The sequence below is a fragment of the Macaca thibetana genome, chromosome 11 (assembly GCF_024542745.1).
Source record: "Macaca thibetana thibetana isolate TM-01 chromosome 11, ASM2454274v1, whole genome shotgun sequence".
Lineage (NCBI taxonomy): Eukaryota > Metazoa > Chordata > Mammalia > Primates > Cercopithecidae > Macaca > Macaca thibetana.
The window spans coordinates 123,029,386-123,163,696 of NC_065588.1; the positions used below are offsets into that span (position 1 = coordinate 123,029,386).

A 134,311-nucleotide genomic window follows, 5' to 3' on the forward strand; every position below is an offset into this window, starting at 1 on the left:
CATGCCTCATGTCCTCTGCGAAGGCTTTGTTCATCTCCCCTGCTGGACGAAGTCCACCTATCAGAGGCTGTCAAGGACCTGTGCCTGTTCCTCCTTTGTCCTGCCTGGGTTGTTGATCAGCTGCCTCCTCTCTGTTTCTGCTCCTGAACGGTGAAGGCCATCAGGTGGTTCCACTCTGTGTTTTTGCCCAGCTCTTTATTTACAGTGCTCAGCACAGTACGTGTCACTTAGGATGTTCTGAATAGATATTACCTGAGTAGAAGGAAGGAAGCAGAAAAGGGAGGTGGGCGGGAGGAGCAAGCACTTGTGTCTTGGTTACAAAAGAAAGGTGGAAGATGTTAAAAGCCCTGGAAGCATTCTCACTCAATGTTTGAAGCATAATCAGATCTAAAACAAGATAATGGCAAGAGGCAGAAGCTCTTGAGACTATGGGCCTTCTCCTGTAATTTTACACAAAATCGTTAGTCCCCAGGGAGTGGAGTTTGTGTTTAAAGATCCTTTTCATTTGTGGATGCTCATGCATTGTTGTGGGTGTGATTCTGTGAAGAATGTACTTGAGAAGTTTCAGCACTCCTTTCTTAGTCAGTGCTAACTTAACCTCCTGGGGAGTACTTACAGAAATGACTGCAAGTACAGTAACAGGGAACAGAAAGCCAGAGACTAAATAAATGTACTTGGATGTGCATCAGAAAACTCAAGTGTAGAAACTACACATTGCTCATGTTGGTTATTTATAGTCTTAACTTTGATTTCTGCAAAGTGGATTTGATACATCTTCTCCACTACTTCAAGCACAGTCCAGCTCCTGTGACTTTCTTGTCCATCCATGGTTTTATTCTCACCTCAGTCTACTTAGCATTTATTTTTATTGTCACCTGACCATAAAAACGTTTATTTGAACAAGACAAAATTCTGAAGTTTGTTGCATCAAAGGGCAGATCAACTTCCAAGTTTGAATTACTATTTGCTTGTGGAAAACGAAGAGCTCGATGTAAGAATATGATGTAATTGTTAAATATTTATTCTCTGGTCATGGTCAAATTGCATTATAATTTTTGGAACAACACAAAATGAGTAGCAATGTAAATAAACTCACTAACAAATGTCACACAAAAGAGGAATTGAGGTTGTAATTATTTTTAGCAACTTCTTGGAAACCATTAAGCTGTGGTTTTGAGATGGAGATCCAGGCATTGCGCAGTTCCTTCACCCATAAGCCTTTTGGACAGATCCCAGCTGAAATACACTGAAGTAGAAGGGATATTGATTTCCATGAGTTCTGGGAAGGCGGTAAAGTCTGAGAGATATTGGAAGTAGGGTTGGATTATGCAAGCTGCAGAGCTCTGGATTCAGATCTTCAGTTTCAGTCTTACCAGCTGGGAGGCCCCGGGTAAGCTAACATCATGGATCCTCCCTTTCCTCATCACCAGGCTCTAGATCACAATTGTATCTTTTGCACAGTGTTGAGAAAATTAGACCGTCTGTGCAAATTAGCAGAAAAGTGTGTTTCATGTGGTGCTACAATAATTTTGGCCACTGTTTTCAGTAACATCGTGCATATTGTAACCATTTTTTCTAAAGCTATAAAGCCCTTATGGATTCTATCCTATATAAATGGGGATTTGCATATTAGAGGGAGTTCTTTTACCTGAAAGTGTTTAAAAATAATGTTGTTTGCGCCAATACTATTGGGAGGATTCAGGCCACTTGTTATTAAAAGCAGAAAGTTTGGCATTTTCCAACACTCCTGACACCTCCTCATGGTCCCCTGGGTGGCCTCCAAGAATGCTTTACTTCACCACAGTTTTCTGAGGCCAACTCAACTTCCTTAGGGTTTCAGCTATTTTTTTTATGTCCTCTTAGGTATACAGAGAGTTAGTCTGGAAATACTACAATCCATGGATGAGCTGGGCCCCTAAGCAAGACTGCTCCTGGAGAAAGGTATTATCGCGCAATCAGCCCTCCCCTCAATTAAGAGCGGGCTCGCTTACAAGTAATAGTGGTGGGAGACAAAAATCTATTAGCAAAATAAAGCAGCTAACAAACTTCTACTAGACCCTGTGGTTAACTTTTTTCCATGTGTTCAAAATTGAGAGCTGATTGCAATATCACTTTTAATCAGTAGAACAGATTACATGGCCACACAATTACAAAAATTGTGCAATTGCTGATATCAAGAAAGTTATCCTTGTAGTCACGGTCAGAGCTTAGCAAAAACTGCACTTTCTTAAATACACTATTCTTAAAATAGATGAAGGCAGAATCTCCAACATTGAGGGGTGATGGGAAAGTACCTGTAAGCCAAAAGTGACAAGTGTGCTGCTTCAAAGCAGAGAGGAAAATGATTTCCTTCTGATTCTGTCATCCAGCCATCCACTGGGTAGGAGAAAGAAATGGTGCTTGTTTTTCTCAAAGACTCCTTCAAGTGTAGTCTCTGGGTCTCCATGGGGGATGGCTTTTACCTGCCTCCATTTGCTGTTCATACATTCAAGAAATATTTATTGGATAATAACTATGTAGCATGGAGGGTATTCACAAGACCAGGAAAAAACCAACAAGCAAAACATTGACAAGAATAATGCTGTAGTTATCTGCAAAGTATTATAGGAGCAGAGATGAGGAGTGACTAACCTTGTCCAGGAAGAGAGGACAAGGAAGACGTGATATCTAAGCTGGGTTTGCACCCAGAGAAGGCAAATGGATTTAATCCTAGCTCCCAGATCTCGGTGTCTGAAGCGTTGTGTTGGGAACGTCTGTGAGGCTGGGCTGCGGGCCTGGGACAGAGGTACTCTTGACTCTTGATGTCTACCACAAACCAATACCTGTGAGTGGCATGGAAGGGCTGTATCCTGCCCCAAATTTAGCAGCTTGGCCTCAACCACATCACTATGCTTTATGTTTGTTTCTGAGAAGTAAGAATTAGATATAAACACATTTTTTTCCACCGCCTTCTCATAATAATCAGTGCTCTTTCCAACATTTTCTATCCTCCCCTGGCCTTCTTTACATAAATAAGTCCAAGAACTCCATGAATGTTTACTCAGTTCAGCGTTGCCAGCCCTGGATACTTGACGTTAGTGATTGTAAGCTGGAGTGTTGTTGGCTAAATACGATTCAAAGATGTAATACATTTTGCCCCACAAAGGTTTTCTTTTTCTCTGTGTGTGTGAGAGAAGGGGAATTTGATACTTTTTTTTTTAGTCAGATTTATGACTTCTCTTCACAACTCAATTTTCAATTTCAAAGGGAGATTGGGTATTCAGGGAAGTCATCTCCTAAGAAGTAACATACAATGTAAATCCTGTGATTTAAAAAGTCAGTCATGTGAATCAGATCTAAGGCAGAGGTGAGCAAACTCATATGTAAAGAGCTAGACGGCGCAAATGCTTGGCTTTGCCAGGCATGCAGTCTTTGTCATAATGACTTTGTAGTGCAAAAACAGCCATAGACAATACTTGGGTGATTGAGTGTAGATTTATTCCAATAAAGCTTTATTTACAAAAACAGTCCAATGGGCATATACAGCTCATGGGCCGAAGTTTGCCAACCCTTGACTTAGGGGAAGAGTCATCCAGATAAAGAAATCAAAGGGTGAAAATCCCTGAGGTGGAAAAACAATTTGTAAGTTTAAGTGAAAGAAAGAAAAAAAGATTTCATTATTTATCAAGAATAAAATCAGAGGAGATTAGGATATGAGAGAACGTGCTCGTCTGTCCCTTAGATTTGCCAACTAAGTGGGAGAGAAGTTATACTGAAATCAGTTCTAATGTACATGCAATTCTATATATATTTTAACTTACTTGTTCTGGCACCAACACTCATTGATATCCATGGAATTAATTATTAAGAGATTCAAAGCTGTTTTATTGTGCATTCCATCAAATGTAGTCCAGTCATTCTAAACATCAACATGTAGTTATCTTCCACGTCTCTAAGGCAATGCACAAATGCCTAAATTTCTTTCTGGATTATAATAGTAAAAAAGAATGAATATAGTTTGCAGACAAATATCTCATATATAAAGGAAGCAATAGATATTGTTGAATCATAGCACCTTTTTATAAGGTACAATTATCTGAAAAATATTAAAATATATTTGGAATTCTTTACATCTCTGGCCAGATATTTGGATAACTGAGACATACCAATTTATGATAAAGAGTTAATGTGAAAAGGGCGATTTCACTACAGTATTTTCATCTGCCTTAGCAGAGGATGATGAAGACAAGATAACTTAGCAATCATGTAGCCTAGCATTTCCAAAGTCAAGGAATATCGAAAAGCTCTGGCAACGTGAGTATGAACACGGCATTAAATATATTGAATTAAATAGTGAGAACACCACTGCCTTTTTCATCTCTTTTTAAAATTATTTTGATTATACTCTGTGAAAAATCTCAGTTTTGTACAGCCATGTTTTAACACGGGCTTATCTCCTTTTTTGCAAAGAGAATTCTGATCTCCAGCTCAGAGCCCTCAGCAGACACAGCATCCATAAGACACTGATTAACTTTGGTTTGTTTTTGTATCTTCCCAGTTACCTTCTACGCAGGGTTTGCTCTTCCCCAAACTCTCCACTCTTCTGCATCCTGCCCTCTGTCCTGGGAGGCTGTCCTGAATGGACAACATCACTGGGCTTTCAGGCTCTCTGGCTCCCGGCTGGGCTAGCTCAATCCCCCGGGGAAGGCTGAGGGAGGGATGAAAGTGACGTCAAGGCAATTTTCCTCTTGACTTTCTCCATTGGAGGTCACTGCAAGCTGGCTCTGTCCCTTGGGTGCTGATCTACCTGATTTCCTCTTCCCATTTCTAGTAAACTATCCCACCCCCTCACCCTTGTAGACCTAAGGAAGTGTTCCCTAAACCCCATCCAGATCTGTATCACCTGTAAATCCACCCACCTTGGCTCCTGTAGAAACCTAAATAGTGCAACCTCTATTTATGTTGATTTATATCACTTACCTATGAACAGCCACGATGGAAATGTTCCTTTTAAAATAAATATTTAAGTTTTCAGAGTGATCCACTTTCTTTTTTGAGACAGGGTCTCACTCTGTCACCCAGGCTGGAGTGCAGTGGTGTGAACACCATTTGCTGTAGCTTCAACATCTTGAGCTCAAGCCATCCTCTGCCTTCAGTCCCCCAAGTAGCTAAGGCTACAGGCACGTACTACCATGCACAGCTAGTTATTTATGTTTTTGTAGCCATAGGGTCCCCCTGTATTGCCCAGGCTGGTCTCTAACTCCTGAGATCAAGTGATCCTCCCATCTAGGCCTCCCAAAGTGCTAGGATTACAGGCATGAGCTACTGCACCTAGTCAATCCACTTTCAATATTAGATAGCAATTCAAGTCATACCAAAATATGCTAGAAAATTATGAAGATGATTTATGGCTGACTGTATTTGTCCAGCCTTGGGTTTTTTGTTTTGTTTTGTTTTGTTTTTTTATTGGTTGGTGTTTTAGTTTGTGATTTTACATTTAACCGAACTGGAGAGGGGAAGGGATGTGCTCAAGGTCACCAGGAACATAATTGGTTGTATGTCAAAGCCATAGCTGGAACCCACATTTGCATAGTTGTCTGGCCATGGTTGCCTTTATCATACCTCATGGCCATATCCCAGCATTAATGATATGGGCTGAACAGGCAGACACTATCACCAAACAGGGGATAGTAAATTCTACAAATTGGCACTGGAGGTGTTTATGGAACCTTAACATATGCAGCTTTGCAAAGCTGAATGGAGTCCAGTTGTCTTGGATGGTATGAACAAATATCTACTGTATTCCCAGATAGACTAGTATCAGATATATCTACCCAGGGCAAATATATGTTCTATTTCCCAGGTGCACTCAAGGCGACACAGAAAGTAGGCAGCTAGCCCAAAGTCACACTTCACAGAAATACAAGGCAACAATCAAAAGTTAGAGTAGCCTCAGGCGATAAGAAAAGCAACCAAGAACTTCTGTCTGCTCATAGAAGATAATTCAAAGATAATGTGTGGGCAAAAATAGCACTCTTAATATGAGTCATCTATGTCAAACCCCAGAAAATGGGGACAATTATGGTACTCCTTATCCTCCACCTCCTCATGAAACTGCAAGAACAGTCTCTCTTTTTCCACTCTTAGAAAAAGTCTCTGTCATAAGATGACGTAGTGGGTACCCATAGTTTGCAGGCTAACATGTTTATGAATTAGCTACTAAAATTTTAAAATGGGAGATTTTACATCAAAATCTAGATTTCCAGACTCTCTCGAAGTCTTAAAATTTGAGTCTAGATTCCGACATGACCATCAGCCAGGACAGGTATTAATCTTCCACCTTCGCCTTAGGTGGTAAATGTTTTCTACCTGATAGACTCACCACACGGGAGGGTTTATATTCAGTTGGAAAAGAGAGAGAGACACACACATACTGACTGGACCCTCCTTGCATTTCAGTTTTTTTGTTTTTTAATTTTAAAGAATAGTATTTTATTGAATGAGTTTTGTTCACAGAAAAATAAGCTTTAATCTACAATGAATGCCAGATTATACAGCAGAAAGCAATTTTTTTAGTTTTCCACACTGATAGAAAGGTTCTTACTAAATGAAAAAAGCCATACAATTATATTCCCAAATATAGTACTCTGTCTCAAAACATTCCACATGATTATTCACAATACTAATACAATTAGATCAGTCATTCAGTCAGATTAGAGTATAACAGTAATGAAAAAATGCAAAATCTAACATAAGTTACATTAAAACCTTTGTTACATCAAATCAAAAATGCAAATTTCTTACTAAATACAGAAAAATGGTAAAATATATAGTGACTTAAAATATTACATTAATGGTACAGAATAAGAAAGTGGTAAACTCCAAAAATCTGCAGGCATATCTGCAAACTTCAGACTTCAGAGTAGAATCTGACCACCCAAACATTAATGTAGCATTTGTCTAATTTTTTTTGTTTTGTTTTTGAGATGGAGTCCCACTCCATCACCCAGGTTGGAGCGCGGTGGTGACATCCCAGCCCACCGCAACCCCGCCTCCCAGGCTCAAGCGACTCTCCCGCCCTAGCCATTAGAGCAGCTGGAACCACAGGCACGCACCACCACGCCCAGCCATCCTTGCATTTCGTTAGAGTCAGGGTTTCAGCAGGTTGGCCAGGCTGGCCTCCAACTCCTGACCCCAGATGATCTGCCTGCCCCAGCCTCCCAAAGCGCTGGGATTACGGGCGTGAGGCACTGTGCCCGGTGCTATTTGTCTAATTTGAAGATACAATTGTCCCTTGATATCCATGGGGTTTTGCTTTCACGCCCCCCTAGGACCTGAGGATGCTTAAGTCCCTCAGAAAAAAATCACATAAGGCCAGGTGCAGTGGTTCACGCCTGTAATCCTAGCACTTTGTGAGGCCGAGGCAAGCAGACCACCCGAGTTCAGGAGTTCGAAACCAGCCTGGCCAACACCGTGAAACTAGTTTCCACTAAAAAATACAAAAATTAGCTGGGCGTGGTGGTGGGCACCTGCAATCCCAGTCACTCGGTTGCCTGAGGCTCGAGAACTATCCGATCCAGGAGGTGGAGGCTGCAGTGAGCTGAGACGGTGCCATTGCACTCCATCCTGGGCAACAGAGCGAGACTCTGTTTTTTTTTTTTTTAAAAAAAAGACAAGTTATTTGCAAAAAACGTATACACATCTTCATCACATACTTTATTTATGCTGAGACAAGGTCTTGCACTGTCACCCAGGCTGGAGTGCAGTGCCATGATCATAGCTCAATGCAGCCTCTGCCTCCCAGACTCAAGTGATCCTCCCACCTCAGCCTCCAGAGTGGCCGGGACCACAGGCACACACCACTGTGCCCAGCCAATCTTTGTATTCTTTGTAGAGATGGGGCTCGCTCTGTCACCAGACTGCAGTGCAGTGGCACGATCTCAGCTCACTGCAATCTCTCCTCCCGGGTTCAAGCAATTCTCCTGCCTCAGCCTCCTAAGTAGCTGGGATTACAACTCTTCCCATTTAACTGAATGAACCACTCCTTTTTTTAAAAAATCACCACTTTTTTTTTTTTGAGATGGAGTCTCGCTCTATCGCCAGGCTGGAGTGCAGTGACGTGATCTCGGCTCACTGCAACCTCTGCCTCCTGGGTTCAAGCAATTCTCCTGCCTCAGCCTCCTGAGTAGCTGGGATTACAGGCATGCGCCACTACACTCAGCTAATTTTTGTATTTTTAGTAGAGACGGGGTTTCACTATGCTGGCCAGGATTGTCTTGATCTCCTGACCTCGTGATGTGCCTGCCTGGGCCTCCCAAAGTACTGGGATTACAAGCGTGAGCCACCGCTCCTGGCTGCATTTCAGTTTGAGTATCCGAAGAAAAAGGAAGGTATGAAATTGTTACTGACAATTGCAAATTCTTGAAGATTTTGTATTTCTCAGCCCAAGTTTGTGGGGCAACAGCAGGTGAAGAGCCAGCTTCTCTCTGAGTTCCTGTTTCAAATGCTCCCTACACATTTCCTTCTTGAAAATATTGTATTAGATCAATGCATTTTTGAAACCCTGTTACCGAAAATCGGATCACTTTTCTTAAACCAACTTGGTTTCTCTTACCTGGGTGAACCTAATACAATTTCCCTGTACATCTGTCAAGTTAATCCATTTGCCGTCATCTTGTATTTTGAGTCAAAGCTAATACATATACTAATCTTTAATTTATAACATGAATTTCATTAGATCAGGTGGGTTTAAAAGAAAGGCTTTATTTTGATCCCAAGATGTATTCTGTGAGCACCACTTAATATCACATGTGTTCAGTGAGTTGAATAAATTTAGCTGCTCTGCTTGCTGCCTGTCTTACTAAATACACTCAGAGCTTTAATGCTACTAGGTGTTCCCAAATTTTTGCTGAATAAAATATTTCAAAAGGAAATATTTAGGTCAGCTTGTTGAAGTAAACTTTACTCTGAAAACTTGGTTACAGAGTGGTTCCAACTTTCTGTTTTTAAATGATTGCACCCTTTTTTCCAAAGTACTGTAGTCCTGTCCTCGCAATTAAATGAAGGATGGGTAATAGGAATTGCATTTGCAATTAGTGCTGTTTAAGCTGTAATTATTACATTATGACGCATTTACTCCCCCAAATATGATTTGTTTCATAAACACATTGCTATTTTTTTAAAGAATCGGGTTTGGAGGCTGAATTGCAGGGGGATCTAATGCCTGGGAATTTCCCCAGTTAGGAGATATTTTTTCTAACCAGTTAACTCATGCACAAGTCAAGCTCTTTGCTGGGGCAGGTGGGCCTCGCCACATTTCTCCATGCACACATTTTCTCTGGAACCATCATTTCTGTACATTTTTGGTTTGTTTGTTCGTTTGTTTGAGGACCGGGGAAGACAGCAGGTATTTTGAAATCCCATACCACTTGTAGGGGATCCTGGCCTTATCTTCCTCAGCTTCTACCACAGGTGCAAGCAGTGGGGCAGAGCCTACATATACCTCTGAGTTGAGATTTCAGGCCCCAGGCCCAGTGTTAAAAGCTCACCACGCTCTGCATCTCTTGCTATTGTAGTGACTGGTAAGTTTATTTCCTTAAGAAAGCAAATGGCAGCTGGACATGGTGGCTTACGCCTGTCCATGGTGGCTAATCCCAACATTTTGGGAGGCCAAGGTGGGTGGATCACCTGAGGTCAGGAGTTTGAGCCCAGACTGACCAACAAGGTGAAACCCCGTCTCTACTAAAACTACAAAAATTCGCCGGGTGTGGTGGCGTGCGCCTGTAGCCCCAGCTACTCAGGAGGCTGAGACAGGAGAATTGCTTGAATCTGGGAGGCGGAGGTTGCAGTGAGCTGAGATTGCGCCACTGCACTCTGGCCTGGCCTGAGTAACGGAGCGAGACTCTGTCTCAAAAAAAAAAAAAAAAAAAAAAGAACGCAAAGAGCAAATCCATCTTTCCATCTTCCCAGCTTCCACAACTACTCAGTGTCCTACAATTGTCTCTACGGATAGCTTAGGGTTTGCCTTGAGATTAAGGGAGGAGACCACCCCTCATATTGTCTTATGCCCAATTTCTGCCTCCAAAGAAAGAAGAAGTAAAAACTAAAAGGCAGAAATGAAATCCACAGGCAGACAGCCCGGCACCGCACCCTGGGCCTGGTAGTTAATGATTGACCCCTGACCTAATTGGTTATGTTATCTATAGATTACAGACATTGTATAGAAAAGCACTGTGAAAATCTCTGTCCTGTTCTGTTCCATTCTAATTACCGGTGCATGCAGTCCCCAGTCATATAACCCCTGCTTGCTCAATTGATCACGACCCTCTCACATGGACCGCCTTAGAGTTGTGAGCCCATAAAAGGGACAGGAATTGCTCACACGGGGAGCTCGGTTGTTGGAGACGTGAGTCTTGCCGAAGCTCCCAGTCGAATAAAGCCCTTCGTTCTTTAACTCAGTGTCTGAGGGGTTTTGTCTGTGGCTTGTCCTGCTACAAAATGAAGATGATAAAGCAGCTCCAGGAGTAATTTAAGGCCCTTACAATTGGCATCAATGAAGAGGGAGACCCTCAACATCTACACATGGGAGTATTTAGGATTTTATGAGTCATACGGAATTCACTGAATATAAGGTAACAGTAGAATTGTATGTGATAGTGTGCTTTGTATGTGTATGTGAGCAAGTATGTGTGTTCAACCGTGTTATGAGTGGAAATTTAAACCTGACCTGTGGGGTCAAGTATCTGTTTTGCACTTACTAATCAAGGGCAGCTACTTAAGCTCTTTGTGCCTCAGTTGTCCTATTTGCAGAACAGGGATAATAAGAGGATTTACATTATAAAGTCATTGTGGGAATCTAATAAGTGCCTGGCCCATAGAAAATGCTCAGTGAATGTTGATTACAATGGTAACTATTACTCTGGTTGAAAATGTCGAGATCAGTTAAAATGCTTTCTTTTTGAAAATTTCTAGGCCTCAGTTTCCCCTTCTTTAAATAGCAATGATAACACATTCTAGGATAACTGCTAGGATTATATGCATTAGTACACTACAAATGCTCAAAGAGTCGTGGTAGCATACTAATTTCCAGGATGAACTCTAAAGCTGATATGGCTCCAGCGCCTAATACCTGTATGACTTTGCTCAGCCCACCTGATCTTTTTAGTTTCTGTCTCCTCATCTGTAAAAATGGAGATAACAATAGTACTTACTTCTTGGGGATATGGTAAGGATTAAATATCTCAAGGCAAGTAGAGAATTTAGAAGGGTAACTGCTAAGCAGTGGGTGTTACGTAGATGCCGGATACAGTTATCTGTGGGTAACACCTGATTACCTTCTTACTGCGCTCACAGTAGACTATGGGTCCTCTTGCTGCCTGTGCTGAGCCACATGGTTTGAAGGGCCTCATCTGTACAGTCTCACTTGGATTCCCATCCCCTCCTTCAGCTACCCCTATGTCACTATCATTTCATACAGGGCCTTCGAGATACAGCCAACAGCTTGTAAGATAGTGTTATATGTCTCCCGGCAAGGATTAAAAACTGTCCCACTGATACTTAAAAGCAAGTATGTTTAGCTCTCTGAGCAGTTTAGGGCATGGCATGATATGGAGAAAAATGTTCAACTTCACAATAATAGGTTTCTTGCATTTTTTAAAAGCGCAATTGAATCCCACCTTGATGGCAAGGTCTACTTGCACTCAGGTGTACAGCCACTGGCTTGACAGCACAGCAACTCCCAGGCAGGGTGGAGAGTTCGCATGGCCTGAGTTCAATAGTGGTGAGTCTTTGGGGAGGTTCATTGACCACTTAAGCCTTAGCCTTCACCTATAAAAGATGGGTAACGAAGTGTCTCTGTGAGAAAAGAAAAAGTAAATACATAGATAAGCATCTAGGATACAACAAGTACTCAATGAGACAACAGTAAAATCCTGGCAAAATGGCTACATGCTTAGCAGATACTGTGTGCACACACACTTTTACAAAAGCATGATGGACTAAAATTGGAATTTTAAACTGTTTTATATGAAAATTCAGTTACGGCCAGGTGTGGTGGCTCACGCCTATAATCCCAGCACTTTGGGAGGTCGAGTCAGGTGGATCACCTGAGGTCAGGAGTTGAAGACCAGCCTGGACAGCATGGTGAAACCCCGTCTCTACTAAAAATACTAAAATTAGCTGAGTGTGGTGGTGTGCACCTGTAATCCCAGCTACTAGGGGGTGCTGAGGCAGGAAAATAATTTGAACCCGGGAGGCAGAGGTTGCAGTAAGTTGAGATCGCGCCACTGCACTCCAGCCTGGGCAACAGAGCAAGACCCTGTCTCAAAAAAAAAAAAAAAAAAATTAAAACCAAATTAAGTTGCCTAACATATCATTTCCCAATCTTTTACATAATTGTTCGTGTTTTCTGAGAATCACTGTATGTCTGATGTTATTGTAAATATACTAAAATTTTTATGCAGCCCTCACTAAATATCTATGAGGTGATATTTTCTTTATTATCCCCATTTAGTAGAGGTGGAAGCTGAGAAAGGGAGGTAAAATATTGTGCATAAGACCAGGCAATGACAGACCCAGGATTTAAATTCAGGCAGTTTGCCTGCTGAAAAGCAGCTCAGCATCGGAGAAATTACAATTTCACAGTAACATTTCCCCTAGAGCTTTAGATAGTATAAAAACATTAAAGCAGACCATCAAGGTTTCATTAAAAAGCACATTTCATATATCTCAAATTGTCTTGACCTGATCTTCCTACACTCAGTGTAGAAAGCAGTAACACTTGCTTATTATTTTCTACCGTTATTATTTTTGTCTCTTCCTTCACATATATTTTGCAAAAATATTCATTTGACTCTGGGAACTGAGATCCCCTCAGCGAGAGGGGCAAATGTCCCACATGGTGAAGCTCTTACCTGGTGTATTTTGGCCAGTCCAGGGTTAACCCAACTTTCTCTCTCTATATATATAATTCACTCGTTAGTAGTAAAGGTTTCCTAATGACTGTACAGGCAACTCCGAAATTTTAGTGGCATCAGCAGTTTTCCAAAACACAGATGTATTTCTTCTTCAAATCACAGTACAAAATGTATTGAGTGGTGAAGAGGCTCTGTTCCGCACTTTTTTAAGAGACCCAGATTCTTTCCACATTTAAGTTAAAGACTGAGGTCACTCCACATTGAAGAAAATACATCATGGAATCACCTTACGAGATTTATGGTTGGACTCATAATTTTGATTGGTCAGAACTCAGTCACATAACCCCATGCTAAAATTATTGTCCTGGGCCAGAACTCAGTCACATGACCCCCACTCACATCATTTTCATTGGTCAGAACTCAGTCACATGACCCCCAATTCACATCATTTTATTGGCCAGAACTGAATCACATGACCCCAACCCAAACTCAAGACAGGATGGGAAAATTAGTCAAAGGCAAAGCCCTAGAAAGAAAATTAAGTGGGTTGGTGAGTACACTGTATGATCCTTGCCATTACCTAGACTAACGGTCTTGAGCTTGTTAGTTCGCTTTCTCAGTCAGGAGTTACTATGCTTTCCATGCCCCTGCTGAGCATTGTCATTCAGGGAAATGGCGGAAATGTTCCCTCAGTCTGTCAACATTGCCTATTCCAGAGGCCAGGGAGGTCTGACCTCTATTTGCTCAGTTGCAGCTGGCCCTGGAGAAAAGTTGCAAGTATCAGAACATTAAAATAAAAGACCTTTCTGCAGGAAATCAGCCTTTTCAAACCCTGACGTTGCTTCGTACTTCGACAAACAGGAGAAATGCAGCCTAAAAATTAATTGCTGAATTTCATGTGCATAGAGTTGATCCTTTCTTCCAAAGTTAGTCCCACCAATGGGATAAAGCAGCAGCATTTTGTAAACCAAATCTAATCTTCAGCCACACATCTGGAAGTGCAAACTTCCATCAAGTTTCTCATGATTATTAGATGCTAATAACGGCACAGGCACAAGAAGAAAGTTATATTTAGAAGCACAGTTACCTGGAAAAGTAATTCTCCTCTGAGCTGGATGATTCTGAGTGAATTTGATGCCAAATATTTTCACACCTCCAACACACAAACTTAATCTTCAGTCCATCTATAAATAAAATCAGAAGTAAAGTGTATGCTGATGAGAGTTTTATGTTCTTGAGTTTTCTTTTCTAAAACTTAGGTAGCAAAGAATTCTGTCTAATCCTCAGTCAATGGCACAGAAATATTGGTTCGTGCATGGTTGTCTCTTAAACTTTTCCAATCTCTATCCTTATCTCCGTCTCCACTAAATTCTCCTGCACTGCCTTCCCGATCCCATCTAACTGATTGATTTATGGCCTTGGGTGACATCTGTGAAAAATATATGGTAATGGTTTGTGTACATATGCATCTTAAATTCACATCCTATTGCGCTGTAGAGTTTACGTTTCTTGATTTTCTTCATTCAGCACTATGCTTTGGAGAGCTCTCAAGGGTGCTGTTGGTTTCTGTAGTTCATTGCCACTGTGAGTTTTAACTGATAGAGCTCTATCTTCCTGCTCCCATTCGTAAATACACATCACAAGAGTAGTCTGTGTCCACTAAATTCAAGTAATTTCTCAGTCCACTGGGAAAGATAAATTTCCATTGCTTAAAATGTGGCCTTAGTAGAGACAAACACTCCATTTGACCGCTTATTTTTAACTAATATTTCAAATTTATTGAAATGAAACATTCAAGATCCATTTTTCCTAGGCGTTTAAGTTCAACTTGCAAACTTCAATATTGTATGTATAAAGCTAACACATTTTACAATTTAAGCTAAATTAAACTTTTTCAAATATTTTAAACTGCATTATAAATTTAACGTTTTATTTTAAAGCTATTAAGATGCTACATTACAAAAACTATGTAAGTACTTAAATAATACTAATAAATGTAATATATTAAACTTTGAAATAGAGTGATCTGACGTTCTGTTAAACATGCTAATATTGTTTAAACTTAAATGCCTTTTTAAGTCTTTCAACTTAAAATCACAAGCCTATATTTTTTTCTAAGTCATATTTTTTAATTTAGACCACAAGGCTAATCTGTCACCTCAGTGTGCCAAATTTAAATATTTCAAATATTTAAATACAAAATATTTACAATTCCATCTGTAGCTTAACACTAAAGTATTACCAGAGGATTGATTCACTTCAATATCTTGATTCTTATTTCTAAACCTTCCTAGTATGAAATGCCCACTGAAGAAAGAGCTTTACTCTCTCCAGCAATCAGAGCCAATTGCCCAAGTGAGTGGGGAGTTTTTGTCCCATAGTGATCAAGTGTCTTTACTTGGTGGGGCGTGATTACTTGTTGACCAGAAATGTTCAAATAAGAAACAATCTGAAACTGCAAATATCGCAGAGGTTATTCTCACCACCCAGAGGGACTCCTTGAGGTTTTTCCAGCATCTTTATGTCAAGCTGGGATCTGAGTCCATGCCCTCCAGGGACCAGACATCTAGATTCAAGTTACAAAGTAGCCAAAGGTGATTTGATAATGAACTCTCCCATCCAGGATGCCTCTGCATAATTGGTATCACCAAAACTATTTAGTCCTTCTTTCTGTCCTGAATTATTTTCCCATCTTGCCTGTCTATTAACACCTGTGGTTAGAGCCTGCATATTTGTTTTGTTCCAGTCCTTCTAGTTGTTTTCTTCTAGTTCAATAATTTTTTTTAGCATCTGAGGCACTTCATAAAGATGACCCCAGCAATTGTTATTCCTAAAAATAGCAGCTTAGAAAATAATTTTTAAGCTTTGATCATCTGTTACTAGCTTTGTTATGTTTATTGATTTAAATAGCAGACTTTAAAATTTAGTATGGCTGGCTCTTTTTAATGTTAAAATACCAGATAAGACAAAAATAATGTATACAAATTCAATTATTGTAAAACATCTTACTACTATACTTTCTTCTTAATATATTCTAAAATATCAACACAATAGACTCTTCATTTTTTCATTATTTTACTAATTTGTTACTATAAATACACACATATACATAATTTAAAACTGTCAATGATTATGATTAATAAAAAAACACTAGATTTTAATAGAATGTGAAATATCGATGTGTAATAAATATCCCCTACATATTAAAAATAATTAAAATACATATCCATATATATATAATGTTGCATTTAATACTGGTAATCATAATATTACATATTATAATAATGTCAGTACTAGCTCAGTGCTTTTCACGGACCTATTGCAATTATCTATAATAATCATTTTTTTGTTGTTTCTGTTTTTGGTACTCGAGATCATTAAAATGAATCCAATTAAATCATTTTAACTCAGTGTTAAACTGTTTTCTGCCTTTTTTAATGTCATGCTGAGTTAAAAAAAATTTTTTTTAAGCATCCTTGCTTGCTTTCTGGCAACATTTGAAAATTATAACCTCTTCTGTTTACTTTGTTGTCTGTTTGTTGTCTCAGGATTTAGAATCAACAGCCAACTCCCACATGCCTCCGGGATTTCTTCAGTATGGAATTGGTGTTGCAGGTCAACATCTTGGTAATATGGGTAGTGATGGCTGGCAAGCAGCTTCTATTCTTGGCTCATTTTTAGATTCTGATCTGGAGAAATTAACATATATCTTTATGGTCATGAATTTAACTCGCGGTTTCAAATTCAGTGTATTATGTGGCCATCATTAATGCTTCTCAAGATGCCAAGATTTCTCAACCTCTAAGACTTTCTTCTGTCTTATTGACTCTTCAGCTCCTTGCTGGGTATACTCCCTGGGTCGGTTATTTATGTTATGTGGTTTCCGAATATTTTGGTTTTCTTTCTTCAGCCCATTGTTTTCCTGGGGGGACTACTCCCATAGTGGTTGTTCCTGCTCTCCTGGCTTGAACTACTGACTGTAAGCTCTTAACTGCCAAGTCTTTACCCTCAGAACTCGTACCAGAGATTCCGACTCACATCACCACCTACCAACCAAGTAACTCCACTTGGATTTCCACAGACACCCAAAGGATCTCATTATCTTCTAAAATGTGTTCCTCTTTGGTCTTGTCATCATGCCTTTTCTCTCTTAGTCAAAGATGCTACCATCTCAAGTCACCTAAGATGGAGTTAATGTCTATCTTAGGGGGTTAATGGGGTTAATGTCACTCCTCATCTCTATCCAACCCTAAAACCAGCCTTCTCAGTTTGCACCCCCAAAATATTTCTTCCAGAGCCCTTAAATAATCCCAGTATGTAACATATTAAACTTTGAAATAGAGTGATCTCAGGTTCTGTTAAACATGCTAATTTTTTTTTTTTTTTGAGATGGAGTCTTGCTCTGTCGCCCAGGCTGGAGTGCAGTGGCCGGATCTCAGCTCACTGCAAGCTCCGCCTCCCAGGTTTACACCATTGTCCTGCCTCAGCCTCCCTAGTAGCTGGGACTACAGGCGCCCGCCACCTCGCCCGGCTAGTTTTTTGTATTTTTTTAGTAGAGATGGGGTTTCACTGTGTTAGCCAGGATGGTCTCGATCTCCTGACCTCGTGATCCACCCGTCTCAGCCTCCCAAAGTGCTGGGATTACAGGCTTGAGCCACTGTGCCCGGCCAACATGCTAATATTTTTTAAACTTAAATGCCTTTTTCCTTTTTCCATCACCACTACTGTAGCTCAGATCCTCATGGATCATTACCTGGACTAGTGCAGTAGACTCCTAAGTGATCTTGCATCAAGATCACTTCAAGTCAAGCCTCTCTCCTAATCCCTCTCTATGTTTCAGCCACAGGTTTATTTCCAAAACATTAGTATATTCATTTCACTCTTATGATTAATTTGAGTAACTCTGTGAAACCCTGTTTGTTTCTCTGAGTAAAGTTCATCCTCAGTGTTGTGTTATACAAGGCTCTTTATATCATGATTAACACGGTAAGATACTTAATCATGAAACTTAATGTGTCTGCATCCCACTCCCTAGACTTCAAGAAGAAGGACAGAAATTGCATATTTTTGAAAAGGCTAATCTAATGTACAGCTGGGTTTGTGATCCACTTATAACCCCTGGAAACCACTAACCTGTTCTCCATAATTTTGTCATTTCTGGAATATCACACAAGTAAAATCACACAGTATGTAACTCTATGGGATTGGCTTTTTATTTTCCTCTCAGCATAATTCATTCATGTTTTTTTTTTTTTTTTTTGTTTACCAATAGTACATTCTTTGTTATTGCCAAGCAGCATTCCTACATATGAATGTATCATAGCTTATATAGCCATTAACTCATTGAAGGACATGTGAGTTGTTTCCACAATTTGGCTATTATGAATAAAGCTTCTATAAGCATTTGTGTACAAGTTGTTGTGTGAACATCAGTGTTCATTTCTCTGGGATAAAGGTCCAAATATACAATGGCTAGATCATATGGTAGTTGTGTGTTTAGCTATAAAAAGAAGCTGAGAGTTTTGGAGATTAAGTGAGAAAATCCACATAAAGAATCTCTAACAAAACACTGAATAAAATATGCCTATCATTATTGATGTTACCATTAGTGTTAATAACAGAAATACCAACAGTGAGGACCTACACTTGGTTGTTCAAGGCATGCTATGAGGGCATTGATTGTCACCTGGTGACAGCTTGCTTTGGTCATTTGCTGTTCCCTTTCAGGTGAACCAAAGTTGTGATTACTTCATTTTCAATTATAAATAGAAAAAAAATCAACCAATCAACCAGGCAAACTAACAAAAAAAAGAATCAACTGACTATTATGTAACTCAGTGATTGAAAATATTAAGGAACAGTTGTGAATGGTTGTGCTTTGAATACCTGTTAGAAACATGGGTTCCTAAGGTGTGCCATCTCTTAAAACTCATATTTAGTTGACTAGTTGCTTAAATACCCAAGACTGCTAAAGATAGGCGGGTCAATAGATTGAATAACCAATATGTGTTTACTTGCTTTTGTTAAGTTTTCAGATTCAATGGTTGGATCCTCCTTCTGTGTTTCTTCAACATAGTAAAGATGAGTTAGCCTTTACCCCAGGTCATAGATGATGGTGTTAAAGTGAAAGTTGATGCTATTACAAGATATAATTATATGTATTACAGCATGTATAGATAAGTGAGGATTGATAATTATATTAGCATATAATTATCATAATCTAGAATATGATTACTCTTGGGGAGACCAAAGACAGAGCCAAATTAAGCATTACTTAAAATGTTATGAAATCAAATAGTTTTTTTAAAAAAAGCAACAATAAGTAACACTCACCCAACACTTGGGATGGAGGGGCCTTCCCTACTAGTCTTGCTGATCTGGTAATTAAGCAAGAGGAAATATATTTATTTTGGATCTTGTAGCAGAGTCTCTCCAGGCTCATGATCCACCCACCTTTCTGTTCTCCTCTCTCATAGCACTCTTTCCACTGCCCATCCTCAACCCTCACCCCCAGGGAGAAAATCCTTTGCTAGTCTTCAGATCAGGACACTCAGTAACTACATTTTCCCTTCTGACCTCAGTCTGGGGCTTTAATCATAAACCAATGGAACAAAACAGGGGGTTGGGTGAGAAAGACACAAAAGGAAATAAAACAAAAACAAATATAAGTTGGTGGAATCTTTTTAAAGACTCCAAGATGAGAGTATTATTATTTATACTTATTTATGGGTGTGATAAGGACTGAACTAGGTTGATCAATTTTGTGTTTTGACTCTCAGGTTTTAAAGAGAAATGGCTGTCGGTTTCTCAATTCCCAGTGAGGTAACTTGCTAGGGAAGAAAGGTTATTTCTCCGAAACTGGATCTGTCAGCAAGTGTGTTCAGTTGTGTAGAATTCTTTACATTGTACAATACAAAATGCTGTTCTATACCAGGAAACATGACTGTCTCTCTCTTCTGAATAATGTACTTTTCTTCTTAGCAGAAGTAAGGCGTTATCATTGACTGCATGTTTCTGAGGATAGCGCGCCAGAGCCTGTGGGTTGCTGTGGGCAGCAGTAAAGAATACTGCAGTGCTTTTCAACTATATTCTTAGATCTTCTTTTTCTCTCCCCCACCCTCAGCCTCTCACCTAAAGTAAACTCTTTTCCAAAACAGTAATTGAACAAGCAAATAAAATGCCAAGGCACCTAAGTCAATGCTTTTCCAAAACAATCATTGAGCAAGCAAACAAAATGTCAAGGTTATGATAACAGCAGCTTTTGAAAATTGTGTAAGAAACACAATCAACCCTCCTTTTCCACGATCAGGGAGCAATTTCCCGTAATTTTCTCAGTACTTGAGGTTTAGCCATTTTGAAAAATCTTTTTTAAAATGAAAAGAAGGAGGCAGCAGGGACATTCAGAGAGGGAGGCTGAACAAGAGGCACCCCAGGCTTTCTCTGGGCCAAGGAAATCGGCATTTGCTTCCCTGCTTCCCATTCTACAACTCTAGCTCTATGATTTTTGCATTAAACTACTTTCTTCTCCAGTTCAGTCCAGAGGACGGAGAACATTCACTATTGAGCTTAAGATAAAATTAAAAATTCACAGATATACATTCCGAGGAGAGAGAGAGATTGAGAGAGAGAGAGAGAACAATTCTTTATAAACCTTGGAATTTTGCCGTATTCTATTCCGTTAGACTTGTCTTCAGGGAGAGCCTCAGGGGTAAGACAGGAAAAAATACTTGCTTCTTCACGAAAACTAAGAATTAACTTTTTCTTAGCTCCACAGCCTCTCTTCCTCAGCATCTCTCTGTGTTAAGCATATTTTTGACCCATGTTTGTCATATAACATGGTTCCTAAAAATAACGTCACAGTTATGCAAACAGCACATAGTGATCCATTTGCACCCTACAGGGAAACTGGTTTCCGCTGGGTCTATTGAGTAATGTTAACTAGATTTTGTTTTCATTTTCACATTCTCTTTCAATCCCAAACCTGGCATAAGGTGTCCTTTCATCAGTCCTTCCACCTTGTCCAGGATATTGTTTCTATCTGTATCTTATAGAGGAAGGAATATGTCTAATCTCAACGAGCTGGTGTATGCTAGGGCATCCTGTGTGATTTATCCTTCCTGTCTCCTAGAATAGTAATACACACACACACACACACACACACACACTTTGTTTCCTCTCTTTCTGCATGAAACACACACTTCTGGCCAGCAGGCCTCACACTGTTTTTTGGAGCAGTGGTGATGAGCAGGCCCAAAGGCCTGACACCCCTGGCATCTGGGTTCCCCATGTCTACTCTACAGGCACAAGTTTCACTGCGAAAGCTGGGTGTAAAAGCTGTTTTCTCTTGGCCTATGGCCGTCATGGGAATCTGGCTTAAGAAGGTCTACCCTGGCTGGGCGTGGTGGCTCATGCCTGTAATCCCAATATTTTGGGAGGCTTAGGTGGGTGGATTGCTTGAAGTCAGGAGTTTGAGACCAGCCTGGCCAACATGGTGAAATCCCATCTCTACTAAAAATACAAAAATTAGCCGAGTGTGGTGGTACACCCTATAGTACCAGCTACTCGGGAGGCTGAGACAGAGAGAATTGCTTGAGCCTAAGAGGTAGAGGTTGCAGTTAGCCAAAACAACTGAAATGTGGTTCAATAAGTTAATGGCTATACAAACTATGATACATTCATAGGTAGGAATACTGCTTGGCAATAAGAAAGAATATACCATTGGTAAACACAAAAAACCTGGATAAATTATGCTGAGTGAAAAAATAAAGTAAATCCCATAAAGTTATATACTGTATGTTTTTATTTATGTGATACTCCAGAAATGACAAAATTATGGAGAACAGATTAGTGGTTTTGAGGGGTTATAAGTGGATCACAAACCCAGCTGTACATTAGAATAACCTTTTCAAAAATATGCAATTTCTGTCCTTCTTAAAGCCTAGGGAATGGGATGCAGACACATTAAGATTCATGATTAAGCATCTCATTGCTTTAATCATGATATGAAGAGCCTTGTACAACACAAAAGCCGAGATCGTGCCACTGCACTTTAGCCTGGGTGGCAGAGTGGGATTCTGTCCGCTCCTCCCAAAAAGAGGAAAAGGTCTACCCTGCAAGAGGAGAAGAGAGAGCTAGTGGCTTGGGCCTTTGGGGTGCACATGAGAATTGGGGGCCCACAGTGTTTGGTGAAAGTAGAGGAGGCAGGAGGCCTTTTCCTTCTCATATGGCGGTTGAGCGGTGGGGTGCTGCTACTGCCAGCCATCCCAGAACACGTGTTGGGCTCTCAAGACTCAGGGATGCAGCTTTCCGGGTGTCCAACACCAGTTACCAGGCAGCAGAGAGTGATGGGGACTGTAAAGACGCAAGAAAAGAGGGAAATAGACATCACAGAGAAAAAAAGAAAGAAACGCGACATCACAGAGAGGCGAAAATTAGCACCAAACCACCACCTTCAGACTCCCCGTGAGGGAACAATTCTTGTTCTTATGGCTGAGCCAAACTTGCTTAGAGTTTCTATGATTATGATTGAAACATCCTACATAATAAGTGTGTATTTTGTTTGTTTGTTTGTTTGTGTTTCTCTTAACCATGGAAGTAAAACATTCTCATTCTTAAAATTTTAAGAAAAATAGAAAACTAGAAAAAGAAAAAATCACCTGTAAGTTTACAATTATTCGGCTGTCTGGGTTTTTAACCCTCATCTCTAATTCCATTTCTCAGGACCAAAGCAAGGAGCACACATTGAATTCAGTGTCTCCCCTCCGTCTTTCCTTTGATCCTTCAAATTTCAAATGAGAACAACTGTACCTTTAAGTAAATGCAAAGCCTTAGGTTTAAAATCCCTCTTTCGATGAATGCCCTTCTGTAAGGGGCCATGCTCCTGCTGCTCTTGGCATTGGAAAGGCATCCACGAGCTGCCCTCAGGATGAATAGGAAGCATATTGGAATGCCGCTGATCTTTCTTAGGTGAGAAGCTAAAACCTGCTTATTTACACTTACAGAAAGTCACTTGTTTGTTTTCTTTCAGGCTCAAGTCACTTTGGAGGATTGGCATCCCGAGGCAGCCACATTCTAACAGTGAGATAATCTAGTCACAATGACAGACAAATCTTCAGAAACCTAAAATCACCGTGCACTAAGATTTGATTCTGAAGAGCAATTGATGAACAAGGTAAAGCTCTTTGAGCGCCTGCTCTGGCCACACAAAGGGACCAGCCTTGGTGCTGATAAGGGAGTGCTTGCAAGTCAATGAGGGTGGTAATTAAGTGGTCTTTCAGAAAGTTTGCATACTCACTGAATATATAAATTTTGAATATTATTTGAATTTTGAATATTGGAGTTTAAAAGGAGATAAATAACCTAACATGAAAAAATACATGCATTGACTTTAAGACTACTTTTAATGTCAACCATTTGTAAACACAAGGCTAAAATAAGCCATGCAACCCTTTATTTTCAGGCACTATTATAAAAATGGGGCTCAGCTTGACAAAACCTTGAAGGGTACTATTGTGAGGTTTTAAAAAATGTGTTTGTATGTGAGTTGTTGGATGTTTAGGTATGCACATCTGTGCTCCGTAAGGATGGATGGTGCTTATTTGTTTTAATGCCCTTACAGAGCATTGACACAGTTAGAAGGGAAAGAAGCACATTTGACCAGGATGCACCCATGTTAATAGTAGAATTTTCTTTATCTCTACATGATATTGGGGCAGTGGCAATCAAAGTTAAAAAATCAGTGTCTCACTCTCTTTGAAACAGATCTTCCTTGTGATCTAAGCAATTAATTTATTACTTTAAGTAACATAGCTCTATTTATATTTATTTCTGTACATTCTAAGAAAAAAAAAAAAAAAAAAGTATTCCTGTATATTATAGCTGAGGAATTGTTTAAATCTAAGTAGCTACAATGGTCAATTATGCTACCTTTATGTGGTTACGTGAGTTTGGGGAGTGCAGCAGTCACCAAAGGCAAACTTATACAGAAGTAACAAATAACCCCTAAGTCACAATGGCCTAACATACACTGGAAAGGGCTGTCACCACGTCTTGTGGGTGTCCCTATAACTAATCCCAAGTCTGATGTTGATTATCAGGACTCAAGAAGTGAACACATCAGTAACAATGACCAGATATTTCAGAGTGTGGTCTCTTTCAAAAGTCATCTCCAGACTCTTCACATGAAACTGTAAGATTCTTGCGATTATGGGGAGGATGTCACTTTGGGGAGGAAGGATACAAATATGAATGCAAGGACAAAGATGTATAGAAAATGAAATCTTCCTTACATCATATAGTTCAATTGACATTTGCAGTTCAGTCTTCATGATACCAGGTAGGCAGACATCCTGAGACCTGCTCTGGGCCAGAGTACTTGAAAATCCGGAGTCCAGAAAGGTCCTGGGGTCTTATGAGTGGGGCTGCTGCTGCTTCTTCCTTCTCATTTCACTGAGGTTCTTATTGTATTTTCATACTTCTCTTGGTATGGGGCAATGGTTATGAAACAAATATGTTTTATGAGGTGATAAACCACGATTGATCCAGGGTTTCTTCACCCAGATCAATTGTTTTAAACTATGGCTGGACTTTAGAATCCCACAGAAAACTGTGTCTGTCTGTCTCTCTCTCTCTATCTCTATCATCTCTCTCTCTCTCTCTCTCTCTCTCTCTCTCGATGCCTACACCCCATGTCAGACCAATTGAATCAGTCTATCCAAGGGCTATATTGGGTCTGTGTCTCCATTTTGTGATGGCTTCCCTGGTTATTCTAATGTAGAGACAGAGCCAGGGCCTCCAGGTTTGATGTGGCCTGAAGATTATACAATTTTAGAAAGCCCCTTTAAGAAATATAATACAAAATTTACAAATACAAACTAGGTATGAATTGTTGGATATAAAAATGTTCTAGGAAAAAATGCTCAGTGCCACAAAGTGAAACTAGCACTCAGGCAAAAGTTCTCTCAGCAAGGCAATTTACTTCTGCAGAAGGGTGGCACTCATGTCAATCAAGATTGCAAGAGCACAGGGAATAAAGGAGAGCAGCGAGTTTTTATCTCTGAGGGTAGTCCCTACCTTTGTGTCACTCCCCAAGGGGCTGGGGTCGGACTGCACAATCTGAGCTGACCCGATTGGCTACCTGCAAACATTTTTCTAAATATGGAAGGAAAGATGAACGTGAGGTACAGTGAAGCATGTGAGACGTGCAGTTTCAGGGGAACAATGGGTGCAGGTAACCAAGAGAACAGATGTGAGTTACTGATTAGAACTGACTGGAAGCTGGCAGGCTATTTTACAGTTACCAGGGGCAAGGGGGAACAGGCAAGTTGAGTTTGAGAAGAAAACACAAGGAGGTTAGTAGGCTAAATCTTTGAAGAGAAACTCAGAGAAATTCATTGTATCTTATAATTCTTCCCTTTTAATTTTCTTATGATTCTTTCTCTTCAGACTTTTAACATGTCTTGGCTTTGCTATTCAATTTGATCTTCTAAATGGAAAACTTACTTGAATAAGGTGGAGGAGAACTAAGGGAGGCTTTGGTAAGTGCTGTTTGTATTATCTTTTGTATTAGCCCATGGATGCATGGTATAACACAGCACTCAACAAGAATACGTACACCTATTGTGATTGCAAGAGAAATAAGAATTGAGGCTATGATTCCTTTCCATCTACTAAACAACATTCCTAGCCATCCTGAAATAGGATCATTGACTCCTGAATTTTTAGACAATTCATTGGGTAAAGCGGTAAGTCCTTGTAAGGCCTTCGTTATGCTCCCAATGGGGGCAGTGTTGTTTGGGATGAAGGTACAACATTGGGTTTTAATCATAGCACAAACCCCACCTTTTCCGGCTAATAACATGTCTAAAGCTATCCTGTTTTCCCAAGCCATGTGGCTAGTCAGCTCTACTTGGTCGACTATTCTTTTGATAGCATCCCTGGTGTAATTAATAAACCAGTGTTGAGTATAATAGATGTAATTTATCCAGGGTACATTTTTATTAATAGTTACCTGTGGAAATATGGATTCAACTCCTGCAGCTATTTGGTCTTAGGCTTTGAACCTGTCAGGCACTCCTCATGAGACTCCAATGACATCTATGTAAACTTGAGAGTCAAAAGACCCATAAGGGGCTTCTCTTATTTTTCAGTATCATGGATTTTCTTTTTCTCATTGATGAAATGCCAGGGTGACATGGATAGCCAATTGAACAAGAGCACAAGTGCCACTCCAGTTACTTGGCAGAGTGTCTGGTAAGGGTCCGTCTCAACACCACCATACATCCTCTCGAGGATGACTAAGGGCAGACTGATGGGTAAGCTCTTGGAAGGGCCTAAGCTCACTGCATCCCATTAAGCTTCCAAGGAATGCCAAGTTCTCCCCACATCGTGAGAGATATGAGGTGAAATTGATGTCGGGAGACGGGAGCCGAATGGCCCTCAGGGGCTGACCCACAGGGTGTTGGACTTCAGGATATAGTGTAACAATTGTTATGTAACAAGCATAACAATTGTTTTTGTTCCAAGTGCGGATGGAATATTGAATCCATTCCAACCAGGCCTTTTATATCTTAATATCCTGTTTCAATTGCTAGAGTTTGTCTTAGATTCTTCACTTTCACAATATTTACCTTGGCATTGTTGTTGTGCAGGGTAGAAGGTTTAGAAGGAGAAGGGGGGTCAATAAAGTGTATTTTATAGAAGCCTATAGGGTCGTATCAATTGACCTCTGCTCCTAAGACATACAAGTGTTCTAAAAGGGTCGCAGGGGTAGTGGAGGTAGGGGGTGTTGATAGACGTAGTTACTGGGTTACAATGGTCAAGCTGACAGAGAGGGTGGCTCCTTTGGTAAGGCAGAGGTAAGATTTTAGGTTGGTACAGCCTTCTGGAGAGGTCTGGCCATGTACACTGGTAGTCAGGATGACATCTGCCCATTGAGAACATATCTCCAAACTTGGGGTGCTTTGATACCCCCGCAATGAGTAAGGTGCAGAGTTAGTGGGTTGTATGAAGGGTCAGAGGTATTTTTCTAAAGTAGAGACATATGTTTGCCATTGTTCTCTTCACAAGGCATAACAAGGCAAGTATTAAAGGTAATGATTTGGGGTGAGTCTGAGTTACATTGATAACAAGGTTAGCAATCGAATGAGGAAAAAAGAAAGGGGAATAGAATAGATAAAGAGAGTTAAACTTTTCTTAACCTTAGTTTGAGGGGGTTTTTCCTTTAGATAATGGCCCATGACCTCGGGGATGGCAGTGCTTTTTTGACTCGGGTGTGATGGGTCCATCTTTTCTTGATGTTTAGACTACTTTCTAGTAGTTAGAAGCACTAGGTAGGCTCCTCAGACTGGTGTTAATGTACTGAGAACTCTAGGGAGGGCGCCTGTACTGGAAAATTTTGAGTTCTGAGGGAAGAGAAAGTGGAAGATAAACCAAGTATGTAGGAATGTTGGCAGTGGATTGTTTCGAGAGTCTCTAGACTTGTTTGCCTACGGGTATAAATTCCTATACATGTATAAACTGTGACTGTGTTATACATGGGGTCTTTGACGGGTAATATTTTTTTGAATTCCTTTTAGCACCTACAGGAGAAACCTGTAACCTGTTCAGCTTATCTGATTTGCTAGGTTATTTTAAAAGACAGTCTTTTCTGGTGCTTGAGGACATGGACGATAGACACTTGGGTGATTAACTTCTCATGAACAAGGCTTTGCCTTTTACTATTAATCTAATCTGAATTTTTTTTTAATGTATGAGCCACCATAAAGGTGTAGTTAGCATTAGTATAAATGGTTCTTTCCTGATCCTGCAAGTACTTTAAAGCTTGACTAAGTGCAGACAGCTTATAAATTTGAATAGACTAATTATTAAACATTTTGACTTTATTTTTTTAGGAACTTTTTTATTAATTACTGATACCTGTTGTGTTCTTTTTTCCTTAATCATTTCTGAAGAGGGTGTTTCCTAAGTTTGGCCGGACGTCTGTAATTAGTTAAATCTAAACATCTGTGCTTTCGTTTTAGCTTTGGCTCTCTCATTAAGAAACTTGCTAGGTTAAGCGAATTATTAGTAGTTAATGTTAAACTATTTTTTAAAACAGAATAACCTTATATTTATACATATGTAATACTTTTCTGGTGGTACATTTTTATAAGTGACCTTAAAGAATTAAAGTTCTTTTTTGGTGGATATACTAACTGAAAGATTATCTACTACTTGGCTCAGGAAACAGCTGTGGGGATGCCTAACTGCTTGGAGCCACAGCTGAAGCTCCGTATTACTTGGCCCCGGCAAAAGTAAGGCAGATGTCCCATAATGTAATTTGCTCAGGGTATAAGCTGCAGCCTGTCAATATGGTCCCGGGACCCTGGACCAGCTGGGGGGCAGGAGCATGGGCTTTGCCTGCTGTAGGGGCACACTATGGGCCAGATGACGCTGACAATGTGTTGCAGTGGATCCTTGATGTTGCTAGCAGCACAAAAGCCAGCTGGCAAATTAGGAGCTTGGAGTCCTTTTGGGGAGGGGGACTTAGGTTGGGCCTGAGGGGATGGGTTGGGGGTATTAGGTGGGGGACTCGGGGTATTAGGTGGATGATGGTCTAGGGGATCCTGTATGCTGCTGTCTTTGGCAGGATCCCCTGAGACCCTTCCTTCACTGACTCTACAGTAGGTGCAGGTGCATAAGGGAAAAGGGAGGACAGGTTTTTGCCTCTAACAATGAGCATAGTCCAGTTTTTCTTGAAATATTGGGCTTTTATTAGTTACATGTTGAATTAAAAGTTGACATAGTATGTCCTCAGTTGACCCAAACTTTGGCCAGAAGATTGAGGGATTGAGGGTAGGTCTTTGTGTCCAAATAGAACAGCAATATTTTATTATTTGTTGCTCTTTTTATGTTTAGTTCTTTTATTATTTTCCCAACATTTTAGCATGACACCTAGGGGGCTATCAGGTGGCACATTTTTGTTATTACTCTTTTTTTTTAATGAGACTTAGGGGACTATCAGGTGGTATATCTTTGTTACTATTCTTACCCTTTTTGCTTGTAATTTCCCATATTGGGTCTTGGCTAGGTGCAATCCCTTGTATTAGGAATTTCTTGCCTAGCGGGGACTTGCTGTGGCTCAGCCCCTCATATTAGGGATTTCTTGCCTATTTGGGGGGTTCTTTGTGGTTCAACCCCTTATATTAGGGAGGCCTCTTTTATTCTTCACTGGAAGCGTTACTAAGGCTCAATTCGCCTATCCTTTAGCCCCACCTGCTGGAGACTCCTTGCATCCTTCTTTTGCTTTGTCTGCTCTGGCCGCTTCCCTTGCAGGAATATTTTAGGTCCCTCTTAGCATTGATGGTGGGTCAGTATAAACCCCTGATGGCACCCCTGAAGGGCTGCCCTAAGCCATATGAAGTGACCACGAACCACAGATTGGACTCACTCTGCACAGCAGTAGTGCTTGTTACCATTCATGCACTTTCAATCTCCAGAATGCCCCTACCTCCCCACCCCCAACCACCAAGGAAGTACTTTGTTGCCCCTGCAGCATTTCCTACCTTGGTCTGTGCACAGAGTTTAGGTCACCACGGTACTGCAAGACTCTCCTGCCCGCATTGCTAAGAGTCCAAGTTTATTCATCACAGTGGTGGGTCTTGATCTCCCATTCCTAAGGCCACCACAACGAGGCAGTGGGACATGTCTCCCCTGGTAGAGTGACTGAAGACCCCTTCTTGAAGGAGAATGGGGATCCCGGACGAGCCCCCAGAATTATTGAATATGAAAATGTTCTAGGAATAAATGCTTGGTGCAGCAAAGTGAAACCAGCACTCATGCAGAAGTTCTTTCAGCTAGGCAATTTACTTCTGCACAAGGGTGCCACTCGTGTCAATCAAGATCACAAGAGCACAAGGAACAAAGGAAAGCAGCAAGCTTTTATCTCTCATGGTAGTCGCTACCTTTGTGTCACACCCCCATAGACTGGGGTTGGACCGCACAATCTGAGCTGACCCAATTAGCTACTTGCAAATATTTTTCTAAATATGGAAGAGAAGGTGGACGTGAGGTACAGTGGTGAAGCACGTAAGAGGTGCAGTTTTGAGGGATCAATGGATGCAGGTAACGAAGGGAAGAGATGTGAGTTATTAATTAGAGCTGCTGGAAAGGGGGTAGGGTGTTTTACAGTAACTAAGGGCAAGGAAAGTTAAGTTTAAGAACAAAAGACAAGGAGGTGAACAGGATAAATCTTTAAAGAGAAACTCAGAGAAATTCATTATATCTTATAAAATGTGAATAATCATTTAGCATATGAAAATGAATCACAACAGATTACACATTGTAAAAAGTTGACAAATACCAAAAATGTCACAAGATTTTAGGAAATGAACACAATTATTAGTAATAATGAACTGTGCAAACATAATGGAGTGCACGGACACAAAGATGCACAAAGATGGTAGAGTTTAGTGTACACATCTATACTGTATGATACAGCCTACTGCTCTTAGGCTATAAACCTGTGCAGCATGCTATTGTACTGAATACCGTAGACAATTAAAACACAATGGTAAGTATCTGTGTATTTAAACATATCTAAACATAGGAAAAATATAGTAAAAATTCCATAAAAAGGTAAAAAATGGCACATGTATAGAGGGCATTTGCCATGAATGGAGCATGCAAGAGTAGATGTTGCTCTGGGTGAGTCAGTGAGTGAGTGTAAAAGACTAGAACATTCCAGTACACTACTGTACACTTCATAAACTACTGTACACTCCACATTTAGGCTGCACTGAATTTATTTTACAATTTTTCTTCTTCAATAATAAATTAACCTTAGCTTATTATAACTTTTTAACTTTATATGTTTTTATTTTTTAAACTTTTTGACTCTTTAGTAATAACAGCCTAAAACATGAACATATTGTAAAGCTATACAAAAATATTTTATTTTTTATATCCTTATCTGATCATCTTTTTTCTGTTTTATTTTTATTTATTTATTTTTAATTTTTTCTTTTTTGTAGAGATGAGATCTTGCCATGTTGCCTAGGCTGTTCTTGAGCTACTGGGCTCAAGTGATCCTCCCACCTTTGCCTCCCAAAGTGCTCGATTACAGGCATGAGCCACCATTTGTGGCTTTTTTATACTTTTTGAACATTTTGTGAAAAACTAAGACATAAACAGTCTACGTCTACACAGGGTCAGGATCATCCACATTACTGTCTCCCCCTGCACACCTTCCTCATGGGAAGGGCTTCTCAGGCAGTAACACACACGGAGCTGTCATTTCCCAGGATAACAATGACTTCCTCTGGATACCTCCTAAGGATCTGCCTCAGGCTATTTTACAGGTAACTTAAAAAAAAAATAAGTTGAAGGAGTACACCCTAAAATAATGATTAAACATATAATATTATAAATACATAAACCAAAAGCATGGTCATTTATTATCATTATCAAGTTGTATGTACTGTTCCTAATTGTGTGCGCTATATTCTATATGACCTGTCAGCACAGTAGGCTTGTTTACACCAGCATCACCATAAACAGTTGAATAATGTGCTGTGCCATGATGTTACCAAGGATACGTCATCACTAGGCGATGGGAATTTTCAACTCCATTATAATCTTATGGGACCACCGTTGTATATGCAGTCAATTACTGACTTATGTCCTTGTGTGGCACATGACTGTATATATGTGAAATTATTCCAGCATTATTTATTGAAACGCTGTAGTTTTCCCAGTGAATTACTTTGGCATCTTTCTCAAAAATCAATTGGCCACAAATGTGTGGGTTACTCATGGACTCTTTGTTCTGTTACAGAGATCTACATTTCTATCCTTATGTCAATACAACACTGTCTTAATGTAGCAGTATAGTAATTCTTGAAATAGGGTGGTGAGAGCGCATTGCTTTTTATCAAAATTGTGTTGGCTAATACAAACCTTTTGCTTTTTTTAAAGATAAATGTTGACTGCATTTAACTTGCTAATTTAAACAAATAGCCGAGTAGAATTTTGATTTGAGATATCTTTAAATCTATAGAGCAATTTGGAGAGAGATTATTTCTAAAGATGTTGAATCTTCCAACTCATAGGTATAGCATCTTGAGTATGGTAAGCTATATTTATTTAGATCTTCTCTGATTTCTCTGGTCAATATTTTATAGTATTTAGCATACTAATCTTGTATATATTTTTGTTAAATTTATAACTTCATATACCCTCAAAAATTTTATGCTATTGTACATGTTATTAAAATAATATTCAACCACTAATTGCAGATTATATGTATGTATTGATTTTGCATCATGTGACCTTACTGAATTTATTAGTTCTATTGGTATTTTTGAATGTTCTCTGGAAATCTATATAGACAGTCATGTAATCTACACAAAAAGACAATTTTAAATTGTTTTTTAATTACTCATATTACTTTAATACAGTTTTCTTGCCTTACTGCACTTTCTAAGACCTTCAACACAATGTTTCATAAAAGCGATGACATTGGTTACTTTTGCTTTATCCCAGTATTTTGGGGTAAACAATTTCAGTTTTGAACAGTGAGTATAATATTAGCTATAGGTTTGATGAAGATGTTCTTTAATCAGGTTGAAGAAATTCTGTTCTATTCTTCATTTGCTGAGAATTTTTATCATGATGAATCTTGACTGTTGTCACATCATTCTGTTTGCATCTATTGAAATTACCATGTTTTGTTTGTTTTCCTGTTTTTAATATGGTAAAATATACATACATATATTGTATTTCTTAATGTTAAATTGTTACATTCCTGCAATAAACCTTACTTGATAAGAATGTACTATAATTTTTATGTACTTCTATTTTCAATTTGCTTATATTTTGTTAACTATTTTTGGACCTACGTTTCTGAGATACACTAACCTGTAGAATCCTTTCCTTGTAATGTTCCATTGGCTGTTTCGTTTGGTTTGGGTGTTTCACAAAATTAGCTGTCATGTGTTGAGCCTTTTTAAATTCTTTTCTCGATGAAGTTATCTATATTTGATATTATTTAGTCATCAAATATTTGGTTGAATTTTCCAGTGAAGTCATCTAATTTGGAGTTGTCTTTCTGCTAAGACTCTTTGCCACTAATTCAATTTCATTAATAGATATAGGATATTTGGGTTGTCTGTTCCTTCTTGAGTGAACTTTAATAGCTGTGATGTTTCAAGCAATTTGTGCATTTCACAGAGGTCATGAAATATATTGGCATAAAGTTGTTATAATGTTATCTTATTATCTTCCCAATGGCTGTAGGGCTATAGAGATTGTTCTGCTTTCATTCCTTATATTGATATTATGCATCTTCTTCATCATCCTGAGGCAAGATGGGATAAATCTGTGTATTATAACCATAGTAGCAGGGCGAGTCGGGGGGAAAGCTTACTGTTTCCCAGAAGCAGATGAGCTTTGCTTCCATCCCTCCTCTCCTAGAAGAAATGAATTTTTTCTTGAGCCCTAGAGGTGAGAGGAGTTGCTGCCTCTCTCCCATCAGAAGAGGTTATTGCTTAATAGGAGAGAAGGGGCCAGGCAGGGACTTGCAATTCCCACACTAAGGGCACACAATCACAGCCTGCACACTTGCACTACAGGAAGCTGTCTATGGTCTTGTGCTGTGCTCCTTACTGGTAAGCATTCCCTGTACTCCCACGGTAAGGAGCTTCTGAGTGACCACAAACTTCTGTTGCATTTGGAGCTTCCAGTTGCTATGAAAGGGGTGATAGCTCTCATTTGGAATATGTAAAATTTTTACCTGATTTATATCTGTTTTTATGAAAGCCACTTATTCTTCCATGCTCTGCCAAAGGTGAAAGAGTTTATTATGGTTGTTGTTGTGTTTAATCTTTTGTTTCCTTGGAGTGTCCTGTCTAGGAGTGCTACAGCCAGATCCTTCCAGCTCCCAAGGGCCAATTATGCAAATCTCTTCCTAACTAATCTCATTGACCACGTTAGTAGCTTGAAATTGGCCACAGTGGGAATATTTATCCCACAGAAATTTGTAAAGACTAAATATCAGGGCTGTTCTCCATCAGGAAGTGGTTTGCTAACCATTTTCCACCACACCAGTGGACCTGTTGCTCTTCGGAATTTACTCAGTTGCCTTATGAATTCAACTTTGTGAGCTCTCTGCTGTTCTCAGAGAAAATTATGACTTTGTAAATTCCCATCTTATTCTCATTCGTAGGAGAACTGGCAATTCTTCAGCTTTCTACAGCATAAGCACATTGGATTTTCAGGTGCAGTTTTAAGAAACATTTTCCCTACTTATTTATTAAATACACATATAAACGAATATTTAATAAAATAGCTCAGTACATTTCAATATTTTTAAAATTAAACATTTCTTCATTCACTGTGTTTATTACGTCTTTCCTGTTTCCACATATTTTCTCTTCAGTTTTGAGAATTTTCCCAAATAAGACGAACTTACGTCTTAAAGGAGCCCACGTTATTTTTATTTGCAAATAAAGTTCCTAAAATGAGCAAGCATGGTATAGTTTTAAGCATTTAGTTTAACATGGACATTACTAAAAATCCACACCTGGCACCATTATTATCTTTGTGGGTAAGACGTGGGTACTTCTGATTGGGGAAATAATAGATTAGATTATTTCTAAAATTTCTCTAGATTGGCAGATTTATAAAGAAATATAAAGTGTTTTCGGTAGTGATATTTTCTCCAGAAACCTCTGGCCCAATGAGTCCCTTCCAAGACTTTTGCTGGGATTTGGGGTATGGGTTTAGTATTTGCACGTTACCCTACTTTGGTCTTGATTGCTGGTCATCTTGGTCTTTGCCTGTCTGTATGATGCTGCGATTCAAGTTGAATAACTACTCTCTTTAACTCATTTTCTATGTAGCATGTATTGAGACAATCCCAGACACACAAAGAGTTACCATCACCTTTTCTTCCCCTCAGTGATTTGGTACTTTAAATTGCTCATTCTTTACCTCATACACATCAAAATGGCTACCAACAAAAACAACAACAACAAAACCCAAAAATATAAACAAAACCAAAACACAAAACAGAAAACCACAACTGTTGGCAAGGGTGTGGTGAAATCGGGACCATTGTGCACTTTTGATGAGAATTTCAAATGGTGCAGTTACTATAATGATTCCTAAAAAAAATTAACAGTAGAATTACATATGACCCAGCAATGCCATTTCTGTATATATTTTAACAAATTGAAAGCAGAGTCTCAAAGAGGTATTTGTAAACCCATATTCATAGCAGCATTTTCTTCAATAGCAAAGAAGTGGAAGCAACTGAATCCCCATGAATTAATGGGTAAATGAAATGTGGTTCATCCATACAATGAAATATTATTCAGCCTTAAAAATAGACGGAAATTCTAAAACATACTGCCAAATGACTGAACCTTGAAGACATTGTGGTAAGTGAAAGAAGCTAGAACAAAATTATAAATATTGGCTGGGCATAGTGGCTCACACCTGTAATCCCAGCACTTTGGGAGGCCGAAGCAGGCGGATCACGAGGTCAGAGGTTCGAGACCAGCCTGGCCAACATGGTGAAACCCTGTCTCTACTAAAGATACAAAAAATTAGCAAGGTATGGTGGAGAGCACCTGTAATCGCAGCTACTCAGGAGGCTGAGGCAGGAGACTCACTTGAACCCAGGAAGTGGAGGTTTCAGTGAGCTGAGATTGCACCACTGCACTCCAGCCTGGGAGACAGAGCAACTCTATCTCAAAAAAAAAAAAGTATAAATATTATACCATTCCACTTATATAAGGTGCCAAGAGTAATCAAATTTGTAGTATCAGAAAGCAGAATGATGGGTGTCAGTGCCTGAGGTAAGGGGATGAGGGGTGGGGAGCTGTTTTTTAATGGGTAGAGCTCTTGTTTTACAATATGAAAACCTTCTGGAGATTGGTTGTACAATAATGTGAATGCATTTAGCACTACTGACCTATACACTGAAAAATGGTTAAGATAGTTACCACAGGCCGAGGAGGGTGGGGAGGAGAGGGGAATGGGGATGGGTTAGTCATGGGGACAAAGTCACAGTTGGACAGGAAGAAAGGGCTTTTTGCTCAATCACATAGTAGGGTGACTGCAGCAAATAGTACTGTATTATATATTTCAAGATAGCTAGATGAGATTTTGAGTGTTGTCACCACAAAGAAATGATAAATGTTTAAAATAATGGACATGATAATTACCCTGATTTGATTATTATGCTATGTATGCATGTCACAGAACATCACATTGTACACCATAATTATGTACAAGTATGTGTCAATTATAAGTAAAAACATTAGCAAAACAAAAGAAATGTGCACAGAAAAAAAGAGCTTTATGTGATGTGTATTTTACCATAAGTTAAAAAGTAAATAAAATTTTAAAATGTACCTCCTGATCAGCCACAAAAGTCCCTGGAGCATTTTATGCTCTCCAGAATGTCTGAACATCAAAGTCAGAAATGGAGGGGTTAGGGCTGGGGAAGGGAATAAATAACATGAAAATAATGACTCATGAGTACTGAGTTCTCCTTTACCTTAAAATTTCTAACTGTGACTGTAAAATTCATCTGTTGAATGAGTAGAGTGAACACTAAATGGCTCATGAGATCTATATCACATTAATGTATGTTGCATCAATTTTCTATTGTTGCTATAGATAGAAATTTCACAGCTTCAAACAACATAGATACATTATGGACAGTTCTGAAGGTCAGAAATCTGGATCTAGCATAGTTCAGTTGGTTCTTCTGCTTAGAGCCTTGCAAGGCCAAAATCAAGGTATCTGCTGGGTTGCATTCCTGCCTGGAGGCTCTATGGGGGAGTCAGTTTCATTGCTCATTAGATTATGGGAAGAATTAATCTGCTTGCAGCTGTGGGAATGACATCCCTTGCTGGCTGTTGCCTGAGAGCTGTTTTCCACTTCTCGAGATGCCCACATACCTTGGCTTATAGTCACTTTTCTCCATCTTCAAAGCCAGTGAGAGCAAATGGAGCTACTCCCTTCTCCTGCTTCCAATCTCTCCCTTCTCTTCTGTTGTGGCATTTCTTTGACTCTTTCCCCTTCCTCTTCTACCTTTAAGGGCCCATGTAGTTACACTGGACCAATCAGATAATCCAGGGTAATCTCTCTATTTAAGGTCTGTAACGTTAATTCCATCTGCAAAGTATTTTCTGATATGTAACACAACATATTCACAATTTGGGGGCATTTGTGTGTGAACATCTTTGGTGGGGGATCTGGAACACATTCTCCAAAATTGGTCTGTCTCCATACCTGACTCATAGGAGTGCAATGTGTAAACACATACACACAATCTCACACACTTGAGATCATACTCTATATGAAATTTAGTATCATGCTTTTAAAAAATAGCCATCCTAAACATTTCCATATAATTTTTAAAAACATTTTAATGACTAAACAATATACTGATTGATTATTCTATCTTAATGATGATACATTTTAAATTGTAATCAGTATTTTCCTAACATGATTAATAAGCAAAGACAGCTGTATACAAAAACTTTTGACTCCAACTTTATTTCCTTAAAGTAAAATTCTATCAGCAAAATTATTAAGGCAATAATTTTATAACATGGCAGAAGGTGTTGAATAATTTTTCTAAAATAGCATGCTGATTTTTAAAGGGAATATAACTGTCCATCTCACCTCACCTTCACAGCATTGAGAATTATTAAGTATCTGTCCACCTAATAAGATAAACATATCTCACTATTTTATTAATATGTATTTCATTACTAGCTGTACAGATTATTATTATTATTATTTTGAGATGAAGTCTTGCTCTGTTGCCCAGGCTGGAGTACAGTGGCACGATCTCGGCTCACTACAACCTCCGCCTCCTGGGTTCAAACCATTCTCCTGCCTCAGCCTCCCGAGTAGCTGGGATTACAGGTGCCTGCCAACACGCCTAGCTAAATTTTGTTTCACCAGGTTGACCAGGCTTGTCTCGATCTCCTGACCTCATGATCTGCCCTCAGCCTGCTGGGATTACTGGAGTGAGCCACCGCACCCGGCCTACAGATTATATTTTATATGTTCACTGACCATTTGAGTTTGTGTTTTCTGCTCTTGTGCACTCTCACTACCTTCCTCCTCCTTTTGATTAGTAAGAGAAGAGATGGTTGACTATGAGCATGCTTTCTCATGGTGTCTCCTCTTGGCCTTTGCTCTTCCTTTGGTTGTGTTTTCTGTCTTTATGTGCCATCTTGCTTTGTTACCTCACTGTACAAATACACTCAAGCCCCCCATCCACACCAAAAACGTTCTCTTGATTTTGTCAGTGTCATTCCTCTCTTAAGCCCTCTACTCTTGAACTTCGAATGACCAATACATTTACTGAAAAGGGCCCAGGTGCTAGGCACTGTGTTAAGTGAGTTACGTGGCTAATCTCACGTAATATCCACTTCAATTCTATGAGACAGGATCTCTTAATTATCCCATTTTGTAGATGAGAAAACTGTTACCCACCACTGTGGGTGAGGGCAGGTGTCAGATGGACTCAATCAAGTATCTCTCTGCTGGGGCCAGTCCCAGTGTAGAGGCCCAGCCTTGTCCTCTAGCTCTCCATAGTGTGCCTGGGCTAATGTCAATTGCCTGGAAGAATGATGTTGGTTCTTTTCTTCATCTGGTTGGTAAACACAAGGACTTTGGGAGTTACCCCAGCCCCCCTGCCTAGGAGCTACTTGCATCTATCTCTACTCAACTCTTTGATGCCAAGAAGGCAGAGGGAACTTAATGGGAGGCCGCTTCTACTTTCAGATCCCCAAGCTTTTGGGAGGACTCATCACCTAACCACCATCAGCTTACAGTACTGCATAGCCCTGCTGGCTTTTCTCATCGACTCTCTCTAATCTGCCCTAGAGCATGTGGAATCCTTATTCCAGGTGAACAGGAGAAACTCTCACCAGTAACATTGCTTTCTTTGCCTGCTGTTTAGATCAGAACCTAAAATCTTAATTTCAAGGGAACCAAAACCTTGTAACTGAAAAACATTTATTTTTCCTCTTGAAAGCACTGGTTTTGTATTAACTTTCAATTCTATTAGGAACCTCAAAACCTGGCCATAGACTAGTTTGTTTCTTACAAGCATTTTTTTTTCCTTCAAGTGTTGTCATTTGGAAAAGAAGCCAGAAATGGCTCAGCCGCTTAGTTGTGCATAAAAGTACAAGGAAATTTGGGGGAAAATACATCATGCCTTGTTTACTATCTCCTATCATCCCGACACAGGCGTGCTTCTGTGGCTGCAAGACCGTAAGCTTCTGGGAAGCAGCCAGTTCCAATCACAATATTCCACACCCCCAAACCCACTGCTCTTAGTCTGTGTGGGGCTTGGTTGATTTCAATGGGCCATTCCCCAGGCAGGAGATGCTGTGGTTCTTAGAAGAATCATCCTATATAGAAAAAACCAGGATCACTCCCAGAGAGAAGACACATAATTAAACAAGCCTCTTCCTTCCCCAGCGTGTGTAATATTCATTTAAATATTTACTTTGAGCAAATACATTTTAATGAATTTTGCATTAAAATTCATTTTGCATTAAAACTCATTAAAGCACATTTAAGAGATCAGAAATGTAAAATCAGTGCTGAGAGCAACTTGTTAATTTCTGAGTCTGACTGACTTGAACCTAGGGGAAAATGGTGCGTGGGAGTGTAGTGTTCCCTTTCCCTAGAACAGACAGCCCTTTACAGTTGTACAAGGCATGTTCGCATCCATTAACCTGGCGAGCAAAGCAGGGGTGCTCATCTCCATTATCAAGGTGGCCAAGCAGACTCTGAGATTTTAACAACTGTTGGGACATTCGGCCAGCAAGTAGCAGAAAGCAGAGATAATGACAGAAGGGATCCAGTCCAGTCTCACTGCCCCAACAAAGTGGGAGACTCACTTAGTGCATGGTCAATCTCCCTTTGCCAAACATTTCCTGCTTGGTTTATTTCCTGCCCTTTTCAGCTCTGTTCTGAGCTAGGAAAGGCTGCCCTCTCCCAGGATATCCTTATCTTCTGACTTCCAGTTGGAATTAATCAATGAAGGGCACCAACCAGATCCAGGAAGGCAGGAGGAGAGAGCGAGCAGGGTATTTCTTCCCTGTCCCTTCTGTGGTATGGTGCCAAGTCTCTGACCATCTGCTGCTGCAGGATTGCAGCTTTCAGAGTGCCCCTCCTCCGGGGCTCCAGCCACCCTGATCCTTCCTTTAGCTCTTCAGACCTAGAGGCCATAAGAGCATCCTCCTGTCACCAATCTCTGGAAGGTTTTCCACTGCCAGTGTCTTCCCTTACCCCTGCCCACACCTGTGTAAATAGTCCTTTCATGGAAGCACCCCTGGTTGGACCATCTGGGTAGATGCTGTTTCCTACTGGCCATCTAGACAGGTCTGGCTGCTGACCACCAGGTGGTCACTAGGCAGCAAAGAGCCAGGGAACCTGCCAAGCCATCTCTTCTGCTTAGCTTGGTTCCGAGATCTCCAGGGGGGAGTTAAGAGGCTGGGTGGGGGTGGGGCAGATGGCCAGACCAGTGCAGCCTCTCGTTTCCTGGATTATGCAGCTATTCTGTGCGGTGCCAGGGATGGTCTGCAGGCCTCCTGCTCCCCCAGGACTAACACGAAGTCAGTATCAAAGTGCAAATGTTAAAACTTTCAGATTTAAGAATATTTTTGAATTTTTTTAATTATTAAAATATTTCTCTTTTCTGTTATTTATATTTCTCTTTTCTGTTATTTATACATTATGAGTTCTTCGGATTTAAAATTAAACACTAAAAAGGAAGCATGTCTATTAATTTTATTCCCAGATAGAGATAATATTTGCAGTTGGTGTATGTTTCTTTAGAGTTTCTTGAGAGTACACACATGTGTGTGTGGTGGAGTTGGGGGAAGATATGCTCATATTTTTAACATAAAAATCAAATCATCTTCACATATTTTTCTGTAATTTGCTTTTTACCAGTTATCAGTCTTTATGACTACTTTTTTTTTTTTTTTTTTGAGACGGAGTCTCACTCTGTCACTCAGGCTGGAGTGCAGTGGCGTGATTTGGACTCAGGGCAACCTCTGCCTCCTGGGTTCAAGTGATTCTCCTGCCTCAGCCTCCCAAGTAGCTGGAATACAGGAGTCTGCCACCATACTTGGCTAATTTTTTGTATTTTTTTAGTAGAGACAGGGTTTCACCATGTTGGCCAGGCTGATCTTGAACTCCTGACCTTGTGATCTTCCCACCTCGGCCTCCCAAAGTGCTAGGATTACAGGCATGAGCCTCTGCACCTGGCCTTGGACATCAACTTTTTATACTAGAGTATGTAAAATACCTCTTTGAAAGACTGCATTGAATCCTATTTAAAAGACATCACATAGTTCATTTAACTCATCTTCTGAAAACAGATATTTGTGCAATTCCAGCTTTTTTCTCCATTACCAATGAAGAAAAATACAGTTGTATAATAATGTATATGTATCTATATCTTTTTAGTCTTTTGTGCAAATATTTCTGTGGGATACGTTTCTGGAAGTATAATTTTGGGGTCAAAGAATGTAACATTTTTATTTTTAAGCAATCATACCATTTTGGCCTTCAAATAACTATAATTACTCATAGTCCCATCAACACCCTAGGCAAAGGCCTTCTTTCCCAACTGCTTAACGACACTAAATAATTTCATCTGTTCCATCTGATAAAAATAAAGTTACATTTTGATCGAATGTGCATTCCTATAATTATTAATGAGGCTGACTATTCATATCCTTGATATTTTATGTAAATTATCTAGGTCATTACTTTTGTATTGATTTGTTTAATCGTATTGTGTTTTTTGGAAATGAATATTAGTTCTTCATTTTATGCTTTGCCACTATATTCTCAGCTTGATTTCTGTTTATGAATTACATTTTGATTTTCGAGTTGTTTTTGCCATATAAAGGTTTTGTATTTTATAGAGTCAGGTCTCCTTTTTTTTTTCTTTTTCCAAGATGGGAGTCTCGCTCTGTTGCCAGGCTGGAGTGCAGTGGTGCCATCTTGGCTCACTGTAACCTCCGCCTCCTGGGTTCAAGTGATTCTCATGTCTCAGCCTCCCGAGTAGCTGGGACTACGGGCACGCACCATCACGCCTAGCTATCTTTTGTATTTTCAGTAGAGATGGGATTTCACCATGTTGGCCAGGATGGTCTCCATCTCCTGACCTCATGATCCACCCGCCTCGGCCTCCCAAAGTGCTGGGATTACAGGCGTGAGCCACCGCGCTCGACCTAGTCAGGTCTTCTGATGTTTTACTTAGTGGCCTCTAGATGATGTGTCCTATTTAAAAAGACCTTGTCAACTTCAAGTTTCTTTGTTTAACTGTTTCATGCATAGTTTAAATTTTTTTGATCTCAGTTTGATTTTGGGGGAACGAAGACAATAATAAGCAGCTTTTTAAAATCCCTCTTCCAAATACATAGTTGTTAGCTGAAGGAAAATTTGCTGGAGGGACTGGACTGCTGGTCCAGTCCCTCAAGAGGGGAAGTCAATGCCCCCCATGCCTACCCTACCCTACCTGACCCCATGGTCCCCACTTGCCTCTCTGACATCAGCCCCAGGACTGACCCCGCACTCCCTGCCCAGGCCCACTGGGCTCCCAGCTGTTCCTCTCCAAACTTGCCCACTTTCTTTTCCTAGAAAGCTCTTCCCCAAGACAGGACACTGATCACTCCGTAACTTCTGGCATCCACTCAAAGCTCATTTCTTAGTGAGGCTTTCACTGAGCTGCCTATTTAAAGGGAGATTCCCCTTCCCCCACTGGAGACCCTATTCCCCTCCCTGCCTCCTATGTCCTCTCTAGCACTTGCTGCTTGCTGATGTGCCATGGACTTCATTATTTATCTCATTCACTGTCTGTCTCCGCCAGCCTCTTTGGCCATGGGTGGGATGATCCCTTTCTTTTTCCCAGAGGCTAGAATCAGGATTCAGAGTCAGTCAGCTGGCCTCTGCTCTTACAGTAACTGAAAGATGTATAGTCAGGGAGCACCTGAGTCTCTTCTGCCTCCACCCCGTGTCCAGTGAGGCAGCAAAGGCCAAGCCCAGAGTCAACTGCGTGCCTGCCTGGTGTCTTTCTCAAACAGTCCCCCAGAGTGGAATTGACTCACAAATAATCAAACTCCATTAACAGCCCAATTTCTAATTTCAAGCCCCCTTTCATGGCTTCCGTGACTGAACCTAAGAGATCTTTTTGACCAGTACAGGAATTCTCATGAAAAATGCTAGTCAATCCTCCCAATTAACATGTCTGGAAGGCCAGTGTAATCCTTGTCTGTTCATAAACTAAGTACAACTGGCTCCTTTCACTTTCAGCATAGACAGCTCTTCTGCAGGACTCTGTTTCCAAACGTTCCCCTTCAGTTGGAAAAATCGGAGGGAAGCCATTAATGAGACTCACCCTCACCTGGGTGATTACATCATTTCTCAGGGAGGACCATCAGAATTTCTCCAAAACTATCAATTCCAATGTGCAACTTCACAAACCAGAAGAACACAAGAGAGCCCCAAGAATCTCAGAACATGGAGGCAGGGCAGGGCAGAGCAGTGAGACCAAGCGCAGGCACAGGGCATCTTCTTACCCAGCCCCATGGGTGGGAGGTGGCTGAGGTCTCCAGGGCAGGCACAGGGCATCTTCTTACCCAGCCATACGGGTGAGGAGGTGGCTTAGGTCTTTAGGGTGGGCACAGGGCATCTTCTTACCCAACTCCATGAGTGGGGAGGTGGCTGAAGTCTCTAGGATCTTCCCACTTCATGACGTGGGATCACTGCTTATGTTACTGTGGCCAGGAAAACTACTGAGGGATGTGGTCTTCATGGGGGAGTTTCCTTTGTTATCCTCTGCTCTAGAACATGGCCTTTGGGGCTGCAGAGTGCAATTGAACCGTACTGATAGAAATCCTTGACAATGTCACTGTCTTAACAGAAATTCTGTTTACTTTGCAAACCATGCAATGACGAAGTTAATGAAGGAAGTCATTTGAAGAGTTTGATTCAATTCCCTGATTAGCTCAGACGTGAGCATCATTGAACAAATGAAAACCATGCCAAACAAAAGATCACACCAACTATTTTTTTCTTCTTTTGGCTTCAGAAGTATGCATATCCAGCAACTGCTCTTTAAATAAAAGCATCGGGGAAATTATCAAAATTATTTGATGAATCAGTCACACTATAACTTATACCACTTGGTGAACAGCTTTGGAATACCCTTTAAAAATAATAAATACTAGAGTGTAAATTTCAAATTCCTTATTTATATATTCATTTATATGTTCATTTATGTTACTATATTGACTTTTTAAATATTGCAAACTAAGCAGTGACAAGAGCAATGGTCTAAACCAAGATTTAGACCAAAGGTTCCCAATTTTTGTTGTATCAGAATTACCTGGAGAATGTATTAAGGCAGACTACTGTGCCCCTGGCCCAGAGTTTCTGATATAGTAGAACTGAGGCGGGAACCGATAATTTACATTTCTAACAGTTTCCTTCCCCGTTGATGCTGATGCTGATGGGTCTGGGGGCTACACTTTGAGAATTATACTCTTAGAATCGTCAGGATGTAACTGAGTCACTTGAGGGGAGGTAAGGCTTACATAAAATTGGTGAGTTTTAACCTACTAAGCATGAGGGAAGACAGAAGTTTGGGGAGAGAAGGGCATTAGGGGTCCTTTCCCTGAGAGTCTGTCCCCTGGAATCCTTGGGATTATTATTCCAGCCCCCGGCTTGATTCCTCCTGTTTCAGATGATGCAGTCAGCAGCGTGTTCCAAGGTCTCTTCTACACACAGCACCAGCGGCATCTTTACAAATATGCAGGTGATCATTTGGGGACGTTTCAGGTAGTTGAGAATGTCCATACATAAACTAAACAGCATTTCTATATGCTGTGCTTTTTGGGTTTCTCTATTTTTTAAAGCTCCTTTACCTATCCTGCACTCATCACTATGATGAAACAGACTTAAAAGAAAGGTTTAGATGATGGGAACAGTCCTAGAGCAAAGAGAAGTCTGGGTTTGGCTTCTTCATCCCCAAACACATACACACACACACACACGTACACACTCATAAACACACACCACTCACCCATGCACACACACTCGCAAACACATGCACACACACACACGTACACACTCATAAACACACACCACTCACCCATGCACACACACTCGCAAACACATACACACACACACACGTACACACTCATAAACACACACCACTCACCCATGCACACACACTCGCAAACACACACACATACACACGTAGACACTCATAAACACACACCACTCACCCATGCACACACACTCGCAAACACATACACACACACGTACACACTCATAAACACGCACCACTCACCCATGCACACACACTCGCAAACACATGCACACACACACGTACACACTCATAAACACACACCACTCACCCATGCACACACACTCGCAAACACATACACACACACACACGTACACACTCATAAACACGCACCACTCACCCATGCACACACACTCGCAAACACATGCACACACACACACGTACACACTCATAAACACACACCACTCACCCATGCACACACACTCGCAAACACATACACACACACACACGTACACACTCATAAACACGCACCACTCACCCATGCACACACACTCGCAAACACACACACACGTACACACTCATAAACACACACCACTCACGCATGCACACACACTCGCAAACACATGCACACACACATGCATGCACACACACTCTCATGCACATGCATACACATGCACACACATGCACACACACTGACACACACATGCACACACACAAGCACAGGCTGACTCCACAAATGGAAATGAACAGCCTTTGCCAGGAATGCTGAGTAGGCAAAAACCAACAGATTTTTGCAGCCAGGTCTATTTTTGTCTTTTTTAGAGACTTTTCTTTTTCTTTCTCCTGGATGTGTGGAATGTGAAGCTGCTAAATTACTCTCAATTGGAAATTGGGCTGTTAATGGAGTTTGATTATTTGTGAATCAATTCCACTCTGCCTTCCTTTGGGTGTCTCCATTAGAAGAGCAGAAGAAATTCCAATATCCAAAGGGAAGGAGAGAAGGTTAAGGACAGCAGCAATGCCCATGAATGACAGGTAAGAATGATCTTCCATCTCCACCGTCAACTCTGGTCCCTTCAGGACTGTTCTCCATCTGGCCATCATCTCCTGGCTCCAAGCCACCCTCTACCCTCACCTGCATACAGCCAGGACTGTGAAGGACAAATTTGTCCACTGCTAACTCCAGGTTCTGCCAATAGCGGGGACTGGAGGGAGACCGGAAAACGGAGGCAAAGGAGCTCGCACCTTCCTGTGTTGCTTTCTGTTCTGCCAGCAAGACCCTGGCGGTGGCTGTTCATCCTACGAGCAGCTGTTGGTTCCAGTTTGCCTCTTTTTCTTTTTTTGTTCTTACAGCTTTATTAAGGTACCATTGATATGAAAAAATACATGTATATTATATGTCCATTTTTATTATTGTGGACACACACAGGCACCCGTAATAGCATGAACACAATCAAGGTAATAAACATATCCATCACCTCTAAAGGTTCCTGTGTCCCTTTGCTCTGCTCTTTACTGTTTTATAAAAATACTTACCATGAGGTCTACCCTCTTAACAAGTTTTTATCTGCACAACAGTGAGTTGCTAACTATGGGTACTACTTTGTACAGCAGATTTCTACAATTCATTATTCATAATAACTAAGATAGGGGAAACCGAGGTGTTCTTTTGTTTATTTTTGTCTTTGTTCATTTTTCTTCTCACATGATCAGAACCAACCTCAACTCTCCTCCTCAGAGATACCAGCAGCAGACAGCCAGGATTCCCCCGTCCCACGAGGAGTCTGGGTTTCAAGTCTGTGTGACTCTTCCTCCACATTTCCAGATTCTGATAAACCCATCCTCCTCCTTTTGTTTTTCCCTGTGCCTAGGTGTATTAGTCAGTTTGTGCACTGCAATAAACACCTGAGACTGGGTAATCTATAAAGAAAAGAGACTTAACAGGCTCATGTTCTGCGGACTGTATAGGAAGCATAGCGGTTTCTGTTTCTGGTGAGGCCTCAGGAAACTTCCAATCACGGTGGAAGGTAAAGGGATAGCCAGACATCTCAAGGCCAGAACAGGAGGAAGGGTGGCAGGGAGGTGCTGCACATTTTTTGTTTGTTTGTTTGTTTGTTTGTCTTTTAATTTTTATTTATTTATTTGATTTTTTAAATTATAATTTAAGTTCTAGGGTACATGTGCACAACGTGCAAGTTTGTTACATAGGTATACATGCACCATGTTGGTTTACTGCACCCATCAACGCATCATTTACATTAGGTATTTCTCCTAAAGCTATCCCTCCCCCAGCCCCCCACCTCCTGACAGGCACAAGGGTGTGATGTTCCCTGCCCTGTGCCAATGTGTTCTTGTTCAACTCCCACCTATGAGTGAGAACATGCGGTGTTTGGTTTTCTGTTCTTGTGATAGTTTGCTGAGAATGATGGTTTCTAACTTCATCCATGTCCTTGCAAAGGACATGAACTCATCCTTTTTTATGGCTGCATAGGATTCCGTGGTGTGTATTGCCACATTTTCTTCATCCAGTCTATCATTGATGGACATTTGTTTTTTTTCCCAAGACTTTGCTATTGTAAATAGTGCCACAATAAACATATGCATGCATGTTTCTTTATAGTAGCATGATTTATAATCCTTTGGGTATATACCCAGTAATGGGATCGCTGGGTCAAATAGTATTTCTAGTTCTAGATCCTTGAGAAATTATCATACTGCCTTCCACAATGGTTTAACTAATTTACACTCCCACCAACAGTGTAAAGCGTTCCTATTTCTCCACATCCTCTCCAGCATCTGTTGCTTCCTGACTTTTTAATGATCACCATTGTAACTGGTATGAGATAGCATCTCATTGTAGTTTTGATTTGCATTTCTCTGATGACCAGTGATTATGAGCATTTTTTCATGTTTGTTGGCTGCATAAATGTCTTCTTTTGAGAAGTGTCTGTTCATATCCTTTGCCCACTTTTTGAAGGGGTTGTTTTTACTTGTAAATTTGTTTAAGTTCTTTGCAGATTCTGCATATTAGCCCTTTGTCAGATGGGTAGATTGCAAAGATTTTCTCCCATTCTGTAGGTTGCCTGTTCACCTTGATGATAGTTTCTTTTGCTGTGCAGAAGCTCTTTAGTTTAATTAGATCCCATTTGTCTGTTTTGGCTTTTGTTGCCATTGCTTTTGGTGTTTTCATCATGAAGTCTTTGCTGATGCCTATGACCTGCATGGTATTACCTAGGTATTCTTCTAGGGTTTTTATGGTTTTATGTCTTACATTTAGGTCTTTAATCCATCTTGAATTAATTTTTGTATAAGATGTAAGGAAGGCATCCAGTTTCAGCTTTCTACATATGGTTAGCCAGTTTTCCCAGCACAATTTATTAAATAGGGAATCCTTTCCCCATTTCTTGTTTTTGTCAGGTTTGTCAAAGATCAGATGGTTGTAGCTGTGTGGTGTTATTTCTGAGGTCTCTGTGCTGTTCCATTGGTCTATTTCTCTGTTTTGGTACCAGTACCATGCTGTTTTGGTTACTGTAGCCTTGTACTATAGTTTGAAGTCAGGTAGCATGATGCCTCCAGCTTTTTTTTTTTTTTTTTTTTTTTTTTTTTTTTTTTTTTTGCTTAGGATTGTCTTCACTATATGGGCTCTGTTTTGGTTCTATATGAAATTTAAAGTAGTTTTTTCCAATTCTGTGAAGAAAGTCATTGCTGGCTCAATGGGGATGCCATTGCATCTATAAATTACTTTGGGCAGTATGGCCATTTTCATGATATTGATTCTTCCTATCCAAGATCATGGAATGTTCTTCCATTTGTTTGTGTCCTCTTTTATTTCTTTGAGCAGTGGTTTGTAGTTCTCCTTGAAGAGGTCCTTCACATCTCTTGCAAGTTGGATTCCTAGGTATTTTATTCTCTTTGTAGCAATTGTGAATGGGAGTTCACTCATGATTTGGCTCTCTGTTTGTCTGTTATTGGTATATAGAAATGCTTGTGATTTTCACACATTGATTTTGTGTACTGAGACTTTGCTGAAGTTGCTTATCAGCTTAAGGAGATTTTGGGCTGAGACAATGGGGTTTTCTAAATATACAGTCTGTCATCTGCAAACACGGACAATTTGACTTCCTCTTTTCCTAACTGAATACACTTTATTTCTTTTTCTTGTCTGATTGCCCTGGCCAGAACGTCCAACACTATGTTGAATAGGAGTGGTGAGAGATGGTATTCTTGTCTTGCACCAGTTTTCAAGGGGAATGCTTCCAGATTTTGCCCATTCAGTATGATATTACCCTGGTTTGTCATAAATAGGTCTTATTATTTTGAGATACGTTCTATCAATAGCTAGTTTATTGAGAGTTTTTAGCATGAAGGGCTGTTGAATTTTGTCAGAGGCCTTTTCTGCATCTCTTGAGATAATCATGTGGTTTTTGTCATTGGTTCTGTTTATGTGATGGATTATGTTTATTGATTTGTGTATGTTGAACCAGCCTTGCATCCCAGGGATGAAGCCAACTTGATCATGGTGGATAAGCTTTTTGATGTGCTGCTGGATTCGGTTTGCCAGTATTTTATTGAGGATTTTCACATCGATGTTCATCAGGGATACTGGTCTAAAATTCTCTTTTTTTGTTGTGTCCCTGCCAGGCTTTGGCATCAGGATGATGTTGGCCTCATAAAATGAGTTAGGGAGGATTCCCTCTTTTTCTATTGGTTAGAATAGTTTCAAAAGGAATGATACCAGCTCCTCTTTGTACCTCTAATAGAATTTGGCTGTGAATCTGTCTGGTCCTGAACGTTTTTGGTTGGTAGCCTATTAATCATTGCCTAAATTTCCGAGCCTGTTATTGGTCTATTCAGAGATTCAACTTCTTCCTGGTTTAGTGTCAGCAGGATGTATGTGTCCAGGAATTTATCTTTTTCTTCTATATTTTCTAGTTTATTTGTGTAGAGGTGTTTATAGTATTCTCTGATGGTAGTTTGTATTTCTGTGGGATCAGTGGTGACCTCACCTTAATCATTTTTTATTGCATCTATTTGATTCTTCTCTCTTTTCTTCTTTATTAGTCTTTCTAGTGGTCTATCACTTTTGTTGATCTTTTCAAAAAGCCAGCTCTTGGATTCATTGATTTTTTTAAGGGTTTTTTTGTGTCTCTATCTCCTTCAGTTCTGCTCTGATCTTAGTTATTTCTTGCCTTCTGTTAGCTTTTGAATTTGTTTGCTCTTGCTTCTCTAGTTCTTTTAGTTGTGATGGTAGGGTGGCAATTTTAGATCTTTCCTGCTTTCTCTTGTGGGCATTTAGTGCTATAAATTTCCCTTGTGGTTCTCTAAGGACTTGCTTTATGAATCTGGGTGCCCCTGTATTGGGTGCATATATATTTAGGATAGTTAGCTCTTCTTGTTGAATTGATCCCTTTACCATTATGTAATGGTCTTGTCTCCTTTGATCTTTGTTGGTTTAAAGTCTGTTTTATCAGAAACTAGGATTGCAACCCCTGCTTTTTTTTGCTTTCCATTTGCTTGATAGATCTTTGTGCATCCTTTTATTTTGAGCCTATGTATGTCTCTGCACATGAGATGGGTCTCCTGAATACAGCACACTGATGGGTGTTGACTCTTTATCCAACTCTCCAGTCTGTGTCTTTTAATTGGGGCATTTAGCCCATTTAAGGTTAATATTGTTTTGTGTGAATTTGATCCTGTCATTATGATGTTAGCTGGTTGCTTTGTTCATTAATTGATGCAGTTCCTTCATAGCATCGATGGTCTTTACAATTTGGCATGTGCGTGCAGTGACTGGAACTGGTTATTCCTTTCCATGTTTAGTGCTTCCTTCAGGAGCTCTTGTAAGGCTGGCCTGGTGGTGACAAAATCTCTCAGCATTTGATTGTCTATAAAGGATTTTATTTCTCCTTCACTTATGAAGCTTAGTTTGGCTGTATATGAAATTCTGGGTTGAAAATTATTTTCTTTAAGCAAGTTGAATATTGGCCCCCACTCTCTTCTGTCTTATAGGTTTTCTGCCAAGAGATCCACTTTTAGTCTAATGGGCTTCTCTTTGTGGGTAACCTGAAACCTTTGTCTCTGGCTGACCTTAACATTTTTTCCTTCATTTCAACCTTGGTGAATGTGACAATTATGTGTCTTGGGGTTGCTCTTCTCAAGAAGTATCTTTGTGATGTTCTCTGTATTTTCTGAATTTGAATGTTGGCCTGACTTGCTAGGTTGGGAAGTTCTCCTGGATAATATCCTGAAGAGTGTTTTCCGACTTGATTCCATTCTCCCCATCACTTTCAGGTACACCAATCAAATGTAGCTTTGGTCTTTCACATAGTCCCATATTTCTTGGAGGGTTTGTTCATTTCTTTTTGCTCTTTTTTCTCTAATCTTGTCTTCTTATTTCATTAATTTGATTTTCAGTCACTGATATTCTTTGTTCCAGTTGATCTAATCAGGTATTGAAGCTTGTGCATGCATCACGAAGTTGTCATGTCATGGTTTTCAGCTCCACCACTTTATTTAAGGTCTTCTCTACACTGTTTATTCTAGTTAGCCATTCGTCTAACCTTTTTTCAAGGTTTGTAGTTTCCTTGTGATGGGTTAGAACATACTCATTTAGCTTGGAGAATTTTGTTATTACCGACCTTCTGAAGCCTACTTCAGTCAACTCGTCAAAGTCATTTTCCATCCAGCTTCGTTCTGTTGCTGGCAAGGAGCTGCAATCATTTAGAAGAGAAGAGGTGCTCTAGTTTTTAGAATTTTCAGTTTTCTGCTCTGGTTTCTCCCTATCTTTGTGGTTTTATCTACCTTTGGTCATTGATGTTGGTGACCTACGGATGAGGTTTTACTGTGGCTGTCCTTTTTGTTGATGTTGATGCTATTCCTTTCTGTTTGATAGTTTTCCTTCTAACAGTCAGGTCCCTGAGCTGCAAGTCTGTTGGAGTTTGCTGGAGGTCCATTCCAGACCCTGTTTTCCTGGGTATCATCAGTGGAGGCTGCAGAACAGCAAATATTGCAGAACAGCAAATATTGCTGCCTAATCATCCCTCTGGAAGCCTCGTCCCAGAAGGGCACCTGCCTGTATGAGGTGTCTGTTGGCCCCTGCTGGGAGGTGTCTCCCAGTTAGGCTACATGGGTGTGAGGGACGCACTTGAGGAGGCAGTCTGTCTCTTCTCAGAGCTCAAATGCCATACTGGGAGAACCGTTGCTCTCTTCAGAGCTATGAGACAGGGATGTTTAGTCTGCAGAAGTTTCTGCTGCCTTTTGTTCAGCTATGGCCTGCCCGCAGTCGTGGAGTCTATAGAGGCAGTAGGCCTTGTTGAGCTGCAGTGAGCTTTGCCCAGTTTGAGCTTCCCAGCCATTTTTTTACCTACTCAAGCCTCAGCAGTGGTGAACACCCCTCCCCTTGCCAGGCTGCAGCCTCGTAGGTGATCTCAGACTGTTGCGCTAGCAGTTATCAAGGCTCCATGGGCATGGGACCCACTGAACCAGGCATGGGAGAGAATCTCCTGGTTTGCTGGTTGCTAAGACCATGGGAAAAGCATGGTATTTGGGCAAAAGTGTACCAATTTTCCAGGTACAGTCTGTCATGGCTTCCCTTGGCTAGGAAAGAGAAATCCCCCAACCCCTTGCGCTTCCCAGGTGAGGTGACGCCCCACCCTGCTTTGCTTCACCCTCCATGGGCTGGTCCTACACATTTTTAAACAACCAGATCTAATGAGAACTCACTCATTATACCAAGGGGGGAAGGTGTTGCATGATTCATGAGAACACCACCCCCATAATCCTATCATCTCCTATCAGACCCCACTTCCAACACTGGGTATTACAATTAGACATAAGATTTGGGTAGGGACACAGATCCAAATCATATCACTAGGGAACTGCTTCTGTCATTTACTAGAACTGTTATCTAAGTCTCCCTTCTGCCCATTCAGTCCATCAGTATCTATTTAACCAACTCTATGTATTAACCTATTTCTGCTAAAGTAACCACTCTAACTTCCTTTTTACTGATTGGATCCAAACTGATACACTCCCTTTAGCAGCCATCCACTCCCTACTCTGGAAGAGTCTCATCCCACTTTGAAAAAGGCTCTTCTCACTATGCTGAGCCATAACCTTGCTCCTCTGTGTAAGCAGACCCTGTGGAACTGACCTAATTATGGTACCTCTTTTTCCCCTATCAAATCAGATCTTTTCTTCCCCACAGACCCTTTTTCTCATAGGGCTTGGCTTGAAGTGACCTGATTGCATGAATCAAAGCTAAAGACACTGTGGGATATGCAAATCTGTTCTCAAGGTATAGGGCCTTCTGGCTGCTTCATGGTGCACATTTGCTCTTTATCAGCAGTCCCTGAGCCCTCCCCTTTCCCCAGTAATAACAGCTTAGTTTGCTGTAGGCAGTCCTCTTCCACTCTCAGATTATGAATTTGGGAAGCCTCTTCTGTCTTATTACATAGAAGGGTATTGACTCAGGCCAGATCAACTGGATTGTTCAGTTTCTCCGGTCCCAGTGGTTGGTTCATAGATGTCCATTTCAGAGTTAATCAGAGCTGACGAGTAACGATGGGTCCCTGTCTGGGAGTGTTGGAAGATGCACCTGTTCTTTTTAAGGGAACTGGAGTCAGGTAGAATGAAAAGTTGGAGATAATACAGCCATTGTGCCTTCAAAAAGGGAGATTCTGTCTAAGAATTAAACCAGCAGGGGGAAACAATGCAAATAGAAGAAAAGAAAGTAACCAGATGCTGGTGACATTAAAGAAATCCCTGGTTGTATTAGTCTGTTCTCATGGTGTTAATAATACATACCTGAGACTGGATAATTTATAAAGGAAAGAAGTTTGACTCACAGTTCCTTATGGCTGGGGAGGCCTCACAATCACGGTGGAAGGCGAATGAGGAGCAAAGTCACATCTCACATGGTGGCAGGCAAGAGAGAACATGAGTAGGGGAACTCCCATTTATAAAACCATCAGATCTCTTGAGACTTATTCACTATCATGGGAAAAATGCACCCCCATGATTCAACTACTTCCCACTGAGTCCCTCCCACAACACTTGGGGATTATGGGAGCTGCAGTTCAAGATTAGATTTGGGTGGGGACACAGCCAAACCATATCACTGGTTCAAGCCATACCTGAAGGAGTCTCCTTCCTGGATATTTCAGTTATGATAAATATGAATAAACTTCATATTGTTGCCAATTTGAGATGGAATTTCTATCACCTTCAGTTGAAAAAGTTCTTTCCGGTCTTCCCACTCCCCTAAAAGAGATTTTGTATTTCCAAATGAATGAGCAGAGTTTGTTGTTTCTACTGTGGTGGGTTGGCAGCCTGGTGTCCCAGTCCTTTCGACATTTCCTAGTCATAGGCTCACCCACTACATTTCTTGAGTCTGTACTTGATAGCAGCAGACTCCTCCAGGCCATCAGTTGTACCGAGATTGATTTAACACAGCTGAATGCATAACACAGGTGTTGGTTACTTTTGCCAAGGAAATGTGGGCCTTTCTCTTTGTTCTGCAGCCATAGAGGGCCCTTCTTATTGATATCTGTGAAAAGAAAAGTAAATGATTAATGAACTGGACTAAACAATAATATAATAATAATAGCTAATATATGTTGAACCTTTATGAATATTAACTAGGTTAAAATTTTAAGTATTTTATATGCATTAACCCATTTATATCTCTCAAAGTAATTCGTGCATCAGATACTAATATCATGGTCATTACACCAATGAAGACACTGAAACACAGCAAGGATGGGCAACGTGCCCAAGTCACACCACTAAGCAACTGGCAGTCTCACCAGGAAGTCTGAACTGAGACCCTCTGTGTGCTAAGCAGATAATGTCCCCTTCCCCAAAGATGTCCTAGTTTCTCTAATCTTTGACAGTGTCACCTTATGCGGCAAAACAGATTTGGAGGTGTGATCAAGTGGACCTTAAAGTGGGAGAGATTATCCTAAATTGTTGGGTAGGCTCAATAATAACAAGGGTTTTTCAAGGTGGATAACGGATGCCAAGGAGGGTCAGAGAAGCACACATCGAAGTGAGTCAATGTGGGAAGGACTCACCACCATTGCTGGGTTTACAGATAAAAGGCAGCAATGAGCCAAGAATCATGGGCACCTTCTAGAAGCTAGAAAGAGCAAGAAAACCAATTTTTCTCTACAGCCTCCAGAAAAGAATGCAGCCTTGTCCATATCTTGGTTTAAGGCAGAAAAACTCAGATGTATGACCCGTAGAACAGTAAGACTATAAAGTTTTGCTGTTTTAAGCTAAGCATGTTACAGCAGCACTAGAAAATGAAGAAATCTTATCATTGTTTTTTAAAAACAACTTTGTTGAGGTATATTTGACCGTTTGAAATTCATCCACTTCAGGTGCACAGTTCCATGACTTTTAGTCACTTTACGAAGTCTTGAAAGCATTACTATAAGTCAGCTTTAAAATATTCCTATATGTGACTAGGCATGGTGGCTCATGCCTGTAATCCCAGCACTTTGGGAGGCCGAGGTGGATGGAACACCTGAGGTCAGGAGTTCAAGACCAGCCTGGCCAACATGGTGAAACCCCATCTCTAATAAATTAAACACAAAAATTTTCAAGACCAGCCTGGCCAACATGGTGAAACCCCATCTCTAATAAATTAAACACAAAAATTAGCTGGGCTTGGTTGTGGGTGCCTATAATCCCAGCTACTCAGGAGGCTGAGCCAGGAGAATCACTTGAACCTGGGAGGTGGAGGCTGCAGTGAGCCGATATCACGCCACTGCACTCCAGCCTGGGCAACAAAGTGAGACTCCATTTCAAAAAATATATATTCCCATAAGATCCCATTTACAATATATCCCTGGTCCCATCTCCAGCTCCAGGCAACTACTAATCTACTTTACCATCTCTATAAATATGCCTTGTCTGAACATTTTACATAAATGGAAACATACAATACGTGTTCCCTTGTGTCTGGCTTATTTCACTTAACATGGTAATCGTAAGTCCACCCATGACATTGCGTGTGTCAGTAGTCCATTCATTCTTATTGCTGAATACTATTTCACTTATGAATATATTGTATCTTATCTACATACCAACTGATGGAAATTTCAGTTGTTTCTACTTTTTCCTATTATGAATAATTCTATTATGAACAATTCGTGCATAAGTTTTCACATGGACATGTGTTTTCATCTTACCTCTTTTTCCAAAAGTAAAATTGCTGGGTCATATGGTAGTTTTACATTTAACTCTGTGAAGAACAGTTTTGCAAAGTGGTGGTGCCATTTTACATTTCAGTCAATATTACAGTACTACTTGTATTCATCTTTCTCATTTACCGTTGTCATTCTAGTGGGTGTGAAATGGTATTCCTTGTGGTTTTAACCTACATTTTCCTAATGACTAATGATGGTGAACATCTTTCCACAGGCTTATTAACCACTAACATACCTTCCTTGGTGAAATATCTATTCATATCATTTGCCTACTTTGGTTTGAGTTGTATTTTTATTATTGAATTTTTAAGAGTTCATTGTGAATTCTAGAGAAACGTCCTTCATCCGATTTGTATTTTACAAATGTTTTCTCTCTGTCTGTTGTTTTTTTCATTTTCTTCACATTTTCTGAAGTGCAAGCATTTTGCATTTTGATAAGGTCCACTTTGCCTTTTTTAAAAAGAAATTATGGAACATTCATTTTGTTACACAAAACTCTATCATCTTCACCATTATTAGACTGCATGCCTCTCAAAGTAGCTCATTGTTTGATGTATTTAGCAGCTTTGTTCAATGTTAGGTTAACTAGATCTAACATACTAACTAACATTCCATGTTAGCTAACTATATCTTAGAGTTCTTCAGGAGCTAAAGCACTTGAAATAGAATGTTGTTACTCCAGTGCTCTAGTGAATTCTGCCATGTCCCTGCAATGCCTAGAGACCACAGTTCAGGATATACAGGGAAAAGAAAGTTTTCACGTTGTTTTCCTCAGTTTTGCCCAGGAATGTTCAGTACCTAATGTCAAAATACATAGTCCACAACACAACAATATGAATGGACTTAATACCACTGGTCTGAATACTTACAAACGGCTAAGATGACAAATCTTATGTGTACTTTGTACTAATAACATGTTTTATTTAAAGAAATTAATTAAAGCTCACTTGGAAAAATTACAGGAAATATGTTGTATGAAGATGCTAAGATATTTATAACAAAGACCTATAAGGAAAAAAAGAATGGCCTGTGTTTTACCAGACCAGGTCATATATACATAGTGACAAGGGAAAAATCATGACCGTATATATTGAGTTTCAAAAGCACACTCGGTGTGTAAGGATAAACATACTTTATCTCTATTTACCTGATCTGAATCCAACAGGTCATAGTTCTGTCTCAGAGAAGGTCTTACAAAAACTAGACTGATTTAGCACATTACCTCCAAGCTTGGTATAAGGGCCATAATATGTCATAGTGTTACTGGTGACAGGTATCCTGAGTTACACTGAGTTACCAGTGGCGAATCCCTATGCGTCTGCAGCAACTTTAATTCTTGCCTCTTGAGAAGAAAGAATTTTACTAGGGGGCATGAGACAGAAGGAGAGACCGAGGCAAGTTTCAGAGCAGGAGTGAACTTTTATTAAAAATTTATTAGAACAGTAAGGAAAGGAAGGAAAGGCAAGGGAAGGAAAGTACAACTTGGGAGAGGGCCAAGGGGGCGATTAGAGAAACCAAGTACACAGCTTGACTTCTTGACTTGCAGCTTTTTTTTTTTTTTTTTTTTTTTCACATGGAGTCTCGCTCTGTTGCCAGGCTGGAGTGCAGTGGCATTATCTCAGCTCACTGCAACCTCCGCCTCCTAGGTTCAAGTGATTCTCCTGCCCCAGCCTCCCGAGTAGCCAGGACTACAGGCGCGTGCCACCATGCACAGCTAATTTTCGTATTTTTAGTAGAGACGGGATTTCACCATGTTGGCCAGAATGGTCTCGATCTCTTGACCTTGTGATCCGCCCGCCTTGGCCTCAAAAGTGCTGGGATTACAGGCGTGAGCCACCACACCCGGCCTGACTTGGGATTTTCTACGTTGGCATACTTCCGGGATCTTATTGGGAAGCTGCTGATCAGTTTCAGGTGTTTTCTGTCTATTAGGATATTGCCTTTTCCTGGTGCAGGCTGTGGCTAATCATTACTTTTGAAAAGGGTTAGCAACAGCCTGACCATCACCTGGTGGTCACCCAACACTCCTGGCGTGTGTATGGTCAGGGGAGCCCTCTACTGCCCTGCTCACGCCCGACCAGCCACCTCCTGTAACTATAGGAGGCAGCTCCTCCAAGGTGTGTATTTTAGAACACTCGTCGTTGGTTATGAAAGCTGTTCTCCTTTCATGCTGCATATGTCTGCAACGTGTAAGAAGACCAAGGCTGCCGCTGTATTTCTCAAACAGGAGAATGCTATGCTGTCTGCAGTCTTTGTATTTGTAGATCACATAGTAGGGAATTGCAGGCAGTTTTGGGTCAAACCCAGAGCTGTGGGTGACTGTCGGCTTTTCCACATTCCAGCTGAGAGATATGAGCTGAATGATTAATATCTCTGTACCCTGGTTTCTTTGTCTGAAAAATAAGGATTACGAATACCAATTATATGGTGGTTCTTGGGAAGATTAAATAAAATTGTATGTGTAAAGCCCTTAGCACAATTCCCAGCACCTAATCAATGTTTTTGGAAAATTATTAATATTTTTATTGCTGTTTTCATAAGTATAATTATCATTATATTAATAGCTAGAGGCTAAGATTGGAAATGTAGACAAAGGTTGCGGGCAGGCGGTGTCCCTATTTCAAAGCGTTAGAATAAGTGTTGCATCCTCACCTCCCACCTGGTAACAGATCTCAGTAGAGCAGATACAGTTGAGTACCCCTATCCAAAATGCTTGGGACTAGAAGTATTTCAGTCCCAAGCATTTTTTCAATTTTGGAATATTTGTATTATATTTATCATATTTGGAAACTGATTTTTTCAGTTTTGGAATACTTGTATTATACTTATCATTGAACATCCCTAATCTGAAAATCTGAAATCCAGAACCCTTCAGTGAACATTTCCTTTGAGCATCAGTGCTGAAAAAGTTCCAGATTTTGGAGAATGTGGGATTTCGGATTTTTGGATCAGGGATATTCAACCTGCACTGGCTGCATCTGTTGACCCGGATGACAAGTGAGAAAGAAAGAGCTCCCTAGGCCGGGCACGGTGGCTCACGCCTGGAATTCCAGCACTCTGGGAGGCCAAGGAGGGCGGATCACGAGGTCAGGAGATAGAGACCATCCTGGCTAACACGGTAAAACCCCATCTCTACTAAAAATGCAAAAAATTAGCCAGGTGTGGTGGCGGGCGCTGGTAGTCTCAGCTGCTCCAGAGGCAGGAGAATGGTGTAAACCCGGGAAGCGGAGCTTGCAGTGAGCTGAGATTGCGCCACTGCACTCCAGCCTGGGCGACAGAGCGAGACTCCCTCTCAAAAAAAAAAAAAAAAAAAAAAAGGAAAGAAAGAAAGAGAGGGAGGGAAGGAGGGAAGGAGGGAGGGAGGGAAGGAGGGGGGAGAAAGAGAGGGAGGGGGGAGAAAGGGAGGAAGGGAGGAAGGGAGGGAGGGAGGGAGGGAGGGAGGGAGGAAGGGAGGAAGGGAGGGAGGAGGGAGGAAGGAAGGAAGGAAGGAAGGAAGGAAGGAAGGAAGGAAGGAAGGAAGGAAGGAAGGAAGGAAGGAAGGAAGGAAGGAAGCTCCTGAAGGAAGAAAGGAAGGAAGGAAGGAAGCTCCCTGCCCCTGTTGGGGAAGACATGGGTTGTATTTAAAATTTACATACCAAAAACAAGATCAAATAGGAGGAACCGTTTTGAGAAATTTTTGTGAAAGTGCATACTTTAGGAATAGATGTGATTTTCCACAAATCCTTCAAGGATTGTATTTTTGTCTCTGGTTTCAACGATTTCCCTGAAACTGTCAAACAGTATCTTGTGAAAGGCAGGATGTAGAGGCCTCAGGGTCTGGTGTCAGATGAAGTCAGGTTGGATACAGCTCTGACACTTAACAGCTGTGTGGACTTGAAAACATTTCTTAGCCTCAAGCTATTTAAATTCTCTCAGTTCCCTTCTATATAAAATGGGTATAATGGTAGAACCTCCCTCCTTGGATTGTCATCAGAATTATGTGAGGTGAAGCTTGTAAAATGCTGAGCATAGGGCCAAGAACATTGTGCCAGCTCTGTAATTGGGAGTGACACCCATCCTCGAACACTGCATGGTCCTAAAAATCTGCCAGAGTCTTGTACTCTAAGATCCTTAAGTCTGCTGCAAATGATACCTTACCAGATTTAGCTGTAACAATCCTCATAAAGTTCCCCTAGAGGAATGTACTCTTTTAATGTAATGTGTTAGACAGGACTAGGGTATTGGAAGTCTTTTCATACAAAAAAATTTATGTCCTTCAGTAAATTTGGGCCTAATTTTAAAGTATAACCCACAGAGCAAAAATGAAAAATGTAGCTCAATTACGAAAGTGTAATTGTAGATCTGGGACTACAGATCTTAGCAGAGCAGATACAGTTGAGTATCCCTTATCCAAAATGCTTGGGACTGGAAGCATTTCAGTCCCAAGCACTTTTTCAGTTTTTGGAATATTTGTATTATATTTTTCTTGAGCCTTTTTTCTTGACCTGTAAGAGGTTCAGAAAGGGGTAAAATAAGGATACACCATAGTGAAGTTCACAGTGTGATAGTAACAAGCCCTGTTGGTTTCTGGGGTTCCTAGGACCACCTGCCTGTTCAGAGATTTCCCTAGAAAGATCCACAGGGTTCTGCACATATTGTTTATACAGCTAAGTTTTATTACTGCAATATTGGTCAGATATTCAATCGAACCACAAGGGTTATACTGGTGGAGTTGGTAGGAATCCATGTGCAGGATTCTCATAATCTTGCTCCCACAAAAGTCACACAAAGCACACTCTTCCCCCAACAGTAAAACTGCTGAAACATGAATAACGTGTTTCAACGAAGGGAAATCTGTTACAGACTCAGTGCCCAGGAGTTTTACTGTGGGCTGGTCATGTAGACACCCTCTGTCTAGCAGAGGGTATGGCTTATGTGAACACCTGCTTCTTTCTTTTGACGAGTCCCCAAATTCCAGACTCCCCAGAGGAAAAGCAGGTGTTCACATAAACAATATCATTTGCACAGCAGTTTAGGCACCATGGGTGCTCTTATCAGTGAACGATTGACATTGAGAGACAAGTTCCCAGATGCAAAAGGGCCGATCTTGACAACAGGCCTTTCTACAGATGACAGTTCCAGCCCAGCTGCTCTTCCTTTGCTGCACACCATGTGTTGGAGGCTGTCCATGAACCAGACCCTGCACATATGCGATATCATTACATTTAATACACACACACACACACACACACACACCCGTATACACAGGAGCTTTTCCTATTTCAGGAAGAAATAGAACAACTTGACCAAGGTCACACCGCTGAGAGGCAGAGATGAGAATAAAACCATGAAGACTCTTACTCTTATGTCCTCGTTTTTGCTGGTAGCAAAAACCTTTGGTGCGGCAGAAAATTTAGGTGAAGCTTCTCCCAGTGTTTCTTTGCCAGCCCTGACAGCAAACCGCTCGTTTCCTTGGACTCCTCCTGAATGAAAGCCCAAGGTCTCTTCCCAGCTCTGAAATCATAGGTCATGTTCACCTCCGCGTATGTTCACTGGGGAATGAGAGTAACAACTATGTGATAGTGTTCTTGTGAATATTCTAAGTCAGAGCACAAGACAGGTTCCCTTTCCTTGGCCTTGAGGGAGTATAACAAAAAGCCAGAAATCACCTCAATTACCTTATTCTTTGTTCTAGGGCTGAAAGAGGAAGGCAGGAGTCAGACCTGCTGAGGTTCCCAAGCTGGGGGCCTCCCATTCTCTTACCCAGTGTCTAAGCTGCAGCCACTCTCATTTAGAAGACAAAAGTCAAACACGGTGTTTCTAACTGAAGACTCACTTCCTAATGCCTGATTTCATTAGCAATCGGGTTTAAAAGACCCAGCTCAACATAGCCATGTTAATACTCTTATTCACCTACTTTGGTTTTAATAACATGTATTATTGTATCTTTCTCATGTAATGTTGATTTTTTATTGCATGTTTTAAATTGATATTTGATTTTATTTAGTTAGAATAAAAATGGCAGATACTACGTCATTATTTCTGTTCAAGTTTCTCATTCAGTAAGATCTTAAATTGCTCTGATATTTTGCGTCCACAACAGAAATGAACAAAATGTGACAAACAAAATGTAGATTACATCAAGTATTTATGGAAAAAGTGCATCGCATCTAAAAACCTTTGCAGGTAATTGTAAGTATGCGAAAATAATGTAACTGTGAGGCATTTGAGATGGAATCCATAGTAATCCCTTTAGAGCAGTTGTAAAAGCATTAAGTTATGATTAAGTATACACAATACTCTGTGTGGCCTGGAGCTGAGGAAGTCCAATTCAATCTGAAAAACCCCTTATAAAGAACAGCATTATTTGAGAAGCAAGAGGTTGGGGTAGGTCAGTGAATTTAAAAATAAATGCATTTTGAAAACTTAAGTCTAAGGCCGGGCGCGGTGGCTCAAGCCTGTAATCCCAGCACTTTGGGAGGCCGAGGCGGGCGGATCACAAGGTCAGGAGATCGAGACCACAGTGAAACCCCGTCTCTACTAAAAATACAAAAAATTAGCCAGGCGCGGTGGCGGGCGCCTGTAGTCCCAGCTACTCAGGAGGCTGAGGCAGGAGAATGGCGGGAACCCGGGAGGCGGAGCTTGCAGTGAGCCGAGATCGCGCCACTGCACTCCAGCCTGGGCAACAGCCTGAGACTCCATCTCAAAAAAAAAAAAAAAAAAAAAAAAAAAGAAAACTTAAGTCTAAACTAACTATAGGGAGAGATGGTGATGGGATACCTTTTCCAGCTCAGTGATTTGAGACTAAAGGATTTGTCACTCCAGCTTATGCACACACATTTGATATTAGTGTCTCCTGCTCAATGGAGAGGCCCACAATTTAATCAAATTTTTTAGGCAAAGCTAGTGAGAAACCACTGAATAATATTCTTCAGCTGTTAAAACATATAATAAACATTTCCCTAAAATGATACATTCTTTATTTCAGTGTTCCTAGCACAAATCCTGCCAAAACTGCTGTGCAAAAGATGAGTTTAATTTCCTTATTTCGGGTACCTACTGATCATCTCTTACTGAGTCAATGAACATATTTCCCTAATCTACAGAAAATCAATATGGGGGCTTGTTGTAATTTGGTTCATATGTCATGATTCCAAAACTGTTATCCAAGCTCGAAATCACAAGGCAAAATACGCTGCATTTTTAAAGATATTAACCAAGTCTATATTTATGAATAATTCATGGCTTGCCAGTGAAGTGGCAGGTTTTGCATACTTTAGCATTAAAAAGTAGTCCTCTTGCTTCTGTCTATTGGTGTTCTTCAAAGTAGAATATTATCTGAGGAAGGGTTAGAGGACATTTAATTAATTTTATTTTGAGATTTATTACATTGTAAGTTTTGCTTAATATAGAACCAAAGTCATCAGCTCAAGGGAAAACATTTAGTTCATTCACTCCTAGAACTGCTTCCAATATACACAAGACATCCCACATGCCTGTTGTCCTAGGGAGGTGGATTTGTGAACACAGTCATGCTCAATTGAATATTTTATTTTGGCGGTTTCATTGGTTTCCAAATATGTGTTTCTCTCATTGTACTGAAATGCTAGTTTCATTATTTTGAACTGCATTTCTTGGTAAAGTTCAGTCTCATATCTTTTTTTTTTTTTTTTTTTTTTTGAGACAGAGTCTCACCCTGTCGCCTAGGCTGGAGTGCAGTGAAGCGATCGCGGCTCACTGACTGCAAGCTCCGCCTCCCGGGTTCAAGCGATTCTTCTGCCTCAGCCTCCCGAGTAGCCAGGACCACAGGCATGTGCCACCATGCCAGGCTAATTTTTGTAGTTTTTTTGTAGAGACAGGGTTTCACCACGTTGGCCAAGTTGGTCTTGAACTTGTCACCTCGTGATCCACCCACCTAGGCCTCCCAAAGTGCTGGGATTACAGGAGTGAGCCACCACGCCTGGCCCAGTCTCATATCTTAACCTTATCAGAAGTCAGAAAGGATGAACCGTGAACCACAGCTAATTTCATAAGTACTGTAAGTTCTACCCTAATCATGGCATAAAAGGTTTTGAGTAATTAATGTTAGTTTGTATCTCTAAGGACAATCTCTTGTACCTGATCATTGTATGCCTGAGCCATTGACAGACAGGGAATTGAATCTTCAGAGCTCTGTTTCTACATTAACCCTTCCTTCCCCGCACAATAGGTGACCCTTTGAAGCAGCCAGGTCCAACCTTCTGTGCAGAGTCAGTCACGTGCATATTAAGCAAGACTCTAGGTCAAAAAGTTTCCTCCAACACTGCGTGACATACTCAGTAAATTCCCAAAAGACTCCTGTAGAAAAGTCAAGACTTCCAAACCTATACACCCTAGCAGCCCAATTTAAGACGTTTGGAAAAATACCCAGTATTACATTTAATGCCTTCTCTCTTGAGAAAAAAGTACCAGACATTCTATATGATTTTTCCCGTCGTCTAATAGAGCCTCAGCAGAATGTCAAGAATAGAGAATTCAGTAATTGAAGGAAAAAAGGAGCCAACAGTTCTCCTGTATATGTAGTTTTCAGAAGGTTCAAGCAACACAATCCTAAGCATTAGCAACAGGGACTCTTTAAAATTTGTACAATAGATAAAATTGGTGATGCCATTTCTTTCATAAGTTAAATATGTCTTTTGATTAGGACATATAAATTCCCATTGTAAAGGAACTGTTTTGTCATTTAAATTTAAAAATTTCATTACAACTAAAGAAGAAAATATAAGTTCCCAAAGCCCTGTATCCCTGAGATATACAGTATTAACTTCCAGTAGTTTTTCTATATGTATATTTTAAAGAAGATACCATTAAGATCATTTGTATTGTTTTTCCACTTAGTATTATGTCTTAAGCATTTGTGGGTCCATTAAAATCTTTGAAAATAGGATTTTTGCTTTCCAAGTTTTAATATAAGTAATACATAATCACTGTAAAGGAAGAGATATGGAAATACACTGGTAAGTGGTAAGAGCATCTATATCTAATCTCCCAGACCCAGCACTGTTCTTTAATCCTGATGTCTTCTCATTTGCACATATGTGTAAGTGACAAGCAGTATCATTGTGATATTAACTCAAGTGTTAGGAGTACAGAGAGGATGTTCAGCAGGATCGATCAAGGTCCACCCACAGCACTTCTGCAAAGGTTCCAACGTCCCACCCAGCCCAGGAGCAATAAAGAGGGCATGGACCGTGCTCACTGCTACAGATGAGCAGGTTTCTATACCTGTGGAGCCTCACCTGCACACAATCCAGAGCTCTGGACAATGCTGCAGGGATGGGGCAGGAAGCTTCATTCTCAAAACAGCACAGGCATTTTTTTTTTCCAAAACCAAGTTTAGTAACGAAAGTTACTATAGTACTGGTAAACCTCTAAGATTTTTGACTAGCCTCTGCCTTTGATCCCAACTAGAATAAATGTATCACATAATACATCTTGGACCATTTTTTGCCCTTTCAAGCACGAATCTAAGCACTCTGTAAATGTTTACTTTTATAACCCTCATGGTAACAAATCACTGTCATTAAACCAGTTTTACAATTGAGGCGACAGTAAGAAGCACAGAGAAGTTAAGTAACCTATCCAGGTTTACACAGCTTGTGAGCAGGAAGCCAGAACTTCAGTCTGGACTATAGAATCCTGGGAGCCGATGGTTTTTGGTGCCACAGAGCTCCAGCAGCCTCATGCAGGTGGGAGGGAGGCTGGGGACTGAATGGCTTCTGGGGAGTCAGTGTCCCCTCTTCTTCCTCATAAGCTGATATTCTCTGTGCATCACCACCAGTTTTATCAGTAGCAGTATGTTTTCACTATACGTAGTTACTTTATGTGAGTTTCTATCTCTAAGAGCATCTCTTGTACCTGATCACTGTGTGCTTGAGCCACTGACAGACAGACAGTGAATCAGATCTTCAGAGCTCCGTTCCTGCATTAATCCTTCCTTCTCTGCACAATAGGCAACCCTCATAAGCTGATATTCTCTGTCCATCACCACCAATTTTAGCAATACCAATATGCTTTTTGCTATATGTAGTCAATTAATGTTAGCTTTTATCTCTAAGGACAATCTCTTGTACCTGCTCACTGATTTATTTTATAAATAAAATATTTATAATTTATCATGTTTATATTATTTTATAAATATTACTTTTATAAATATTTGTTTCTTTTTCCTTTTTGCCTATATTATGATAAACAAAGAATAAAACTGTTGTACTTTGTGGGCAATGCCCAATCTTGTTTTCTGTTTTTTCCCTTAGTATTTACAGTTCCTAGAACATCATCTGGATGCATACGATCCTTGCAAAACAGTTAACACAATACAAAGCCTCTATCCTCATTAACCAGTTACCAAGGATTCTGTTCGAGTAATGGAAACCCATGCTGTAGAATAGCAGTTCTCAGTGCTCACTGCACAAGAGAATCACCTGAGGATGGCTTACCTGCCCTTTCGTGATGCCCAAGGTCTATCTACAGAAGTTCTGATTGGGTTGGCCTGGACTGCGGGCCTGGGAGTTTTAAAAGTCTGCAAGTGATTTAAATGTGTGCCCAAGATTGATAATCGTCTTAGAAAGAGAAAGTTCTATGGATTTAGATGGCTTCATTGAAAAAAAAAGATTGTTCCTTGATTTCTTATTAGAAGAATTATCATGGATGAATAAGGGTTGCCCACACCCCTCTGAAGAAAGAAACCCGAAATCCGAGCTGGAGTTTCCTTTCCTGAAGGGAAAAGCTCATCTTTGATGGCAAAGTAAATTATTAGGAGAGCTTAATTTCAGAATGTGTAGACTCTTTTTTTTTTTTTCCCCAAAGTCTTGCTCCATTGCCCAAGCTGGAGGGCAGTGGCCCAATCACAGTTCATGGTGCAGCCTCAAACTCCTGGGCTCAGGAGATCCTCCAACCTCAGCCTCTTGGGGAGCTGGGACTACAGGCACATGCCGCCATGCCCGGCTAATTTTCCAATTTTTTGTAGAGATGGGTGTTTGCCATGTTGCCCAGGTGAGTCTTGAACTCCTGGCCTCAAGGGAATCCCTCCGCCTTGGCCTCCCAAAGTGCTGGGATTACAGGTGCCAGCCACCACGCCCAGCCTCTGAATGTTTAGACTCTTGATTCTGAGTGGCTGGTGTTTCCCAGAGAGAAGAGGGTTGCAATTATGGAGAGTGGCCAGATTGAGGTGGAGTAACTAAGGGGATTGGCCCAGATGATGTGGAAGATGGATTGTGGATTCCCCTCGTGTGGACCCAGCTCCCTGAGCACCATAGAAGATCAAGCAGGTGGAGCTCTGAGCCCGCGCAGGCAGCTGGGCGCCCTTTTCCTCTGCAGAGGGCTCTTCATCTCCAGCTCAGCTTGAAGGAAGGGAGCTGGCTGTCTCTGAGCAGAAACTGTGGATGTCAAACAGGAGACCCCAGGAGCAGTAGCCAGGGTGAACTGAGGACCAGGGATTTCTTCAATTCTTCCAGCTTGTACAAGTCTCTACGTTCCTGACAATCACAGATGGTGAGGGAAGATCTCCCTCAAAATTACTCAACTGCGTTTTCTACCATGCCTGATGGGTGGAGGCTTAGCCAGACCGAAGCCTGTTTAAGAATACAAAGGGATGCGCTATCTATTTTACCGTGAGTGAATGCTGCACTCATGACCTTTACTTAGGCTATGATGGATTTGAGGACGTGGGAGTGCTCAAGCTCCACAACTACTCCACAGGGGATGGAAAAGAAGGAGGAAGGAGTAAATTGTTCAGAGGAAATGCATAACAGAGATAAAGATGTGTAATGTCTTGATTTCAAAAATATTTAAACCCTGGGATATAGGAGACAGTCTGGCCTCCTGAGAGCTTTTAAAACACCACTGATGATGATCACTCTATGCTATGGTCTGAATGCTTGTGCCCCATCAAAGTTCCTATGTCCGAGCCTGTCTTGAAAGTGATGCTGTTAGGAGATGAGGCCACTGGAAGGTGATTAGACCATGAATGTGGAGCCTCACAATGGAATGAGTGCCTTTAAAGAGGGCTGGAAAGACCAGAACTTTTCCCCTCCACCATGCGAGGACACAGAGAGAAGGCTGTCTTTGTGAATGAGGTAGTGAGTCCTCACTAGGTGTGGAATCCACCAGCTTTCTGTCTTAAACTTCTCAGCCTCCAGAAATGTGAGAAGTAAATTCATGCTTTTTAAGCTAATGAGTTTATGGCATTTTGTGATAGCATCCCAAACAGACTAAGATCTCGTGACGAGAATCATGTCAGTCATTCGAGTCTTTAATGTTTATGTTTTGATGGAGATGAAAATAGAAATCTATGAATTCCAGTCAAAAGAAGTAAAATGAGTGAAGGAAAATTACTTCTTTTATAGATATTTGTCTTGCTTTGTCCAGAACTTGGTAAACTACAGAAATTCTCATAGGGCTCAATCATATAATGTAGCTATTTTTTGATAAAATATTTTATTTTTATTACATGAAAAGTTAAAAAAACATATACAAATATTAAAAATTATTGATTTTCATCAGTAATTGTATTCTGAGTTCTATTCCATCTATATGTGAATGTTGGATTCCTTTGCTTACTTTTTTTTAAACAATCTTATAATTGTGCCTGTTTCATAAAGTTAAAATTCATGAAGCCCAGTTAAGATCATAAGGCTTTTTGACAGCAAGTTTGGAACATTCATTCCTGAATGTAAATGCTGCTATCATATATTATTTTAAATGGCATGATGCTATTATTTGTATTTCGATATTTAAGTATAATGAATTATTTCAATATTTTTTCCATTGCGATTTATTGATTGTTTAAAAATCAGACATATTGTAAAAAATAAACATTATCTTCTTAGAAGAAAAGCCAAGTAATTGAATCTCCAGCTTTATTTCTAATTATCTGCAATCTGCTTTCTGTACAAGGACCTTTTATTTGAGACTTCTATTTGCTCTTTGGTATTTTCTTGGATTTTATTTGATTTTCTATGTTTTAACAGTAATTTAAGTTCTCTCTGGGAGGGCCATTCATAATTAAAATTATTCCTAATTGTGTAGTTTTATTTCACTTCTGCTTAATAAGAGATTATGAGACAATTTGGTGCATGCAGGGAGATCTTAGATCATAGAATAGCTGCCATTTGGGGGAAGATTTCTCTATTTTTAACCTGTGTCATGCAGACCAAATCTCAAATGAATGCAATATATTTACATGGTCTAGGAATATGACTGTGAACCAAGGAAAAAAATGACTGTCAGCCTTTGCCTGGATTTCTCATTGGCATTCAGATTTGTGAATAAACTTGGAAAATTGGAGATTGTTATGTGACTTTAGTGCAAGATCATATCCATGTGCTCTGGCCAGTCAAATGCAACTAGAAGTTCTGCTTGCCCCACGGTTCTTTGACCCAGTTGACCTTTAGGACTGTTAGGTACACTCTGCAAATGTGTGGTTGATTTCACTTAATTGCCTCCTCTTCAGCCCCATCCCTCATTAGCAAATGATGTAGCTCTCAGTCTAAGATGCAAGGCCTGAGAACCCAGGGACCACTGGTGCAAGTCCAGGAGTCTGAAGGCTGGAAAACGTGAAGTTTTGATCTCTCAGGACAGGAGAGGGGGCGCGTCTCAGTTCCAGGAGAGAGAGGGAGAAAGAGAGAGGCAGGGAGAACTAATTCCTCTTTCCTCCTTTGTTCTAATCTGGTCCTCAGTCGATTGTAAGGCACTGGCCACATTGGGTGAAGTGGATCCTCCTTATTTAGCTCACTTATTCAAATGTCAAACTCTCCCAGAAATATCCTCATAGGCATACCCACTGACATGGCTTGGCTGTGTCCCCACCCAAATCTCACCTTGAATCATAATAATCCCCACATTTCAAGGGCAGGGCCAGTTACAGATAATTGAATCATGGGGGCAGTTTCCCCCATACTGTTCTTGTAGTAGTGAATAAGTCTCACAAGATCTGATGGTTTTATAAATGGGAGTTCCCTTGGACAAGCTCTCTCCTGCCTGTCGCGAGGTAAGACACGGCTTTGCTCTTCCTTCGTCTTCCATCACAATTGTGAGGCCTCCCCAGCCAAGTGAAACTATGAGTCCACTAAACATCTTTCTTTTATAAATTACCCAGTCTTGAATATGTCTTTATCAGCAACATGAGAGTGGACTAATACACCCAGAAATAATGCTTTACGAGCTCTCTGGATATCCCTTAATGCAGTCAAGTTGACACCTAACATTTACCATCATGTCTTCATAAGACTTTGCTGCATTTACATCTCCTGAAACAAAAGCCAGCTCAGGTTATTCTCTTGGTGAGGCTGGTCTCTTATACCCCAGCTGCACGGGAGTTGAAGGCGGCCCTGGCAGTTTCATATTGTGGAGTGGGTGGTAATCTTTGCTTCCTACAAAAATCTTCAGCTGGGGAATTCCCCAAACAGAAAAAAAATCAAACATAGAGGAGCAAACAAAAATAGGTATATTTGTTTGCCAGGGCTGCTGTAAGAAAGTTATTTAGGTTTGGAAACAAAGGGCCCAAGGCGTTTGGAGATTGCCTAGAATGTATGAGGCAAACGTGCAGAAGGCACGGACTTGAGCATTGTTGTAGAATTGAGCCAATCTGCATTGCAACATCACAGGCTGAGATGTAGTTTTTTATTTAACAATATTTTTGTATTTAAGAATTTGAAAGTTTGGGGTTTTTTCTTCATTTTCTTCTCCTCTCTGATAAGAACAAGTAGCATCTCTCAAGAGACTTTTACAGTGTGTGAAGGATGTCTCCTAAGACAGAGTACATGAGGTTGTCATTGACAGTGTGTATAAAATTGCATCCGTCTTACCCTCTTCTAGGCAGGAAAACAATGACACAGCTGAGGTTTTCTCCAGGAAAGTCACTTGAACCATCCCTCTTAGTTATATAAATATTTATTTTCTTAAAATTTTCATATGACAAATATCTGAGTAGCCGCATTCATTCATGCCTTCATTTCCTCAAAAGATTGAACTCTATCCAGTAAACAGAGATAGAAAAGGGCGGATAAATTCCTCTTCCCATACAGTTATTTCAATGGCATACAAAATTATAGTATTCAGTGTATGCCAAAAAGGGTATTCAGTGGCATACCCTTTTTTGGCATACAGTATTAACTCTGGAAGGTAGAAATCTTAATATTCATAGAGAATCCAGGATCTCCCAGTAGGGTAGAAGTGGATGCTGCCTTTCCTCTAACTTCAGCTGCATTTCTATGAAACAAAATTGCTTTGTAGGAAGAAGTCAGTGACCTGGCTCAGCTAAAGGTGCTAAGAGTTCATTTCAAAGGGTTGGCTTCAAAAAAATATGCAACTGATTGTGGGATTCTTCATAGAACAGAGGTGGTGATTTGAAGAAATGGCTAAAGATGTGTATGACTCTGAAAGAACGATAATTTGGCAGCCAACTGTGCCTGAGCACAGGGATCTAGGCAGTCCCAAACAACTTAGCCCAGGGATCTGCACAGAATGACTCTTCAACAGTGCCACCGTGAGGCCATGTGGAGCAATACCACTGCCGTCCATGAGATTTCATTTTTTTTTCCTCCTTGCTGTTTAAAAGAGACCTGATTCCTTTCGAACTATAGATTGATACCAATGGATCTTGAACCTTTTTTCATGGGATTAAAAACAAGACAGAAATTCCAAAATTCTTACTAATAGAGCTTTTATTTCTTAAGTAATTACTTGGAGGTGGTCCTGGTGAGGTATGCCTGTTTATGTCTCTCCTCTTTATGGAAAGGGTCTCATTGCTGCTTCTTCCCTTATGACAGTTCCCCAGTTTTATTCACAAACCAATTGGACTGACCTGTGCCCTTGAGAGGAGATAACTCAGAAGCTGAAAAGGTGAGTCATGCCTGTTCTAAGCCAGTTTTGGCCCTTGTACCTGTGCTTGGTCTTGGAATGAGTCTTTCAGGCAATTTGCACCTGTAAGTCGGATGGGAGGTTCACTAGGGCTTCTAGGAAAGGTGGATTCTTCATAAGAGAACATTGTCAGAAACGTTTCCTTTTCTGCCTGCTCGGTCTCATCCTGCTTCAGATGAATATCATGTAAGGCCATGATACCTGAACCTGAAAGTTGAGAGGACTGGCTCATGGTGATGCCACGACCTGATATGACAGCACTGATAAATGACCTTAGCACTGCTCATCTCCATAGTTATTAATTTAAATAATTATTATTTAGGATTTCTGTTATTTTAACACAAAATATTCCCCAAAGTTCAATTTTTCTTCAGTATTAAAAACACTACACATTTTAGCTTAATTATTTTATATAAAACTTTAAAATACATATTAAAGATAAAACAGCTACCCAGTTATACCTTTAGATTGCATTGTGCACTTTCCCTTGATAAGTATTGTCTTAAATGCAATTAAAGGGTGGATTTTGAAATAAATGGTTTAACATCTGCCTTCTTTATTCAATTGCAAATTTCATAAGCAGACAGAAAGCAAGTTTCTCAGGTACACCCCCTAACACATAATGGAGGGTCTGACAAAATAGTTGATACTCAAAATTATGTGTCAATTAAAAGGTGGATGAGACAAAGAAATGCCATTTCACACTTCTATTAAAGATTGAGCATTATTACCAAATTCCAGTGCAGTTACATGTAAGCTCAAAGGCAAGGGCACCTTCCCAGTGGACAAGGAGGAAAGGTAATTTTTGGAATCGAAATGCTTCCTCCAAACTTTTGATGCATAAGGAACAAATACTCAGTTCAGGTTAGGTAATCACTCATGTTTCATTGATTGTGTGTCTTCAGAGTAAAGAAAAAAAAATAAGTGTAAACGGGCTCTAAAGGAGAAACGTATCCAGGAGCTATTGATTTGCCTTAAGTGTCCTGGGGGCAGGGCTGGTCCGTAAGCCAAGCAGCTCCATGCAGGATGCCCTCTCCTCTAAAGGCAACAATCCCCTGTCACAAATTACAGTGTTAAAATTTTCCAGTATAATCTTACAAAGGTTTTGTACTGAGTGGGCTAGTATTTTTTCAATCATAGATTAAGTCTTTTTAGCATCCTGAAACACATTTGTTCTTCCAAGACTATCATTTGTCCAAAGATAGGTGGTGCTAGGTGATTTGGATGAGTTGAAACCCTCAATCTTGAATTTCACAGGGAGAGCTATAACTACTTGATTACAGGCTGAGGTTTCTTTGTCTTCAATTCCTCAAAGAGAGGATCCCACAAGCTCCACTCAGTGCAAAGAGAATCTCTTTTGGGAAGGAGAAGGCAAAATAGCATGTATTTAACACTGCCTGGGTTATGAACTTAACTATACTCGCTTATATATGTATATATATTTAATTTTCCCACTTTCCAAATGACAAAAAAAATAAAAACTTACAAGAGTTATATCACTTGTCTACATTCACCTGTATAGTAAATGATAGGTGGGGTTGGTATTTGAACTCATGACAATTTAACTCTAAAGCCACGCCCCTTCCAATAAAGAATGCCAATTACACTTCAGTTCATGTGTCAAGTCCCAAAAGAATGATCTCATTGCCCAGAGATGTGCTGAGATTTTTCTAAAGATGCATCTAGGGTTAGAATGAAAAGCGAAAAGATTGACTAGGAATGTCTGCTGCAGGTCAGGAAGACTGAGTGGTTGTGGTGTAATAAGAGCTACTTAATTGCCGTTCCTGTACTAAACCATAGCTAGTTCCCAGATGCGGCACATTTATCCGTATCTGCTCTATTATTCTAGATTTAGTAAGTTTTAAAATGTTCATTAATTTCAATAGATATCTTTTACTTTATCACACAATGGGGAAAATAGGTGATAACATTTTTCTTCCATAGAATGCTCTCATTCTTTTCTGGAATTAAATATGTACTTCATATGAGGGAAATCAAAGCATCTCGTTGACATGACCACAGTACTTTAGGAATAGTTATTGACCTAATGAGTAAATGAGAGATAAGAATTTTTGGGGCTATTGTGTGGAGGCAAAACATATTTTTTAATAGGACTTGAACCTGAGAGGATACACCCCTCCCAGATCCCATCTCAATTCCATGTGGAGCCTGACAATGAAGTCAACATGGATAAGGGAAGACCTGGGAGATGGAGACCAAATCCTGGTATCCTTGTGTGAGTCCCAATCCCAGCCTTGCCTGAATTCATTTCTTCCAATAAAGAGTTACACCAACAAATTATCTTGTGTACCTAAGCTGTTTTGAATTATATTTTCTATGTCACTCAAATATTTAGACAACCTGAATAATTTGCAGCCACAGGAGTTTTCTTGCACTCAGGATGGTGGCCACTTTGAGTATATTTAATAGACAGAATCAGCATGTATTTAACCATTTTTACACCTTCATTCACTCACCAAACATTTACCCAGTAAGTACCATGGAGCAGGGACTACCCAAATCGCTAGGAACATAGAGCTAATTCGACAGGAACCCTGCCTCTAGGTCTTAGAATGCCAATAGATGGAGCAAATGTGCATAGAAACAACTTCATTTCAAGACTTTATGGGATTGTTGTTACATTTTAAAAATGGGGGGTTTCTCTAATCTGAGCTAATCAAATAAACATTAGATATGGAATTCAGGCTTTGAAGGATGGATAAAAATTTGGAAGAAAGAAACGATGGGTAGAATGGAGCATGCAGAGGGAAGAATGACAGGAAATGTAGATGATAAAGCAGAGGTCAAATCCAAGACATGATAGGTGTTCCAGATTCAGTAGCACTGGAGTGGTGCCCTTGAATGGTAAGGTGCGACACTCCCTTGAAGACAGAAAAAATAAGTAGCATAAATTTTGAGAGAATAATCCATCTGGGGTTTGAATAGTAAAGGAAGGGGGTCAGGGGGCCCAGTGATGGTCTAAAGTATAAGGAGCAAGGAGACTGGAAGAGACGAGAACAATTAAAGTGAAATCAGTTAATTCTTGGCTGGATCCTGGATCCATTAAAAGCTGTTACACCAAACGATTAGCGGACAACTGGAGAAATTTAAATGTGGACCAGGTGAAATGAATGATTTGCTAATTTTGTTAAACATCAAAATAGTGTTAGCTGATATAGGAGATTCCTTATTTTTTGGAGATGTGTGATAAGGTATTTGGAGTAGAAGTATCATGCTGTTTGTAATTTTTTTCTTGAAATGGTTCCAAAATAAATAAAGGAAATATGGCAAAGTCTGCATCTTCATTGAATTTGGGCAGTGCATGCAGTTTTGTTATAGTTTCCTTTAAATTTCTGTGTATGTTTGAAAGTTTTTTTTTTTTTAAATCAGCAAAGTTAATAAAACGGCAAATGCAACTCATATATTGGATACTGGGAGTAGACAGAAAAAGGGAGGTCTCATAAGAAATGAAACATGCTCGGAAACTCCATTTTCTTTGCTACACGAGCTTCTCTGGAACATTTGCCTTGGCAGCAACAATTTTCTTCCCGATAGTCATTGTTTTTTCTTTATGGCTAAATTGCTTTTGTCCAGACAGTAATGTGCCCAGCCCCAGAGACTGAGTCATGGTTTGTCTGCTACAGCCTTGACTTCCCATTCCTCTTTGCCAAATGCTTTCCCTGCCTCCCTTAGAACCAAAGGTGAATGGTGATGCAATCCTGGCTTATGAGGCCTAAGGGGATCTTCTGGAACCTTGATGCTCAGAGTGTTTTTTAAGGACCAGGAGCTTCAATGCCACCTCTGAGGTTGCTGGAAATTTTTAAGGACCAGGAGCTTCGATGCCACCTCTGAAGTTTCTGGAAAAACAGAGTTGATCCCCACCACTGACCTACTAAATGTCTAAAGAATACAATAAACAGGAGTAGACATAATTCTTTTATCACTCAATTTGTCAACGGATTTGATGTTGCTTGGTCCTGTCACTGACCTGTGCAGCTAATAAAGGATCAGCCCATGTCTGTGCACAAGAAACACGTCAAGTGTGCTATATTGAGGCTCTCTTACTATAGAAAAAAGTGCTGGTGTCATAGGAAATTCGGTCATAAAACACACGATTCCTAAGCATTTGAATGGACTACAATCTGTGATAATTTTGTGACATCCTGTCCACTTATTCGTGACATCCTGTCCACTCATTCATGACATCCTGTCCACTCATTCGTGACATTTAAAGTGATTCAAAAAGTACTTAATATGGATTCAAATGTATATAAATATACATTCAAATATATAGATACATTAAAATATATATTTAAATATACATGTATACTTAATATATATTTAAATATATATTTAAATTATTAAACACATATGTACAGCATTATTTTAATGAAAGACACCTTGAAATGTTTCAAAGCAAGGTTTTGGAATCTCTGCTTTAAGGTGCTTCTCCTTAAAAGGCACAAGGTTGGATCTTAGCTAAAGCTGAAGACTCTCAGATGTTGTTGTCTCCTATATCTGACACAGAGGGACTATGCCGCAGGAGCTCTATGTCTGAATTCTAGGGCCTTCTTAGCATTTCCTATCTACTGGGACTGAGTTTACTTTCCTTCAGACCTCAGACTGCTCACCTGCCATTAGGATGTTGTATTTATACGATCAGGCAGACTGGTGGCTACCCAGAAACAAAAACTCAACCATCATTGTGCCTAGGATGCTTCCTGAAATCTCTTCAGGCAGCAATCAAGACTGGGAAAAACCATCTGTATGTGGAAGGCACACGTCTCCATCCACAAATTCAGATCATCAAGACATATAATTTTATCTTGCTTTATTCTGAAATTCTACTTAAGTTATATTTTTAACCTCCTCTCATCTCTGAGGAATGTTGACCTTACTCAATTTATGAGGGCTTGAGCAAGATTAACTTCCCTGTGATGGGGGTTACAGTAATGCACACACCCTAGAGTTGATGCGATGGGTGAATGAGTCAATACAAAGCATTTGCAAGAGTGCCTGGTACTTGTAATTGCCGTTGTCATGATGATTTAGGGTTGCCGCTGTATCTCTCCAAAGCTGCATCTCTATTCAAATGACTTAGAGAGTATCACGGCCCACATGGTATCTTTGGACTGTGCAGCCCTCTGCAGGGACATCCTTTATCCTATCTTGTACTAGGTAACTGGGTCACACAGGTTACTGCTGTATCATCTCTCGTTCCCTTCTGAGAGGCTCCTCATGCCCAGAAATTATCCTTCTTCATCTTAGTACCTCCCAAGTCTACAAGAGTTTGTTTTGTGCTATGCTGGTCTATAGGAATTTTTACTATTGTATTCTTTAGACTATGAATCACTCTTATTCCAGATACCTTCTGTTGCCGATCATGGGGTCATGGAAAAACTGAAAATGTTTTGCAGCTCAGTACTTTTTCTAAAGCAAAGACAGTGACCCTCTAGTCGTGTGCCGGATATTCTCCACTGGCAACACTTCAGTACTCTTCACCATTTTCCCTCCCACTTAGTACCCATGAGGGCTAACAATATGGTTTGGCACCATTAATTAGATGCTTTGCCCTCCAACATCAAGTTGGATTGGAAATGAGAGTTACTTGCAAGAAATCAGAGAATGAGAGGAGAGGAAATCCAGGTATTTGGTTCCCTGATCCTCTCCTCTGTGGTTGAGGTTTGACATCGCCTAACCACTTTTGTATAAAGTCAGAGTATCTGCTAAGCAGCCCTCATCAGGTTTCTTTAACATATAGGTATCTAGGTTACCTTTTTTGATTAGTAGTAGCATTTTTTTTTTTTTTTTTTTTTTTTTTTTTTTTGAGACAGAGTTCCACTCTGTCTCCTAGGCTGGAGTGCAGTGACATGATCTTGGCTCACTGCAACCTCTGCTTCCCGGGTTCAAGCAATTCTCCTGTCTCTGCCTCCTGAGTAGCTGGGATTACAGGCTCATGCCACTATGCCCAGCTAATTTTTCTATTTTTAGTAGAGATGTGGTTTTGACATGTTGGCCAGGCTGGTCACTCCAGGCCTCAAGTTATCCACCTGCCTTGGCCTTGCACGGTGCCGGGATTACAGGCGTGAACCACTGCACACAGCCAAGATTACCTATTTTTTGATGCTTCAGCCTGCCCTCAGTCCAGAGAGTGGAAAGATGGAGAAATCTTCAATATTCTTGGACAAATAACCAAGTCCACTTTATCCTCACCCAGAACCCAATCATTCATTGCAAGGAAGTTTCCTGATTTTTCTCTGCGTGTCCTGGATTTGCTTTAGTGAAGGGAGACACCATTAAAGTTCATTATGTTTATCAATGTAGTATTTTATGAATTCATCCCTTGGAATGTGAACAGATCCAAACCAACCAGATTTGCCACTGTGCTGCCTTTCACAGCAGGGAAAGCTTTATATTGGACAGCATTTCGTTTTCTTCTTTCCTGTCCTCTTTGAAACTGCCTACTGCCCTGAATAAACGGTAAGTGGTAAATACTTCTGCCTCTCAGCTTTTTATTTTTATTTCCTTATAATTTTTATGGGCGAGTTAGCGAGAAGCAGAAAAAACACGAAAGCATCTTTCAGTGAAAGGTTACTTCTCGCTGAGGAGATGGCTAAGTAGATTTCGTCTTCCATAAAGCCTGGTGAACTTAATTTGGCAGGTGTCTTACCTCTACACATGTTGTATTATCCAAATAGAGTTTTCTAAACCCGAGTGGTAAAAATTAATGACCTGATGATGTTGGTAAATGTAAAGATGCCAGGTTTCTCACTGGGAGAGGTATATAAGTCCAGGGTGGGACCCAGGAATAAGTACTTTTAATAAGTGCCCAATGTAACTCAGAAAACCAGACAGGTTTGAGCAATTTTGGTTAACAGCAAATTTTTGGCTAGGCATGGTGGCTCATGCCTGCAATCCTAGCACTTTAGAAGGAATGCTTGAGCCCAGGAGTTCAAGACTATCCTGAACAACACGGCAAGACTCTGTCCCCATAAAAAAAATACAAAAATTAGCTGGGCGTGATGGTGCATTCCTGTGGTCCTAGCTAGGTGGAAGGCTGAAGTGGGAGGTAGTTATGAACCCTGGGAGGTCAAGGTTGCAGTGAACCTTAATTGTACCACTGCACTCTATTTAGCCTGGGTGATAGAGAAGACCCTGGCAATAAATAAATAAATAAATAAATAAATAAATAAATAAATAAATAATAAAAATAATAAAAGACAAACTTTCTGGTTAAAAAGAATGCAATGAAACAATGCAGGTCCTGGAGCCGGAAAGACAGAAGGCTGGGTTGGACTCCAGCTACCTACAGCTGCATGGGTGTGGGCAGTTACTTTACCTCTCTGGGTCTAGTTTTCTCTTCTATCAAATTTAGATGCTAATAGGCCTGCTCATGTGGAGCGTCCCATCCAGCGGGAGTCAGCAGCTGATGCTACAGGGGTGTGGGGTCTCACGCTGAGGGGAGGGTCAGCACAGAGCAGGGCCCACTCCAGTGAGAATGGCGCCAATACCCTTCAATCAAAGACATGCAAGGACACACTTGTAGCTCAGCAAAGTTGGGTTAATTACCTTGTGGCAACAAGAGAAGGTGAGCACCATGAGAACCATTAGGTGTCTCAAAACAGTGTATCAAAAACACGGCATTCTACGAAGCCCGAACAGGTTGCCACCACTGGCTCAGGCAGCCTGCTTTTATTCCCTTATCTGACCCCACCCACATCCTGCTGATTCGTCTATTTTACAGAGAGCTGATTGGTCCATTTTGACAGAGTGCTGATAGGTGCGTTTACAATCCTCGGGCTAGACAGAGTCACAGAGTGCTAGTTAGCTACTTACAGGGTTAACTACATACAGAGTACCAATTGGTGTATTTATAAACCTTGAGCTAGACACAGAGTACTGATTGGTGTACTTTCAAACCTTGAGCTAGACACAGAGTGCTGATTGGTGTATTTATGATCCTCTAGCTAGACATAAAAGTTCTCCAAGTCCCCATCTGGTTCAGGAGCCCAGCTGGCTTCACCTAGCGGATGCTGCACTGGGGCTGCAGGCAGAGCTCCCCGCCAGTCCCGAGCTGCACCTGCACTCCTTAGCCCTTGGGCTGTCAATGGGACCCGGCGCCACGGGGTAGGGGGTGGTGCCCGTCGGGGAGGCTCAGGCCGCCCGGGAGCCCACCGCAACGGGGGAGCTCAGACATGGCGGGCTGCAGGTCGTGAGCCCTGCCCTGCGGTGAGGCAACTAAGGCCCAGTGAGAATTTGAGTGCAGCCCGGAGGGCCGGCACTGCAGGGGGACCTGGCGCAACCTCTGCAGCTGCTGGCCCGGGTGCTAAGCCCCTCACTGCCCTGGACCAGAGGTACCGTATGGCCGCTCCATGTGCGGGGCCCACTGAGCCCGCACCCGCTGGGACTTGCACTGGCCAGAGAGCGCTGTGTGCATTCCGCAGCCCTGGTTCCTGCCCGTGCCTTTCCCTCCACGCCTCCCAGCAAGCAGAGGGAGGAGGCTTCTGCCTTAGCCAGCCCAGAGAGGGGCTCCCACAGTGCCGTGGGGGGCTGAAGGGCTCCTCAAGCCCACCAGAGTGGACGCTGAGGCCAAGGAGGTGCTGAGAGTGAGGGCTGCTGGCACATTGTCACCTCTCAGTAGTTTCATAGATCCAGGTCTTAGATTTAATTCTTTTACTCCATTTTAAATTTATTTTTGTATATGGCCAGAGATAGGGGTCTAGTTTCATTCTTCTGCATATGGATGTCCAGTTTTCCCAGCACTATTTATCAAAGAGATTGTCCTTTCCTCGAAGTATGTTCTTGGCACCTTTGTCAAAAATAAGTTCACTGTAAATGTGTGTATTTATTTCTGGGATCTCTATTATTCTGTTCTATTAGTCTATGAGTCTGTTTTTATGGCAGTACCATGCTGTTTTAGTTACTATTACTTTATAGTGTAGATAGATTTTATTATTATTATTATTTTTTGAGACAGAGTTTTACTCTGTCACCTAGGCTGGAATGCAGTGGCATGATCTCAACTCACTGCAACATCCACCTCCTGGATTACAGTGATTCTTGTGCTTCAGCCTCCCCAGTAGCTGAGATTACAGGCATGCACCACCACACCTGGCTAATTTTTGTGTTTTTTGTAGAGATGGGGTTTTGCCATGTTGCCCAGACTGGTTTCGAACTCCTGGGCTCAAGCTGTCCACCTGCCTTGGCCTCCCAAAGTGCTGGGATTACAGGCACAAGACACTGTACCTGGCCAGCTTTGTAGTATAATTTGAAGTGAAGAAATGTGATGCTTTCACCTTTATTCTTTTTGCTCATGTGTGCTTTGGTTATTCTGGGTCTTTTGTAGATCCATTAAAATTTTAAGATTTTAAATTAAAGTATTTCTTTAAAATTTTGGTATTTTGACAGAGATTGCATTGAATCTGTTTGGTGTAGTATAGATATTTTAACAATATTGCTTTTTCCAATCCAACAACATGAAATATTTTTCCGTTTTTTTGTGTGTCCTCTTCAGTTACTTTCATCAGTGTTGTATAGTTGTCATTGTAGAGATTGTTTAGTTCTCTGGTCACATTTATTGCTAAATATTTTTTTATATTTGTAGCTATTGTAAATGGGATTCCTTTCTTGATTTCTTTTTCAGATTGTTTACTGTTGGCATATGGAAATGCTACTGATTTGTTGTATGTTGATTTTATATTCTACTTCTTTACTGAGTTGGTTTATCAGTACTAATAGTTTTTTTTTGGTGGAGTCTTTAGGTTTTTTAAAATGTAAGATTGTATCATCTGCAAACATAGTTTGACTTCTTCCTTCCCAAATTGGATGCCCTTTATTTCTTTATCTTGTTTAGTTGGTCCGGTTAGGACTCCTAGGAATATGTTGAAAAAAAATTGGTGAAAGTGGGCATCCTTGTCATGTTCCGTATCTTAGTTAAAGAGCTTTCGGTTTTTCCCTGTTTATTATATTAGCGGTGGTTTTGTTGTATATGACTTTTATAATATTGAGGAATGTTCCCTTTATTAAACTCAGTGTTTTGAGAGTTTTTATCATGAAGACATGTTAAATTTTATCAAACGCTTTTTCTGCATTTATTGAAATGAACTTATGTTTTTTGTTCATTACTCTGTTATGATGTATCTGTATCACATTTATTGATTTGTGTATGTTAAAACATTCTTGCATGAATCCCGCATAATCATGATGAATGACCTCTTTAATATGTTACTAAATTAAGTTTGTTAGTATTTCTTGGAGGATTTTTGCATCTGTGTTCATTAGGGATTTCGGCCTGTAATTTTCTTTTGGTGTCTTTGTATGGTGGTGTTATCAGGGGAATACTGGCCTCATAGAATTTGTTTGAAATTATTTGCTATTCTTTGATTTTTTTTGGAATAATTTAATTAGGATTGACATCCATTCTTCTTTAAGTGTTTGATAGAATTCAGCAGGTGCTGTTTGATGGGAGACTTTTTACTACTGCTTCTATCTTGTTATTGGTCTATTCAAGTTTTGGATTTCTTCATGGTTCTATCTTGGTAGGTTGTATGTATGTAGGACTTTATCCATCTCTTCTACATTTTCCAGTTTGTTGGTGTATAGTTGCTAATAATAGGTTCTAATGATCCTTTGGATTTATGTGACGTTAGTTATAATGTTCTCTTTTTAATCCTGATTTTATTTATTTTGGCTATTCTCTCCTTTTTCCTTAGTCTGGCTGAAGGTTTGTCAATTTTGTTTATCTTTTCAAAAAGCCAAATTTTTGTTTCATTGATCTTTTGTATTTTTTTTAGTCTCAACTCAGTTTATCTCATCTCTGATCTTTATTTTTTGTTTCTTCAACTAATTTTGGGTTTGGTTTGCCCATGCTTTTCTTTCTTTCTTTTTGTTGAACATAGTTACTTTCATTTTTTTGTTATTGGAGTATTAACCATAGTATTCTCTATTATCAGCAAATGTTAATATTTCAGAATAATTTATTTTATTAAATTTGTGCTCAGATATTAAATGAAGGAAGTTTGTTCTTCAATACCCACATTAACTTTTGTTTAATCTCTAAAGAAATAAAGCAATAAGACAATATTTCAGAATATTCACTTATTTGCAGTAATTCAGTGTATCAAGTAAATATCAAAATTGAGGTCTTTTTTTATTCCACAGCAACATTCTACATTGAAACAGGAAGAGAAGAAAATGGTTTTTTTAAAAATTATTATTATACTTTAAGTTCTAGGGTACATGTGCACAACGTGCAAGTTTGTTACATATGTATACATATGCCATGTTCATGTGCTGCACCCATTAACTGGACATTTACATTAGGTATATCTCTTAATGCTATCCCTCCACTGCCCCCCACCCCATGACAGGCCCTGGTATGTGATGTTCCCCTTCCTGTGTCCAAGTGTTCTCTTGTTCAGTTCCCAACTATGAGTGAGAACATGTGGTGTTTGGTTTTCTGTTCTTGTGATAGTTTGCTGAGAATGATGGTTTCCAGCTGCATCCATGTCCCTAAAAAGGACATGAACTCATCCTTTTTTATGCCTGCATAGTATTTCATGGGGTATATGTGCCACATTTTCTTAATCCAGTCTGTCGTTGATGGACATTTGGGTTGGTTCCAGGTCTTTACTATTGTGAATAGTGCCGCAATAAACATATGTGTGCATGTGTCTTTATAGCAGCATGACTTATAATCCTTTGGGTATATACCCAGTAATGGGTTGGCTGGGTCAAATGGTATTTCTAGTACTAGATCCTTGAGGAATCGCCATACTGTTTTCCACAATGGTTTAACTAGTTTACAATCCCACCAACAGTGTAAAAGTGTTCCTATTTCTCCACATCCTCTCCAGCACCTGTTGTTTCCTGACTTTTTAATGATCGCCATTCTAACTGGTGTGAGATGGCATCTCATTGTGGTTTTTTGATTTGCATTTCTCTGATGGTGAGTGATGATGAGCATTTTTTCATGTGTCTGTTGGCTGCATAAATGTCTTCTTTTGAGAAGTGTCTGTTCATATCCTTTGCCCACTTTTTGATGGGGTGGTTTGTTTTTTTCTTGCAAATTTGTTTGAGTTCTTTGTAGGTTCTGGATATTAGCCCTTTGTCAGATGAGTAGATTGCAAAAAATTTCTCCCATTCTATAGGTTGCCTGTTCACTCTGATGGTAGTTTCTTTTGCTGTGCAGATGCTCTTTAGTTTAATTAGATCCCATTTGTCAATTTTGGCTTTTGTTGCCATTGCTTTTGGTGTTTCAGACATGAAGTCCTTGCCCATGCCTTTGTCCTGAATGGTATTGGCTAGGTTTTCTTCTAGGGTTTTTAAGGTTTTAGGTCTAACATTTAAGTCTCTAATCCATCTTGAATTAATTTTTGTGTAAGGTGTAAGGAAAGGATCCAGTTTCAGCTTTCTACGTATGGTTAGCCAGTTTTCCCAGCACCATTTATTAAATAGGGAATCCTTTCCTCATTTATTGGTTGTGTCAGGTTTGTCAAAGATCAGATGGTTGTAGATGTGTGCTATTATTTCTGAGGGCTCTGTTCTGTTCCATTGGTCTGTATCTCTGTTTTGGTACCAGTACCATGCTGTTTTGGTTACTGTAGCCTTGTACTATAGTTTGAAGTCAGGTAGCATGATGCCTCCAACTTTGTTCTTTTGGCTTAGGATTGTCTTGGCAATATGGGCTCTTTTTGGTTCCATATGAACTTTAAAGTAGTTTTTTACAATTTTGTGAGGAAAGTCATTGGTAGCTTAATGGGGATGGCATTGAATCTATAAATTACCTTGGGCAGTATGGCCATTTTCACAGTATGGATTCTTCCTATCCATGAGCATGGAATGTTCTTCCATTTGTTTGTGTCCTCTTTTATTTCATTGAGCAGTGGTTTGTAGTTCTCCTTGAAGAGGTCCTTCACATCCCTTGTAAGTTGGATTCCTAGGTATTTTATTCTTTTTGAAGCAATTGTGAATGGGAGTTCACTCATGATTTGGCTCTCTGTTTGTCTCTTATTGGTGTATAAGAATGCTTGTGATTTTTGCACACTGATTTTGTATCTGAGACTTTGCTGCAGTTGCTTATCAGCTTAAGGAGATTTTGGGCTGAGACGATGGGGTTTCCTAAATATATAATCTTGTTATCTGCAAACACGGACAATTTGACTTCCTCTTTTCCTAATTGAATACCCTTTATTTCTTTCTTCTCCCTGATTGCTCTGGTCAGAACTTCCAACACTATGTTGAATAGGAGTGGTGAGAGAGGGTATCCCTGTCTTGTGCCAGTTTTCAAAGGGAATACTTCCAGTTTTTGCCCAATCAGTATAATATTGGCTGTGGGTTTGTTGTAAATAGCTTTCATTATTTTGAGATACATTCCATCAATACCGAATTTGTTGAGAGTTTTTAGCATGAAGGGCTGTTGAATTTTGTCAAAGGCCCTTTCTGCATCTATTGAGATAATCATGTGGTTTTTGTCCTTGGTTCTGTTTATATGCTGGATTACATTTACTGATTTGTGTATATTGAACCAGCCTTGCATCCCAGGAATGAAGTCCACTTGATCATGGTGGATAAGCTTTTTGATGTGCTGCTGGATTCAGTTTGCCAGTATTTTATTGAGGATTTTGCATTGATGTTCATCAGGGATATTGGTCTAAAATTCTCTTTTTTTGTTATGTCTCTGCCAGGCTTTGGTATCCGGATGATGTTGGCCTCATAAAATGAGTTAGGGAGGATTCCCTCTTTTTCTATTGATTGGAATCATTTCAGAAGGAATGGTACCAGCTTCTCCTTGTACCTCTGGTAGAATTTGGCTGTGAATCCATCTGGTCCTGGACTTTTTTTGGTTGGTAGCTATTAATTATTGCCTCAATTTCAGAGCCCGTTATTGGTCTATTCAGAGATTCAACTTCTTCCTGGTTTAGTCTTGGAAAAGTGTATGTGTCCAGGTATTTATCTATTTCTTCTAGGTTTTCTAGTTTATTTGCATAGAAGTGTTTATAGTATTCCCTGATGGTAGTTTGTATTTCTGTGGGGTCGGTGGTGATATCCCCTTTATCATTTTTTATTGCATCTATTTGATTCTTCTCTCTTTTCTTCTTAGTCTTGCTATAGCGGTCTATCAATTTTGTTGATCTTTTCAAAAAAACAGCTCCTGGATTCATTGATTTCTTTGAAGGGTTTTTTGTGTCTCTATCTCCTTCAGTTCTGCTCTGATCTTAGTTATTTCTTGCCTTCTGCTAGCTTTTGAATGTGTTTGCTCTTGCTTCTCTAGTTCTTTTAATTATGATGTTAGGGTGTCAATTTTAGATGTTTCCTGCTTTCTTTTGTGGGCCTTTGGTGATATAAATTTCCCTCTACACACTGCTTTAAATGTGCCCTTGTTTTTCTAATTCTTTGCGATGCATCATTAGGTTCATTTGAAGTTTTTCTACTTTTTTGAGGAAGGCATTTATTGTCTTTCGTTCTTTTCCTTTTGCCTGAGGAAAATCTGGGGGCCAATCTTGCTGTCAGCTGAGACTTCTCTGGGTATCCAACTTTAAGTCTAGATTATGTGCTTACATAATTATAATGACCAGAAGATCTACATTGTGTTGAGCAGCAACAACCTGTAGGTACTCTCCTAATTGCTTTGTATGAGTTAAATTATGTAATACAGCAACCCTCTTTCCTTGTCTCTGTTTCTCTCTCTCTCTCTCTCTCTTTACACACACACACACACACACACATGCATATATATAGGCTTGTAAATATATGTCTGTATATGTGTGTATATGTATATCACACATATATGTACAATGTATATATATACACACACACACACATCCCATTTTTCTAATAAAGCAACTAAAGCAAGAGAGGCAGGCCAGTGTCACACAAATGGTTAATGACAACAGACCTTTTAATCTGGACCTTTGTCATTAGGCCTTTGTCCTTTGGACCAGACCGCCTTCCTCTAGTTAGTTTCCTAACCAGCTTTTTAGGAGATCCCCACGAGCACCCTTTGAGGTTGGTGCTACCATTACCCATCATACAGATGAAGGAACCGAGAGGCTCGGAGACCTTAGTATCCTGACCATTCATGTGAAATGCAGATCCTCCTTCAGGGAATCTCGAGCTCAAGAAAAGCTGTTCTTCCTAATTTAATTCTACGTTCTTGACTATAAAACCTAAACAGGTATGAGTGCAACTCAAAGGCAGACCTGAGACAAAACAACAGATAAAAAGCACCCCTGGTTCACTTAGTTTATGTCCTTCTCAAAGAGCAAAAGAGGTTTCTTCCTCTTTCCTTTCTAAGTACCTTCCCATTTAGGCTGCAACTTCTCTGTGCATCCCTTGTTTTCTCTGAGAAAGAGGGGATGCACTCAAGCATAACAAAGTGTCCCAGAATGTAATATTAAATTGACCGTAATTGGACACGTACTCCCTATTTACTCTCTATGAGTCACAAGGCCAGAACAATTCCCTTTGTCCTTTAGAAAACCTCCTTGTTGGGTGGAGATGCTCTTCACACTGAACAGCTGTTCAAGCTTGTCATGGTGCAAAAGAGCAAATGACACACTGAGCCCTACTTGTTACCCGTACTGGGTCTGCTGCTGCTGCTGTCTTTAGAAAAGGCAGGGACCTTATAAACCACATTAAAGAGTTTTAGAAGCTATCTTTCCTGTAAAGACAAGAAGAGCCCTGTAAACTAGCTCAATACTAAACAAAAGTTCCTAGTCTTCCCTTTTTACCTTTATGTATCCTAATTTTCTGTTTTTTCCCTTAGTTTCAGAGGGTGAGGTGCCAAAGGAGAAAGCAGCAATAGAGAGGGAAGCGGTACCCAAGGTAGCTACTCTATGTGGTTGAGGGGTCAGAACAAGAGTGTACTTTTCAGTCCTGGACTCTGAGACATGTATTCACCTAGGTTTGGGGAGCGGGTTGAGAGACTTGAGGGTTGGGCCACTCTCAAAGCCCATAAATTTAGTGGAAAATAGGAAATCCTCAAACAGAGACTTTACGTTAAAAAAATGAGGAGGAAGTGGAGAAAGAGGAGGAGAACAAAATTACAAGAGACAAAATACACTGTACAAGTATGTGATAATGTGACAAAATAAGGATTTAAACACTGGTCTGTTCATTTATTTATGCATTCTCCATTTGATAAATATTTCTGCCAATTCATGTCCACTGAGAAGCAGATTCCACGATGACATTATACACATGAAAGGTCTATTATGAGAAATGCTTGTGAAGGATGAAGAGAAGAGTAGACAGGGACATGCAAGGAGAGGCTTTAGACTATGAGGCAGGTTTTACTCCAGCAAGTGGAGAGAGGGAAAGAAGACTCACACTCACACTGTTGCAGATCTCTAAGAAATCCAGCCAGGCACATAAGGAGTCCACAGGCAAAAATGCCCAGTGGGAGTTCACATTGGGCAGAAATGTCCTGGCTCTACTACCCCACTACCACTTTTGGTTAGTGTTTGGAAATACCTTGGGTGGGAGGATGGAGATCTATGGTCCTTGAAGCAGGTTTTTGTGAAGGGAGATGTGAGCACTGGAATCTAAGGCTATCAGCGTCCACCCCTTGGGCTGCACAGGTCTTCTTCTGCACATGATCAGGAAGCAGTTACTCAGTGTATCCCATGGGCCTTATTCCCTGAAGGGAAGATAAGAAGAGCGAGTATATGGAACACCCTACAGACTTGGTTGCTGCAGTTGATCTTAGCAGCACATGAGGTTCTTACCATCTCTCTCCTCCAGTATAAATGACAAATTCTCCCACTGTCATGGGTTTTCCCTGAAGATCTTGCTGGCGGACTTGATACTGCAGCCTAACCATCCCTGATGGGTTTGACCTGCTGGTAATCACATTCTTCTCAGTCGGAGGTTGCTATACATGTTCACTCACAGTTCTAATTAGACAAAGGAATATAAGAAGGTACCAAAGTGGATCACGTGAGTTCCATGCATATTCTTCTCATTCTTCTCTTGCCCCCATTGTGTAAGAGCATCTTCATCTCCTTTCAATCAGGGTCAATTATGCCTGCCATGATGGTGACTCCTTACCTGTTGACCTCTTCACAAGGGGTCCAAGGTGCCCAGGTGCCTGCCGTAACCTGTAGCTCAAGGGGAAGCTTGCTTTTCCCATGGACAGAGTGCCTCCATTCAGGGACAGGACCCCTAGCTGTGCAGAACTCAGAATGGCAGGAATGAGAGACAAACATTCTCCCAATGGGCCATTGGGAAGATGGTAAATAGAGCCATTGTTTTATTACTCTGATTTTATGGATCAACTTAGTCTTCCCTTAGCTACACAACACCATATAGAGGTCTCTGATTTAATGCATATACTAAGTTCTAAAAAATGGTAATATATCCTCACAGAGTATTACCCCAATCTGGTATTTCAACCATGCCTTAGTAAGTAATTCCGATTTTCTCAAGCTCTCCAGTCCTTCCACGCAATGCAATATGTTTTATGGCTGTTAGATCTTATGTTTATGGGCCCTTTCATGAACCTCCTTGTTATGTAGTGGGTTCCTGTTGGATGCCATGTTGTATGAAATTTCATGCTTGTGGATCAAGCCACCTGTAAGCACACAGATAGTGGTACTGGCTGAGGTTCCCCTGGCAGGAAAGTAAATCTGTCTGTGAAATATATATCTAAGGCTGTGATTAGTCACTGGGTTTTCCAGGAAGGAAGGGATCCAATGTAATCGGCTTGGAACAAAGTGGCTCTTCTCCTTGGGACCAGTGTGTCATAATTGAAACTCAATTTTGATCTCTCTTGCAAGCAGATTGGGTAATTAGAGATGCAGTTGAAGCTCAATTTTGATCTGTCTTGCAAGCAGATTGGGTATTTGGAGATACAATAATGAGAACCAACTTTATGAGTTAAAGTCCATGTTATTGGGCCCATCTATACTTTCCACCTTTGCCACCATGAAGACTAATCAGTGTGTCTACCATGCTAGTTCTGGAGTAGATAATGACAAAGGTTTGCCATGTGAACTGGCAGGATCATTTTGTCTCCTGGATTGTTGATTTATTCTTCAATCATAGATTACTTATAGTGACATAAATGTGTGAAACAGCTTCATGGCTTATGCCAACTGCCGTTATGCCCATCCATGTACCTCTTTCCCAGATTTTTTGTCTCAGACTTTCCAGTCTTTTCCTTACGGGACTCTGACCAGCCACCCAGGTCATTGACCACTGTTCAGGAATCTATAACTATTCGCATCTCAGGATTCTATGTGTGTGTGTGTGTGTGTCTGTGTGTGTGTGTATACACCCCTGACATCTCTAACATCATAGTGACTGTAGTGACTGATGGATCATATGGTCCAAGTGGCAAGGCTGTCTACAGTAGCGCTTGCATCTGCTGCAGAGCTTTTTCCTGACCAAAGCAAGTCAACTTCTGTGTCTTAAAATACATGGTTCTCAGCAGTGTTTTTGTGTGTGGAATGTGCTGCCTCCAGAACCTGGAGCGTCCCACCAGATATTATGTTTACTTCATTGTTGCAGGGGATGCAAGGTGCAGCAATTTGTCTTTTAATGTGGAGTTCCTGTAAACCCTGAATACTGGACACCTGAAAACATATTGAAATGGCAGGTCCCGGACTTTCTTATTTTTTTACATATGTGTCTTATTAAAGACTTCTGCAAACTAATCACCTGTTGCTTGCCCTGACCAATCAGCATGATGTCATCAACATAATGAAACAACATGTTATTTTTCAGGGTGTCTAGATAGTCCATATTTCTTTAGAATACATCATGAGTAAGGATGGGAGCATTAGCATAATATTGGAGCAAAGATGTAAAGAAATGCATCCCATTTGTATATGAATTGTGTCTGATTCTCCTGGGATTAAAATATAAATTGTTGGCCAAATAAGTAGACACATATCATGGACCTGAGGCTTTAATAATTTGTTCTAATAACAATAGCCCATCTGAGATAGCGACTGAACAGGGCTACTGCTTGACAGAAGTTGAGATAGTGTAAAGTCACAGGCCAAGCTTCATCTGCTTTTTGGAGGGGCTAAACTGGTGAAATAAACAAAAATATGATTGTGGCCATGATCCCCACACTCATTGATCTTTAATTGTGGAGTGAATCTCTGCTAGCCCTCTCCTCATGATGTAATATTGTTTTGGTTTTGCGACTTTGTGTGGGGGCAGTTAAAGTGACTCATATTTGGCCTTTCCCACTATGCCAGTTCTGACCTCACAGGACGGATATCCCATGTGCAATTCTAACTGTGGAACATGTCGACCCAAATTAGACACCTAGGGACTGAGGAAGTAACTGAAAATTGGTCCACAGGCCACCATTATTTTTGCTTTTTCAAATATAAAGCCCAGAAATTGCTGAGATATTTTTTGCAATTCTTCACCTTCTTCCTGAAGACTGAAAGTGATTCTTTCCTGATCTGAGTGGTTTGAGTCCAAGAACTGGTGTTTCTCATTCAGCATTTGGGATCAGGTGCTAGAAAAATTTTCATAGGAGCTTATAGCCAAGAAATATTGGAGGATATATTCTTATTATTTATCCAGGGAAAAATAGTGAGCACAAAGTGAAATTCAATTACCCTCCATGCCTGGTGAAATCCGGTTCAGCCTCTGCCTACAGTTATTCGTATCACAAGTGCTTGTCTTTATTTGGAATATAAAGCAGGACACAGTTCCCACCTTCTCAATTATTTCTCATTGAAGGTGGAAGAATCTTTGGAATTCCTTTCTTCTGAACAATTTGTTCTTAGAGGAAAGAGGAAATACCACACAACTCTGCCCAGGTTGCAGACCCCATTTAGGGATTCTCCTGAGGACAAAAGTGCATCAACTTGAGTTCACTCCACCACTGTGAGTCGATTATTCTCAACCTGCTCAGGAGTGTTTAAATGCCCTCTACCCACCAGCATTATTTCCGTCTAGGCCTATGAACATAGACGCTGCATATTAAGCACCAAACACATTACAGGACATTTGGATTTTAAATTTTCATTGAGCCAGGACCCCCCTCTTCATTTGTGAATTTAAGAGTCAAACATTCATTGAGTTCCTACCTTGTGCAGCTCAGCAATCTCTCCAATGTAAAGCCCTGAGCTTCCCTTCATTAAATAGCTGAACCCCTAATGATATGTTAGGCACTGCCCTAGGTGCTGAATATCCAGTGGAGAACTAAACCAAACCTGGACCATCCAGTCGTGGTGGTTACAGTCTACCAGAGAAGAAAGACATTAACCAAACAAGCACATACCTATTAAATTACATACTGAAATATGCACCACAGATAAAAAGCACAAGGAACTACAAGAGGACAGGCAGGGGTCCTGACCTCTCTAGGACTACAGTGAGGATGAATGTATGAGTAACTTTTGAACAATAAACTCTATATAAGTATCAGCCAATTGCATTCTCACATAACTATTGATAGGCAGATCCTGAACTTGACACACATTCTCTGACTTAATCCCCAGACTCTCATCCACCACCTTAAACTCTGTCTCTCTCCTAACCTTTGAATGTGCCAGCTCTGTCTCCTGAGGTGGCTATTCTATCAGGGCTAAAGCAGTGGCACTGGAACTTTTGGGGACAATCTTCTTTAATACAAGGGTGCAAACAGGAAAGAACTGATGGTCCTCTGCTGAAAGAGAGACAGAAATACAAGCCTTTCCACTTAATTTTCAAATTTCCAGCAGTATTGTTGCAGTAATTTGGATTCATTCTGCAGCAGAGACATCTTACTTTTTCCCTTTCCAATGACTCTTTACATTTCTATGGTCACACTGTCTTTTATGACATAAAAAAATTTAAATTGTGGCATTTGTTCAATGTTGAGTTCTGGTTTTGTTTTGTTCCTTTCAAATTTATCTTTCTTGTAAGTCAAAGAATACAGAATTATTGAATTCATTTCTATTACCATGTTTGCTGTTTGAATGAAGTTATTTAATTGGTACCAAAAGAAATGTGGGTCTGTTGCTATCTACTCATGAAAGAGATTCACAAATGAACTTCCCCAATCTGTATCAGGCAGAAGCTACACCAGAAATGCAGCTCTGCTCTTTAAGAAGAATAAAAGAAGAATAATCTCACCAGACTCTCATTATTAGTGCTCAGCTCTGGGTCCTACCAATTAAACATTTCTAAACTTGTGGGATAAGAAGGATTGGCCCCAGTGTCCCCTGCCCTTTGAAAATACAGTGGTTCTGAGTGGGGCTGGGTGGGGGACTTGTATTAGTCCATTTTCACACTGCTATAAAGGAATACCCCAGACTTCATAATTTATAAAGGAAAGAGGTTTAATTGACTCACAGTTCCACATTGCTGGGGATGCCCTAGGAAACTTGCAATCATGGCAGAAGACAAAGGGGAAGCAGGCACCTTCTTCACAAGGCAGCAGGAAAAAGAGAGGGTGAAGGAGGAACTTCCAAACATTTATAGAACCATCAGGTCTCGTGAGAACTCACTCACTATCATGAGAAACAGATGGGGGAAACCAACCCCATGATCCAATCACCTCCCACCAGGTCCCTCCTTTGACACATGGGGATTACAATTTGAGATGAGACTTCAGTAGGGACACAGAGCCAAACCATATCATTCTGGCCCTAGCCCCTCCCAAATCTCTTGTCCTTTTTACATTTCAAAACCAATAATGCCTTCCCAACAGTCCCTGAAAGTCTTAATTCATTTCACCATTAACTCAAAAGTCAAAGTCCAAAGTCTCACCTGAGACAAGGCATGAGCCTTTTGCCTATATGCCTGTAAAATCGAAAGCAAGTTAGTTACTTCCAAGATACAATGGGGGTACAGGCATTGCATAAATGCTCACATTCCAAATGGGAGAAATTGGCCAAAACAAAGGGGCTACAGGCCCCATGAAATCAGAAATCCAGCAGGGCAGTCATTCAATCTTAAAGCTCCAAAATGATATCCTTTGACTCCATGTCTCACATCTGGAGCACACTGATGCAACGTGTGGCCCCCACAGCCTTGGGCAGCTCCTTTACAGGCTGGCATTGAATGCCTTTTCCAGGTGCACAGTGCAATCTGTCAGTGCATCTACTATTCTGGGGGCTGGAGGACAGTGGCTGTCTTCTCACAGCTCCATTAGGCAGTGCCCCAGTGAGGATTCTGTGCTGGGGCTCCAACCCCACATTTCCCTTTTGTACTACCCTAGCAGAGGTTCTCCATGAGGGCTCCACCCCTGCAGCAGACTTCTGCAAGGACATCCAGGCATTTCCATACATCCTCTAGGCATTCCTTACATCCTCTAGGCCCACTAAAGCATTTTCCCCTCCTATGCCTCCAGGCCTGTGATAGAAGGGGTTGCCTTGAAGATCTCTGACATGCCTTGGAGACATTTTCCTCCATGTCTTGGTGATTAACATTCAGCTCCTTGTTACTTTTGCAAATTTTTGCAGCTGGCTTGAATTTCTCCCCAGAAAATGGGGTTTTCTTTTCTACTGCATCATCAGGCTGCAAATTTTCCAAACTTTTATGCTCTGCTTCCCTTGTAAACATAAGTTCCTCATCTCCATCTGATACCACCTCAGCCTGGACTTCGTTGTTCATATCACTAACAGCATTTTGGTCAAAACCATTTAACAAGTCTCCAGGAAGTTCCAAACTTTCCCACGTCCTCCTGTCTTTTTCTGAGCCCTCCAAACTGTTCCAACACCTGCTTGTTCCAAAGTGGCCTCCACGTTTTCAGGTTATCTTTATGGCAGTACCACACTCTTGATACCCGTTATATTACTCATTTTCACACTGCTATAAAATACCCAAAACTGGGTAATTTATAAAGGAAAGAGGTTTACTTGAACCACAATCCTGCATTGCTGGGAAGGCCACAAGAAAGTTACAATCATGGGAGAAGGTAAAGTGGAAGCAAGCACCTTCTTCACAAGGTGGCAGGAGAGAGACAGAGAGAGATCAAAGGAGGAACTGCCAAACACTTACAAAACCATCAGATTTTGTAAGAAGTCACTCACTATCATGAGAACCACATGGAGAAACCACCCCCATGATCTGATCGTCTCCCACCTGGTCCTGCTCTTGACACATAGAGATGACAATTTGAGATGAGATTTGGGTGGAGAGACAGAGCAAAATCATAAAAATCCTCATTAGAGAGACTGCCCTCCAGGGTCTTTCTGACCTAGGGGCTCTGCTCCCCCATTTCCTCCTCTGCTCTCACCAGGTCTGTCATCTTCATTGTTGACATCTTGTGATACAAAGACCAAAGAGGCCTTGATGTTTTTAGACTTCCAGGATGGAGGGATGAAAGAGACAGACTCACTCAGCCACGTTCCTCTGCCTTTCCCGCTGTGTTCATTTCGTTTCTGGATCACAAGATACCCTGACAGCTCAAGTCAGTGCCTGGGAAAGTCATTTGATGGGGCTCAGTATTTTGACATGTTCAAGTTTGAATCTGTCTACGAGGAGAATGAAGGATCCCTGTCAGGGTTCTGCAGTAGCCAGAAGTTCCTTATGTTTTCCTTGTACGTGTGCATGTGCATATGTGTACATGTGTACGTGTGTGTGTAAATATTAATTTTTGAGTGACTACTATTGCTAGTTATTGAGTGAAGCAGTTTGCATGGATTGTCTCAATCCTTCAAAACCCTTAGAGGTAAGAAGAATTACATCATCATTTATAGGTGGGGACCCAAAATTCAGAGAGGTTATCACACCCTGGATCCTATAACACCTATGAACATTGTCATGGTTCAGAACCCAGGTTTTCACGGACACCACTGTATTCTCTCCCCCTCCCTTTCTCTCTTTCTTTCTTTCTCATTATGGCCAGTCTCTCTCCCTGAAAAGCTGTATTTTCGACCCTATTTTTTTCTCCTAAGAGAGGTTAGTTCCCCTCCCCCAGTGCCATCCTAAATTCTAAGCCTATGGTTTTAACAGATGAGAAGGAAACAGGCAACTCAGCCCAGTGAGGCCTGGAATAGTACCAGGGACATGGCTGCCCAGGAGTCCTGGAGCATAGCCAGGGCTGAAGCTGAATACAAGCTAAGCACCACAGGTGGGGTGGGATCTGAGAAGCCCCTGAGCTGTGTGAACAGATTTTATTGTTCTCACATCCTGGGCCTCTCCCTTCTGCATCCCAGAGGAGAGATTTAATTTTCTCAGCAGCTACTGCTGCCGCCAGCATTAGTTCTGCAGTTGCACATCTGGTCCCTTCCAGTGCCCTTTGCAGAGCTGTGATGTGTCTTTCATTTGAGCACATGGGCCTAGGGCATCCAGCTATGGAGACACATGGAGGAGACAGGGGCAAAAAGGAGTGGACACAAAGAAATTCTAGGGCAAGTCCAAAGCCCTAAATTGGAATCAGAAGCAGAATGACTAGTTAGCAATTTGGGAAGAAAAACAAACAAATAAAAGTTGGATATTTTTCTCATTCCTTATAGAAATATAATTTCTACTGGATTAAAAATTAAACGTAAAATGCAAAATGATAAAAGTACAAGAGGAGAACAGGGACAGATTTAGCCAAAGGTCAGGCTTGGTAGCTCACACCTGTACTTGGTAGCTCACTCCCAGCACTTTGGGAGGCTAAGGTAGGCAGATCACAAGGTCAAGAGAGCGAGACCTTCCTGGCCAACATGGTGAAACCCCATCCCTACTAAAAATTAGCTGGGCTTGGTGGCAGGCGCCTGTAGTCCCAGCTACCCTGGAGGCTGAGGCAGGAGAATCGCTTGAACCCAGGAGGCAGAGGTTGCGGTGAGCCAAGATCTCACCATTGCACTTCAGCCAGGTGACAAAGAGAGACTCCCAAAAAAAAAAAAAAAAAAAAAAAAAAAACACACACACACACAAAAGTCTCAAATCAAAACGGAGGAAAGATTGATAGGATTCACCACATAATCTCAGGTATCAAGTCATCATCCTTTGACAGAAATGAAAAGATATAGAATAAAGAAAGAAGAATAAAATGTTAACAGTAGAAATTAGGTGCTGGTAGGTATATGGGTCTTCACTAAAAACTTATTTCAATTTTTCTGCATATTTGAAAAGTTTCATTATAAGTAGTTAGATACAATTATATAGGGTGAGCAGCCATGCGTAAAATTGGTTCAACATGTGACCACAGATATTTTTTCTCATAGAGCACATGCGACATTTTATTCAATTATTAATTTACTATCATTATTAGTCTTCAGCCACACAATTTTTTTTCCACCAAAGTGGAGGTTATTAGCAGGTCATTTGCTTCACTCTCCTAGTCATTTAGGAAAAAGGGTAGAATTTGGTGGAACAGAAACTAAGCTTTTTTATCTATCTCCCCATTCTCAAAAACAAGGCAGGATGCACCCCTCTTTCCGTGAGAAACTGAAACCCATTAATCCGAAATTAGATTTGCTGTTCAGAAGTTATTCTATGAAAAAGATACTTGCTCAGGCATGTTTATGGCAGTACAATTCACGATTGCAAAAATGTGAAACCAACCCAAATGCCCATTAATCAACGAGTGGATAAAGAAACTGTTGTGTGTGTGTGTCTATAATATATAATATATATATGATGGAATACAACTCAGCCACAGAAAAAGAATGAATTAATGGCATTTGCATCTACCTGGATGAGATTGGAGACTATCATTCTAAGTGAAGTAACTCAAGAATGGAAAACCAAACATCATTTGTTCTCACTTATAAGTGGTAGCTAAGCTAGGAGTATGCAAAAGCACAAGAATGACATGATGGACTTTGGGGACTCAGGGGGAAAGGGTGGGAAGGGGGTGAGGGATAAAAGATGACAAATTGGGTTCAGTGTATACCGCTTGGGAGATGGGTGCACCAAAATCTCACAAATCACCACTAAAGAGCTTACTCATGTATCAAATAACACCTGTTCCCCCAAAAACCTATGAAAATAATTTTTAAAATGATAGAAGATTTTGAGTAGCAGGAGCCAACAGGGAGGCTTTGTTCTTCTCTGTAGTTTTAGTCCTCCTCCTGATTTGTCAGGACAGAAAGTGTCTCTGCCATGGCTGAACCCTCTGGTCCCCTCAGGAAGCAAGAAGGTGTCCAGAAAACGCTACAGGCAGAAATCTGAGCCCCAGCCCTACCTGGCAATGATAGGAGGTAGGCCAATAACACCTATGATAGCTAAAAATCCAGGAGAGACACTCCCAATGCTGGGGAAAGCTCAAGTGGGATCCGGAGCCCAACAGAACTGCGCAATCTCCTGGTTTCCCTTATTTATCTATTAAAAAGCAAAGGTTTTTGATAACTACGCCTCATACTTTTATCTTTAGTATGTAGATATCTGCATTTCCCACTAACAGCTTCATATAAAATAGCAAAGCATTGATAGATGTAGAAGCATATGAAATTCACCAGGGGTAAAGTCACCGCATCCTGGAAGAGGTTTTGGAGAGTATTCACACCATTGTGTTTCAGGAAGTTCTAGACTCTTGAGAACTGAGCAGTCTCCAGGAAGGTCCACACCCTGCTCCCCCTCCTCTCCCTCCAGCTCTTTGAAGCTGGAGAAGTGTGAAGAAAACCCCTCCCTCCCTTTGCTCCACTTTCAGGTGATTTTGTGAGGACCAAATACTTGGAGCCTTGGCAGCCACCTTCTGCCAATGAGGGAAGACCAAAAGGATCACAGAGAAGCCTTTCCAGAGCTCTGACTGGAGTCAATGAACCCATCCTAGAAACACCTTTTGCTTGTCGGGTGAGAAGTTTCCTGGTGATTAGGCTACATCCACTCAGGTATAGCACACAAACAGATGGAATTACTGATTAGTGAGGAGGCAACGTGCAAACTAATAATTACTGCACAGGCTGTAAGTGCTCTGGTGGAAGTAAGTCTAAGGTGATGGGGAACATTTAATTCAAACTTAGGGGGTCAAGGAAGCCTTCCCAGAGGAGGTAAGCGCTGAGCTGTGAAACACACGATGAGCAAGAGTCATCTCCACAAGGCAGGAGGTAGGGGACCTGAGACCACCTGCCCAGGGTTGAAAGAGAGACAGAACATGCCGGTGTGGCTGCTGGGGAAGGAGCATCTAACATAAGATGAGGATGGAGAGGTGGGCAGGGGCCAGGCCAACTAAGAGAAATGGAGAGCCACGGAAGGATTTTTAACAGAAAATTAGATCTGTAATTCAGAATAATCACAGTGAGTACTATTGAATTGCTGACTGGATACAATAAGAGAATACTAATAGCTAATGTTTATACAACACTACGTGACAGGCTCTAGGCACTTTAGAGGCATTAGAACATTGGATTACTTAATCCATATATTTTTCTCTCTTATATATATATTAACAATAGTAGTAGTTAATATATATGATTAATAACAATAGTAATTATGTGAGACAGATATATATCATATATATTAGTAATTACATGAGAGATTATATATATTATATACATCTCTCACATAACTATTGTTAGCAATCATAAATGTTAACTATTACTATTATTACATAGTATATATATCTCACATGATTATGCTTGTATATTTACAAGTATATATGGTTAGGGGCACATTGGGGATGTCTCATCTCCATATCTCATATTCATCTTGTTGTATGTGTGTATAGATAGATAGAAGATATATAGATAAATATCTCACGTGATTATATATATATATATATATATATACACATACACTCACAGGTGTCCCACAGCCCATAGCAAATATAGGGAGAGGTATATATAATATGTATCTCTCTCACATGATTACTATTGTTATCCCCACTTACAGATAAGGAAACCGAGTAAAGTGGACAAACAAGGATCTGTAGCCCCACTGCCTGCCTGAGCCTGAATGCCGCATGACACTTGGAGGAACAGCTGTGGCTGGAGGCTAATTTCCTGTTTGCACTTTGAAGGCTGCTCTCCCTGGTCAGAGACTCCGATGGGACACAAGTGTGGAGCCTGTGAGTCCTGACGCAGACTTTTACTTGGCAAAGGTTCAGGAAAAGCAAGTGGCTGATTAGAAGATACACGATTTCTACTGAGGGCCAGGCAAAAGGCAAGTATCTCACGTATGAACTGAGTTTGCTCTTTTGATCCTGAGAATAGCTCTGTCGAGTTGGGGAGGTGCTCTGGACATTTTACAGATGACAAAACTGAGACCCAGAGAAGTTAAGTGACTCACCCAGGGTCCCAGTGTTACTAGAAGGTGTGCAGTGGTCTTCCAGGGAAGACCCTCTTGTATCAGAAGGGAGAGATGATCAGTTCGGAAGGCCCTAGAAAAGACGAGGTCATTTGAAAGTGATAGCAGTTCCTCTGGGGGCGATCCTGGAGCAGAAAGTGCCACATGTCAAGGCACCGACGTAGAAAGGGTCTCCCTATCTCAGAGCCCACCTGGTCTCTTCCTTCTCAAGGTGGCTCCTCTCTCTCTCTCTGCCTCTACCCCTTGTCCTAGCCTAGTATGGGTGCAGGTCCCAGGTTCTGTGACATCACAGTTCAGGGCCCACAGCCCAATCTTGGTTCGTGCCATTGAGAGTATCTGATTGGCCACTGGTTAGCCAATGGTAGGACAAACTTTGGAGCGGGCTATCAATGTTGGAACAATCAGTACTGAAGGAGTTGAAGAGGATGGGCAAACCACGGCTTCTCCTTCTGGAAACGGAGCTCGTCTCCAAAGAAGACTGGTTCGTTTTCTACTACGGACAATGTGGATGCTAGTTATCTCCTGCTCACAGGTTCAGCACATGTTACAGAAGAGCGTTTTTCTTTGGAGATTATTCGCAGGTGTCCCACAGCCCATAGCAAATATAGGGCATATTAAGTTCAAATAAATATAAATATGTGCAAATATGTGAGTATATTGACATAAATGCTGCATTTATATTCATATACTATATTAAATGTATTAAATAGATTTTCATATATTTACATTATGTATACATATTTCAAGCTCTATTGTATATATGAATTTATTATATATTAAATGTATCCTATATAAATATGAATATATGAATTCAATATATTTCAATTAGTTGTCCATATCTAAAGAGATTTCACATAATAATTCATGTTTTAAGGTATTTTTTAAAATGAAAATCAATGTGCCATAGCAGTAGGTAACATCCATGTAGCATTTCCAATGTGTTACCCCTGTTTTAAATGATTTCTCTGCATTAATGTATTTAATCCTGGACTCAACACTCATCATGAGGCTGACACTGTTAGTTTTTCTATTTTACAAATCAGAAAACAGACCCTGATAAATTTAGCTGACTGGGCCAAGATCCTACAGCTAGTTAGTGGCCCTGCTGGGATTAGCAGCTGCAGTGTGGCTCTGGAGCTCTGCCTGTCAGCACCTAGGGGCGGTGACCTTTGGGACAGGTGGCTCTGGCTGCCATGGGCAGTAGGTGGCTGAGGCTGAGTGTCCCTGAGAAGCTGAGTTTTGGCTGGTAACTTTGCTCCAGTGCCAACAAGCCAAGACACGCTTCCACGCTGCCCGCCTAACTCCTGTGGGCTTTTGCATTTGTTATTCTGATAGGTTATAGGGCTTGAAAATTTCCTATAGGAGCTGCACTTGGAGTTTTAAAATACATTTCATTTCTAAATTTGAATGTAAATGAACTCATCAACAAAAGGAAAACTAGAACTAAAGTTTGGATAGAGAAAGCCCCGGTTGTGGCTATAAATTCTATATGTTGTCAATGGTATAGTTCAGGTTTCTTCAAGTAGATTGAGCCCTGAGAATCTGTCTGTTGTATTTCCCCCTGGTGAATCAGTCAGACAAACGGGGGCACCTCAATTCAGAAAAAAACTGCCCAGCTGTGACATTTGTCACTGCAGAGGCCCGGCTCATCGGTCAGTCCCTTGTCCCTGGGCTGACAGCTCTGTGTTCCCCTGTGACCCCGCTGCTGTCTGGCCACCTCCTCTCCTGACTGATGCGGAAACCTTGCACGTGTGGAAACAGCCTGTAGCCTTCAGGAGGCTGAGGAGAAGGGAGGAACTAGCAGCCCCAGTCAAGTCTAGCACAGCCACCTCCTGGTGGCTGTCCTCAGCCCCCACTCCAGGAACAAACGTGGGCAGCTGGGCAAAGACAAGTGAGCAGAGCTTGGCCTGCAGTGATGGCTGTTTCCCCTAGAAAGGTCAGAAGCGTGGAGAAGCCGCTCAGCCTTCCTGAAGTGGGCATGACTCCCTGTGTCGTATCCACTAACAATGCCCATATTTCACCAGCAAGGCCTGGACAGTTTGCCATTGATGAATGTCAGGTAGAATCTCCCATCGACTCCTCTTGTCTTCTGGCATTGAGTGGCCAATCTCTTCCTTTTATCAGTCATATCAGGTGTCCCCTGATGGATGCACAGGGAGATGGAAGGTTTTGGGTTTCGTGCTGTGGCGATGAGGACCTGGCTCACACAGTTATGGAGAGGAGATATCCCACAATGTGCCTCCGACCACCTGGAGACCCAGGCAAGCTGGTGGTGTAATTCAGTCTGAGCTCAAAGGCCTGAGAACCGGTGGGGACTGATGGTACAAATCCCAGTCTCATGGCAGGATGAGATGAGATGAGGTGTCTGAGGTCAAGCAATGAGGCAGAAAAAAATAAATAAACAAGGGGGAAAAATTCTCGTTTCTCCACCTTTTGTTCCATTCGGGCCCTCAGTGGATTGGTTGGTGCCCGCACGCTTTGGGGAAGGGGAAATATTGCACTTCACTGAGTCCACCAATTCATATGCTAATCTCGTCGGCAAATATCCTGACAGATACACTCAGAAATGATGTTTGATAGGAGCACCTCAGGGCCCAGTCGAACTGGCATATACATTAACTATCACACTCTAATCAACCCTTTTCACCTGAGGAAAGTTTTCAGGTTTTTGAGTCAGAAGGGACAATTGTGTCCTTGAAGACAGCAGGTAATTTCCTTACACAGTTTGTCTCCCGTAATGACATTTCCTGTCCAACTCGTGATTTTATTTTTCAAATAATGTACTCAATACGGGGAAAAAAATACTGTGGGAAATGACAGTCAACCACAAACAGCAATTATAAATCTTTTGTGCATTTTTTCTTACTTGAAAATATTAAAACCATCAGAGAATACAGAAAGCACTACACATCAACCCAGTATCTGCGGTCATTGAGACAAGTGGTGTATTTAGATGCAACAGTGAAGCATCCAACACCTTCCATTGGGCCCTGATGAGCACCAGCCACTCACCAGCCCAGGGGCAGGAGTCCCTGGGCATAAAACCTGTCCCTGCAGTGATTAATAACCATGACTGCAGACAGTTATTAGGAGACCTTAGTCATTTGCTGCATGATGGAGACGCCAAGTCTAAGGAAAGACATTTCTAAACTGCCTTTGAATGTTTTGCTAAACTCCGCTGAATTGAGGAAAAATCTGACATGCATAATCAATTCTTACAGACCCGAGAATAAGAAGAATTCAGTGACAAATGTATCGAGTGTGCCTGAGGAAACATCTATTTCATATCCACGAGACACCGTTCATTCTTATACTGCACAGCTTAGGCTAGGCAGGAGAGAGATGGATGTTGACTATTCTTGTAGTGGGAGAAGGTCACATGCTAGGCAAGTTATGCCCACCAAAGTCACCCATCCCCTGGATACAGAGTGCTGACATCCATCCCTAGACAGAAGGGCTTTGCCACATCAGTTTTTTCCAATTCAGATCCCTGGTGAAAGAATCATGGTGGGAGACGATAATCAGGCAACAAGTCATGACAAATGTACAGAATGAAAAACTCTGGACTGGCAGACGTCAAAGAGCATGCTAAGAGATAAAATTATAGTCATGTCTTACCTCCTTGCTAACTCCAGTCAAACTCCTTTAAAATATTCTGAGTTTAGGACATGTGGGACACTGGACTTCCAAGTCACAGATTGTCCACGTGATTCTTTTCAGGATCCGGTAGTGGTGGGTGGAGAGTTTCACAGGTTGTGGCTTTGCTAATAACTCTCTGATCACACTTCCCCTTGCCTGGTTTGCCACTTTGGAAGGGTCTTCAATGAGGCTTGCGTGGTTCTAGTTTCACATGAAGACAGAGCATATGGTCAACTCAAATGTGTATTTCTTTTGTTAGATAATTCACTCAGTAACCAGAGATGATCAAGAAGGTTAAAACTGGAAGATAATCAATTGCTGATAATGACACTCTTCAGGGCAGGTGAACCAGTGTACAGATGACCCAGGCTGGCTCAGTTTACCTGTAGTGATATAGTGATGGCCAAGGACAGGCAAGTGTGTGACAGTAAAGCCATCTCTATTGTTCATGAATTGCATCAAAGCACAGATCACCATGTCCTATTAATAAGGGTCACTTTACTACTCCAATGTAAGTACAATAACCCTGATAATGCTCTCCGTGCTTTTACCCACAGTTCTTCCACACCTGAATCCCACCTTGCCTGAACCTTACAAAATCTACTGCTGGACTTTCCAATGGCATGAGTTGGTAAATCATCTCATTTTTGCATAAGCAAGTGTGACTTGAGTTTCCATCACTTGCAGCTGAGAGAATACTTGTTCTTGAATTTTATCCACAGTGGGGTAGTGGATGTTTTCTGTTTGCCCCACGAACTCACTCTCTGCCTTCCCTGTCTTGCTGTCTACCCTTACTGGTTCTTTCTTGCTTTCTGCCTTGGTTTCCAGTTGGCTCTGGCCAATGATAGAAGACGATAAAAGAGCGAGGGAGAATAAAGTCATGTGTTTATTTCATCAGCGATCTCCAGGCAGGGTTACCAACTAACTGGGTGTGTTTTGTCACAGATCTCATAGCTTCTCTCAAGGCAGCCTGCTCCATCTGACTCTCCCCCGCTGAATTATAACCAGTTTTCACTGATCACGTACTATGCTCAAGAACAGTGATACCTGTCATATATACATTAGTTCCCTAAATCCACTTCTGCAGGAAATGTTAGAATTATTGCTTTTTTATAAATAAGGAACTTGAGAGGGACAGAGAACTCTAGTCACTTGTCAAAAGTCCTGTGGACCTCTGTGATCTCCTTACAGGCTAAAATCTGACTCCAACAACACCGGACTCCTGCTTCTAGCTTCATATTTCCCCAGTCCCCCTCACCCTTCACCTTCCCTACTCAAGTTACCCAATAGCTCCCAATCACTCACTGGATGCGAGTTCTCAGTTTTCTGGACTGACTTGATCACGGCTGGTATTGGTTAGTCTCCTGCTCACCTGCCCAGCCAGCCTCATCTCCTGTCTCTTGCCTCATTCCAGTCCTGAATTTTATGCTCTGGGGATGAAGAATCATTCCTCCTTTTCCAGTACCCATTAGAGTTTCCAACTCTGAGCGTTTTTGTATTCTAGATCTTCTTCTTGCAATAGTCTATATATGTTGTTACAGAGACCTGAACAAAGATAATGGCACTAAACCAAACATGAAGAAAAGGATGTGATAGACATAACTGATGGAGTAGAGTATAGATGCTGATGGAGTATAGAGCCTACTCAACTGCAGAGGCAGGAAGGAAGAAAAACACGTGCCTCTACAGTGATAGGATGATGCAGTAACCAATACCAGCATGGAAAATTGGAAGAAAAGATGAGATAATCGCTGCAGTTTCCTGAAGTGACTCAGTTTTTCCTTTGGAGATGGCACACTGAATATCCATCTTCTCTCCCTGATTGTCCAACCTCTCTGCAGTTAGGTGGGGCTTTGTGACTCCTTTTGCTAGTGGGTTGAGCAGAAGTGAGATCTCTGCTGGGCTCAGGCATGGAAAGGCCGACTCCTGAATTTCCAGCTTCTCTTCCCAGTGGCAGAAAAGCAGAAGCCACAGTCAAGAGGGAGGAGCCGCAAAACGGAACAAGCCTCAGTTGTCGATGCTGAGCTGGCATCTTACTTTGCAAAACAGAACTCAACCTGTGATGAGCTAGACCAGTGATAGTTTGGAGTGTTGGCAATTCCAGCCTGACCTTCCACTCCTGAACAGCACCTCTCCTCTAGTAGCAGCAATTATGTGCTAAATTGTGTCCCTCTCCCTCACTGAATTGCATATATTGAAATCCCAGCCGGCAGTGCCTAGGAGGTAATCCTATCAGAAGATACAGTCTTTAAAGAAATAATTAAATTAAAATGAAGTCTTCGGGGTGGGTCATAATCCAATACGACTAGTGTCCTCCTAAGAAGAGGAAATTTGGACAGAGGTAACTGTGTACACAGAGAAAAGACCATGGGAAGATGCAGAGAGAAGACAGCCATCTGGGAACCAATGGGAGAGGCCGCCAAAGAAACTAACCCTGTCCGTATCCTGATCTTGGATTTTCATATTATGAAAGCTTCCATGTTATGAGAAAATAAATTTCTATTTTTTTAGACACCCAGTCTGTGTTCTTTTGTTATGGCAGCACTAACAAACTGATACAGCACCATTTTTTCCCTTTCCTTTTGGAGAAACACCACACCATGTTCAGCTTATGCCGTCAGGTGGGGCTGACTCCCACCCTGGCTATGGGGTGAGCTAATGATCCAGGATGGCCAATCAGAGCCTCCCACCCTACTGTCAACAATGAGTGCTTCAGGAATGAGCCAGCAATGGCATCCAAGTTAATAAGAACTGGTGAGCACTGTATGGAGACTTCATGTTTTAAGTGTTGGAATTAAGAAATGGTATCTCCCGCCGAGATGGCCAAACTTGCAGAATATGTGACTAGAGCTTTAACATCACCAGGAGAAAACCTTCTTGGGATGGAGGCAAATTATAAACAACGAAAGAGTGAGGATATAGAGAGAAAAACAATTGCTGACCGAAGTGTTTCAGCTCCTGGATCCCATCCGGACTGAACCCTCACATCAATTCCTGGACATGAGGCAGCAAATTAGCTCATTTTGCTTAAGCAAGTGTTCTGTCACTTGCAGCTGAATGGATCCTGCCTGATTAATACAATAGAATTTCATGTAATGATAAGAACCAAATCTAAAATTCTTAGCAGACACTAAGCATTTTACACAGATTATTATATTTAATCCTCATAATTATTTAAAGTATGGGGCTACTCTTATCTTGATTTTATAGATAAGGAACATGAAGCTAGAGGAGATAAGTTCTCATTGGCTGAGCTGGAATTTGCATGCATTTGCCTCTAACTGCACAGACTCTTCTGAACCCCATCAGACTTTCACCCTTCCTTTTTTGAAGTTTTACAGACCCCACGGGTTAATATCAATATCCTTATTTTGTAGATTAGAAAACTTAGTCATTTGAAAGTTAAATATCTTGGTAACAGTCAAGGTCTAACACAGATCTGGCAGAATTAAAATTCCATTCATTTTGGGTCCACAGGAGACTGCTCCTTTAAAATTCTAATTTTCCTGGGAAATGCTGAACTTGAGCTCTTAGAAGCTAAATCTTTTGTTGCTCATTCTCACTGCAACAGCAACCAGGCCACTGTTCACATATGAGCACACACAGGACACGGGAGGAGTGACAGCAATGACACTGGCTGCTGACTGAATTTACTGAGTGCTTTCTGCATGACACCCACTGTTCCAGTCATTCTCTGCACACAGGCTAATTTAATCCTCACATCTCCCCTGTGATGTATGTCATGTTAAGTATCCCATTTTATGGATGAGAAAAACTGAGAGTAGGTAACTTGCCCAAGGTCAGACCCCTGGTAGAGTGTATGGAGGGGGTCACGGGGTGGGGAGAGGGTTGCTAACCTCCACTGACCCTGAACCCTTGGTTGTGAAAGGAGCACCTCTCCTCCCCACAGCCCTCTCTCTAGTGCTGGACACTGGTAAGTCTAGTCTCCTGCCTGCAAGATTCCCAGGCTTTATAATTGCCACAGAATCTTCAAAGCCTGGTCTATCTATTTCCTGTTATGGGCAAGATTATCTCGAGGGAAAAGTGGGAGAGGGGCTCTATGATCCCAGAGTGTCCCCTGAATGGATGGATGACCTCTGTCATTACACACCAAACCCTGGGGTATAGCATAAGCCCGAGCTGGGATGCTGTTTTCCAGGCAGAGAGAACCGTCATTTCAGTAAATATCCTCTAATCTCACTGGGGCCTCCTCCTGGAAAATGAATCTGGCCTCTCAGTTCCATTCCAGGTAGCAGCTGGTAGGACCACTTATGTGGAAGGCTGGCTGGGGGCATCACTATGACATGTGGCCCAAGAGAAGGCAAGGAACGAGGTAGGATGGATGCCTGATGCCAGATGCTGCAGCTTTTCCTTATGGGAGCAACAGCCCCAGGACGTACCACATTTACAAGTGGTGATGCAGTTTGTTCCTTTTTTTCCCTTATCCTTACATGTTCCTGGGGTTATGGCAGCCATATAGGCTTGGGATTTGAGTGAAACTCATTTCAGGACAAAGTTGGTGACCTGAGAATCACTAACCCATCGGCTCATTGCTCAATTTTCACTTAGTTTGTGGGTGCCCTTTTTTGTTAATTCAAATGACTCCTTATTATAAAATTATTATTATTTTTTTGAGATTAAGTTTCACTCTTGTTGCCCAGGCTGGGGTGCAATGGAACAATCTCAGCTCATGGCAACCTCTGCCTCCCGGGTTCAAGCGATTCTCCTGCCTCAGCTTCCTGAGTATCTGGGTTTACAGGCATGCGCCACCATGCCAGGCTAACTTCTTGTATTTTTAGTAGAGACAGGGTTTCTCCATGTTGGTCAGGCTGGTCTCAAACTCCCGACCTCAGGTGATCCAACTGCCTTGGCCTCTCAAAGTGCTGGGATTATAGGCGTGAGCCACCATGCCTGGTCATAAAAATTATATATATATATGTGTATATATATTATATACTACATATATATTATACAATGCATATATAATACATAATATATAATATATAATACATATATTATATAATATGTTATATATAATATATAATATATATTATATTATACAAATATATAATATATAATATATAATACAAATATTATATATTAATTATATAATATATTGCATATTATATAATATATATTGCATATTGTATATATTTTATATAATATATATGTAGTATATAATATATATTATATATAATATATTATATATAATATATATATAAATTGTGAAAAACAATCTTTAAAAAATCACCTGAAAATATAGTGCTTCTAGACAGCTGATTTATCTTTTGTTAATCATACCTTATCCTCCTTTTTCACACATACATACAGTCTAAGTATCAGATTTGCACATTTGGTTTCGGCAAGAAGAATTCATTGAATTCCCCCATTCTCTGCTCACAAGACCTATTCTCAGGACCCATTTGGCTGTTTCTAACCCTGAAGCAGCTGAGGCTGCAAGACAAGGGCTCTGTACCACTGTGCCATTGGTGTGAAGTTACAGAAGTTCTCCTTTTACAGCTCTGGAAGTTGGCTGACTCATGGCAGGGCCAGGAGCACTTGCTGTGTGCAGGGCTCTCATGTGCTTTGCTGTTTTCTGGTTAGTTACCATTAATATTTAATTGGGTTTCCTTTGTTTATGTTTAGCGAAAAAGGTGGCCTTACAGCTTGAATTATGTGAATATCATGTATCATGTTATGTTTTTATTGTGAGTTGGCTTAAATAATTACTCTAAAGTGCTTGATAGAATTTGGCTGTGTCCCCACCCAAATCTCATCTTGAATTGTAGCTCCCATAATCTCCATGTGTTGTGGGAGGGACCCCGTGGGAGGTAATCAAATCATGGGGGCCGGTTTTTCCTGTGCCGTTCTCATGATAATGACTAAGTCTCACGAGATCTGATGGTTTTATATAGGACAGTTCCCCTGCACACACTTCCCTGCCTGCCACCATGTAAGATATGTCTTTGCTCCTCCTTCATCTTCCATCATGATTGTGAGGCCTCCCCAGCCATGCTGAACTATGAGTCAATTAACTATCTTTCCTTTATAAATTACCCAGTCTCAAGTATGTCTTTATTGGCAGCATGAGAACAGACTAATACAGTGCTTAAATAGAAAATATGGACAATTAGATTATAGTCATTACTGAGGAAAAAGTTTCCTGTCAACTGCTAACTCCTGGAAAAATTATTTCAGTTTTTGTAAGATTTGATGTTATTTGGGAATGCATAATAATAGCTGTGGCATTGAGGAACTCATAAAACTATTCCTGGTGAAATCAACTACATTATATTGTGTAACATTCAACAATGCATCCTGTGATGTATATTTCAAGAGCATATTGTATTGGTAAACTGGGACCCTGGAGAGGGAATGAGATCCTTTCTGTATAAACAGGATAGAAGGAGGGATCCATGCATTTTTGCTCACCACAAATCTGGAATGCTTAACATAGAACAAAATAGCAAATGCTTTATACATATTGTTAACTAGTAACTACTTAATTAAAACATTTCATAATTTCATGTGTAATTTTTTGGTGCCCGTCAACATTATGTCAGAAGATACCTTCATTCTGCTGAAGGAGTCAGTGGAAGTGAGGGAGTTAGAAAATGATGATGGGATCTGTAAATTGACAGGCCAGTTAGCAAACATCATGTAGTTACATCAGCCAGGTCACTCCTGTGCTTAAAACATTTGTAGCAAACATTCTGCAGATTATCAGACCCTTGGCTTTGAGTTCTCCTTCTTCTTTCTCGAGGCCATTTCAGCATTCATGGACACTTACTTTTTCCATAGGCAGGTGACCAGAAACTATTGTCCGCAAAGCACTAACAGAGCATTTTGGAGTAACATGAAACCTATAAAAGGGGGCTGTTTATTTATGGAAATTTTCATTGTAGCTGGAGGACATATAAAAATAATCTCAAAACTCATGTGGGATAAATTATAAATATATGTATATAGCTTCTATCACTATATATGACTTTTTAAAAATTCTGTACAAGCAGAGAACACAGGGACACACCTGGTCATCGGTTTGCTTCCTTAGTTAGCAGGAAGGGAATATAAAAATATTTTAGAATGATGGGTCTGACGATGAGGAAAAAGGGCAGGGAAAGAAATGAGCATTCATTTGTTGACTAAGAGCAAAGGCAGCGTGCTAGACACTTCACAAATGCCACTGCATTTTCTTCCCAAACATTTTATAATGGCCGGGGGCGTGACCTAACTCATCCGCGTGCTCACAGATGCTGTGTGCAGAATTAAAGAGAAGACCCAGTTCCTCTGTCCCGTATTCCACCTCAGCACCTTGCCCTTGGAGGTTTTGTAATGGTTCTGCCTTCAATAACATGCAGGCTGATCGGTCTCATTTTGGGATGGCAGAGACTGGGATCCAGTGGGCTCGCTTCTCAATGCACATAAGCTGACCCACTATTTCAGCCCCTCAACCCAACACTTCCTATGACCATTCCCTAATAAGCCACAACACGCTTTAAGTATATTTCATCTATACATATTGGCAGACAGGTTCATTTTAAGCAAATTCTGCTGAACAATTATGAGCCCCTTGAGGCTAAGGACAACATTTATCTCCTTACCACCCAAAACCCATGGCCAAGAACAATCTCCCACATGTTTTGGGGGTCAGAGAGTGACAGAAAAATGAATATGCATTATAAAAAATCATGATCTATGGTATTAAAAATCTGGATTAAAATAATTTGTTCTTATATTTGTGCGTGTGTGTGTGTTGTTCTTTTAAGTGTGTGTATGTGTATGTGTGTATCCTACTATATATATGGGATTATATAGTAATCCCATACATAATATATAGTAATCCCATACATAATCCTATATAGTAGGATATATATGGGATTATATATAGTAGGATATCTATCTATCTATCTATCTATCTATCTATCTATCTATCTATCCATCTAGTAGGATATGTATTCTACTGTTAGGATCTAGGACAAAGAATAACATTCTAGCCATGAAAATATGTAATAGGCAACTAACTAAAAATGAGTTATTTAATCACAGATTTAGTAGATATATACAAGATCAATCCTAGGGGAATGAACATATGATAGGAGAGTCAAAATGAGTTTGTGTAATCAGGAAAATCCATTCAGGAAGTGACATTTGTTCTGAAATTTTTTTAAATAAGTGAAATCAACTGGATGAGTGAGTAATCAGAACACTCTATAAAAAGGGAATCAGAAAGAAGGAATGACAGTGCCGAGGCCCCGGACGAGAAGTCCAGTGCTTTTCAAGGACTGACAAATAAATCATAATGGCCGCTCTGCAAAAACAAAATAAAACAAAGATTCTCAAGAATGAGGGTAAGGTGAGATGAGGCCAGACAGGTCAGCAGAGGCTGGGACATATTAAATCTTTTCAGCTGTTGGAAGAATCAAGATCATTTTAGAAAAGTAAGCTGTGAGCCACAGAAAGACATTAAGTAAGAAAATACTATAATCAGATGTGGGTGCTGTAAGAGAAACCCAGTAGGGAACAAAGGATGAATTGAGAGACACTGGTTAGTTTGAACTGGAAATTGTGCAAAAGGCTGGAATTGAAGGACATTTGTGGGGTGGAGGCAGCAGACTATGGCTGGACTTGGTCATGAGATGAGAGAACGCTCACTGGAGAATTCCATCTTTTAGCACTGAACACAAGACAGAGCCATCCACTGATACAGGAGACCTGGAAAATGAGCACAGGGAATGTGATGAATTCCATTATAGGTGATGCATAATCCTGATTTTCCATGATACCCTTAAAAGATGGGCATTAAGAAATAATTTGTAGTAGGATAGCCATGCACTCAAGTTACTATTTCCAACTACTTACTATGTTCAGGGCGCTGTTCTGCGCAAAATGAGAATGCCAGGACAACTTGTCCCTGGATTCTGCCCACAACAGAATACTGAAAGGGAAATGAGGCATGGATAGCACAGATACAAGATAAAACCATACTGATCTCCTGTGAGATTCCTTCCCTCTTCCAATACAATCAAATCTTCCAGTTAAAGATACGAGAGGAAGCTTCTCAGGGGCAGAAAAGAGAAACAATAGAAGGCCATATATAAAGGACTGAAAAGATAAACAGCAGAAAGCCTATATAAAACACAGGTTCACCACCCTATTTCTTCTTGAACAGTCATAAAGGCGTTGAAAATTTCTTAATTCACTGAGGCTCATGGAGAAGGTGAAATGACTGTTTAAATTGTTACACATTGTCCATCCTTTTTACCTGTGAAAGTCATTCATTTCTCGAGGTCAAGGAAAAGATTCTGTTCAATCTCTTTTATCTTGTCTGTGTAAACTAAAGGAAGAGTCAGAAGTTTAAATAGTTGTTGGGTTTAATCAGCCTTTGGTGGCAAACTCGATTTCCAATTACAGTGAACAAAGTTTTCCAAATATAGTTTCCTGTAGTAAACATTCATAGTCTCAATAATAAAGCCAATAGTTCTTGAAGCAGTTAAAATGAACTTTCAATGTAATGAAAAATTTCTTTTCCTATCTAAACAGAGAAAAATTCAAAAGCTAAAATGCCATGATACCGACCTATTAAGTATGACATATATGTCATGATAATAAGAATGTAAACTATCTGGTAACCTTTCCTCTTCCCTATGAAAACAAAGGCTAAATATCAATGAAGAAAATCCTTGAAAACACTTGTGTAAGTAACTTCTTAAAGTTGTTCTCAAATGTTCTGTCCAACAAACGTAAAACAAAATGTTGAGTCCTTGTCATTAGCTTGTATTTTAACCTGAGCTGAATCCAATAAATTTGGGGTAGCTTACAGCAATGCATTGTTCTACTAGCTTACGCTGTCTCCGATCACTGCCCACTTTGTAAGGAGTTACCATATTTGTCAGCAAGCAAAACTCATCTTTACCAAAAAGCAACATATTTACCCCATGTCTAGTGAACTAAGCCTATTGAAAGCCCAACAGGGAAGGAAAGAGGAATAGTGGATTTACAGACCGTGGTAATATCATTAGCCCCTAGTGGTAGAAAACGGAAACACAAACATAACAGAAAAGATTGGTGATTTCTATCCTTGCGTGCTTTTCTTTTTTTTTTTTCTTTCTTTTGAGGCGGAGTTTCACTCTGTCGCCCAGGCTGCAGTACAATGGCATGATCTCAGCTCACTGCAACCTCAGTCTCTAGGGCTCAAGCAGTTCTCCTGTCTCAGCCTCCCAAGTAGCTGGGATTACAGGCACCCACCAGCAGGCCCAGCTAATTTTTTATAGTTTTAGTGGAGACAGGGTTTCGCCATGTTGGCCAGGCTGGTCTTGAACTCCTGACCTCAGATGATCCACCCGCCTCGGCCTCACAAAGTGCTGGGATTACAAGTGTGAGCCGCTGCACCCAGCCTGCTTTTCTTTACTTGAGAAATAAGGTATTAGCCACCCAGATCATCAGAGGTAAATTATGGGCTATTTTCTGACTAGATTTCAATTGAACACTGCCATAAACCATGGCTCAAACAGGAATGGAATTTCCGGGAAGCTCTTGAAACTATGTTTTAGGCTGGTTTCTATCAGAATTATTTTCCTCTTTGCTGCTTATTCATGTGCTCATAGCCAAGCAAATACTGCCTTTTACTGCATGCATGAGAATGACCTTGGGGTACTTTCAATATTATTATTTTTTTTTTTACAGGTTTTATACTGATTTGCTTGTCAATATGCAACACAACCTGTGTGGGAATTCAGTCAAGTTTATAGGTGGTTGTTGTTGTTGCTTGATTTCCTTTGCTTTCAAGTAAAGGCATTTGTTCTTATGTCATACAATTTTATGCTGAGACTTGCTTTTTAGTCACCAATATTTCCTGAACTGCAGTGCTACCATTTGCTTTTATAGACCACAAATAAGGGATAAGAATCTACTTAGCAGTATTTTTCTTGGCATTTTTTGTCTGCTTTGAACCAGGATTTACTTAAGCCAATATATTTCCTTTAGTTATGTGATTTTTACGTTTCTCAGAGCTAATGGACTATTATTTTATATTTTGAACAGTTTCCTGCTACATTCCAACCTAGATTATGATGTATCTGCATGGGTATCATAACGCATTTCCTCTATAAAACCTTTTTAATATCACTTCCAGTGAATCCACTGTAAAAATCACTCACATCCTCCTACAAATATTCCGCATTAAATAAGAATGTTTTATGTTCTGATATGCCTGGAATGCAAATAAAATACTTGCAACCTGTTCTTAAAGGTGCCGCGAAGGAGCGAAATGAAACTGGCATTTGCTGCACACGGAGAGCCCCCTTTACATGAAATATTGCCTGTAACTTTCAAGGAAAAACACCACACATGTCGTTATATTGGAGCCTAGAAGCTTGGAGGACTGTGCCAAGCAAAGACCCATCATTCAGAAGAAAGACCACCACCCAGTTGCTAGCAATGCCTGAGAGCTGGGAAGAAGGTCCCCAGGGAGCTGAGACCCAGGATCTCAGAAGGTGAAATTGCCCAGAGGATGCTGATGTCTTTGGAGCTTGTGCTGAAGCTGACCTTGGAGAGTAGGAGGAAGCTGGAAGCTAGAATCCATGACTGCTGCCAGCATGCAGGGCCATTTGCTGGGTGGCATAGGGGAGCAGCAGGAAAGTCATAAAGAGCAACATCCCTTTCCCCTTCTACCCCCAAGGTCTCCCTCCAGTGCCCCTAATGACAGAGCCCAACAGAAAGCAGCTGGCAAAGCAGAGGTGTGGTTTGCAGAGCTCCAGCCCTGACATCAGGGTGTGAAAGGGTAGGTCTGGAGCTGAGGTAGTATCTTAAAGCCAGCATAAACAGTTCCACCCTCAAAATGTCACATTTTGTATACGTTTTTTTTTTTTTTTTCCCTTCTGCGTGTCTTAGAGACAAGCAAATAAAACACACTTCTGGATGGTTTAGAAAGAATTCTCAGTAAGTAAAACAGAACAGGCATTTACTAAGCACAGATAGCTCCTCAATGAACCCAGAAAATTCTCTATCAGCTCTGAGCTGTGTATGTTATGATCTCCTTTCTCCGGTGAAAGAAGCTGAGTTCAGGAGGTGGCATGACCAGCCCAATGCTACACAACTAACGAGCTGCAGACCCAGGACTGCCCCTTTCCAAATCGAAGGATATGTTCCCACTCCTGGTACTGGCTGCTACAGAACATAGGCTCCACTCTGTGAACTGGGTTTTGATATACTTATGACTCTTAGTAGGATTTGGCATGCTGGCACCTATGGTCTGTGCTCAGGTGTTTGGTAAATGAAGGAATGTCAGGATTCTGAAAGGCACACAGTATTGAAGACAAGATCTGAGAAGTTAGCAGGCACACACATGCAGAGGGGTATGTTTTAACAAGACAAAATTCACATCCTGTATTTTAGCTTCATTTATTTATATTTCATCAATTATCTGTAAGATGAGGAGGCATCTTACAACTAATTCATCTTGTAGGCAGCATTTGTTTTTCTTAGTGGTATATAAAATAAGAGTAAGTCTGACCAATGCTAGCATCTTACATCTAATGAAATATGGTACAGTATTAATTATAACCATTTTCAGAAAGACGGCAGTGAAACTCTTTGAGGAAGGGGTGCTTTTTCTAACTTTACAAAGGTACCACAGGGACAGGTAGCTGCCTGGGGAGTTGAGTATTATACATTTTCAATATGGATATTTTTGCAGTGGAATAAACCTAACATGACAATAATGTATCCCATATTCAGAAGTATTAAAAATTAATGGAATTTGGGATAAAAAGAGGCTGGGTGCAGTGGTTCACGCCTGTAATCCCAGCACTTTGGGAGGCCGAGGCAGGCGGATCACCTGAGGTCAGGAGTTCTAGACCAGACTGGTCAACAGGGTGAAACTCGTCTCTACTAAAAATACAAAAATTAGCTGGGCGTGATTGCATATGCATATAATCCCAGCTACTTGGGAGGCTGAGGCAGGAGAATCACTTGAACCCGGGAGGCGGAGGTTGCAGTGAGCCGAGATTGCGCCACTGCACTCCAGCCTGGCCACAGAGCGAGATTCCATCTCAAAAAAAAAAAAACCTTCCCTTTAATATTTCTACACATTTCTAACCTTACAATTTAAGAAAAGGAATATTTTGCACATTTTAGCAGTTTTTCTCCTCAGAAGACAAAAGTTCAGATGAAATATTTTGTATATACTCAGACCTCTCATATATGTTTTACTCTGTTTTCCATTAGAATCCATCAAAACCATAACCTTATTCATCAAAACCACACCATTTTACATTCATCTATTACTTTCTTCCTACAGCATTTCCATTTCATGCCTCATTGAGTTCTATGGTCTTCCCATTGCCAGTACAGGATGCAAATCACAGGGAGATGATTCCCCAAGACTCTTCCCCGCTGCCCAGATCTTGATGTCCTGAAGTTGATGTATGTGGGGTTCTGAGAGGTAACCACGCTTACTTTCTGGACTGCTCCCCTCTGTGTTGGGGACCCTGATGTTCAGAGTGTCACTAGAAATACTCAAGCGGCTCAGCATAGAGTTGTACTCATGGCTAAGGTTTGTTACAGCAGCAAAACGAGACAACACAGGCAGATTGTAAGGGGCAAAGACACCTTGGGAGTCTGGAGGAATTCATAGGCAGCCTTTCTCATGGTTTCTTCCTCCCATACGAGAGTAACACGGAGTGAGCTTTTCTGCAAAATGTTCACAAGATTTAGGCCCAGGGAAGCCCAAGGTTTTTATCTGGACCTGCTGACACAGGCACTCTGCCAATCATGTTTCAAAATTTCAGATTCACAGAAAGAAACCAGATGTTCAGCAAAAGCCACATGATTGGCACAAACATTCTAAAAACAGCGAGTCATTATTATCACTTAGGGAATAGCTCAACTGCAAGGTACCCAGACACCAGCCAATGGCCAGCAAGCAGACCATTCTAAGAAGAGCAGTCTCTGGCTATGTTAACATTTTTCTGCAAACCCTCCAAGCCCCATCACTGGTCCAGCCTCAGCTACTAGGTGGCTGGACAGAACGAAGCCTCATTCTTTCAAAAGATGACTGTAGATACTTAGACTCATTAGTTCCTACTGTAATTTGTTGTTTGTTCCAGGTGACACAATAGAGCATGTGAAATTACAAAACTCTTTCATATCTCCATATTCATTTGCATTGGACATATTAGCTCCACTTCTTTTTTTTTTTTTTTTTTTTTTTTTTTTTTTTTTTTTTGAGGCAGGAGTCTCACTCTGTCACCGGGTTGGAGTACAGTGGGGCAATCTCAGCTTGCTGCAACCTTCGCTTCCCAGATTCAAGTCATTCTGGCACCTCAGTCTCCTGAGTAGCTGGGACTACAGGCATGTGCTACCATACCTGGCTAATTTTTATATTTTTATATTTTTGGTAAAGACTGAGTATCACCATGTTGGCCAGGCTGGTCTCAAACTCCTGACCTCAGTGATCTGCCCACTTTGGCTTCCCAAACTGCTGAGATTACAGGTGTGAGCCACTGCACCTGGCCAGCTCTACTTCTTATATTATAGTTTTAAAATGTTTACAAGCCATGTGGATAATGCTTTATTTTATTTAAACAATCTGCAAAACAACATTTTCAGTTTCTTTATGAAGGTAAACATAATAACGACAACAAAAAAAAATCACTTTATGTAAAAATATTCTAAACACACTCTTCTCAGCCAATGCCAAGACTAGAAATCATTTCAACTGTTAGAAAACAAAATAGTTTTGTGTTGTGTGTTTGTGTTTTGTCTTACATCTCTTCTAGATGTAGAACAAGACTGTACTTTTGCAGACTAGGAAGCAAATTGACACACTGTAGACATATAACGATTATTCTGTCATTGAACATTTATTGCTAAATTATCAACTATAGCAAACGTAAATGTAAATTTCTATAAATATAGACTATATAGAACCAGGTAGCCCAAAGTGGTACTTTGTTCAACAACCTAAAATAAATTCTACCTGGTCTAGAGTATTCCTAGCTATAAAAAGAAAAATAAATCTATGTCAAAGTGAATTTTAACCATAAAATGGTCTCACATCTTCCAATTTTAAAAGAATTGAATGATGTAAAGAACATTTTCAGAGCAGAGATTGGGAAAGACACAGTGGCTGTGTTTAACTTTGGTGCAAATTCAAGCGAGGAGACCATCGACCCCACCCCGTATGTTACTGTTGCTCCTCAGAAATACCTCAAAGACCAGCTTCTTTCCAAATTGTCCTGATTTGGACAGTTTCTTTTTCTTTCTACGGTCTTAAAAAATTTTTTTAAGTTCAGGAGTACGTGTGAAGGGTCGTTTTATAGATATACTTGTGTCACGAGGGTTTGTTGTACAGATTATTTCATACCCAGGTATTAAGTTTAGGACCGTCTAGTTATTTTTCCTGATATTCTCCCTCTTCCCACGCTCCACCCTCCAGTAGGCCCCAGTGTGTGTTGTTCCCCTCTATGTGTCCATGTGTTCCCATCACTTAGCTCCCACTTATAAGTGAGAACGTGTGGTTTGTGGTTTTCCGTTGATTTGGACAGTTTGTGAACATCTTTTTTTTAAAAAAAAAAAACAGCAATGACTCTGGGAAATATAACTTAAGGATATACAACTTCTAAGCCAAATTGTATGCACAAATGCTCAACACAGGAGGAGGAGGGACTGTTGGCAAGGGGGAGAATTGAGAAGGAGGTATCCAGAGGATAGAATGGATGATGTGGGGTTGTTCTCTATCCAGCCCTTGACCCAGGTTAGAGTTCCTGGGCACAGGTGAAGCCCAGAGCTCAGAAAGCTGTTTTGCATAGAGATTTGGTGAGGTTCTGTGCAGGCAGTGATGATTAGAGCCTTATGGCAGTATAAGCAGACACATTCCCTGCCTTGCGCTGTAGACACTGCTACATGGAAGGAAGACAGGATTGAAGTGAAGACAGTGAAATGGATATTACTCATCTCAGGCCTTACCCATGTCCCCACCCCCTCCATTCAAATAACATCTCTGGATTTGCTTTTTAGATTTTAAATTTTCTCAACTCTAGTGTACATTGTTTGAGTGTCATCTCCAAGCCACAGCATGAACCAAATAACACAAGCCTAACTTGCTCACTGCATCTTGCACACTCGCCACAGAAAGTGAAGGAAAGATCTCCAATTTACATGCAAATATATTTTATATATATATATATCTTAGTTTTAGATCTACATGGCCTTCCCATCAACCCCTGCAGGCCTGGGTTGTCAAAAATGGAGACCACTATGTTTCATTCCCTCTGCACCACCCCGAGTCACAGTTGGTAAAAGATTTCCAGGGTGGAAGTGGGAGCTTTAAAATAACATAGGATATAAATGATTGAGGAATTCAAGTGTTAAATTAGACCACTACAATCAATCTAATTATATCTGAAGGTTATAATTCTATCTTAGACAAAAATGCACATTCCTTTCATCTTAGGAGGTATTTAAATCATTTATTTACAAAAACAGATCACAGTATGTTAGAGCCAGCAGCAATCACTTTATTTGGTGGTTGGGCCAACTGGCACCCCGAGGTCGAATGGCTTTTCCAAGGTCCAGGCAATGAAAGCCTAGCTTGAATAACAAAGACAGCTCTTGGCCTCTTGGCTGGAGGCTGCTTCACTTTGGAAGTTTCCTCTAAATAATGATCTATTTAAGGAGTGTGGGACTTTATATGCACATTGGATACACTGAGAGAGGACAAAGCCATATAGGGTGAAGGCCAGGAAGGAAGCAAGGGAGAAGGGAGGGATGGAGGGCTGAGAAATTTGTCAAGCAGCAGCCTAGGGCTCTTTCTCTGACTCTGGCCTGGTGGGGGACTCCTCTACCCCTTCACCAACACCCGTCTTTCCTCATGAGGTCAGACTAATAGAAGCAGTGATACCTCTTGTCTGGCATCTCTTTGATGCTTGACCTTATTCTCAAAAAGAAGTCAAAGATTATTTGAGCTCGCAAGATAGATCTCAGATTTTGTTCAGCATTGTGACATTTTTACTCTATGAGCATACATTAATAGGTCATACCAAAAAAAAAAAAAAAAAACCTCTTCCTCTCTACTCCTAAATGTAAAAGAAAATATACATCAAAGTTTAAATTCTTAGTTTCACCCAACACACTATTTTAAATTAATTTGACCAATTTTTGTGAGCTATATAGGCTAAATTTTATAGCCCATGACCTATAAACAAATATGAAGTCATGCACTAGAAAAGCTGACATTTAAAGAAAGAAAAAAATCTTTTTTAAAAAGCATGAATATTCAGCACTGTATTTCATTCCCCAAATACAAGCTTTCTAGCTTAGAATCTTCCGTAAGAGCCCAAGAGTAATTCATGATATTGCAGAGAACCTCTCCTCAGGCTAAAATTATAACCAAGATCCAAGGATAATTATGGCTGGACACTGGCAACCAGTTTGTTGATAGGCAGTAAATAAGCAATTGGAAAGCAGGAAGACTCAAGGCCTGGAGGGCTCTGTGAATGCATGGTGTATTTTCCTGGGGAAAAGGTAGGAAACATGGTACTGATTTAAATTATAAGGGCTACATTTGCAAAACTCATGTGTTGAGGTTTTAAACTAGTTTCTCCAGCACAACGCCTGATGATTCCATAATCAAATGCGTCAGCCCTTTTCACTGAAGGGCTGTGGTCACAAGGCACAAGCAGACTCAATACTCAGTGATCTTGTGATAACCTTCCCTTCCTTTTTAAAAGTTGTTGATAGAAGAAACACATGTGGGCTGGGCGCGGTGGCTCATGCCTGTAATCGCAGCACTTTGGGAGGCTGAGGATCACCTGAGGTCAGGAGTTCGAGACCAGCCTGGCCAACATGGTGAAACCTCGTGTCTACTAAAAATACAAAAATTATCCAGGCGTGGTGGTGCACGCTTGTAATCCCAGCTACTTGGGAGGCTGAGGCAGGAGAATCGCTTGAACACGGAAGGCAGAGGTTGTGATGCGTCAAGAGCGTGCCACTGCACTCCAGCCTGGGCAACAGAGTAAGACTTCGTCTCAAAAATAAATAAATAAATAAAAATAAAATAAAAGAACAGAAAAAGAAAAAGCACGTGTGGTCTCAGCAACATAGCAAGCTCCTTTTCTCCACAAAAAAGGAAATAAAGATGAAAAATGTTTAAAGAAGAACAAAACACGTGTGCCTAGACATTCCTTGATTACAATTCAAAACCCAAAGATGTTCTGCCAGAGACGTAACACGCACCACACACAAGCAGGGGGGTCCCGGGTGAGCGTCTACAGAGTAGATTGGCACCAAAATTCCACTTAAACAAAACGTATTCTTCCCGATAATCTGTAGTGTAAATCCAGTGCAGAACTACCCCAATTCAGGAGTAATCACCTGGTTTCTCAACAGACACCAACAGAAAAATATTTTTAAGTGTTCCTGGTAGGTCTTTTTAAAAAATAGCTGTGGCAACTTGAGTGATAAATAAATTTTTCACTGTCCAAGGTGGATCTGGTCTGGGTAAAAGAAATAATTCAGCCTTTTGAGAACCCACTTGGGCTGCTAGCAGCAGATCACTGGGCAGGTTCTGCTGGTGTGTAAAATATGCCTCAGCTGTGTGTTTTAGGGACTGCAGACCATGTCACAGGGACAACGGAAAGACAGCTGAAGGTGAATTCCCGAATAATTTTACATTTTGCTTCAAAGTTATTTAACTCACAAGGCAGGACAATTGGCTTTTTTTTTTTTTTTTTTTTTTTTTTTTTTTTTTTTTTTTTTTTTGAGACGGAGTCTCGCTCTGTAGCCCAGGCTGGAGTGCAGTGGCCGGATCTCAGCTCACTGCAAGCTCCGCCTCCCGGGTTCACGCCATTCTCCGGCCTCAGCCTCCAGAGTAGCTGTGACTACAGGCGCCCGCCACCTCGCCCGGCTAGTTTTTTGTATTTCTTTAGTAGAGATGGGGTTTCACCGTGTTCGCCAGGATGGTCTCGATCTCCTGACCTCGTGATCCGCCCGTCTCGGCCTCCCAAAGTGCTGGGATTACAGGCTTGAGCCACCGCGCCCGGCCACAATTGGCTTCTTAACCAAAGTCCATTCAACCTTCATGGAAGGTGACCCCACCCTTGGCCCAGGGGTAAACCCAGAATTGTCTGAACCACTCGTGCTGTCTCCCCTTGCCAGTTATTATTGGGCGTGAGACCTGTTCTGGACAATGAGATGCAAAGGAACATCTGCTGGGAATTTCCTTTAAAAAAGTTCTCTTACTGATAAAAGGAGACACGTAGAATACCTGTCCAGTTGTGACAAAATCCCCGGAACATGAGCAGCCATTCTGCTGACTGTAAGGGAGCCAGCCTAAGGACCTAGTCGACAAGATGAAGACAGCAAAGCAAAAGCGCAGAAAGAATGTGAACCAATTTGACACTTTTGAGCTGTTATAAATTAGCCTATTTCCAAACTGCCCTACTATGGTACTTCTTATTTTTATTTTTTATTTTTGTAGACAGGGTCTCACTCTGTCACCAGGCTGGAGTGCAGTGGTCCAGTCTCAGCGCACCACAACCTCCACCTCCCAGGCTCAAGTGATTCTCCTGCCTCAGCCTCCCGAGTAGCTGGGATTACAGTTGCGCCACTACCGCCTGGCTAATTTTTGTATTTTTAGTAGAGACAGGGTTTCACCATGTTGGCCAGGCTGGTCTCAAACTCCTGACCTCAAATGATCCACCCGCCTCAGCCTCCCAAAGTGCTGGGATTATAGGCGTGAGCCACTGCCCCTGGCCCCATGATACTTCTTGATAGTGAAACTCCTAATGCTCCATGCCACGTGAGACTTTGCGAGTTTTATTTCTCTGGTTTGCAGCTGCAGGCATTACTAATGCACCACTGAGTCACAGGGAATGTTTCCATATGAATGTGCGTGATTGGCTGCTAGAGCGATTTCTTTCCCTTTATCATTTGGAACTCTAACAACCACCTGGTAGTGAGGCGGCACCAAGGAAAATAATCTCCCTGGCACAGGAATCCACCACAGGTCAGTCATCTGTGGTGCAAATGGAACTCACGCCACTTTCCTGCAATACCTCCCTGCATCATGCTTGAAGCGATCTTAGCAATTCGTCTCCTACTATGGTGACTCAAACACTTGGGACCTGGAACCAGACCCGTCTGATTTAGATCCCAGCCCCACCACTATCTCTCTAACTATACATCGAACAAGCTCTTGAGCACTAAGCTTCACTTTCCTCATCCCTCAAACGGGATGAGGAAGGTTGTTGTTGTTAAATAAGAATGAGAGGTTGTGGTAGTTAAATAAGATGATAAAAGTACGACTCTTAAAGCAGCGCTCAGCACAGAGTTGGTGCTTAGTCAGTTGAGCCAATATGGGTGTCTCTCTCTTCAAAGTCTGCCCTGTAAACCATTATCAAGCACTTTTGACCCTGTGAACATTTTGCAGGGAGATGGAGGAAAGAAGAAAAGGGAGGGGAAGGGAGGGGAAGGGAGGGGAAAGGAGGGAAGGGAGGGGAGTGGAGGGGAGGGAAGGGAAGGGAAGGGAAGAGAGGAAGAAGGAAGGAAAGTTTCTTTAGAACACTTTGCAAACTCTATAGAGGATTAGAAAGCTAGATCATAACCTTTCAAAGAGAAAATTGATGCAGATCCTAGAAACATCCTGTCATGTGTGAACCCAATACTATTCCCCACTGGGAGCGCAGTGATTGCTCTGATCTGGCTGGCTTTAGAATGAGAACCTCCTCTCTGCTATATGAAGAGGGAACAACTTGTGCAAACTCTAACAGAGGAAAGGAAGCCCATTTGCGACCATAAATCAGAAGCCACATCTATTGCCTGGTCCTCCTTGATGCCAAGCTCTGCACACAAAGCCAGGTGTCTTCTGTTCTATCCTCTCCCTCATTTAGAGAATGGTTTAGTCAGTAAGGCAGGACCCATTTAGGGAAAACAACAATAACAGCAACAAATCATTCAGAATGTAAAAAAATAATAATAAATTTCTTCATAGAGGGAATTCATTTCTGTTCCATCAACCTGCCCGTTTCTGTACTAAGACAATAACTATGTTTTTGCTACTTTAACTCTAGTTTTTATTTTGGCATCTCAGGGACAAATCTCCTCAACTCCTACTTCTGTGCTTCTTCCTGAAAATCATGTTGGCTATTCTGGTAGTCTTTCCTCTTCTATTTCAGAGAATCAGATGAAATCAATGAATCACCACTATCTTCCCCCAAGTTCTATTTCACTTATGGCCAAAGTTAGATTGTAGAGTTCAAACTCTCCTGTCCTTGACAAACTGCATAGGTGTGCAGTATGTAGCAGCCTCTCTCCCCGAAATGAGCTGGCCGCCTTGGGTGCATGCTTGCATGTTTGCGCGCAGCGTGTGTGTGTGTGTGCGCGTGCTAGAAGATGGATAAGGAAGAGTTTTAATAAAGGGAAACTAAGGAAAATTGAGAAACAAGTTAAGTCAGAAAGTGACAGTACCTAGACCAAAACCCACTTTTTCTTAATACAAGTTGTCTGTTTTTCTGTATTCACTGATCTGCAATAGACATTAGGAAACTTTCATAGGTTTTGAAGAAGATAACAAAAATGTGTACCATGATGAGTATATTGAGGTTGCTATGATTCCTTTCTTGCCTATAAATTTTCTCTATTCTGCTATTTTGTATTTCATATCTTTCATAAGAAAAAAATGTCCTCTGTCACATGAAATTCTGATGACAGTACATAATATTGGATAAATATTTTTATATCTATAATTCACAAAATAAAATACAGGCAATATTTTCCAGCACCCTCATTAAGATCAGTAGACAACAGATAGCAAGAGAGAGAGAGAGGATTCCTTTTGTTCAGTTGGCATTAAATATTTTTCTCTTAAAGAAAGAGGATTTTGAATTGGGAATTTATCCCCCAAGAACAGAGAACCCTCATAAAACACAGAGATGGAGTAGTTTCTGGTCCCCATCTTGATAGAATAAATGGGAGAATGTTGTATTGACCTGACTTCTGACTCTAGTGTTAGCCTTATCTGAAACCCCTGAAACATTCAACTATTGTGTGTTCTTTTTTTTTTTTTTTTTTTTTTTTTTTTTTTTTGAGACAGAGTTTCGCTCTTGTTACCCAGGCTGGAGTGCAGTGGCATGATCTCGGCTCATTATAACCTCTGCCTCCTGGGTTCAAGAGATTCTCCTGCCTCAGCCTTCTGAGTAGCTGGAATTACAGGTGTCCACCACCATACCCGGCTAATTTTTTGTATTTTCAGTAGAGATGCAGTTTCACTATGTTGGCCAGGCTGGTCTCGATCTCCTGACCTCGTGATACACCCAGCTTGGCCTCCTAAAGTGCTGGGATTACAGGTGTGAGCCACTGCACCTGGCCTTCTTTTTTTAAAATCTCTTTTCCACTATCAGTGCTGATTATTTTTAGTGACTGTGTTAGTCCATTCTCACATTGCTATAAAGATATACCTGAAACTGGGTAATTTACAAAGAAAAGAGGTTTAATCAGCTTATAGTTCTGGGGGTTGTACAGGCTTCTGCTTCTGGGGAGGCCTCAGGAAACTTATAATTGTGGCAGAAGGCCAAGGGGAAGCAAGCACGTCTTCACATGGCCAGCAGGAGAGAGAGAGAGAGCAAAGAGAGAGGTGCTACACACTTTCAAACAACCGAATCTTATGAGAACTCTACCACAAGATAGCACTAGGGGAATGGTGATAAACTGTTAGAAACAATTATCATGATCCAATCACCTTCCACCAGACCCCACCTCCAACACTTGGGCTCACAATTCAACCTGAGATTTGGATGGGGTGGGGAGGCAGAGTCAAACCATATCAGTGACTAATTTCTGTGGTCTGCAACCAGATGTCTTATCAGGGTCCCTGGGCTCTTCTCTTGAGAGCAACAGACACAGAGTTTACTATTAAGGTTAATCACTGCCCTCCAGGTATTTGAAGATGCTCAGCTGCTCATTCCGGTGACATTCTTCATGCTGTGATATGAATTAATATTTTTCCCTTCCTTTTTAACCTGTGGTGGTTCCTTGGCCTTCAATAGATCATTTAAAAATTCAAAATAAATATTTAGATTGGTGTTACAATAATATGTTTTATCTTATTGGCCTTGCCTTTATTGGGTGATAATGATGGTAATGCTAATGGTGATGATGATGATGGTAATGATGACAGTGATGGTGGTGATGATGATGGTGATGATGTGATGATGATGATAGTAACAAAGATGGCGATGATGCTGTTGATGATAATGGTGATGATGATCATGATAATGGTCATGATGATGGTGATAATGTTGTTGATGGTGGTGATGATGATGATGGTGATGATGATCATGATCATCATGATGATCATGATGATGATAGCTAATATTTTTGACCATTTACTATATTCTAGCCATTATGCTAAGCATTGTACATACATGATCTACTGAATCCCCACAATCATTTTGTGAGATATGCATTTTTAATATTTCCATTTTAAAGATGAGAAAGGGAAGGATTAGAGGGACTAAATCCTTATAGAAGAAAATAAATCAATATGCAAAGAGAAACAAAATTTGTAGATGGGGGAAGAGAATAACCAAGACAGAGAAGTGATCATTTGATTTGACTCCTAGATGAAACAATACCTGAAGCTATCATCATCCCTAAACCTCAGTTTTATGAGCCAATAAATTCTTTTTTTCCTTAGAATATTTAAGAGTCTTAATAGTATAACTACAAATATCCTTGATGGTTTTTACATGATAGCTCAGCTGATACACCCATTACAAGCTAAATAGAGGTATTCACTTAAAAAGCTATATGTTTCCCCACTGCCCAGTGTCAATACACAGGAGTAATGCCAATCACTTTTTCTCCCCCAGGTCTTAACACACAGCAGTAGCAGCAGAATCAATTCCCTGTGCCTCCTGTAATTGCCTGCGTCTCCCTTTCTCAAAAGGCCAGCTTTCTCACAAGGATAGCCTGAGACATAAAGAAGTGGGAGTGATGTTCCGTTCTCAGGTGAAGTGTTTGTGCATATGTATGTGTCAGGGGGAGAGGGAGGTAAGCAAAACTGGTTGTTCTCAGATGACTTGAAGCACCTGAGCATGTCCTTTATTTTATCTTTTTTTTTTTTAAAAAAAATTACTTAATAGTATTTTCACTTCCTAGTTTCTCCATTATGTTGAAGTTGAATAGTCTTTGGTAGGTTCTGTCTTGCTTTTCAAGAACATTATTTGAATTCTGCAAAAAGATAGCTACATGAAAAGCTATCATTTTATTGTTACAAAAATATGTGACACATTTACCTTAGGTTATTAAAGGATGAATGCTATCCTCCATATATCCTTTAAACAGGCTTCACGAGAAGAGGATGGTCCCATTTCTGAACATTGCCTTGTCAATGGATGAAGAGCTTTGCACTCAGTCAACCTGGTTAAGCTGGAATCATATTTCCCTGAATCTCTTATCCTGTTTGTTTCCAGGTGATGACTGGCCAACAAAATAAATTTAGATGTGATTTGGATAGTAAAAATGAAAGCACAGTCACTGATCACTGAAGTTCATTGTGGGTACAGGTGGCAGCTAAGAGCTAGCAAGGTACCAGTGGGTTTCACAAGTCTTTTCTTTAATCTTTATCCTGCTCTTCTTGTCCATTGCCAGATTTCCTGGCCAACAAAGGGCCAATCCGACTGCCACAAGTCTGACTGCAGACCTGCAGAAGCAGCAGCAACTCGAAAGGACAGCGTTCTACAGGCTTTCCCTGCACTGCCCTTCACAGCCCACTCTGAAGCTAGACCTGCCTACTCCCCATACACCCTGAAAGCTGCTACTCATCCACTCAACCTCAGCTTGCTCCAGTGTTCCAGGAGGACTGAGTTGGTTTTCTTCGGGCCTTCCAACACTTGCCCTTCTCCCCCAAATATTACAAGCACTCATTCTAAATATATCCCTGATTTCATAATGTGACTAGAAGTGCTGCTTCTCTGATTAAACCCTGACTGACACATGGGGTGTTTTATTACCATTTAATAAACATCATGTCAAACCTAATGATTTATGGTCAACATGAATTACAGAGGGAAGGTGAGCAAAAGAATCTCTTTGCTTTTTCCCTCTATGCTGTTCTAGTTTCAGCTGGCCTGAGCTTGCCTCTCTTGGACTCTTCAGTCTAACAGCTAACCCATTTGTGCCATAAAGATCAAAGATCAGATTCTTGAGCTACATTAAGGCTGCTACTTTAAATGACAGCACTATTTATGGACTGTTTATTGAAGACAGATCACCCTTGGAGGCCACCACAACCTTTACTCATAAATCAGACATCCAGTGCTTCTTGGAGGCTAAATACTGCCTCTCCTGTTGAAGACATGAAGGGGTGTAACATATACTTAATTTGCTGCCACTCTAGGAGTTAGAATTTGCTTACTCCCTTAATGCAGAATTCAAGGTCCAGACAAGGAAATTTGATATTTTTTTCTTCCTCTGCCAGCCACACACACCAGCTGGTGTTCCCAGGGGACACTGGTAACTGTATGTAGGCTGAGCTTTAGCTTAGAAGAAACAAATAATCTATAGAAGAAAAGACTCCAGAATATTTTCTCATAAAAATCAAGGAATGACTGTTGCATCATTCCAAGTACCAAAAGAATACACTAATTGAAAATTTTCCTCTGAATCTGAATGTTTTCTAACAGATAATTCGTAGAATGCAGAACTTAGTGGTTTTCAACAGGGGCAATTTTGGCAACGTCTTGGGACTTATTTGTAGGTAATTTGTTTAAATCCTCTATGTCTCAATTTCCTTACCTTTAAAGAAAATAGAAAACACCAAATAGTAACGCCATAAGGTTGTTGCAAATAATAAATGAGTCAGACAGGAACAGTGGCTCACGCCTGTAATCCCAGCACTTTGGGAGGCCGAGGCAGGTGGATCACTTGAGGTCAGGAGTTTGAGACCAGCCTGGCCAACATGGTGAAACCCCGTCCCTATTAAAAAAACAAAAATTAGTTGGACATGGTGGTGCATGCCTGTAATCCCAGCTACCCGGGATGCTGAGGCTGGAAAATTGCTTGAACCCAGGAGACAGACATTGTAGTAGGCCAAGATTGCACCACTGCACTCCAGCCTGGGCGACAGAGTGAGACTCTGTCTCAAAAATAGACAAATGAAAATGATAACAATAATAAATGAGTTAATACTTGTAAAAAAAACCACTTGAAACAGTGTCCATTGTTTATAAGCTATATGTGCTAGCTATTACGGTAGGCATAAAAATTGAATAAAGGGACTCTCAGGGTGGTGAATGAATTCCCTTTGTAACATAATTTGAGTTCATTCTACTTGTAATCTAATACAAATCTTATTAAGCCATATTAAGCCACAATGCATCTAAATGGACAATTTGCTGATGTTGAAACTGAGAGAATGGGCTAAGAAATTATATTGATGATGATTGCATGATGGTTCATGAAGAGACCAGGATGGAGCCAGGATAAGTGATGAGAATGGGCATTTGGGCATCAATCTTCAAGCTGATCTCACAAGGTAAGAGGCATCTGCATCTTACCTGGGGAGGCTGGGCTCCTGCTACCCTTCGTGGAAGATCGATTTCCACAGAGGCTGGTTTCCTGGAAAGCACTGACTCCAGAACAGCACAGGGGTCTGGGGGCTTTTCTGTCTTGTGAAGTAAAAGTTACAAAACATAATTTATCTTTGTTTACGTAGAAAATTGAAGCAAGTGAAACTTGACTCAAATGTACTAACAAGTGGGAGTCAACAGAGACCAGTGATGTGTCCTGCAGTCCAGGTAGGAGCCAACTTCCAGAAATAACTGAGCGCCAAGCTGCCTATTGGGGCAGAGGTCACAGGGGATGTGGGTTGAAGGGTAAAAGTCTCCATTAGGATGAATAGACTCTGGAGCTCTGTTAGACATCATGGTGACTATAGTTAACCAACGTGGACTGTGTAGGTAAAATTTGCTAAGACAGTAGATCTTAAATGCTACCAAAGACCTCCCCAATGGTAACTAGGCTAGGAGATGGACATGTTAATTGGCTTGTGTTAATCATTTCACAACGTATACCTCTAGCAAAACATCCTGCTGTATACCATAAATATATACAGTTTTTTATTTTTCAACTTTACCTCAATAAAGCTGAGGGGGAAAAAATTGTCCAGCCTGGACAACATAGTGAGACCTCATCTCTGCTAAAAATAAAAAACAAAACAGCAGCTAGGCAAGGTGGTGCCCACCTGTAGTTTCAGCTACTTAGAGGGTGGGGTGGGAGGATCGCTTGAGCCCAGGAGATCAGGGCTTCAGTGAGCTGTGACTGTGCCACTGCACTCCAGTCTGGGCAATGGAGTGAGGCCTCATCTCAAATAAGTAAGTAAATTAAATAAATAAATGAATCATCTAGTAAATGAGTTCTGAAGCTAGACCATCTGAGTTGGAGTCTCGGCTCCATCACCTACCAGCCGTGTGACCTTGAGCAAGTAAGTAACTGGACTTCTTTAAGCATTTGCTTTAAGCATTTGTTTTCTTGTGTGTAAAATTGGTATTATGAGAGTACATAGTTTTAGGGTTTCCATAAAGATTAAATAAGTTACTTCAAGTATTATGCCTAGAAGAGCATCTGCAGGTCTAAAGATACTACTAATATTGCAAGGTAGATGACTTTAATTTGACATGTCTGCCTCTCGGTGTCTCCATCGTTAAAATGAGGCTAACACTGTATGGCTTCACAGGAGTCATTCAGGCAACAAACGGTCCTGTGATGCACACTGTGCCCGGCCCCGCTGGAGAGACTGTGAAAGCGCTGCTCCCTCTAGTCACACTCCAGGGAACTCACACGGGGGCCGGGCAGGGGGACCTGAGAGATAGAGAATCGGCAAATATCGCTTCTCGGCCTTTCGACTAAGATCAAGTGATAATCAGCAAGTAAACGCAGACGAGAGAGAGCTGGGGAACTCTGGGCACAACTTTACAGCTTCCTGGTTCATATTCTCTTCTAAAAGGAAGGAAGGCTGGATGAGGCCCCAGTCCATCGGTTGGAAATAATGGGCTATGTTTTATTTCTCAGTGGACTGAGGAGGAGAGCAACATTTAAGTGTGCAAGTGTGTGTGTGTGTTTGTGTGTGTGTGTCAGAGAAAGGGAGGGAAGGAGAGAGAGAGAATAACATATTTCTGCTGCTTTAGGAAGATCAGACAGTCTCCATCTGCTTGATAACCGCAACTGCTTCCCAAGGTCATGTGTAGGCTACGCAAATCAAAGGAGTCTTGGGAAATTCTCAGCAGAGTGTGTGTGTGTGTGTGTGTGTGTATGTGTGTGTTTTCTATGCAGACCTATTGAAAGCCAAAGGGCTCAGGAGGGTATCTGGATGCCAGTGGGACCCTAGCCCCAGCAGTGTCCAGGTTCTTGACACCATGGAGAGAAGAATTCGATGACAAATCAGAATAAAGGAAAAGGCAAGAAGCTTTTACTGTAAAGCAAAAGTACACACGTAAGAGAGAAGTGCAGGCGTGCTCGGGAGAGTGAGAAGCGCACAGCAGCATGTATGTCTAATTAGGCAGTGGAATAATCATGATATTTTCTAGGAAAAAAAAAAGTAGGGATTTCTTAGAATTGGAGTGCCACCCATTTTTATACTAAATATATCATGGTGCTCGTGGGTCTGCGATTTTGGATGGTAACGAGTGTACAATTAGGTCTGGGGTAGGGCATAAGTCAAGTCCATCCATCACCATGTCAGATCCAGCTGGTCTCAACCAGCTTTGCCCCCCACCTTGTTTGTTGGGGTCTTATCAGCCCAGGCTTGTCTTTGTCCTTGTCACTAATTCTAACAGCTCCTTTCCGGCAGTTATGTGAAATTGCTGCTTCATATTTTCCCGGTTATCCTGTGACTGCCCAGCATTCCGATTTAATTGGTGTTTCTTTAATTAGGGGGTGGAACAATCATTAGGTGTTCCAGTAAAAGAGAATGATATGGTTTGGCTGTGTCCCCACCCAAATTGCACCTTGAATGGTAATAATCCCCACATGTCAAGGGTGGGGTCAGGTGGACATAATTGAATCATGGAGGTGGTTTAAATGGTAGTGAATAAGTCTCATGAGATCTGATGGTTTTATAAAGGGGAGTCCCCTGTACACGCTCTCTTGCCTGCCACCGTGTAAGACATGGCTTTGCTCCTCCTTGCCTTTCGCCATGATTGTGAGGCCTCCCCAGCCATGGGGAACTGTGAGTCCATTAAACATCTTTCCTTTATAAATTTCCCAGCTTCAGGAATGTCTTTATTAGCAGTATGAGATCAGACTAATACAGAGGAGATTTCAGGGACTCCCCAAGAATGCCCCCTTTCTCCCTTAATTGGGTTCGCCCGGAAGAGTCGTAGGCCTGTCACCCTGACTGGGTTTTGGCTGGTTTTGTTCCATATTTTGGGTTTTCAGTCATCCTGTGTTTCTTTGTGTAGTTCTTGTTTCAGGTGTTGTTTAGGGTTTTCCACCCTGTGACTCCCTAGTGTTATTCCTATCCCACCCTGGCCTGGCTGAGATGTTACCACAGCTGCCTTCTCCCCACTGCAGGCAAATGGAACTAACTTAGAAAACCAGTGAGCTGGCTTCAAGCTCATCCTGGGAGGAGAACTCTCCAATATGCTGTATCAGGGACATACTCCCAGGATGAGTGGGTTGTCCAAGCCCACCCCTCCTCTCTCAGCCCTGTTGAGCCCAATTTTGGAGACAAAAATGGATTCTTCATTGCTAGCATCTATCTCTTTCTTTGTCATTTAATCACAGGAGTTTTTCTTTATTCTATTTTCTTTTGAAATGCCTTCCTGGCTCAGGACACCCTGCGATGCTCCACTGAAGGAGACTGCTGTGACACTGTGGGCAAGCAGGCTTCCTTTCTGAGGTTGCACGGAGCCAGCCCTAGGTGTGTGTGGGGGACTGGGCCTTGCCTCCAGGGTCTGCAGACACAGAGGGTGCTGCCCTGGGGACTGGGGAGGGGACGAGGCTGGTGTCTGAATGCTGTTCATTCACTGGAAGCAGGGTTGGGAGAGGGGTCAGACTCCGACTCACACCCCCTGCAGATCAAGCCAGAACAGGAATCTTCTGGTTGGGCCGTGACGGTGGCAACTTCCATGAAAGTAGAGCGCACAGGGTGCAAATCAGCGGGAAAGGCTAGGGGAAGACGGAAAGTTTGGATTTCTCCTGCCCCATGGTGCAAAGCCCAAACCAAACCAACTAAAAACCTGCTGTTGCAGGGACAGTTCTGTGGGGAAAAGGAGGAATTTTCACCTTAATAGTTAGCACAGGCTTACTGTGTTAAAAACTCAATGAGTCAATAAGGGTGAATAGTGAGCGATTACCCTTTCTCTGGCGTGTTTCCGCATGTTTGAGTGTTTTCCCCTACACATTTATACATGCAGGTACACGTCCAC

At 40.9% G+C, this 134,311-nt stretch overlaps 1 long non-coding RNA gene across 3 annotated transcripts; it reads right to left on the bottom strand.

Moving 5' to 3' along the window:
• Nucleotides 1–11,534: 11,534 nt before the first annotated feature.
• Nucleotides 11,535–100,504, bottom strand: LOC126930970 (uncharacterized). Of its 3 annotated transcripts, XR_007717738.1 has the most exons (7): nucleotides 100,227–100,504; nucleotides 88,838–89,005; nucleotides 88,584–88,749; nucleotides 61,572–61,762; nucleotides 54,153–54,565; nucleotides 13,981–14,077; nucleotides 11,535–11,832 (listed from the first exon to the last, which is right to left on the bottom strand). It is a non-coding gene; the product is annotated as an uncharacterized LOC126930970 (long non-coding RNA). The 3 variants fall into 3 exon arrangements; XR_007717740.1 differs by lacking the exon at nucleotides 88,838–89,005; XR_007717739.1 differs by lacking the exons at nucleotides 11,535–11,832; nucleotides 13,981–14,077; nucleotides 54,153–54,565 and adding an exon at nucleotides 58,421–58,624.
• Nucleotides 100,505–134,311: the final 33,807 nt, after the last annotated feature.